The sequence below is a fragment of the Bufo gargarizans genome, chromosome 3 (assembly GCF_014858855.1).
Source record: "Bufo gargarizans isolate SCDJY-AF-19 chromosome 3, ASM1485885v1, whole genome shotgun sequence".
Lineage (NCBI taxonomy): Eukaryota > Metazoa > Chordata > Amphibia > Anura > Bufonidae > Bufo > Bufo gargarizans.
This window is the reverse complement of record NC_058082.1, coordinates 520,729,104-520,873,282: the sequence shown is the minus strand read 5'-3', so window position 1 is coordinate 520,873,282 and position 144,179 is coordinate 520,729,104.

Genomic DNA, 144,179 nt, shown 5'->3' with positions numbered 1-144,179 from the left:
GAAGTTTATGAAAACAACCGATCCACATGATATAAATATTATAAAATGTGGTATTTATATCGTTGTAAATTATAACCTAACCATTTTATTTTATCTTAATTTTATTTGGATATACTTATATATTTATAACATATGCGAAACATTATGTGATATATTGATTTAATATGCCTTTTAAATAAGTTTTAAATTAGAAATAAAGGTTGAAACATAGAAAAAGTTTGTCATCATGAACTTGGAAAAGGAATTCACGTCACTTCCTACAAAACGGCTTGAGCCAATCAATTAATTAAATTCGCACCTGTATAGGTATATAAAGACATGCCATTCTCATGGGAAACTTAACCACTGAAGAAGGAGCCTTAGCCTCCGAAACGCGTATGGTAATGAATCCCATGATATACAGATTTGAAGACTAACAAGCGCTTTAAAGAAGGGATCGGTGAAGTTGTACTTTATGGAAAAGAAAAAATGAACATCCGTCTTTATGCTGAGTCCTTTATTTCCTGGTGAAAGTTAACCCTGCACACTGTGAACAAACAACGCAGAGGGCATATACTTCCAGGCGACTTGTGAGACGATACAGCCAATTTACAATCACCGAGGATCCCGCAAGTCTACACTTCATCTTTTTCTGCCGCAGCCTATAAGAGACTCTCACTGTACGTGGGACGCCACGAGTGATAAGGAAACCGGCATCATCTAAAGTAGTGAGTAAAACCACTCCGGTAGAAGTCTTGTTTCTGGGCAGCGTTTTTTCTGCGGCATTGCCACAACTCAGTGCTAAAACACACAGATATAAGTGACTTTTTAAACAGCATCGGAATTAATCATAGGATTGAATTGTAATCTTCAAAGACATGTATTGAAGCTACCATCATATAAGGAAATTTGCGGCCGTAGCCGAATCCATTTACTTACATTTAATTTGTATTGATGACTATATTTTAGTATTTATATTTTAACAATTTTACCGTATTTGATTGTATTTTATATGTTCTAGACAGTATATGTTATAATAAATATCCGTGTGACATCAAGTGGTGGTGTGCCCTACTATCTTTACCTCTTTTTGAAATTTTTCTAAAGGATTGGGTGAATCCTTTTTGTAGGTGCACCCTTTCATTGCCTGAGCAGTAGGTGAGCCCTCTCTAAGTATTTGAATTAAAAATATTATTTGGCCCAATATATTGAATTCAAATTCAGCGGGATATAAATTTGAGGCCTACTATTTAGGCGCTGGGTGACCGGTATGGATTTAGTGACAGAATTAGACTTGGAAATGCACAGTAGCATGTGTGTGAAGTTATTCTGAATGACCCTATGTGCACCTTGAATATTATATACCCTTTTAGGGATAGATTTCAAATAGCTCTGATATAGCAGAAACCACTAAATTATGAAATTGCTAAATTGGGAATTGTGTTTCAACCCACAACAAAAAATGTGCTTTGACGGACACTAAATAACTTGCCCAGCCACAACAGTACAGCGGTAACGACAGATGTAGCGGGATATAAATTTAAGGCCTAGTATTTAGGCGCTGGGTGACCGGTATGGATTTACTAACAGAATTAGACTTGGAAATGCACAGTAGCGTGTGTGTGAAGTTTTTCTGAATGACCCTATGTGCACCTTGAATATTATATACCCTTTTAGGGATAGATTTCAAATAGCTCTGATATAGCAGAAACCACTAAATTATGAAATTGCTAAATTGGGAATTGTATTTCAACCCAGAACAAAAAATGTGCTTTGACGGACACTAAATAACTTGCCCATCCACAACAGGAGAGCGGTAACGACAGATTTAGCGGGATATAAATTTGAGGCCTAGTATTTAGGCGCTGGGTGACTGGTATGGATTTAGTGACAGAATTAGACTTGGAAATGCACAGTAGCATGTGTGTGAAGTTATTCTGAATGACCCTATGTGCACCCTGAATATTATATACCCTTTTAGGGATAGATTTCAAATAGCTCTGATATAGCAGAAACCACTAAATTATGAAATTGCTAAATTGGGAATTGTATTTCAACCCAGAACAAAAAATTTGCTTTGGCGGACACTAAATAACTTGCCCATCCACAACAGGACAGCGGTAACGACAGATTTAGCGGGATATAAATTTGAGGCCTAGTATTTAGGCGCTGGGTGACCGGTATGGATTTAGTGACAGAATTAGACTTGGAAATGCACAGTAGCGTGTGTGTGAAGTTATTCTGAATGACCCTATGTGCACCTTGAATATTATATACCCTTTTAGGGATAGATTTCAAATAGCTCTGATATAGCAGAAACCACTAAATTATGAAATTGCTAAATTGGGAATTGTATTTCAACCCAGAACAAAAAATGTGCTTTGGCGGACACTAAATAACTTGCCCATCCACAACAGGACAGCGGTAACGACAGATTTAGTGGGATATAAATTTGAGGCCTACTATTTAGGCGCTGGGTGACCGGTATGGATTTAGTGACAGAATTAGACTTGGAAATGCACAGTAGCGTGTGTGTGAAGTTATTCTGAATGACCCTATGTGCACCTTGAATATTATATACCCTTTTAGGGATAGATTTCAAATAGCTCTGATATAGCAGAAAACACTAAATTATGAAATTGCTAAATTGGGAATTGTATTTCAACCCTGAACAAAAAATGTGCTTTGACGGACACTAAATAAATTGCCCAGCCACAACAGTACAGCGGTAACGACAGATTTAGCGGGATATAAATTTGAGGCCTAGTATTTAGGCGCTGGGTGACCGGTATGGATTTAGTGACAGAATTAGACTGGGATATGGCCAAAAAATAACCACACTATTGCTGGTTAAATGCACTTGGTGTGACAGCTTGACCAACCACACTACTGAGGGTTAAATGCACTTGGTGACGGGCGCAGCTTGCCCCTGATGTAGTATATGGCCAAAAAATGAACAGACTATTGCTGGTTAAATGCACTTGGTGTGACAGCTTCACCCTGATGTAGGCTTTAGCCAAAAAACAACCACACCATTGAGGGTTAAATGCACTTGGTGACAGGCGCAGCTTGCCCCTGATGTAGTATATGGCCAAAAAATAAACAGACTATTGCTGGTTAAATGCACTTGGTGTGACAGCTTCACCCTGATGTAGGCTTTAGCCAAAAAACAACCACACCATTGAGGGTTAAATGCACTTGGTCGCAGCTTGGATGCACTTGGTCGCAGCACCGCACAAGACACAAAATGGCCGCCGATCACCCCAGAAAAAAGTGACTGACAAACGGTCTGGGCAGCCTAAAAACAGTGAGCATTTGAATTTCAGCAGCTCAATGATGCACAGCTGCAGATCGATCGATTAATCAAGTCCTTTGGAGGAGTTAATCTGCCTAATCTCGCCCTACTGTTGCAGCCGCAACCTCTCCCTACGCTAATCAGAACAGCGTGACGGGCGGCGCTATGTGACTACAGCTTAAATAGAGGCTGGGTCACATGGTGCTCTGGCCAATCACAGCCATGCCAATAGTAGGCATGGCTGTGACGGCCTCTTGGGGCAAGTAGTATGACGCTTGTTGATTGGCTGCTTTGCAGCCTTTCAAAAAGCGCCAAGAAAGCGTCACAAAAGCGCCAAGAAAGCGACGAACACCGAACCCGAACCCGGACTTTTACGAAAATGTCCGGGTTCGGGTCCGTGTCACGGACACCCTAAAATTCGGTACGAACCCGAACTATACAGTTCGAGTTCGCTCATCCCTACTCCTGACCGTTGTGCACGTCTGATCTGCAACTACAGGAAACGTTTGGTTGAAGTTATTGCTGCACTGTGAATGTTTACATGATGTGTTCAATAAAAACATGGTAACATTTAATTATTTGTGTGTTATTAGTTTAAGCAGACTGTGATTGTCTATTGTTGTGACTTCAGATCATATTTTATGACCAATTTATGCAGAAATCCATATCATTCCAAAGGGTTCACATATTTTTTCTTGCAACTGTATTTGTCAATTTGGCTATACATTGAATATGCTACAATGCCCATGTGAATTACAGTACAATTTGTACCATTACGCAATGCTTTAATAGGCATCAGTTTAATATCCACCGCAAATAAATATAGCACAGCATGTCTAGACACCTCAGCTCACACCATGGAAGAGGTCTATTAGCCCCATTGGAAATTATAGTGGGTAAAATCAAATAATTATGACATAGAGTAATGTAATGAATTTATCATTTTGAATCCTTTTTACTGGCTGGGCTTAATGAAGCATACATTTGTGGAATACAGAAAATAATTAAGACATAGCTGATTAGATTGTTTTTATTATAGTAGTAATTTATATGTTTTATGTATTTTTTTTATATTTTTGTATTTAGTTTTTGGGCATATGCTTTAAGTTTTTTTTTAAGGTACTATACGTGCTTATACTCAAATGTGTATGTTTTATAATTTGAAAAATTCATTACCTACTACAATGATTATTGTCAGTCGGTATTCTTATAATTGTATTTTGATGGGTTTTGTTCCTTCAAGAAGCAATCTGTTCAGTAGCTCTATGGGCACGCAAAATCATAAAACTATAAAATATTGTACAGTGTATAAATTTGGATACAAACCATAATATACAGTATTTACGGCCCTTACAGTGTCCTGTATTGGGCAAAGTATACCAAGTTGAATGTCTCCCATTTAATCTAGCATCATTATAGTACTTACTCCCTTTCTCCATTGGAGCACAACACTGTTTTATGCACCCCTAGGTAGAGTAGTGGTTTGTATTCCACTGTTCACGTAATACTCACTCAGGCTACTTTCACACTAGCATTTTTGCTGGATAAGGCAGGGTTCAGCAAAAACGCTTCCGTTACGGATAATACAACCATCTGCATCTGTTATGAACGGATCCGGTTGTATTATCTTTAATAATACAACTTTCATTAACTCCATTGAAAGTCAATGGAAGACGGATCCCTTTTCTATTGTGGCAGATTGTGGCAAAGCAAACGGATCCGTGCCCATTGACTTGCATTGAGGGTCATGCCGTCTTGCTCCGCATCCCAGGATGGAAAGCAAACTACATGTTGTGGTTTGTTCTCCGGTATGGGAATGCAACTAAATGGAACGGAATGCATTTTGGAGCATTCCGTTCTGTTCAGTTCAGTTTTGTCCCCGTTGACAATAAATAGGGAAAAAACTGAAGCATTTTTTCCGGTATTGAGCCCCCCGGTATTGAGATGCAGATCATTCACGAACCCCAGGAAAATGTTTTGCTGCCCTGATGTGCTCACTTGGGTACGATGTCGGCATACTAATAGGTGATTCTTGTACTCTTGAATGCAGAACAGGCAAACAGGCGGATGGCTCTTGTCGTTTTACGTAGAGACAAAGTCAGGAACAACTAGCCCTATGTCACCCTATATGGTGGGAAAGGACTAGGAATGCCCTGCCTATCTATACAGAGCACTCACCCCGAAAGGGGCGACCCTGTCCGGATACCTGACCCTACACCCAGGCAAAATCCTCCAAAAAACCTAAATAAAAGTTCATGACGTGCTACGTCATCAGGTGAAACAGACAGTAAATAGGGTATGCTAAATACAAGGTACATAAGGTGTGCTGAATACACAATTGCAAAAATAAGGGACCCAAAACAGGGGGGTGCAAGTAAATAAATAATGTAAGGGGAAATGAGAAAAGTTATCCCACAACACTCCATTAAGTCAATAGATTCAAAAAGGGAGATCAGAAGGTTCCACTGGGCAAATGCCCTACAGTGCAAATAGGGTGCTATTGCAAAGGATACATATATGTCCTGCCAGTTGGTAGGTCAAAACGCCTTGTATGGCATGCAATGTAGCTAATTTAACGTCCGCAACCCACGTACCTTAGCCCAGGTACTGCCCATCCTGTCAGGTGCTCGAAACACGTGACTAGAACGGCGTGCAGTAGAGGACATGAGCCAAGGAGGCGTAGAATATTCATCATATATTCACAATCACAAATTCGAGATTGTTTTCTTGATCGCAAAAAATTGGCAATGTAATATTCGCGCAATGCACGGGAAATACAGGAGTGGGTCACTATAGCTACATTTTTCAAGTTGCTAGAAGTTTCCTGAGACTAGAGAAAATGGTTGGCACGGCAGAACATAAAAATAGCTTTATATGCAGAGAGTGCTCCAATATATTTGCGATAGCGAAATCGGCACTAATGATGCAAATATTTTGGCGCAATACGTGCAACTGCACATTTTAACAGGTCTGACTAGATATTAGTGATTGGTGCACTAAGTATTGTTGTGAACTTGTGACATCACAGCATTATGTATGTATGTACAGTCATGCCCAAAAGTTTTGAGAGTTACATAAATATTGAAAATTGGTTGCTGCTTAAGTTTTTATAATAGCAATTTGCATATACTCCAGAATGTTATGAAGAGTGATCAGATGAATTACATAGTCCTTCTTTGCCATGAAAATTAGCTTAATCCCCAAAAAAAACTTTCCACTGCATTTCATTGCTGTCATTAAAGGACCTGTTGAGATCATTTCAGTAATCGTCTTGTTAACTCAGGTGAGAATGTTGACGAGCACAAGGCTGGAGATCATTATGTCAGGCTGATTGGTTTAAAATGGCAGACTTGACCTGTTAAAAGGAGGGTGATGCTTGAAATCATTGTTCTTCCATTATTAACCATGGTGACCTGCAAAGAAACGTGTGCAGCCATCATTGTGTTGCATAAAAATGGCTACACAGGCAATGATATTGTGGCTACTAAGATTGCACCTCAATCAACAATTTATAGGATCATCAAGAACTTAAAGGAAAGAGGTTCAATTCTTGTTAAGAAGGCTTCAGGGCGTCCAAGAAAATCCAGCAAGCGCCAGGATCGTCTCCTAAAGAGAATTCAGCTGCGGGATCGGAGTGCCACCAGTACAGAGCTTGCTCAGGAATGGCAGCAGGCAGGTGTGAGCGCATCTGCACGCACAGTGAGGCAAAGACTTTTGGAAGATAGCCTGGTGTCAAGAAGGGCAGCAAAGAAGCCACTTCTCTCCCAAAAAACATCAGGGACAGATTGATCTTCTACAGAAAATATGGTGAATGGACTGCTGAGGACTGGCGCAAAGTAATATTCTCTGATGAAGCCTCTTTCCGATTGTTTGGGGCATCAGGAAAAAGGCTTGTCCGGAGAAGAAAAGGTGAGCGCTACCAACAGTCCTGTGTCATGCCAACAGTAAAGCATCCTGAGACTATTCATGTGTCGGGTTGCTTCTCATCCAAGGGAGTGGGCTCACTCACAATTTTGCCCAAAAACACAGCCATGAATAAAGAATGGTACCAAAACACCCTCCAACAGCAACTTCTTCCAACAATCCAACAACAGTTTGGTCAACTACGCTATATTACTATCTAACTTATACTGACTATCTCCCACTAACTATCTGTATTATATATATGAGCTAACTGTCTAATGTAATGAAACAGGAAAGCAGATATCACAGTAATAACACTACTGTCTTCTCTCTCAGATCTGCAAAATACTGCATACAAGGGCTTCTGGGGAGGTTCTTATATAGTAAGGAGTAGGAGACTTTCCTATTGGTTGCTAGGGATGTTGCTAAGCTCAGACAAAGACATTACAGCCTTCTCATTAGCCACAAGCAAGAAGGGAGGTTACTGATGGGGAAAAAAAACTTGAATATTAAAAATTACGAATATACTGTATATCACTATATTCTAAATATTCGTAAATTCTCGAAGTGGCGATATTCAAGATTAATATTCGCTATTCCAATATTCGCATCCAACACTAGTCCAGAATTGATTTTGGGAGTTTATATGAGAAGCTGAACTAGCTTCTCTAGTTATCACTTTGTCCTCTCTGTATATAATTTCTCTATAAAAGTGTTGGTCTTAGGGTTTGCTTCAGCTCATGAAAACTGGTTGTAAGCACCCCAAAATACATCCAGGTTTTTAGATGTGTATGTATGCTTACTGATTCCAATAAATCCAGCTATTTTAAAGAGGGATTGCCCCTTTTATTTTATATGGGATTTAAAGAGGCACTACATGATAACTAGGGGCTGATTGATGTGTACCTCTCTCCCCACATTCTGTGAGTATATTGTTGAGGCAAACAGCCATTATTATGTATTTTAATTGTCACCCTGTAAGGCACCAGTCTTTCAACTATAGGAATGTGTGTGCTCTTATACGATCAGAGTGCAGTCACCTTAATCATCCCAAAACAATGCCTGGCCACCTAAGAGTACTTAAGGCACCTTGGTGGGAAGGTATCTGAGTAATTGGTGTGCCCTGGATTCCTGCAAAGGTGTGCAGATTACATTTGTCTGCCTGTGTACTCACCCTTTGCTGTCTGACCTGGCTTCTGCCTAATCTCTGTTCTGACCCTGAGCTGAACTCATACTGTTCATTTTATTGTAGAAACTCTGCATGCCCTGACCTCAGCCTGTCACTGACTGTGGCTTTGCTTGATCACTTGGTAGTCCGCACTGGTGTCTTGACCCCCGTGGGTCTGTATTTACTTAAATAGAGATTACTCCAAGAGGGAGCGGCCTGGTGGTTCCCCTGCAGCAGATACCTGTACAGAGTGTACAGAGGTTATAATGCTGTTAGGCATAGCCCCAAGTCAAATCTGTTCAATTCTTATAACGTGGACAAATCTAGATTCCCCTGCAAAAATGAGGGGAATAGAGAAAGGAAGAAAAAGGGGCACACAATAGGGTAGAATGTTCAATCAATAGAATAATGTAGTGAGAAATATCCAGGCTCACCTTGTAGGGTTGTGCTAATATAGGCACAACTCTACTGTAGTAAAGATAAGACCTTTGCACCGGGACTGCAGCCACAGACTGTGTATTCTTTTGGATAGGATGTCCAGTCCCCCAAAAGGTATTTGCAGTGGAAAAAGAGGGGTCCTGCAAAATCACCGGTGGAGACGGTCTTAATGGATGAATTCTTCTTATTTAATAAAAACAACGCGTTTCGGAGATTAAAATTTCCCCTTCATCAGGTTTCACAATAATACCTAAAATCTGTTCAATTGACGCAGAGTTCTTACACTCACTTCGTAACAAGGAGTAAGCAGGAATTACTGAGCTGGCTGTCTGGTAAAATACATGTTCTGCAGTTTCTCTGTCTCTCTCAAGACTCTTTGATCAAGGATTAAGGACATTTATGCTGGAAACATGTGCAGGTATACTGAAGACATAACCCCCCCCCCCCCCCCAAAGGGAGCCTGATGTGAGGTCTGAATGGGGGTCTAATAAATAGAGTTGAGCAAATCAAAGTATCCAAAGTGGACTTCAATCTAAATTTTACGAAGAATTTGATTAGTCGTGAAGCTGAATTTCCTTGTGCTCCGTGGTAATGAATACATTTTTCCTTAAATGGCTGTTAAAAAAAAAAAAGAAAACTCATCAACTTGCTTGTGGAAAGGCCATACGCTCCTGTTTTGATTGAAGAAATCCTGCCAAAGGATCTGCGGCGAGTGTGATGTCATCACATGATTGAACGTGGCATCTGAGGAATTAAATAACGAGGGGCGGCGCCATCACCGTTTCCCATCATCGTGCCTGCTTCACACAGTGTAAAGCGATTTGTGTAGATACAATTCATAACAAATCAAATTTCTTGTTGTAGTTCAGTGAAGCAGCCGAATCTGTAACTTAATAATAAATAAAAAAGTCTAATGGCAACTTGGTTGCTCCATTATCAACTTTAGACAGAGTTGGTTTTTATAGAACCACGTTGGCCCTGTTTATCTTGTCAGATGTTGGGCTCAGTGGAGGCCCTTTGATGGTTCAGTTCAATTATAATTAGTGATGAGCGGGAGGTGCCATATTCGATTTCACGATATTTTGCGAATATTTGATTGAATGTTCGTCATTATTCTATTTATCTTGAATAATATGCGATTAAATTTTTTGCGTATAGCGATTTTTTTTAAACTGTATAAGGCAACTTTCATATTGGTTGGCTAATATGTGTATTTTACAAATATTCATTGTATTGCTATAACTTTGTTTTTTAGAATATGAATATTCTAAAATACGAAGTCATAGCAATATATTGAATATTCGTAAAATACACATAATTTAGCTACTATAGTGCTATAATCTTTTTATTTAAATTTTTTTGTCTCTTCTGAACTTTAGCTAATATAGTGCTATAATCAGTTTTTTTTATAGTCAATTTTTTTTGTCTCTTCTCAACTTAATTTTTGGAAGGAATGTACACTATTAAAAAAAATACTACAGCACTATATTAGCTAAATTGCAGTCTATATGTGTATATTACGAATATTCGCTATATTGCTAAAACTTCGATTTTTTGAATATTACGAATAATCGAAAAAACTAAGTTATAGCAATATAGCTAATATTCGTAATATACACATATAGATTGCAATTTAGCTAATATAGTGCTGTAGTATTTTTTTTTAATAGTGTAAATTTTTTCCCAAAATGCCATTGAGAAGAGACAAAAAAATGTGACTATAAAAAAACTGATTATAGCACTATAGTAGCTAAATTGCAGTCTATATGTGTATTTTATGAATATTCGCCATATTGCAATGACTTTGTTTTTTCGAATATTCATAATATTCTAAAATTCGAAGATATAGCAATATAGCGAATATTCGTAACATACACATATAGACTGCAATTTAGCTAATATAGTGCTGTACATAAGGAGAAAAATTATAAATCAGCAATGAGAATCGTTACTGATTTATAATTTTCCTCTTTATGTAGGATAGTTTATGTTATGCGACAAATAGGCAATTACATATGCGAGTGAATCAGGTCGCAGAAGGGCTGTATGCTACTGGGTTGGTTTGGTTGAATAGACAAAGATAGAGAATATAGCGCTATATTCGCTATATTCAACAATTATACCAAGCCAACCGCAAGTAACTGTTGGCTTGGTAGAATTGTTGAATGTCGAATATAGCGAATATAGTGCTATATTCTCTATCTTCGTCTATTCGACAAAGCCAACCCAATAGCATACAGCCCTTATGTGATGCTATTCACTCGCATATTTAATTGCCGATTTATCGCATAACATAAACTATCTTACATGAAGAGGAAAATTATAAATCAGCAATGAGAATCGTTACTGATTTATAATTTTCCTCTTTATGTAAGATAGTTTATGTTATGCGATAAATTGGTAAATAAATATGCAAGTGAATCGGGTCGCATAAGGGCTGTATTCTATTGGGTTGGCTTGGTCGAATAGACGAAGATAGAGAATATAGAGCTATATTCAACAATTCTACCAAGCCAAACCATTAGTGATAGTAGTAATTTCTACTATCACAAAATTAGTGATACTAAATTACTAGCACTAATTTAGTGATATTAAAGTAAATTACTAATATGACTAATGGGTTCAGATGGAAAAAAAATGATTATTCGTTATAACGAATATATCTTAATATATTCAAAATATTTGTGAATTTGCGAAGTTGTAATATTCGTACGAATGTTTCAATATTCGAATATTCGTGCTCATCCCTAATTATAATCAAATTATTAAGTGCAAACGTATTCTCCTCCGATCTCTCACCTTCTACTTGAACTTGATTATTGACAACAAAGTTTGTTTAGGATAAGCTGTCTTAATTCCCTTTCCACCACCTTCCACTTCTAAAGTTTGCATTATTATTATAGCTAATACATGAAAAAATATTAAGCCTGTAATCACAAACCCTGATACTGTCACGGCTGAGGATGGGGAAAACCCTCAGCCGTGCGATGCCAGAACATGTTAAGCGCTGCTTGGCCAGGACGACAGTATTAGGGAGCAGGTCACCTCCTATCGCGTCCCTAAACTGACCCTGACTCCTAACCATATGAGTCAACCCTGAAGGTGGGAGGGCTCATACACCGTATGCCTAGGGGTCCCTGCTAGCCCTCAGGATTGCCCTGGAACAAGGAGCAGGGTAAGACGACCTGTTCCTCCTAGGCACAGAGGAACAGGAGTCTCACTAGCCAAACTGCAAAGGGAAAAGAACATAAACAGCCTATGGATATGGCAGGAGGCTGAAAAGCACTTCCACACCTACCTGCCACAGACACACAGACTGGATCCCGTGCAATACAGCAAGTGTCCACACCCAAACACCAATGGACACGGCACACACACAAACACACAGGAACCCAGATCCATAGGTGCATAACATAACAAAGGAAAACATCAAGTGGACATCAACATAAACCTAAGAGTCACAATTTGTTTTATGACCACAAGGGTGGCCCCCACTGGCAGATGGAAATACCAGGAGAGTGTCTCCAGCAAAGCATGGCTGAATCACCCCCTCTGAACTGCACTATACACTGAGGCTTTATAGGCCCAAGTAGTCACACCCATACAGAGACACACCCAGTGTTCACACACACAGAAGGGAATTAACCCTTCCAACACCAGGGAAGGGAAGACAGCAACTTAAAGGGGAATACACACAAATAAACCCTGTGCACACCAGACAAGGAAGGTGCACACATACAACCAAGTTGCCAAGTGCAAACGCATGCACATACAGCTGCCTAACAACAGCTCAGGCTGCTATGCTGCAACAGTACAACATAACTTGTTGCCCGCGGCAACCACAAGTGAGGCAGCACACTAGCGGCCCTCACCTGTGGTTGAACACCTACATACAAACCGCAGGCAACAGCGTGTGGTTCAAGAGTCACGACCATGACCATGGCCGTGACAGATACAAACTGAAATAGCTTTGACTAAATATGCAAGATTGCGATACCTGTATCCATTAGTGATGTCCCGAACTATTTGCCGGCGAACAATTCACGACGAACATGGCTTGTTCGTGTTCGCCGTGGCGGGCGAACATATGCGATGCTCGATCCGCCCCCTATACATTATCATTGAGCAAACTTTGACCCTGTACCTCACAGTCAGCAGACACATTCCAGCCAATCAGCAGTAGACTCTCCCTCCCAGACTCTCCCACCTCCTGGACAGCATCCATTTTAGATTCATTTGGAAGCTGCATTCTTAGTGAGAGGTGGGACAGTGCTGCTGCTGCTGATCTAATTGGGAAAGTGTTAGCTAGGGCAGTGTTCTGTGTCCACAGAATCATCTGCTGTAAGGACAGCACCCCAAAAAGCCCTTTTTAGGGCTGGTACATCAGTCTGCTTTATTATTTTTTTATATACACTCACCTAAAGAATTATTAGGAACACCTGTTCTATTTCTCATTAATGTAATTATCTAGTCAACCAATCACATGGCAGTTGCTTCAATGCATGTAGGGTTGTAGTCCTGGTCAAGACAATCTCCTGAACTCCAAACTGAATGTCAGAATGGGAAAGAAAGGTGATTTAAGCAATTTTGAGCGTAGCATGGTTGTTGGTGCCAGACAGGCCGGTCTGAGTATTTCACAATCTGCTCAGTTACTGGGATTTTCACACACAACCATTTCTAGGGTTTACAAAGAATGGTGCGAAAAGGGAAAAGCATCCAGTATGCGGCAGTCCTGTGGGCGAAAATGCCTTGTTGATGCTAGAGGTCAGAGGAGAATGGGCCAAATGATTCAAGCTGATAGAAGAGCAACGTTGACTGAAATAACCACTCGTTACAACCGAGGTATGCAGCAAAGCATTTGAAGCCACAACACGCACAACCTTGAGGGGGATGGTCTACAACAGCAGAAGACCCCCTCGGGTACCACTTATCTCCACTACGAATAGGAAAAAGAGGCTACAATTTGCACAAGCTCACCAAAATTGGACTGTTGAAGACTGGAAAAATGTTGCCTGGTCTGATGAGTCTCGATTTCTGTTGAGACATTCAAATGGTAGAGTCCGAATTTGGCGTAAACAGAATGAGAACATGTATCCATCATGCCTTGTTACCACTGTGCAGGCTGGTGGTGGTGGTGTATTGGTGTGGGGGATGTTTTCTGGGCACACTTTAGGCCCCTTAGTGCCAATTGGCCATCGTTTAAATGCCACGGGCTACCTGAGCATTGTGTCTGACCATGTCCATCCCTTCATGACCACCATGTACCCATCCTCTGATGGCTACTTCCAGCAGGATAATGCAGCATGTTACAAAGCTTGAATCATTTCAAATTGGTTTCTTGAACATGACAATGAGTTCATTGTACTAAAATGGTCCCCAAAGTCACCAGATCTTAACCCAATAGAGCATCTTTGGGATGTGGTGGAACGGGAACTTCGTGCCCTGGATGTGCATCCCTCAAATCTCCATCAAATGCAAGATGCTATCCTATCAATATGGGCCAACATTTCTAAAGAATGCCATCAGCACCTTGTTGAATCAATGCCACGTAGAATTAAGGCAGTTTTGAAGTCAAAAGGGGGTATGTCGTTCCTAATAATTCTTTAGGTGAGTGTATATATATATATATATATATATATATATACAGTTGCAAGAAAAAGTATGTGAACCCTTTGGAATGATATGGATTTCTGCACAAATTGGTCATAAAATGTAATCTGATCTTCATCTAAGTCACAACAATAGACAGCCACAGTCTGCTTAAACTAATAACACACAAAGAATTAAATGTTACCATTTTTTTATTGAACACACCATGTAAACATTCACAGTGCAGGTGGAAAAAGTATGTGAACCCCTAGACTAATGACTTCTCCAAGAGCTAATTGGAGTGAAGTGTCAGCCAACTGGAGTCCAATCAATGAGATAAGATTGGAGGTGTTGGTTACAGCTGCCCTGCCCTATAAAACAAACACACACCAGTTCTGTGTTTGCTTTTTACAAGAAACATTGCCTGATGTGAATGATGCCTCGCACAAAAGAGCTCTAAGAAGACCTACAATTAAGAATTGTTGACATAAAGCTGGAAAGGGTTATAAAAGTTTCTCCATAAGCCTTGCTGTTCATCAGTCCACGGTAAGACAAATTGTTTATAAATGGAGAAAGTTCAGCACTGCTGCTACTCTCCCTAGGAGTGGCCGTCCTGTAAAGATGACTGCAAGAGCACAGCGCAGACTGCTCAATGAGGTGAAGAATAATCCTAGAGTGTCAGCTAAAGACTTACAAAAGTCTCTGGAATATGCTAACATCCCTGTTAGCAAATCTACGATATGTAAAACACTAAACAAGAATGGATTTCATGGGAGGATACCACAGAGGAAGCCACTGCTTTCTAAAAAAAAACATTGCTGCACGTTTACAGTTTGCACAAGAGCACCTGGATGTTCCACAGCAGTACTGGCAAAATATTCTGTGGACAGATGAAACCAAAGTTGAGTTGTTAGGAAGAAACACACAACACTATGTGTGGCGAAAAAGAGGCACAGCACACCAACATCAAAACCCCATCCCAACTGTAAAGTATGGTGGTGAGGGCATCATGGTTTGGGGCTGCTTTGCTGCGTCAGGGCCTAGACGAATTGCTATCATCAAAGGAAAACTATATTCCCAAGTTTATCAAGACATTTTGCAAGAGAACTTAAGGCCATCTGTCCACCAGCTGATGCTCAACAGAAGATGAGTGTTGCAACAGGACAACGACCCACAGCATAGAAGCAAATCAACAACAGAATGGCTTAAATAGAAGAAAATACGCCTTCTGGAGTCGCCCAGTCAGAGTCCTGACCTCAACCTGATTGAGATGATGTGGCATGACCTCAAGAAAGCGATTCACACCAGACATCCCAAGAATATTGGTGAAATGAAACAGTTCTGTAAAGAGGAATGGTCAAGAATTACTCCTGACCATTGTACACGTCTGATCTGCAACTACAGGAAACATTTGGTTGAAGTTATTGCTGCCAAAGGAGGTTCAACCAGTTATTAAATCCAAGGGTTCACATACTTTTTCCACCTGCACTGTGAATGTTTACATGGTGTGTTCAATAAAAACATGGTAACATTTAATTATTTGTGTGTTATTAGTTTAGGCAGACTGTGATTATCTATTGTTGTGACTTTGATGAAGATCAGATCACATTTTATGACCAATTTGTGCAGAAATCCATATAATTCCAAAGGGTTCACATACTTTTTCTTGCAACTGTATATATTGCAGTTACCTGCCCGTGTGTGAGAGGCTGCAGGCCCACAGACTGTACTGTGTGCACACCACTCATATAGGGTGTCACAGTACCTTGCAGATAAAAAAAGTTAATGTATTTTTTCTCTTTGATATAATCGCAGTTGCAAGCCAGTGTGTGTCAGGCCCACACAGACTGTACTGTGCCCACTGGCCAGGCCACCACTCATACCGTTACAGGGTGTCACAATACCTTGCAGATAAAAAAAGTCAAATTATTTTTTATCTGTGATATAATCGCAGTTGCAAGCCAGTGTGTGTCAGGCCCACACAGACTGTACTGTGCCCAACGGCCAGGCCACCACTCATACCGTTACAGGGTGTCACAATCACAATACCTTGTAGATAAAAAAAAGTCTAATTATTTTTTCACTTTGATATAATCGCAGTTGCAAGCCAGTGTGTGTCAGGCCCACACAGACTGTACTGTGCCCACTGGCCAGGCCACCACTCATACTGTTACAGGGTGTTACAATGCCTTGCAGATAAAAAAAGTAAAATTATTTTTTCTCTGTGATATAATCGCAGTTGCAAGCCAGTGTGTGTCAGGCCCACACAGACTGTACTGTGCCCACTGTCCACCACTTAAATAGGGTGGCACAGTACCTTGCACGCATAGTACCACTTAAAAAAAAAATGACTGGCAGAGGCAGGCCACCCCGCAGGGGCCTTCTTGGTCATGGTGCTGTAATTTCCACTGGCCCTGGAATAATGCCCAGTGTTCAGAGGCCACGTACCCTGAACCCAAAAAATTCTGAGAACATAGTTGACTTGCTTACACAGGACACCCAATCTTCAACAGCTTCCGCTAAGAACCTTGACGCACAATCCTCCTGCAGCTCAGCTTCGGTCACCTGCTCTCAAGTTACCACTCTCCCGCCTGCCGCCACCACCACCACTACCACCACAGCCACCACAGCCGCTTCACTTGATCCGTCAGAGGAGTTATTTACACATCATTTGGATGAAATTAATGATGCGCAACCATTATTGCCAGAGGATGTAGATAACAGGGATATGCTTCAGTCAGGCAGGATTACACACATGGATGTACAGTGTGATGATGATGATGTTGTACCCGCTGCTGCTTCCTTTGCTGAGGTGTCAGATACACACAAGTGAAGTGGTTGATGATGACGATGTGTCTGTGGATGCCACGTGGGTTCCTGCTCGAAGAGAAGAAGTAGAGGAGGAAAGTTCAGAAGGAGAGACAGAGAGAAAGAGGAGACGAGTTGGTAGCAGGGGGAGGTCATCGCAAGGAGCTAGTGGCACAGTCAGACAGCATGTATCATCCAGCGCCAGCGCCAGCCTCCTGACCCTGCCTACAGAGCCCGCTGAAGAAGGTCGTACAGACCGAAACGTTCGGGAATTATCTGATATGGCACATACTTACTATATGTAAATGAATTGCACTATGAATTGCACTTGATGTACATGAACGATATTCTGTATACTAAAAATTAAAATGTGAAACTTTATTTTGCAAAAAAACTTTTGGAGTGCCGTGGATTTAACTTATAAAGACAGCATGTATCGGCACCCGGGGTCAGCCAGACAGCACGCCAATCAATGCATGCTGTTGCCACCACCAGAATGCCGTCATTGCAAAGCTCAGCAGTGTGGCATTTCATTTGCGTGTCTGCCTCTGATAACAGCAATGCCATTTGCAACCTATGCCAAAAAAAAATGAGTCATGGGAAGTCCAACACCCACCTCGGTTCAACTGCTTTGCGAAGGCACATGATCTCACATCACAAACGCCAATGGGATCAACACATGAGAACAAGCAGCACACAAACTCAAAGCCACCATCCTCCTCCTGGTCCAGCATCTTCAGCCACATCAACCACTGCTGTCCTCCTTGCCCCCTCTCAACCACCCGCCACTCTGCCTCTCACCTTCAGCAGTTCCATCTCATCTGCCCACAGTCAGGTGTCTGTAAAGGAAATGTTTGAGCGTAAGAAGCCAATGTCACAGAGTCAACCCCTTGCCTAGCGTCTGACATCTGGCTTGATGGAACTCTTAGCCTGCCAGCTTTTACCATACCAGCTGGTGGAGTCTGAGGCCTTCAAAAAATTTGTCGCTATTGGGACACCACAGTGGAAGGTACACGGACAATTTTTTTTTTCTCAAAAAAGGCAATCCCAAACCTCTACTCTGCTATTGAAAAGGAAGTCATGGCATCTATGGCATACAGAGTTGGGGCAAGGGTCCATCTGACCACTGATACCTGGTCTGCAAAGCACGGTCAGGGCAGGTACATCACGTACACTGTGCATTGGGTCAACCTGCTGACGGCTGCCAAGCATGGAATGCCTGGCTCTGCAGCGGAGTTGGTCACACCGCCACGACTTGCAGGCAGGCCTACTGCCACCTCCTCTACTCCTCCTACGCCATCCTTTTCGATAACCTCCTCGGCTGAGTCCTCTTCTGCTGCAGTGTCTGGCTGCACATCAACTGAATCCCCCCAGCTCCCCAGGGGCTATTCCACATCCCGGATACGACAGTGTCACGCTGTCTTGGGGTTGACTTGCCTGAAAGCAGAGAGCCACATCGGACCAGCACTCCTGTCCGCTCTGAACGTACAGGTAGATCAGTGGCTGACCCCGCACCAACTGGAGATTGGCAAAGTGGTGTGTGACAATGGAAGCAATTTGTTGGCGGCATTGAATTTGGGCAAGTTGTCACATGTGACGTGCATGGCACATGTGTTGAATCTCATCGTACAACGATTTGTGTCTAAGTACCCAGGCTTACAGGACGTCCTCAAGCAGGCCAGGAAGGTGTGTGGCCATTTCAGGCATTCCTACACGGCCATGACGCACCTTTCCGATATTCAGCGGCGAAACAACATGCCAGTGAGGCACTTGATTTGCGACAGCCCGACACGTTGGAATTCAACACTCCTAATGTTCGACCGCCTGCTCCAACAAGAAAAAGCCGTCAACGAGTATTTGTATGACCGGGGTGCTAGGACAGCCTCTGCAGAGCTGGGAATTTTTTTGCCACGTTACTGGACGCTCATGCGCAATGCCTGTAGGCTCATGCGTCCTTTTGAGCAGGTGAAAAACCTAGTCAGTCGCACCAAAGGCATCATCAGCGACCTCATCCCATTTGTTTTCTTCCTGGAGCGTGCCCTGCGAAGAGTGTTGGATCAGGCTGTAGATGAGCGTAATGAGGAAGAGGAAGAGTTGTGATCACTATCACCACCAGAAACAGCCTTGTCATCATCGTTTGCCGGACCTGCGGCAACGCTGCAAGAGGAGTATGAGGAAGAGGAGGAATGTGGCTTTGAGGAGGAGGAAGACCAACCACAGCAGGCATCCCAGGGTGCTCGTTGTTGTCACCTATCTGGGACCCGTGGTGTTGTACGTGGCTGGGGGGAAGAACAGACCGTCAATGACATCAGTGAGAACCAGGAACGGGAAATGAGTAGCTCGGCATCCAACCTTGTGCAAATGGGATCTTTCATGCTGTCATGTCTGTTGAGGGACCCTCGTATAAAAAGGATTAAGGAGAACGACCTGTACTGGGTGGCCATGCTACCCTACCCCCGGTATAAGCAGAAAGTGGCGGAAATGTTACCAAATTACCGAAAGTCGGAAAAGGATGCAGCAGTTCAAAACCAAACTAAAAAATATGATTTACACATCTTATAAGGGGGATGTCACAGCACAACGGGAATCTAACAGGGGAAGAGGTGAAAGTAATCCTCCCCCTACCACAACCTTAGCAGCAAGGACAGGATGCTTTACAGATGTGTTGTTGATGGAGGACATGCGGAGCATTTTAAGTCCTACACATCGCCACAACCCTTCGGGATCCAGCCTTAGAGAACAACTCGACCGACAGGTAGCAGACTACCTCGCCTTAACTGCAGATATCGACACTCTGAGGAGCGATGAACCCCATGACTACTGGGTGTGCAGGCTTGACCTGTGGCCTGAGCTATCCCAGTTTGCGATAAAACTTCTGGCCTGCCCCGCTTCAAGTGTCCTGTCAGAAAGGACCTTCAGTGCCGCAGGAGGCATTGTCACTGACAAGAGAAGTCACTTCGGTCAAAAAAGTGTTAATTACCTCACCTTCATTAAGATGAATGAGGCATGGATCCCGAAGGGACTGACAGTAGGGGATACGTTTGACTAACAAAAGGGCTGATGACATGCCTTGGCCTCAAAATGGTCTGCTGTATTTAATGTCTGCATACCGGATGACTTTCGTGAATTCTCCTCCACCAACTAGGGTTCAAGCCGCAATATTTTAGTCACCTTTCTGCCTGGAAAACAACAGCGGCTACAACAATAACATTGTTTTTCAGGCATGTGTGCATGCCTAATTTTTCTGGCCTCTGGTGCTGCACTATGGCTGCAAAAACAAAACAAAAAAAAAGGCACATACATGTGTCAATTCCCCTTCGTGATCGGTACCTTGTTGTGGTGAAGGGGCTTGCATATCACAATGAAGCGATCATCACCTCTATGAGTATGTTGGCAATGTTGCCACACCCCAGATGATAAGGCCGTTGCTTCATTATGATCAGACCAAAAGCGATCGGCTGGATAATTTTTCATAGAAAAAACATTATTATTATTTTTTTTTAAGTTGTATGGGTTTTTAATACATAAAATGAAAAAATCACAATAAAGTCTCTTAATAGTTTATTAGAAATAATGCAGACAATTTAAAAAATCCCCATCAATTCCAATACAAAGCAAGTACAGAGCTCAGAACTAAATTATTTCAGGATGTCGTTATGGTTCGTTAATTCGACAATGGTTAATCAATTCGACACACGTCCCCGGATAGGGGATGTAACAGGGATTGAAATGATAGGACCGACCAAGCTGCTTTTTCCATCTCCCGGTTCCTAAAATCAATTCAGTTTGGTGTATCAGAGTTTGGTCTGTGAAGGCAGTCGAAGGTACCCGGCCTAATAATTTTTTTCACAAAAGGCAATCCCTGATATGGGACGTTACAGGGATTAAACTGATAGGAATAGTACTAGTTAAGACACCACTTATATAGAGTGTCACAGCACATTGCTCTGTGCACGCGCAGTGCCCCAACTTGGGAGTAAGAGGACTGACCAAGCTGCTTTTTCCATCTCCTGGTTTCTAAAATCAATTCAACACAAGTCGCCGGATAGGGGATGTAACAGGGATTAAACTGATAAGAATAGTACTAGTTAACACACCACTCATACCGTGTGGCAGAGTACATTGCACGGCACATGCGCAGTGCCCCAAATTGGCAGTAACAAGAAGGACGCACACAGGTAAATCACAAGGATTCTGCAAGGAGTTTGTCACTTTTTGACAACTGTTTTCAGTTGTCTAAAATCCATTCAATACGCGTCCTGATAGGGGACGTAACAGGGATTAAACTGATGAGAATAGTACTATAGAGCAGTCAGTGGAGGTTCGAGCGAAGTGTGCCGGCCGCTGCCAGTAGTCCAGTGCGCACGCGCGGGATCTGGATGAAGCGAGCGGTGGTTAGAGAGGCAGTGATGACGTCAGGTAGGTGGATCGAAAGAAAGGGAGGGCGGCGATTTCGGCATTGAAGGCGGCGCTGGGCACCTAAACTAGATGGATGCAGCTGGGCACCTTTCACCATGAGACCTCCTCTTGGACACATTTCGAAGTGATTGACAGGTGATATAAACCTCTTTTTTATGAATATAGAGCCACAGGGGCATTTGCTAAACTCACTTTAGGATTCAGTGTTTTACAAGGGACATCGCCATATGTTTAGCTTATAGGACCAATTTCTCATGACAGAATCCCTTTAACTTTTCCAAAGGGCCTCTGAAAGTTAAAAAACAGAATCTGATTGGTTGCCTTAGGCAACTGCTCTACTTTTCTCTTGCATGAGATTTGATAGATCTCCTCATTCTTGTTATTATTATTATTGTTTTATACATTAGAATAGAGAACATCTACTTCAGGTTCCACATAGAATGTTTCAATGCTAGAGATTTTGGTACACTTTACCTCGATTAACTGGGTTTGCATTATACTGTATATTTAAATGTATTTTTTATAAAAAATGTTAGATACGGAGAGATATAGAACAATTTTAAATAGGTTAGATTTTAACAACCACTTTCATGTTGAAGTGTTACCCATTTCTACTGCCATACACCACTTGAGAGTCTCAAATAATAAGAGAGCAGCTTTTCAAGATCTATACATAGAACAGAATTGTTAAACTGCTAGAAAATGCCAATACTTTAAAAATACTGTCAGACATCACGTCAGCAGAATCTTTCACAGCATAGACAGGTGTGTGGAGACAGATAAGTCTTCAGCTACGTGAAAATTGTGACATTATCCTTGCCAATGTAATAATGTCTATTACATATAAAACATTTTTTTTTACAAACTAGTCTAACAGTTATTTCTGTTATAATTTCCATACAGAAAAATATCACATTGAAATAAAGCAATTAAGCCTAAAAGTTAATTTTTTCTTTTAAAGGGCAATTATATATATATATATATATATATATATATATATATAACACAGTTTCATGCAAAGGTCTGAGCTCCCCTGGTCAAAATTACTGTTACTGTGAACAGTTAAGCAAGTTGAAGATGAAATGATCTAAAAAGGCATACATGTAAAGATGAAACATTCCCTTTGTATTGTAATTTTTTTTTTTTAGTTTTCATGTTTTATATTTTCAAAATAACAAAAAAGAAAAAAAGTTCCTGAAGCAAACGTTTGGGCACCCTGCATGGAAAGTAGCTAGTAGCACCTTACGTGGCAAGTATCACAGCTTGTAAATGCTTTTTGCAGCCAGCCAAAAGTCTTTCAATTCTTATTTGAGAAATTTTTCATCCATGCTTCGTTGTAAAAGTCTTTCATTTTTATGAGATTCCTGTGCATTCTTGACCCTTACAGTCCCCTGATCTCAACATTATTGAAAATCTGTGGATAGACCTCAAAAGAGCAGTGAATGCAAGACGGCCCAGGAATCTCACAGAACTGGAAGACTTTTGCAAGAAAAAATGGGTGAAAATCCCTCAAACAAGAATTAAGACTCTTTGCTGGCTGCAAAAAGCATTTACAAACTATGATACTTTCCAAAGGTGGTGCTAATAGGTACTAACCATTAGAGATGGCCTTGTGGTTCGCCCAGCGGTCGTTTTGCTGCGAACTTTGCGTGTTCCCGATTCGCCGAACATTTGGAGAAATTCTTTCACATTGTGAAGAACTTTGACCCATGACACATCCATCAGGTGGTACAGTACAGCCAATTGAGACATTTCAGCACATAAATAAACCTGATCTGGCCGTCATTTTACATTCAGTGTTTTGCCAGTGTAGGCAGAGTTTGCTGTGTAGAGCAGGGACAGACTGTTAGGGACAGCTAACAGGGCCACAAAAGTAATTTTAAGCATTAGTATAGGTGTGCTATCGATAGGTGTGATACACAGAGGGGTGCGATATACTTATAATATACTTTTATAATGAGTCAAAAACACATAGATCTATATAGTGATCACCTGGAAGTCAGGGGCCTAAGGGCTAGGGGCATACTAGGGTAATTTTTATATAGGGTAATGTTCCGGACGGGGTCGCTCTTATCAGGGCGGGTGGTCTGTGGTTAGGCTATCAGGGCCAAAATAGCACCCCCCTGTAGGGCAATATCAGGGACAGTTCTTTGCCCACCCTGTCCTTCAATACCACATCATCATCTAGCCCAGGGATGGATGTTTTTTTGCTTTTCCTCCTGGAATTCATTAATGTGCACTGGAACCCCCCCGGATTGTGGTAGGACATATGGTTTCTGATTTGGTGCCGCCGAGCACTTGTTATTGCCTACCACATCTATGCTTTTTGCTTAACTTTAATCATTTAATTTCTTTTAATTTTAAAGGATATCTTTTCCATTCACACGTCCGCAAAATGGGTCCACATCCGTTCCGCAATTTTGCGGAACGGGTGCGACCCATTCATTTTCAATGGGGCCGGCCAAAAGTCTTTAAGGACACCATCACATGGCAGTATTCTGGTCATTATTTTTCATTAACATTTGTAAGACAAAACCCAGAATAGGTCCAAGACATGGATGACCTTCAAAGTTTTCAATTATAGTTTTTTCTGTGTAGGTTACACTCCTAGTTTTGGCTTACAAATGCTGAGGCAAAATAGTGCCATGTGAAAATGGCCTAAGGAGCCTCTTCGGTTTCCTATCTATATACAAGCTCAAAGCCCCCAATGTAAATGTATGCAGAGTTATTCCTTCTGTTAAAATAAACAATGTTCCCCATTGTAAGTTAATGGAGTCCATCTAGTGCTGTTGATAAATCCAAAGAACCAATAGCTAAGGAAGCTACGGAGACCTTGTTTGTGACCAATTTGCTAAAACTTAGGGTGCATTCACATCACCGTTTAGCTTTCCGTTCTTCTGATTTGTCAGAAAAAGAGAGAGAGAGAAAAAAAACAGGATCCAGTAAAAAAACAGATCCTGTTGCATAAGTTGTCATCCGTTTGAGCCATTTCTGTCTGAGATCCATTTTTTACATGGGAAAAAACTGCATGCAGTACTTTTGTTTCCATTTAAAAAAACAGATATTAGACAGAAAGGGCTCAAACAGATGACAACTGATGCAACAGGATCCAGTTTTTTTTCTCTCTCTCTTCTTCTGACGCATCAGAAGAACGGAAAGCTAAACGTTGATGTGAATGCACCCTTAACTTTTATTTTATATTAATTATTAAATGAAAAGCCCTACAAACATATACAGGGTGGGCCATTTATATGGATACACCTTAATAAAATGGGAATGGTTGGTGATATTAACTTCCTGTTTGTGGCACATTAGTATATGTGAGGGGGGAAACTTTTCAAGATGGGTGGTGAGCATGGCGGCCATTTTGAAGTCGGCCATTTTGAATCCAACTTTTGTTTTTTCAATAGGAAGAGGGTCATGTGACACATCAAACTTATTGGGAATTTCACAAGAAAAACAATGGTGTGCTTGGTTTTAACGTAAATTTATTCTTTCATGAGTTATTTACAAGTTTATGACCACTTATAAAATGTAATCACAGAGTGTCATAGTAGTGTGAAAAGCTATCATCAAAAATATCACAGAAATATCCAATTTAAAATGTAACTTTTACTAGATAATATTTAAGAGAAGTTTAATTCCAAGTATTTCATGATATTATATCAAATGCCAGACTGAAGGTAGAATCAAGACCCACCGTAAACATCAAGGCAGTAGGTCACTTTGTATTGAAGGTAAGAGATATAGCACTTACAGTTAGATGATTCTCATGTATAGCTGGATAAATATCTGGTGAGGTCAGGAGGAATTATTATCCCTATTGATGCCCTACGGTGTCTACCCCTGCCTACAGGCAGAGCACCCTCCCCGAAGGGGCGACCCCACCTCTCGGTGGCTAAACCCTTTCCTTACCCTCACGTGACCCTAAGTTATTACCTCACGGTGGGCTATTTGGTTCTCCCTCTGTTGGAAGAACAGAGATAATAGTCCTGGATGGTATAAAACTTGTTGTCCCGACGCGTTTCCCCAAGTCAAAATCCTTGGTTCATCAGGGGACTTTGTTGATTAGATTCCCATAGCCGAAGGATGGTGGCTATATTCTGGCGATGATAGTGGCTGATTATATGCCACTTTAGCGACAACACCACCTCCCGTCCAAAAGGCCACCCAGCGTTTGACCAGCTCCACAAAATTCGACCCCTCATAGACGACTTCAACAACAAATTTGCAGATTTGTATACCCCTGAGCAAAACATCTGCGTAGAGTCCCTTATACATTTTGCCTGGCGCCTTGGCTTCAAACAATACATCCCAAACAAGCGCGCCCGGTATGAGGTCAAATTGTATAAGCTCTGTGAAAGGGCCACAGGCTATACCCACAAATTTCGGATCTATGAGGGTAAAGATCAGACCCTGGAGCCGGTCGGTTGCCCTGACTACCTGGGGAGCAGTGCGAAGACCGTCTGGGACTTGGTGTCACCCTTATTTGGCAAGGGGTACCATCTTTATGTGGACAATTTCTACACAAGTGTGCCCCTCTTCAGGCATTTGTTCCTAGAACAGATTGGCTGCTGTGGCACCGTGCGACCTAGTCGCCGGGGCTTCCCCCAATGGCTCGTTACCACCCGTCTTGCAAGGGGGGAGAGGGCTGCCTTATGTAATGAAGAACTGCTCGCTGTGAAATGGAGAGACAAGCGTGACGTTTACATGCTCTCCTCCATTCACGCAGACCCGACAATACAAATTGAGCGAGCAACCAGTGTCATTGAAAAGCCCCTCTGTGTCCACGACTATAATTGGCTCATGGGAGGGGTGGACTTCAATGACCAGATGTTGGCTCCTCATTTAGTTTTCCAGCGCACCAAACGGTGGTATAAGAAGGTGTCTGTATATTTGATTCAATTGGCTATGTACAATAGTTTTGTTCTCTACAATAAGGCTGGGAGAACAGGATCCTTCCTCAAATTTCAGGAAGAGATCATCAAGAACCTCCTGTATCCAGGAGGTTCCGTGGCCCCATCCACTAGTGTAGTGAGCCATCTACACGAGCTACATTTCCCCAATGTCGTTGCTGGTACCTCAACCCAACCGTCACCCCGAAAAAGATGTTGTGTCTGTAGCAGGAGTGGAAAAAGGCGTGACACCCGCTATTTCTGTCCTGACTGCCCTGACCACCCTGCCCTATGCTTAGGGGAGTGTTTCCAGAAGTACCACATACAGGTACACTTAGCATAGGGATTGCATCTCACAGGACAGGCACACAGGGCTATTAGGGCCCATTCACTCACAGCTGCTGCAAACCTCTCCTTTCACCTGGGACAAGGTGCATAATGTACTTCGCCACATCTTTGGGCGATTTGTGCTTTGCACATTGTCCCATGGGGAAGGAGATGTTTGTCCTATAAAGGTAAAAAATGAAATAAAAAAATCACCGGTAAGCAAAAAAGGCAACGTTCTGTTCAAAAAGTTAAATAAAGTTTATATGTTCCGTTCAAATGTTATTATAAAGTTAATAAATTTATTGCGTTGCGGCCTGTTTTTTTTTTTTTTACCTTCCAGGTGGACCAACCGATCGACTAGCTGCAGCACTGATGTGCATTCTGACAGAAGCATTGCGCATCTGTCAGATTACACAAAAGTCGGTGTATGCGGCGCTGCAAGACGAGATTTCTCCTCTGCAGCAAAAGATACGTTTGCCGAGGCACATGAGCTGAGGGGGCGGCGGTGCTCATATGCTTTGGCAAACACTTTGTATATAAAAAATAAAAATCCCGGCAATGATTTATTCATCCACATCGATTGATGTGAATGGAGAAATCGGGTTTGCCAGGGCATACAAGCTAAGTGGGTATGGATGTTGGACGGAGCTCCTATGTTCCGACAGACGCCTTTCCCCTCCTTTTTTTTTTTTGGCAGAGATTTTTTCATCCACATTGATCGATGCGAATGAAGAAATCTGCGCCGTTTATTTTTTCTTTCAGCCCAGAGGCTGAACAGAAAAAAAATATCTCATTACCCGTATAAGGAGAATAGCAGAAACTCCTAATGCTGGCCATGCATGTAATGATTGCGGAGACCCTCAAATGCCAGGGCAGTACAAACACCCCACAAATGACTCCATTTTGAAAAGAAGAGAAAAAAAAATAAAAAAAAATTCCGCTAACTTGTGCCAAAAAAAATAATAATTGTTTGAACTCGCCATGCCCCTCATTGAATACCTTGGGGTGTCTTCTTTCCAAAATGGGGTCTCATGTGGGGTATTTATACTGCCCTGGCATTTTAGGGGCCCTAAAGCGTGAGAAGAAGTCTGGGATCCAAATGTCTAAAAATGCTCTCCTAAAAGGAATTTGGGCCCCTTTGCGCCTCTAGGCTGCAAAAAAGTGTCACACATGTGGTATCACAGTACTCAGGAGAAGTTGGGGAATGTGTTTTGGGGTGTCATTTTACATATACCCATGCTGGGTGAGATAAATATCTTGGTCAAATGCCAACTTTGTATAAAAAAATGGGAAAACTTTTGCCGAGATATTTCTCTCACCCAGCATGGGTACATGTAAAAAGACACCCCAAAACACATTGCCCTACTTCTTCTGAGTACGGCGATACCAGATGTGTGACACTTTTTTGCAGCCTAGGTGGGCAAATAAGCCCACATTCCAAAGAGCACCTTTCGGATTTCACAGGGCATTTTTTACAGATTTTGATTTCAAACTACTTCTCACGCATTAGGGCCCCTAAAATTCCAGGGCAGTATAACTACCCCACAAGTGACCCCATTTTGGAAAGAAGACAACAGACACCACAAGGTATTCCGTGAGGGGCATGGCGAGTTCCTAGAATTTTTTAGTTTTTGTCACAAGTTAGCGAAAAATTATGTATTTTTTTTGTTATTTTTTCTTACAAATTCTCATATTTCACTAACTTGTGACAAAAAATAAAAACGTATACGTATTTTGAGCTAAAAATCATTTTTTCAGTTGGTCATTATTAAAACTTTGAACCTCAGTTTTATAATTTTTTTAATGTTTTTTTTATTGCAAAAGTGACCAGATAGCCACAAACACAGTGGCCTACATTTACTAATGTCAGTGCACCTATCCACTGCCGTAAACTCTGCCTAAATTTGGCATAAATTGGAGCAATCTGGCACATTTTTAGTGCAATTTGGCACATTTTGTTATTGAGAAACACTTTGTTCCTAAGTACCCTCTGTGTAGCTTATCAGAAAGAAGTGTAGCTTTTTGGGAAAGGGGTGTGCCCTTATGCAACATTCATTGCCAAAATTTCACCACATATCTGGTAAAAAGTCTCAAACTAAGGCCTTTTTCGCATGACTGTATGGCTTTTTCAGTGTTTAGCGGTCCATTTTTCATGGATCCCTTGTTCCGTTTTTAGTTTCCATTGTGTTTCCGTTTCTGTTCCGTTTTTCTTTTCCGTTTTTCCATATGGCATATACAGTATACAGTAATTACACAGAAAAAATTGGGCTGGACATAAAATTTTCAATAGATGGTTCCGCAAAAACGGAACGGATATGCAAGACATACGGATGCATTTCCGTATGTGTTCCTCTTTTTTGCAGACCCATTAACTTGAATGGAGCTACGGAACGTGATTTGCGGGCAATATTAGGACATGTTCTATCTTTCAACGGAACGGAAAAATGGAAATACGGAAACGGAATGTATACGGAGTAAATTCCGTATTTTTTTGTGGAACCATTGAAATGAATGGTTCCGTATACGGACCGTATACGGAACGCAAAAAACGGCCCGTAAACAGAAAAAAAACAGTCGTGTGAAAAGGCCTAAGCCAACGTGGTTAGCACTGGTGTCTTACAGCACTGGGTTCCTATGTTAGATTCCAAGGACACCATCTATATGGAGTTTGCATGTTCTTCTTGTGTCTGTGTGGGTTTCCTCTGGGTACTCCAGTTTCCTCCCACACTACAAACACATAGAAACATAGAATGTGTCGGCAGATAAGAACCATTTGGCCCATCTAGTCTGCCCAATATACTGAATACTATGAATAGCCCCTGGCCCTATCTTATATGAAGGATGGACTTATGCCTATCCCATGCATGCTTAAACTCCTTCACTGTATTTGCAGCTACCACTTCTGCAGGAAGACTATTCCATGCATCCACTACTCTCTCAGTAAAGTAATACTTCCTGATATTACTTTTAAAACTTTGCCCCTCTAATTTTAAACTATGTCCTCTTGTAGCAGTTTTTCTTCTTTTGAATATTCTCTCCTCTTTTACCTTGCTGATTCCCTTTATGTATTTAAAAGTTTCTATCATATCCCCTCTGTCTCGTCTTTCTTCCAAGCTATACATGTTAAGGTCCTTTAATCTTTCCTGGTAAGTTTTATCCTGCAATCCATGTACCAGTTTAGTAGCTTTTCTCTGAACTCTCTCCAAAGGATCAATATCCTTCTGGAGATATGGTCTCCAGTACTGCGCACAATACTCCAAATGAGGTCTCACTAGTGATCTGTAGAGCGGCATGAGCACCTCCCTGTTTCTACTGATAATGCCTCTCCCTATACACCCATACATTCTGCTAGCATTTCCTGCTGCTCTATGACATTGTCTGCCTACCTTTAAGTCTTCTGAAATAATGACCCCTAAATCCCTTTCCTCAGATACTGAGGTTAGGACTGTATCCCTGATTTTATATTCTGCTCTTGGGTTTTTATGTCCCAGGTGCATTATCTTGCACTTATCAACATAAAATTTTAGTTGCCAGATTTTTGACCATTCCTCTAGTTTTCCTAAATCCTTTTCCATTTGGTGTATCCCTCCAGGAACATCCCTGTTACAAATCTTTGTGTCATCAGCATGAAGACACACCTTACCATCAAGGCATTCTGCAATTTCACTGATAAAGATATTAAACAATATGGGTCCAAGAACAGATCCCCTGAGGTACCCCACTGGTAACAAGACCATGGTCTGAATATACTCCATTGACTACAACCCTCTGTTGTCTGTCCCTCAGCCACTGCCTAATCCATTCAACAATATGGGAGTCCAAGCACAAAGACTGCAATTTATTGATAAGCCTTCTATGTGGGACAGTATCAAAAGCCTTACTACTGCACCTCCACCATCTATTATTTAAGGCACCCAATCAAAAAAAATCAATAAGATTAGTTTAAAATGATCTCCCTGAAGTAAACCCATGCTGTTTTTCATCTTTCAATCCATGGAATTTTAGATGTATCACAATCCTCTCCTTAAGTATGGTTTCCATTAATTTCCCACTATTGATGTCAGGCTTACTGGCCTATAGTTGCCCGATTCCTCCCTACTACCTTTCTTGTGAATGGGCACAAGATTTGCTAATTTCCAATCTTTTGGGATGACTCCTGTTACCAGTGATTGGTTAAATAAATCTATAAATAGAGAATATTATTAATAGGGAACTTAGATTGTGAGCCGCATTGGGGACAGCTTGATGCTAATGTCTGTAAAGCGCTGTGGAATATAGCAGCGCTATATAAGTGCATGAAATAAATAAAAAAAATAATAGTTGATATATAGAGAGCTCAACAAAAATGTCTATCCTTGCAACACATTTATCATCCAGCCTGAGCCATTGTGATTAATGTGGAGCAGGTCTTGACAGCCTAAGTTTACACCATCTATAGAATACGGTGAGTAAATCCCCCCTCCCCCACACACACACTGTATTTGACTGGGTTTTGCGGATGTGCTAGCGGCCATCTTGCAACCCATGTCCTTAGCTCTATACACAAAATCCCGGTGACAGGTTCCCTTTAACAATATTTAAATGAAGTTTTTATGTGAAACATAATTTCAAGAATTTGGGGTAATATTTTTAATTTTACATGTCAGAATATACAGTATATAAAATTTAAAATTTTTAACACTGACCACAAAGCCTAATGTTATCAGCTGTAACATATGAGGTAACTCAGCAACAAGTGTTCTGTTTTCCCGCTGTAACACTGTAGGAGAAAAAGAGCTTTACACAGAACACATACAAATAAATGGGCTATCTGTGTAATCCATTGGCCTACAGTATCCAACAAAACCAGAGAGTGATAGTGACAACCAGGGTACACTAAAGCCCCATTCACACTTATAGTGGAATCCTGACATTTTCTGGAGTTTACCCAGAGGGGCTGTATGTATGAATGCACACATCCGCAATATCAGTCCCAGACTTCACCCAGACTTTTTCTCCGCAAAGCTTTGTACTAAAACCGGGTTATGTCCAAGCGAGCGCATGTGTGAAAACGGCAGTAAATGTTCTAGAAAATCATTGTCTAGGCACCTGGAACATTTCCTCTGTAGTGAGAACGCACCCGACATGGAACATCTCTGGGGTGATAGCTACAAGTGTGAAAGGCCAACTCTGGTAAATCTCCAGACCTGATAATCTGGAAATATTCTGGAGTTTAGGTAACAGCATAAGAAACTATGTTATGGCTTGTATAGTAAGTTGTGGAGCTATCATTTTCTCAGAGTTATGTATGATTTATAGAAATTCATAAATCTTGCCTTGGGAGTTAGGAAGATAGTCTTAGCTGCTTTGAAACCTTGGCAAGAACAATATGAACAGGTGTTCCCAGGTTATCTCTAGCCTTGCTACCATTGTGCACTGCACACTGCACTTTTGTAGTTTTCTCCTTCTTGGTAACAGCAGGGCCGGCGTTAGGGGGGCAAACTGGGCCATTGCCCTTGGCCCTCATCACCAAAGGGGCCCCCTTCCAGTCAGTGGCAGATTACAATAGAGTCATTCGGGTCGGCCGACCTGAATGCCCGCATACTGCAGCGGGGCACGGGAGTGCATAGTTCACTGCCCCACCGCTATCACTGCCATAGGCTTCAGGCCTAGTAGGGTAGTGAAATACCAGCACAGGTGTGTCATCGCACACGCCTGTGCTGGGACGCAGCACTGTGAAGTGTGCACGTCTGCCATCGCGTGCCTGGACATAGGTGAGCATTTTGCTTTTATAAATTTATTTTTAGGGCCAACTTTGGGGGACATGGGACACACACACAGGAGGACATGTGAACAGACAGTACATCGAGGGAAATTGCAGTATGGGGGCTAATTACTATGTGGGGGGGAAATATTATGGTGGGATTACTGTGTGTGGGGCAAATTATTATGGGAGGGATTACTATGCGGGGGCAAATTACTATATGGGGCAGTGTCAGGGAAACTACTCTGTGGGGGCAGTGTGGGACAAATTACTATGTGGGGGGGCAAATTACTATGGGGAACTATATGGGGCAGTGTGGGGGGCCTTGCTATTGGGGAGGCACTGTAGGGGCAATTCTATTATTTTTGGGGATACTATACAGGGATTATTACCTGGATCACAATATAGGGTGTTATTATTATTACTGGGGCACTCTAGGGGACATTATTATAATATGCATCTTTTTATCATGGCCACAGTATTCACAATAGTGTTTCTACATATTTCAGTCTATGCAGAAGATCGCTGGACAGTGTGAGTCTGCAATTAGGAGTCCCTGCTCGGATTCCATATATAGCTATGTCCATATATGGAGTCAGTGCCATTGCTTGGGGGCACTAAGGTGTATTTAAATCAAATTGAGCCTCTATTTCAGAAGAGTTTCTGCTGGGATTTGAACACACAACCTTCTACATTAGAGCCAAGGACCCTAACCACTCAGCTATAACGCCAAACGATAAACTGTGTTAAAACCTTATAGTAGTTTCGTATGTAGTAAGTATTCCTATATAGCAGAGTTCAAAACCTTTCAGAAATAAAGACTACATTTATATATTTTATATTTTTTTAAGTAATTGTAAAAAATGTATGGCACAAAATAAATGTGTAATTACAAAAAAAAGTCATATTTCTGATATATATGAATCCAGACTATGTGGAAAACTACTACTGTTGTTTTTAGCCATATTATATTTACATATATTATGATATATTATATATTCTAAATATATTATATATTTAAATATATAATAATATATGTAAATATATTATTGCTAAAAACTAATATATATATATTTTTTTTAATTAAATTTAGCCACTATTTCTCAAATGTTTCTGCTGGGATTTGAACTCACAATCTTCTACATTAGAGCCAAGAACGTTAACTACTACGCTATTGAGCTGCATGTTAACCTGCAGTTAAATATAAAATACTTCTGCTGTAAAGGAATACTTACTGCATGAGAAACTGCTATGAGGTTTTTCTGACACAGTTTATTGCTTAGCTTTATAGCTGAGTGGTTAAGGTTCATGCCTCTAATGTAGAAGGTTGTGAGTTCAAATCCTGGAAGAAACTTTTCAGAAATAGAGGCTAAATTAGATTTAAATATACAATTGCTGTCTCAAACACTCTTTCTATGCTCACGGAGATAAGGCCTCTAAACTAATGATGTCTCTTATTAAGAGGAGAAAACCCCACACCTTCATAAAAGAAATTAAAGATAAAAAAGGAAATATTACTACTGACCCCGAGATGATCGAAAAAGAATTCATTGCCTTCTATTCCTCTTTATATCAATTACACCCCTCAGAGCAACGAGTAAATTCACAAGAAACCCTCGCAGCAATTTCCAAATTTTTAACCAAAGCCTCCCTCCCCAAACTAGACCCTAGTACACATCCTAACCTATTACTACCTTTTTCACAGGAAGAGGTCCGGTCCACCCTGCGAAGGTGCCCTAAACAGAAAGCTCCTGGCCCAGATGGTCTCCCTTGCTCGTATTATGACTCTTTTTCAGATGTTCTTCTCCCCCACCTGACGGACACATTTAATGCGTATCTCTCAGGCTCTAATATACAGAGACAGGCCCTCGAAGCTTACATTACCTTGATCCACAAGGAAGGGAAAGATGCCACTCAGTGTGGCAGCTATAGACCCATCTCTTTGTTAAACACAGACCTAAAACTCTATGCAAGCCTATTAGCCAATAGACTTAAACCTCTAATTCCCTCATTGACCTCCCCAGAGCAGGTGGGGTTTGTGTCCGGAAGGGAGGGGAAGGACAACACCCTGAGAATTCTCTCCATAATACAAACAGCTAACCAGAAAAAAATCCCACTAGTTTTGTTGGGAACAGACGCAGAGAAAGCATTCGACAGGGTGGACTGGACCTACATGAAACAGGTACTCTTACATTTTGGCCTCCCACAAGAATTTGTTGACGCCATTTTCCGGATGTACGACACCCCCTCAGCAAGACTTCGCATAAACCAAACCCTCTCAGCTCCCTTCCAAATTTGTAACGGTACACGTCAGGGTTGCCCCTTATCTCCGATCCTTTTTGTCCTCTCTCTCGAGCCACTACTAGCCTCAATTAGACTTCACCCAGACATAGAGGGTTTTGACGATGGCAAATTTATACACACCATATGCAGATGATATCCTACTGACACTGTCAAACCCGCTCTCTGCCTTACCAGCGCTACGAGATATCCTACAGGAATATGGCGAGATATCGAACTTTAAAATTAACGCATCCAAATCAGAAGCGTTAGGACTTAACATTAGTAGAGAAGAAATTGAAACCTTACGCTCCCAACATCCTTTTCACTGGCCAGAATCATATATCACATACTTAGGCATTAAACTCAGCCCAAAATGGAAAGAATTATACGTGCTGAATTACGCCCAGATCCCGAACATCTTTAGCCAAATATTGTCATCATGGTCTTTGCCCTTTTTGTCCTGGATGGGTCGGAAAAACTTAATAAAAGCGATATTGCTCCCCAAACTGACATACCTTTTCCAGACTCTCCCAATACCACTTCCAGTAAGTTTTTTCAATAATATTCGTAAAACTGTTAGCAACTATCTCTGGAATGGCAAAAAACCCAGATTAAATCAGATCCTTCTGACACAGCACAAATCAAGGGGAGGTATGTCAGTTCCGGACTGGAGATTATACTACGAAGCTACCCATATAACTAGGATAATACATTGGTTGAGAGCAGATGATAACAAACTTTGGCTCCCATTAGAAAACCTACTAGCCTCAGCCCCCCTCAGAGCTCTGCTTTGGAAAAAAGATAAACCCACGTCCCAACTCTCGCTAAATGTCATAACACAAACTACTATATCAATTTGGCATCAGTATATGAACTCCCTAAGTCCCATAGTTTCTCCCTTAATGACATTAGCAGACATCCCAGAACTACACCAGGAGAGATATAAAGATACTGGTCTTAAATTTACAGATATTAGCTCTATCAAGTTATCCACCTTCCTCGACCCAGAACAAATAGAAGACCCTTTGAACAACCTCCCATTACACGCTTTACATAAAGCACATATCCGCTCATTAATCAAACCATATCTTACTCAAAAAACTAGTCCTAGGGAACTAACACAATTCGAAAAACTGGCGGCCTCCTCCAACCCCCCTAAACACTTACTATCACAGATCTATAACATTCTACAAGTAACTAAACATCCACACGCAGGAAGCTATCTGAAAGATTGGGAAAAAGATTTAGACGCCACCTGGTCCAAAACAGAAACCAGACAAATTTTCCTCAAATCCCACGGTATATCTAGATGCACGCGTCTCCAAGAAAACTCATACAAAATAGTCACCAGATGGTACCGTACACCTGTGAGACTCAAACAGATGACATGCTTAAATTCAGACTTATGCTGGAAGTGTAACAGTTCAAGAGGCACATATTTACACATGTGGTGGGACTGTCCAGTGATCAAAACATTTTGGAACCAGGTACTCAACCTTATCAAAGCAATATGTACACCAACACAAGACCCAACTCTGGCTTCTATTTTCCTTAACATCCGCCTGGATAACATTCCACCAGAGAAAAGAATACTCTTTCAATTCCTCACGGCTGCAGCCAAACTACTGATACCCCAACATTGGAACCAACCAAGCTCCCCCACCCTTCCACAATGGCTGCAAAAAGTGAACCATATTTTTCATATGGAAGAACTTTCAGCCTGGGAGCTAAGAGCACATGCCAGATTTCTTAAAATATGGGATGGCTGGATCAAATACCGCACCTCATCCTCTGCTCTGCAACTTTTATCTGACCCAACCTAACATAATCCACGGGTGATCATAACATCTCTACATATATCTGAGGTCGTCCCCCCCCCTCCCCCCATCCTCTCTCTTTTTTTTTTACTTTTGCTCCTTATTCAGCATTTTCAATATAAAATGCCTTCACTGAGTTAATTGTCTTTATGCTGTACATTGTAAAAACTTATGTTGTAAACTGATCTATATTCTGATTATATACACAATGTACTCTTATTGTATTTCATATACTTTTCAAAATTAATAAAAAGAAAATTGAAAAGAAATATACAATTGCTGTCTGGGATTTGTTCTATTTCTGGACTTCATCTTTCTCCTCCGTTACTATCCTCAGCCAATTTGCTGTTAAAGATCTGCAAATGTATTATTCTGCATTTTTGTCTGATGCAAGGATGGTATATTTTTTCTTGTGACCATCTGGTTGTTGTGTGGTACCCAAGTCCTGAGGACATCTGACTACCAAGAGCCATTGACTTAGGAAAAGTGACTGCTATACTGTAGGTGAAGTTATGTTCTGTAGTATTAGCAACCAGCCTCATTACACTTGCTACCTAGCCTCCAGGACCCTTGAAGTTGGACTGCTTTCTGAGATATTACACTGCCTAATGTTGACAATAAATACTTGAATTTATTACTTAGCCAGTTGTAGGAATAAAACTCAGTTGGACGACCAACATCTGTATACAGCTTTCCTTGTTACGTATTTTGCCACTTTACACAGGTCAGTGAGAAGTATTCTTTATAGCCCTTCTCCACCTGGCCAAGAGGTAAAGTTCTGAATGGAGCACCCAGACCCTCTCATCCCCCAACACTGAATATCCAGAGTACTTGAAATGACTATAGTCATATCAAGCATATTTGAGTTTATGTGTAAATAAGTCTACCAACCATATATTTACCATATTTCCTTATTATATTACTATAAATTATACATGTTATAATATGGTCGATTAAGGTAGATAATGGCAAATTAGGCCCATAAATAACTTGCTCTTTGCATATACACCCAGACTTAAACAAAAAAATTTAGCTCACGAGGTACCCATATAAAATATAATATTTTACTGAATTAATCTTCACATATAAAAAGATGTTGATGTTAAAAAGGAAAAAGTGACAGAAGAAAACACCATCCTGGTAGCACACACAATACAGGGGTATATAGTATGTGTGCAATTATATAAATACATATTAAGACATGATGCAGCAAATATAGTGATCTATAGTTGCATGGACAATCATTATACATAAATGTAGGATACTGGCAACCAAAGTATCAAAAAACAATCACCTCTCATTATATTGACTATTATATTGACCAGAAAAAAAAACTCACCTAAGGGTGCGTGCAAACCCTGACGTGCGTTTCAGCATCCCTTCGTCCGGGGGTAACGCCATCACTGTGAAACCTGATATTTAAACCCTATCCCCACCAATGAGATGCACTGATTAATTAAGTAAAATTCCAGTCAACTGCATGTATAGCAGCAGCGCAAGGTGCGAGTATCCACTCCAGGCCATCCTCCCAATCCGGCATCACACCGCAATGCCCACAAACACGTGATGAGTGACTTGATGCGGCAGACTCGGCGCATCAAGGGAGAACAGCTCCCTCTACTGGTACTATACAAAATTGTCCTGTAAGGTGAATGGACCTTCAATCAAAGTCATCCACCATTGGCACTGCCGACACTGACCACAAGAAATCATACATAGTTATATATTAAAAAGGTTACCATATTTTATATATGATATATAAAATAATAAAAAAGGATATATTACAATATAAAAAATACAATATATTTAATTAAATATTACAAAATAGATATAGTGTTGCAAACAACACTTATAACTGTAAATGTGAACAATATAAAGTGACATATGCAAAATTAAAAATTAAAAAACATAGGTGAATATGGTGAGTAAGAAGACATGATTAAAAATGGATAATTTATATGCAAAAATAGGTGATGCATGGTGAATAAATCTGTGAGTGGAATAATACGGTGTAAAACAATTTTCAGTATGTAACAGTGAAAAATGATAGAAGAAAAATGAAAAAGTTGATGATGAATAAATGACAAATCATGGAAAGTGATGAGTGGAGAAAATGAAACAGTTGAAATATTAAATCCAGTAAATCAGTGAAAAACCTGAAAAATGGAGGAAGATGAAAGGTATGTGTATTGGTGATGATTACACTGAGTGAAACTAAGTGGCGTGAAGATAAAGAGATAGTGATAGAGATAAAAATAATAATAAAGATGAAAAATAAACCCAATAGTATTTGTTATATATAATATAAAAGACATCCAGGGCAGCTCTCATGGATACAACACAGTAGAAAAATGGAGCAAACAACAGATGACAAAATAATCAAATAAAAAAATAGCATCCTGTGGAGAAAGAAAACGGGAGAAAAGACAAATTAATAAAACATTTATAAAAACATAAAAAAGGAATCACAGTAGCGGTCATGATGATCAGAGGAAAGATGAAAAACCCAGATTCCCATCGAGACCCATGGGACGTAAGGTCCCCAGGGTCCAAATCCAACTGCTCTCTTTTAGGGCCAATTTATTTGATATATTCCCCGCCCTGAGGTATGTTTTAATGCAATCAAGTCCTCTTACTTTCAAAAACCTCGGATTGCATGTGTGAAAATTATTGAAATGTTTGGGGATAGGTTTTAGATCTTCATATTTTTCTATGTCCTTTGCAGCAATGATGTCCCTCACATGTTCTCGTACACAAATCTTCAGTTCACGAGTAGTCAATCCAATGTATATTTTGGACATGGACAGATGGCATAGTAGATTACCATAGAACTGGAGCAAGTGAGGTGATGTTAAAACCCCAATTTTATTATCAGCGATTCTGTCTTTTCATGGTTGCAGCAGATTCAATTGTTTCTGTGACTTCGCTCTGAAGTATTCCTTCTTAATGGATTTATGTCTATAACCTCTTCTCAAAAAACGATTTTCAAATCTTTGGCCTGTTCCTCAAAAATTGTGTCATCTGAACAAATCCTCCGTAGACTCAAGAATTGGCCAATTGGAATTGCATTTATAGTGTTCCTAAGGTGCGAAGAAGATGCGTGTAAATATGCATTTACAGAGGTATCTTTCCGGTAAACATTAGTTTGTATATAACCCCTGTTGCCTCTAAATACAAAGACATCCAGGAAGTTAATTTTATTCCTATGACATACATATGTAAGTTTGATATTACAAGAATTGTTCATAAGAAGAGTAAAAATCTCGCAATTGTCTCTCCGCTCCCTTCCAGATCACAAAAACATCATCAATGTACCGCACCCATAAAAAAGGCGCGGTCCATGATGGCATGTCTGTCTGACAGGAACAGGTCTCTCTCCCACAGCCCCAGGAACAAATTTGTGTAGGAGGGCGCACATGCTGCCCCCATTGCAGTTCCCTGGAGCTGTAGGAAGATGGACCCATTAAAGATAAAGAAATTCTTCGCAAGAACAAAATATAACAGCTGTAATAGGAACAAGGCCAATTCTTTTGTCATAGTAGTGGCTTTGAGAAAAAACTATACTGCCTGAAGACCATCAGAATGTCTAATACTCGTGTAGAGAGATTCTACATCACACGTCACCAACAAAGCATCTTCCTCCAGATCCCCTGTATTAAAAAAAAAAAAAATCTGATGTATCCCTGACATAGGAGGGTAAGGTTTTTATGATCGGTTTAAGGTGAAAGTCCAATATTTACAAACATTCTCTACCAGGTTTCCTTGTCCTGATATGATGGGCCTACCTGGAGGTGTTGATGCAATTTCATATGGATTTTGGGCAATATATAAAGTGTACAAATGGTAGGTTCCTGAATAATTAAGGCTTGATGTAGTTGTTTAGCGATGGTACCCTTCTCCAATGCCATATCCAGGATTGTCATCAATTCACCCCTAAAGGAAGACAGGGGATTAAATGTTAATTTTTTGTAACAGGTACTATTTCTGAATGGCCTATAGGCCTCCGTTAAATACATGTCACGTGGCCACTCCACCAAGTTTCCCCCCTTGTCTGCCGGTTTATATATCACATCAGGCAACTTTTTCAATTTCTTGAGACTTCGCCGTTGTCCCCATGTAAGGTTGTCTCGATGGATAGACATGGGGATACCCTCAAAGTCCTTACTGACCATTTTAACAAAGAGAACTACCACAGGGCACAGTGACAAAGGAGTAAATTTTTCAGATCTCTTACATATGCCCGGGGGTACATCACTTTTATTCGTGCTCAGTCAATAGATCTTCTAACGTTTAAAGAGCTTTTGTTCACATTCTGTGTTGAAAATTTCCGCACCTTGTTCTCTGTGATGCCACCGTCTCATCATCAGAGAATGCCCAAACATGTGCAAATCCTTAATAGCCATAAATTGGTCAAAACAAGAACTGGAAGCATAGGACAAACCCCTTTCCAATAATGAAATGTCTACATCAGAGAATTTGTAACCTGATAAATTGATTACCTTAAGATCTCTGTCCTGTTGTTTGTCTGTGGGTCACTGGGTCCTGTTGTCTCTTTTTTTTTTTTTCCGGACCCTTGTCCATGGTCCATCTTTCTCTTGCTCCAACCAAAGCAAGTGGATTAGGCTACATTTGGCTGAGGCTTAATAAGGGTAATAAAGAGACTGAAGAGGATCGACTAAGGGGTCTGTCCTTTTCTTTGACCCTCCATCTATATAACCTTTTTGTTGTGTATTATTATTATTATTATCTCAGGCAATTTCTTAATTTTTACTTCTTTCTCCCATGTTGGATATTTTTTCTCTATTTGTTCCTGAAAGTTTGCATATACAGTAGTGGATTAGAAGAAAAAATGTATACCTGTATAAATGTTTGTGAACTGTAGTTGATGGAGGAAGTTTATCTTTCCTATAGCAACAGACTTATCCTTTTTGAATTTTGCATTAAAAGTTTGTGTTGTAAACAAATTTTGTGTTCTTGTAAGACATATGAAGAAAAAATATTTAAAAAAGCTTTTTTAAATCTTAAAAAGGGATTGTTTAATCTCACACTGCGCATGAAAAACATAGAGATACATTGATTTACAAATATGGGCACAGTTAAGTAGTGACATCTAATTTCCAAGGGTAAGATTCTCAACACTGTCTTGTAGAAATCAGAATGCATAAAATGGTTTTATATCTAAAAACAACACTATATGCATCCAATATGAACTGTGATGGATTCAATCAACTCACCCATTTGCATTAACATTTTTATGATCAAATATGAAAATATGCACATTTTACAAAACAATAATCATCACCGTTCTCATCCTCTACTTGAAATGTGTTTGTAATGTTATTCCTTTTCTGGGGCAATCTCAACATTTGATTACTTTTTCTGATTTCCAGATAAGATTGATTATGTTATAAAAATTACAATGTCCTCTGAATAAAACTTTGCTCTGTATTTCGACATCAAAGTAGTCATGATATAACAATTGGCACTTTGCAGTAACATCCTGAGTATAAAGATAAAATTGCTTCCTTTCATGGTCGAGTGGTTTACCAGTCATGAATGCAAGAGAGTTTTTGTTAATATCAGAATTATATTTTAGATGCTCGGGGGTGTGTTAAAAAAGTAGCCTAGATTCAAATATGAATAATGATATGGAAGATTAATATTTTTTAATTTATAAGAGTTTGCAGTATTTATAGCACTGTAAATACATTGAGTCACATTTATAGAAACTGTCAGTGGGTTTTGTGTTATAGAGATCGATTTGAACATAATACAAGCACATGCGCCATGTTTTCCTGTTGCCGGAAGCGAGGCCAAATTATTTTGTTACCAGGATACACTGTGCATGCAGCTTGCAGCAGCTTTTGGTGAGCAGATGCCTGCTGCCTGCGTGCCTGACTAGGAGTCCACTCTCGGCCCCATGCCTAGTGACTCACTTCCAGCCATCTATGCTGCTTGTGTGTGGACCCACTGCGCCACTAACTGGCTATACCCTGGAGGGGCGTGACTAAGTAACTACTTGGTCTTCACTAGAGTCTCTGATGGTGAGGATTAGAGATAAGCGAATTTCTAAAAAATTTGATTCGGCCAGTTCGCCAAATTTTCCAGAAAAATTTGCTTCTATCCAAATTAATTTGTGATGAATCGCATAGAAAAATTGCTATTTCCGGGCTGCATAGAGCATTTATATGGGTGTAGAACACTGTGCCTTGCAGTAACATGCATAGGGAGTGTGCCGGGGTAGTGAAATAATACTGTCAGTCAGTATGACATGCAGATGACAGGCGTCGCTTTTAGAATCACACTGCACACTTCACTTATTTGGGCAGTCACAGGGCCAAAACCGACCAAATAACTCAAGTATTAACTCATCCTTACAGGTCGATGTTAGTGTAATGAAGAAGCGCACTCCTTTTACACCCTTGTCAGCTGATTCCACATAGATATGTAGAGAACCTGTTCTATTAAATGCTTATACAAGTAGAGCCCCCCCCCCAGCAGAGTGGAGAAGGTGTCAGCAGTAAGTTTGTGTTGACATCACTGATTATTTTGCCCTTCCTCTGATCCATCAGAACAATAACCCACAAAAAACGGATCTTGTGTGGAGCATTCGCCTTCACTCGGTCAGCATTTGCTCAATAATCCATCAGCATTGCTAAAGCACAAAATAATAATATAATATTGTAAAATTTGGTGTCTCCCTGATAAATCTGCAGCGTGAGGGCCGTGTGTGGCTTCTACACACTTTCAAAATAATCCTTCTGCGGGGCGTATAAATGCTGGATGACGGGAAACTACATGACCTTCCAAGGAGCTGCTGTCGGTAGCAGTGGTTCATTTCTGAGACGCCCGTATAGTGCAGGGGAAATCCGAAGACCCTCTCCATCTGCGTGCAGTACAGGATGTCCTCCTTTTCATTTCCATGATGACTGGGAACCTGTAATGTTTTAACCGGACGAAGAGACCAGGGCCTGGCTGGTTGGTTTGAATCTTGACTAATTTAACGACTCTTCCGGGCATTAAGCTATCTTGAAGCTTTGTCTTCTCATTGTCTATTCACCAAACAATATACCCCACTATAACAACAAAAAATGTGTGGACCCAATCAAACATAACACCACAACAACACACCACTAATAAATATTAAATACCAACCTTTTTCAATATACCTCTATAAAATATTACAATAACACACAGTACATGATAATACTAATACTCAGTAACATTTTTATCCTAATGTGACAGTAGGCGGCAGAACGATAGCAGCACAGATCACTTGGTCAAAACCACATAAGGAAAGAAATTGTCCACATAAGTTTAAATGTGTAATAAATACCAGTCCCCCCTAAAAAGATTATATGTCTCCAATATACAGTGCATGCCATCAAAAATAAGCAAAACACAATGGCTATGGAAAGGCATTTAGACAAAAGTCAAACCTGTGTATGTAAGCCACAAAAACACTAATCAGATGGCAAGTATGTTAGAGTATAAAATACATCACAGGAGATTAGTGGCGTCGCTAGAGGGGGGCGAGGGGGGGCAATTGCCCCCCCTATGTTGTCCCTTGCCCCCCCGCTGATTCCCCAGAGTGAATACTAATGAGCGCTTCCATTATGGAAGCGCTCATTAGTACCGAAGGACCAGGAAGTGGTGAACGCTCTGTACTCACCACTTCCTGGTCCTCGGCTGTCGGCTGTGCAGGGCTGCGCACAGCGTAAGGTCGCTCTGTGACCTCACGCTGTGCGCGCCAGTTTAGAGCACAGTCGACTGAGGAGAAAATGGCAGGCGGCGTCCGTCCAGGAGCAGGAGAGGTAAGTGTTTTTATTTTTTATTTTATAGAAAATGTGGCTGCTGGGGGCATTATGGGGGTTAATTGGAGGCATATGGGGGCTAATTGGAGGCATATTTGGGGGCTAATTGGAGGCATATGGGGGCATTTGGAGGCATATGGGGGCTAATTGGAGGCATATTTGGGGGCTAATTGGAGGCATATTTGGGGCTAATTGGAGGCATATTTGGGGCTAATAGGAGGCATATGGGGCTAATAGGAGGCATATGGGGCTAATAGGAGGCATATGGGGCTAATATGAGGCATATGGGGGCTAATATGAGGCATAATGGGGCTAATAGGAGGCATATGGGGGCTAATAGGAGGCATATGGGGGCTAATTGGAGGCATATGGGGGCTAATTGGAGGCATATGGGGGCTAATTGGAGGCATATGGGGCTAATTGGAGGCATATGGGGGCTAATAGGAGGCATATGGGGCTAATAGGAGGCATATGGGGCTAATAGGAGGCATATGGGGCTAATATGAGGCATATGGGGGCTAATATGAGGCATATGGGGGCTAATAGGAGGCATATGGGGCTAATAGGAGGCATATGGGGCTAATAGGAGGCATATGGGGCTAATAGGAGGCATATGGGGCTAATAGGAGGCATATGGGGGCTAATAGGAGGCATATGGGGGCTAATAGGAGGCATATGGGGCTAATAGGAGGCATATGGGGCTAATAAGAGGCATATGGGGGCTAATAGGAGGCATATGGGGCTAATAGGAGGCATATGGGGCTAATATGAGGCATATGGGGGCTAATAGGAGGCATATGGGGGCTAATAGGAGGCATATGGGGGTTAATTGGAGGCATATGGGGCTAATTGGAGGCATATGGGGCTAATTGGAGGCATATGGGGGCTAATTGGAGGCATATGGGGGCTAATAGGAGGCATATGGGGCTAATAGGAGGCATATGGGGCTAATAGGAGGCATATGGGGCTAATAGGAGGTATATGGGGCTAATAGGAGGCATATGGGGGCTAATAGGAGGCATATGGGGCTAATAGGAGGCATATGGGGGCTAATAGGAGGCATATGGGGGCTAATTGGAGGCATATGGGGGCTAATTGGAGGCATATGGGGCTAATTGGAGGCATATGGGGGCTAATTGGAGGCATATGGGGCTAATAGGAGGCATATGGGGGCTAATAGGAGGCATATGGGGCTAATAAGAGGCATAATGGGGCTAATAAGAGGCATAATGGGGGCTAATGAGGCATAAGGGCTGATATGGGGGCTAATGAGGCATAAGGGCTGATATGGGGGCTAATGAGGCATAAGGGCTGATATGGGGGCTAATGAGGCATAAGGGCTGATATGGGGGCTGATATGAGAGGCATAATGAGGGCTAATGAGAGGCATAATGTGTCATCCACAGATGCCCCCATAACAGTGTGTCTTCCACAGATCCACCATAACAGTGCGCCTGTGCACTGACGAGAGACAGAAAGAAGGGGAAAGAATCCGTGGAAGCAAGCAGAGGACGGCACTGCAGACGACTGAATAGCTTCTTTTGTAAGTAAATTGCTTTATTATAACTGTATCCCTGCATATCGCAATTCTCTCGTATTTTGTAATCTTATTGATATATACTTATTTTGTTTGTGCCCCCCCATTTTTGACTGTGGTATCTTTGTGCCCCCCCTATATATTGTTCCTAGAGTCGCCACTGCAGGAGATACATGAGACACAAGGGAGACGATTCAAAATAAATACAGACCACAGTGCTATCAAACCACCACCGCTTCCCCCGACGTACGTTTCGCCTTTCAACTTCCTCCCTGGTCTGGTATTTATTACACATTTAAACTTATGTGGACTTTTTCTTTCCTTATGTGGTTTTGACCAAGTGATATGTGCTGCTATTGTTCCACCGCCTACTGTCACATTGGGATCCAATTTTTACTTAGTATTAGTATTATCATGTTCTGTGTATTATTGAAATATTCTATAGACGTATATTAAATAAAGATTTTATTTAATATTTATTACTGTTGTGGTGTTATCTTCTCATTGTCTGTAGCTACTGGAGGCCTGTTCATGCCAGGCACGTTTCCCCCAGAAGTATCTTGGTCAATGAGCAGCCAATACTGGACTTGCAGCAATCTTGACAGGATTTGTCTCCAGGTGGAGAGGAATTGTTTTCTTGGCATGCTTTTTCCATCACAACACCACGTTGTTGAATAAACCGAAGACTGGCCGATTCTCTCCTGTTGTAGAATTTTTTATTTTATTTTATTAGTAAATGTATCAAATATTTTATTATTAAATTATTTAACTATAATAAGGATGCCCTCCTTTTATTTCCATGATGACTGGGAACCTGTGATGTTTTCACCGGAGGATGAGACCGTGGCCTGGTTGGTTGGTTTGAATCTTGACTAACTTTGCAACTCTTCTGGGCTCCAAGCTATCTTGAAGCCTTGTCTTCTCATTGTCTGGAGCTACAGGAGGCCTGTTTATGCCTGGCAGGTTTCCCCCAGAAGTATCTTGGTCGATGAGAAACCAATACCGCACTTGCAGCAAACTTGACAGGATTCGTCCCCAGGTGGAGAAGAATTGTTTTCTTGGAATGCTTTTTCTATCGCAACACAACGTTATTGAATAAACCGAAGACTGGCCGAGTCTCTCCTGTCTTAGGCAACATGTAATTTTTATTAGTAAATTCAATAAATATTTATTAAATTGAACCTAAACTTGATTAAAATCATAATAAAGTATACTTAAATTTGCCAAAACTGACCAAATAACAACATAAGTATGAACTCAGCCTTTCAGGTCCATAGTAGTGTCAAGAAGAAGCACACCCCTTTTACACCCTCGTCAGCTGATTTCACATAGATGTCTAGAGAACCTGTTCTATTAAACGCTTATACAAGTAGAACCCCCCCCCCCACCCCCCCGACAGAGTGGAAAGGGTGTCAGCAATAAGTTTGCGTTGACGTCACTGATTCATTTTCCCTTCCTCTGATCCGTCACAATAATAACCCACAAAAAACGGGTCCTGTCTGTGGAGCATACGTCTTCACTCAGCATTTGCTCAATAATCCATCAATATTGCTAAAGCCAAAATAAAACAGGAGTGGATCTAAAACAGAGTTGACACGTAAATGGAATATTTGCATGTCTTCTGTGTTTTGTACCCACTCCTGCTTTTGTCTATCAAATCATAAGCCAATTCCGATGGGACCATACAGGCCTTACAGCTGCTTCACAGACAGGATCCGTTGTGCGTCTCATTTTTCCTTCTTTCTGACAGATAAGAAGAAAGGTCAAATAAATGATGATGTTAGCCACCGACTGGCACAAAGACCGAGTCTGGAGGTGTCGGCATCAGAAAAAAAGCCACTGAGTGGCACAATGACCTAGTCTGGAGGTGACGGGTGCAGCTTCAACATCATAAAAAGGCCACCAAGTGGCACAATGACAAGGTCACATAGTGTGGATATGGCAGCAGCATGAGAAGAGCACAGAGTGGCAAGGTGACATAGTGTGGAGACACTGACGGTGCCTGTCACAACTTTTTTGGTCTGGCGAGCTGGTGGAAGTGAGGCGCAAATCACAACTGGATTTGAGAAGTACGGGTTTATTGAGAGACAACGCTTTTCGAAGTGCGCATGACCCCCTTTATCAAGTCTACAAGAAACATAAATAATAACAAAAAAGTATATACATGTACAATTTGTACTCAAAGGGGGGGAAATTGTAGGTATTTAAAGTGAGGGTTTGATAAAACTCACAATAATAATAATAGTTGTCGAAAATAAGGGATAGGAATAATAAGAAGAGTGGAAATATCTTTCAATTAAAATGGTAGAATGGAATAAAAAGTGCTATGTTCAAAATGTAGAAGAGAAGAAAAATATAATGACATAAAATATATATATATATATATATATATATATATATCATGGTTTTCTGGATAAAGACTCTATAGAGGAAAGAGGCCTATATGGAATAGGCATCAAAGAAAATGAATGCGTTAATGGTTCTCAAAAGCACAACAATTTGATAAAAAGATTCAGTTTTCATATGTCATCATATAAAATTGTGTATGTAAGCCTGAATTTATACAAAAATATACAAATAGATAAATAAATAGGTAGAAATCGGTCAATTCATATGTATTCCCATGTTAAATTATATGGGTAAGATAGGATGTGAGTATCAATTGGTAAGTAGATAAATACATAAAATAAAAAAAAAGGATGTTTCCCTTTTTTTTACTTTCCCTCTTTTTTTTCCCTTTCCTTTCTTCCTTTTTTTTTTCTTTCAGCTGGATTTTTGCTGTTCGATTAATGCTCCTCGGTCGCTTTTACTGACAATGTAGTACAATGCTGTATGGCAGAAATGGTTTAGGAGTTATTACAAAGTGAGGGGTGAGTGATGAAGAAGTAGTAGTGCTGTTGGGAAATGGTTAATAATATTATTACCTTTGCCAGAGATGAATTAGATATGGCTGAAGCGCTGTGGCTTTGCTATTATACTTGGTCAGGCAATGCTGTGCAATAAAATACAGTTTAGGGTAATTAAAAAGGCAATTGGTATATGATAAGAAAGTTATGATCATCTAATTAGATTATTATTCTTGTCACCTGTTGCGGTAGTGAGACGGATGTAGCTGGGGTATTCTGGCCCGGCTACTGCACGTGGTGCATGCTGTAAGGACACAGGGAGCAGTGAAGCGCGCGCTGGAGAGGGGGAAGATAACGGAGTGAGGTGGGCGGGGCCAAGAAGTGCTAGTGTGCCGATCGCTCCACTGGGGATTCAGCAGCCCATACAATGTTATGAATGGACTGAGGGCTGGCAGGGATTGTTTGAACAGCTGGTGAAGGAGTGAAGTAGGAAGGTCTTAGGAAAGTGGTGGGGAGGGTTATGATTGTGTATATGTGTGTATGGGGCAGGCTGATTAATGGTCCTGGTCTGTGCAAAAGGGTGAGAATTGAATTGGCCCTGGGGGGGGGGGGGTGGAAGTATGTGAGAGATGAACAATGGAGGGGGGATAAAACAGCTAAAATGAATATCCAAGGGGGCTATGAAGGGGAGTTGAATATACATGTGAATTCTTCCCCCTCTCCAGCACGCACTTCACTGCTCCCTGTGTCCTTACAGCATGCACCATGTGCAGTTGCCGGGCCAGAATACCCCAGCTACATCCGTCTCACCACCGCAACAGGTAACAAGAATAATAATCTAATTAGATGATCATAACTTTCTTATCATATACCAAATGCCTTTTTAATTACCCTAAACTGTATTTTATTACACAGCATTGCCTGACCAGGTATAATAGCAAAGCCACAGCGCTTCAGCCATATCTAATTCATCTCTGGCAAAGGTAATAATAATATTAACCATTTCCCAACATCACCACTACTCGATCACCTACCCCTCACTTTGTAATAACTCCTAAACCATTTCTGCCATACAGCATTGTACTACATTGTCAGTAAAAGCGACCGAGGAGCATTAATCGAACAGCAAACATCAAGCTGCACCTGCAGCTGCAGCACACCAGGTAACATCCCCCATCCAAAGTCCATACCCAGAGCCACATACATGTATTGCCATTTCCTCCAACCACCAAAATAATGCACTCACATCTACTTATGATGTCACCATTCATTACATACCGACCAATCACGTTCATCCGCAGGAACTAGTGTCCCCAAGTGCAGTCACAAAAACCATCAAGCGCTACAAAGATACTGGCTCACATGCGGACCGCCCCAGGAAAGGAAGAGTCACCTCTGCATGCGGAGGATAAGTTCATCCGAGTCACCAGCCTCAGAAATCGCAGGTTAACAGCAGCTCAGATTAGAGACCAGGTCAATGCCACACAGAGTTCTAGCAGCAGATACATCTCTAGAACAACTGTTAAGAGGAGACTGTGTGAATCAGGCCTTCATGGTAGAATATCTGCTAGGAAACCACTGCTAAGGACAGGCAACAAGCAGAAGAGACTTGTTTGGGCTAAAGAACACAAGGAATGGACATTAGACCAGTGGAAATCTGTGCTTTGGTCTGATGAGTCCAAATTTGAGATCTTTGGTTCCAACCACCGTGTCTTTGTGCGACGCAGAAAAGGTGAACGGATGGACTCTACATGCCTGGTTCCCACCGTGAAGCATGGAGGAGGAGGTGTGATGGTGTGGGGGTGCTTTGCTGGTGACACTGTTGGGGATTTATTCAAAATTGAAGGCATACTGAACCAGCATGGCTACCACAGCATCTTGCAGCGGCATGCTATCCCATCCGGTTTGCGTTTAGTTGGACCATCATTTATTTTTCAACAGGACAATGACCCCAAACACACCTCCAGGCTGTGTAAGGGATATTTGACCATGAAGGAGAGTTATGGGGTGCTGCGCAAGATGACCTGGCCTCCACAGTCACCGAACCTGAACCCAATCAAGATGGTTTGGGGTGAGCTGGACCGTAGAGTGAAGGCAAAAGGGTCAACAAGTGCTAAGCATCTCTGGGAACTCCTTCAAGACTGTTGGAAGACCATTTCAGGTGACTACCTCTTTAAACTCATCAAGAGAATGCCAAGAGTGTGCAAAGCAGTAATCAAAGCAAAAAGTGGCTACTTTGAAGAACCTAGAATATGACATATTTTCAGTTGTTTCACACTTTTTTGTTATGTATATAATTCAACATGTCTTAATTCATAGTTTTGATGCCTTCAGTGTGAATCTACAATTTTCATAGTCATGAAAATAAAGAAAACTCTTTGAATGTGTCCAAACTTTTGGTCTGTATTGCATATATTTTATATCATTATATTTTTCTTCTCTTCTACATTTTGTCTTTTGAACATAGAAATTTTTATTCCATTCTACCATTTTAATTGAAAGATATTTCCACTCTTCATATTATACTTATCCCTTATTTTCGACAACTATTATTATTATTGTGAGTTTTATCAAACCCTTGCTTTTAATACCTACAACCCCCCCCCCCTTTGAGTACAAATTGTCCATGTATATACTTTTTTGTTGTTATTTATGTTTCTTGTAGACTTGATAAAGTGGTCATGCGCACCCGAAATGCGTTGTCTCTCAATAAGCCCATACTTGTCAAATCCAGTTGTGATTTGCGCCTCACTTCCACCAGCTCGCCAGACCAAAAAAGTTGTGACGGGCACGTCAGTATTTATAGTAATTAACTAAGTGGCGACTCGGCTCTCGCCCTTGGTTCTTTTGGACACGGAAGCTCCAACCTGATACCTAGTTAATCCAGCGGACCTTCATCATGGTTGCACCCAATTCAGTGCAACCTAAACAGGTGAGCAGCACATATTCACCTTAAATAGAAGAACGCTGTTTCATCTTTACCTATTTACCCTATGAGCGCCTTTCTCATCCTGTGGCCACATATAGTATGGAGATGGCAGCAAGATAACACAGAGTGGCAGGTTGACATAGTGTGTAGATGGCAGCAGCAGTTGCATCAGGAGACCAGAAAGTGACCCAGTAACAGAGTGGGATGGTGGGTGGCAATACCAGTACCCGCTGACAAAGGTGGGTGAAATAAGGAGCACTTTGCATCATATGTGTGGCATCAGGCGGGTTGCAGCATCAAAGTAGTAAGAAGAAACCAGTCTCTTGTATCAAAGAGTTGGTGTGGCACCATGGATGAACTAGTCTGATGCATCAGGAATTGGTGGTTTGAAATCCTGGCTGATCCACGCCTGATTCATCTTGACAAAGGTCAGTCTCTCCACATTTTGGGTAGACAGGTGAGTTCTCTTTTGGGTAAATATGGCCCCTGCCGGACTAAACACCTGCTCTGGTGCCACTCTACTGGCCGGGCAGAACAGCTTTTCCAGGGCAAACTCTACTAGTTGCGGCCACAAATCCAGTTTGGCTACTCAGTAGTTCAGCGGATCTTCAATGTGGGGTGGTAGGGTGCTGTCCAAGTATGCCACCACCTGCTGGTTCAGGTCCTGCTCCAGGTCTACCTACTGCTGCTGGTGAGTAGTTTCTTCACTATGCGGGTGAAGAAAGCTACTTATCACTCAGGCTGCTGATGATGGAGCTTGTACTGCTCCTGCCACCCCACCCCTCCCCAGCAGCCATGGCAGTGGAACATAAGCACAGAGGACCCCCCGGTCAGACCTGCAAGAGGATGGATGATGTGGCCGATAGGCAGTGGCCAACTGACTACATAGGATGTCTCTATAGTAGTTTATTTTGTCCTCCTTCTCGGTGGGTGTAAAAAAGGCCCCTGTTCTGGATCGGTAGAGAGGGTCCAACAAGGTGGAGAGCCAGAAATCAACCCTCTGCCGAATAGTGACAATTCGGCTGTCACTACGCAAGCAAGTGAGCATGCAGTGTGCCATTTGTGCAAGTGACTCAGAGTAACTCCCTGTCTCCATCTCCACTGCATACTGCTACGGTGTGTCCGGGTTCTCTGTCTCATCATCCTCATCATCCTGTAGCTCCTCTGGCTGCTCCTGCTCCTCCTGTCCTGTCAGCTGAGTTGAAAAACCACCCATTTGGCTACACATTTCCTGTGCTCCAATGTCCTCCTCCCCCTCCCCCAGTTCAGCCCCCATAGGGCTCATGTGGGCGTGAGATCGAGTCACATCTCCTGTCTCCGGACCAGCCATTGTTACCACCATCTGTTCCAGGACATGAAGCAGTGGAATGACGACGTTCATCCCGTAGTCCTGGCAACTGACAAATAACGTGGCGTCCTCAAAGGGCCTGAGCAAACGGCAGGTGTCACACATGAGCTGCTACTGTCTGACATCAAAGTTACACATGGGAGTACTCCTATCCGCTTGCATCATCAAGAAATCACTGATGTCCTTTCTCTGTTCATATATTCGGTCCAACATATGGAGGGTAGAATTCCAACGGGTGAAAACGTTGCAGATCAGCCTATGTTGGGGGATGCCGTTCTGCCGCTGCAACTCAAGGAGGGTGTGCTTTGCGGTATACAAGTGGCTGAAGTGCATGCAAAGTTTCCTGGCCAATTTTGTGATGTCTTGCAGATGGGTGGAAGACTTCAGGAACCGCTGGGCAACCAGATTGAACACGTGCGCCATGCAGGGCGCATAGCTCAGCCTTCCTTGATGCAGCACAGACACAATGTTCTTTCCGTTGTCGGTCAACATAGTTCCGATTTTGAGTTGCCGGGGAGAAAGCCAGGATTCGATTCCTCCCCTGTATGACTCAGTTTGCCAAAGCAAACCAGGTGCATAACAGCGTGACACCGCCAAGCCCGGCACATGTGGTATGCTGGAGGGGCACTGTGACTTGTCCCTGCAGTGAAGGCTAAGGACATGGTGGAGGATAAGGAGGCAGAGGCAGATATTGTCACAGAACCAACGGCGTGACAACATGGAGGAGGAAGCGGCATTACCTGTCCAAGTGGCTGGTGTGGCTGTGCAGGAACTACATTTACAGTGGGCCATAAAGGATATGCATTGTCCCTGACCGTAGCCGTGCAGGCTCAAGGACTGGTGCACCTTCTGTTCTACATGTGTGTGCAGGGCTGGTACTGCCCTTTTGGCAAAGAAATTACGGCTTGGGATTCTCTACCTTGGCTCAGCACAAGTATCAGTACTCTGAAAGGTGCAGAGGCCACTCCTTGGAAAGGGAGGGACTGAAGCACCAGTAACTTGGACAGGAGCAGGGTCAGCTTCTGTGCCGTTGGATGCATGCATGCATACTGTTGTCTCTTGACAATCGCTTCGGTGATTGATTGCTGACGGAATGACTGACGAGGAGTAGGAGCAGAAGCATCTGGACCAACAGAAGATGGGATTGACAGACCAGCTTATAAAAATCGTAGTCTAGGTCCTAATTTTGTTGTATCTGCTTAGTCAGGGCTCACCTACGTCAGAGATCTCCAAGGGTTCCATATCTTTGCGAATTTATCATGTGTCCTGTCAATCCAGCTAGACATTTCCTCAAATCTGCAAATTTGAGTCACCTTAGCTGTCATTTCATGTGCGGAGGGGGGATTAGCATCAAGCCAATGTAGAGGGATTAATGCTTTAGCTGCCGCTATGATATGTGAAATCAGATTCTTTTTTGAGGGGGAGTATTGAGTTGTTGGGAGCGTAAGTGCCACTATTTCCAATGTAAGTTTAAAACAAGGAGTTGTAAGTTTCCGAATCAATGATTCTACTTCCCTCCAATAGGGCTTGAACTGAGGGCAGTTCCACCAGATGTGCGATAGGGAGCCTACGCCATCTCTGCACCAGGCCTCTTTTGTATAGAAATTCTGGGGTTTTATACCACCTTGATAGGAGTTTGAAATGATTCTCTTGTAGATGGGTGCAGCGAGGAAAACCATGTGAACCTCTTAGTATCTGTTTTACTTCAGTATCGGTCAGAACCTTATCTAACTCTTTTTCCCATTCCCTGATGTATACAGGCTTCAGAGGTTCACCCTCGCCTCCTACCACTGGGTAGAGTTTTGACACTTTCTTAACAGTAGATAGTGGTGACAAGATTAGTTTCTCAAACTCAGTCAAGGACCTTTGGAGAAGGTACTTCACTGTCAACTCCCCACACACAGCTTTGATATGAGGCTTAGCTAGGAAGAAACCTGGGAATTCAGTAATCGAGCACGGGAGGACAAGAAACAATTTTAGCACAAATAACACTAATTGTGAACAGTGTCTATTTTTCTCGTATTGTACTGAACTGACAATAGATGTTTTTAGAGCAAATAACATCAAATGTGAACGGCGTGTATTTTTCTCTTTTTCTCCAGAAATATGACAAGCAATGCTTTTAGCGCAAATAACACCAAATGTGAACGGCTTGTATTATTCAATTTTTCTTTAGAAATATGACAAGAAACGCTTATAAATATGACAAGAAACGCTTATAGTGCAAACAACACCAAATGTGAATGGCGTGTATTTTTTGCTCTTTCTCTAGAAATATGACAAGAAACGCTTATAGCGCAAATAACACCAAATGTAAATGGTGTGCATTTTCTCTAGAAATATGACAAGAAACACTTTTAGCGCAAATAACACCAAATGTAAACGGCGTGTATTTTTCTCTTTTTCTATGGAAATATGACAAGAAACGCTTTCAGCGCAAATAACATCAAATGTGAATGGCGTGTATTTTTCTCCTTTTCTCTAGAAGTATGACAAGAAACGCTTTTAGTGCAAATAACACCAAATGTGGACAGCGTCCATTTTTCTCGTATTGTTTTGAACTAACAATAGATGTTTTTAGAGCAAATAACACCAAATGGGAACAGCATCTATTTTTATTGTACTGTACTATAATAGGGCACTAAACGCTTTCACCATATATAGCTGCAGAATTGAACAGAGTATACAGTATATTTCTCTTTTTCCACAGATATAAGCCATTAAAGGCTTTTCAACATAACACTTACAACAAATTGCTGGAATGACAGAGCTGTATAAGGGCTATTTGGATCCCCAAATAATCTTTCCCTGCACTTATAAATCATATTTTTTTCCCAGTGATGTTTTTTGTATGACTCTCTCTATCCCCCGCAACTTCTGTCCCTGCACTAAGATGCTGTGAAATGATTCCTCCCTATCCTTATTGTGCACTTATAAACCACTTTGTTTTTCACAATGATGTTTTCTTTATCACTCTCCCTAGCAGCTGAAACTTCTGTCCCTGCACTTAGATGATGTGAAATGATTACTCAATATCCTTACCGTCCACTTATAAAACACTTTTTTTCGCAATGAGGTTTTCTTTCACTCTACCTAGCGCCTGCATAATCGTCTGTCCCTGAACAAAGTACGATGGTGAATGGCAGAATCTGAGATGGCTGACGTATTTATAGGCCTGTGACATCACCAGGCTGGCTGCTGATTGGCTGCATGCATGGCATTATAGGTAATCCCGCTCTTCCCAGAGTTCCTTACCTCATGTCCTCACACATGTAGCCGCCATGTTAGGAAAAATTGTGATTCGTTCCCACAAAGTGAGAGGAAATTTGCATTTGTTCAGAATCAAATTTTTCCTGAAAATTGGATAGAATACAACTTCATCAGCTTCTATTTGCTCCTCTCTAGTGAGGATAGGCTTGGGCAGTTAGGGTACTTACCAGATACCACTCCAGAGCAGTCCCAGGGTCAGTGGAAGCTTACCAGGTGGTCAGAGATACTGGTGCAAGCATCAAGTGGAAAGACGTAGTTAGGAAGTCCGGAGTCAGGGCACGCAGCATTCAAGCAAAGTCCGTAATTGAACTCCAAGGTCAGAGGCAGGCAGCAAACAAGCAAAATCCATTAAATCGAGAAACAGGGTCTGGTACACAGAAAAGCAGGAACTTCCAAACACAAGAAACTAGACAAGCTAGTGACCAAGATTGCTCAGGCACCTTCCTAGGCCGGAAGAGCCTCTAAATACTTTCTGCAACCCAGCTATGGCTGGGGAGATAGAGGGCATACACATGCTGCCTCACAAGGGAGGAGAGACATGCCTGTGCACGCCCTAACAACAGTATAGACTCAAGCCGGTAGCAAGCTCTGGCACAGAGCACAGATACCACAGTTTAATCTACCTGTTGCCAGCGCTTGTTAGCATGGCGCACTGCAGCAAAAGGGAATGAGGGAGCCCAGCACCTGTCACACGTATAGGGCCAGCAGCACAGGCCTGGAGCACTGAGCTAACACCACGTACAGTATATAAATATCATGTGGTCTTTGCAGTTTGCATGCTTTTCTCATATATTTTACTTTGGTGAAAAAAGTTCAAAGAGCCCAACTTCCAAAGGTAAAAATTTGGCCTTTATTCTTCATGTCATGATTAAGTGTTGTTGTTTGACCCAAAACATGTAGACTTTTTGCTACTTAGTATTTTAAGTCTTGGAACAATTAAGGCTGAATTTTTTCCTTTGGAAGCTGGGCTCTTTGAACTCCTTTCATTTGGAATAGTGCCTTGTTCCGGATTCAGGTGAGTGCAGCTACTGCCTCTTTTTCCTTATTAATTTACTTTGGTGAGGGTTAATTCGTCAAGCCTCTGAGACTGCAAAATCATCCAGACTAAAAAACCTTAGCATATTGTACAAAAACATAGATTTTAGTTAGTATGCTCCCGCACACAGTGCTTGCGCTAAATTCTAATATATTTGTGAGCTTTTGCATTTTTCAGTGCATTTGCCATATATTCAGCAAATGTTGTCCCAATTTTGGTAGCATAAAACGACAAAATTACAAGTTATGAATCAGTTGGTGTTGAATGATAAGTAAGACTTGCTCTGGTTTCCTCCCAAATTGTGACAAAGACACTTTCATTTTTAGGGTCAATTTACACATCCACAAAACATGGACACCGGCCATGAGCGTTCCACATTTTTTGGACTGCACATGGCCGGCACTATGATAGAAAAGCCTATTCTTGTCCGTGGCTACAGACAAGACTAGGACATGCTCTATCTTTTTTTGCAGGGCCGCAGAATGGAACTACAGATGAAATGAAGGGGTCTGCACTAGTTCCGCAAAAATTGTGAAACGGATGAGGACCAATTCATGCGGATGTGTGAATGGACCCTTACTTGCATTTAACTTATTAATACACAACTCTTATAGGTGTATCTCAATAAATTAGATTATCACACGTCACTTGTGATGTTAGAGAGGCTGGTCACCGTCGCACCCTGCTATTGACTGCACACATGTCACATTGTTATCTCGTGCTAACTTGTGACAAAAGCCATTGAAATACATTGAAAGAGTTAGTTAACCGTTTTGTGCAATTTTTCACTTAGCGCGTTAAAGATCAAGTTTAGCTCGGCTGCATCTGTAGCCACCAAACAACTGAAAATAATTTTAATTTTTTTCTTCTTACAACAAAGTGTGTGCTTTATTCAAATTGAACTATGTGACTGCTGACGAGGATCTGCCAACATTACCCTGATGTTTATGTATGCTAATATATCTCCTCTCACATCAGTGGGCTTTTACTATTGTGCTGTTCTCAGCTCCATCCTTGCCCAATGTAACTAAAGATTGTCACTGAAACATCCATAGGCTGTGAGCTAGTGCTCTTTTATGGTTAGTGCCACACACTGACACAGCTAGATAGCTACGCATGCCTTCAGTAATCTACAACACATCCTGATATGACCTGAAGACAAGAAGACAAGACCTGTAGGAATGATAGATCTGTGACCATGACCAGCCAGCCTTTCACAAACAAAAAGCTGTGAGCCACGCTGTGCAAATTGTGTGCCTAGTTTTTGCTAGGATATGATTGCGGATGGACAGTGTGCCCAGTGATTGCGAGGTGACAGATACCTCAACCTACAGTAGTAGCACCTGTTGGAAACTGTCCATATCATGCTGGACAGCACCACATGAGGGAAAAATACCACTGTGCCAAATACAGCTTGGCTATTTTCACTGCTGCCATTGCTGAGGAACCTCCAGCCTGACTACTGACACCACGGAAATTGTTTGCTCTGCAAGCCAAGGGAGATGTTAAGCTGTGCATCCTCAGAGACATTTATACTGTTGCACCTGTTACCTCTGACTAGGACTGTGCCCTCATTCAGAGACAGTCTGTAACCATAAGCGTGTTTGCCCATGTGAGACTATAAGCACTAAGCCTGTTGCCTCTTGCAAGACTACAGCAACTTGTAAGGTCCATCTGCATTCATTGTGCCATCCTACAGTGGGGAGTCATGTAAGGCTACTTTCACACCTGGGCTAGGTGCGGATCTGTCTGGCATCTGCACAGACGGATCCGCACCTATAAATGCAAACGATGGTATCCGTTCAGTGCGGATCCGTCTGCATAACAGCTTTTTCAGATCTGAGTTTTCACGATTGTCAAAACTCATATCCGACAGTATATTCTAACACAGAGGCGTTCCCATGGTGATGGGGACGCTTCAAGTTAGAATATACTAAGAACTGTGTACATAACTGCCCCCTGCTGCCTGGCAGCACCCAATCTCCTACAGGGGGACCCGCTCAGAATGCATCAGTATGGCTCCGTTTGGCCTCCGTTCCGCTCAGGAGGCGGACACCCGAACGCAGCTTGCAACATTTTCGTGTCCCCCTGGCTGTGCGGAGCCAAAAAATATTGCACAATATGGTGCAATTGCAAACGGATCCGTCCCCCATTGACTTTCAATGTAAAGTCAGGAGTCCCTATTAATATACCATTGGATCAGAGTTTTCTCCAATCCGATGGTATATTTTAACTTGACGCGTCCCCATCACCATGGGAACGCCTCTATGTTAGAATATACCATCGGATTTGAATTAGATCGTGAAAACTCAGATCCGACAGTATATTCTAACACAGAGGCGTTCCCATGGTGATGGAGACGCTTCAAGTTAGAATATACTAAGAACTGTGTACATAACTGCCCCCTGCTGCCTAGCAGCACCCGATCTCTTACAGGGGGCTGTGATCCGCACAATTAACCCCTCAGGTGCCGCACCTGAGGGGTTAATTGTGCGGATCTCAGCCCCCTGATCGGGTGCTGCCAGGCAGCAGGGGCCAGACCCCCCTCCTTCCCCAATATTAAAAGCATTGGTGGCCACTGCGGCCCCCCCTCCCTCCCCATTATTAAAAGCATTGGTGACCAGTGCGGTCCCCTCCTCCCTCCCTCCCTCCCCAGTATTAAAAGCACTGGCCAACAATGCTTTTAATACTGGGGAGGGAGGGGGGGCGCACCTGAGGGGTTAATTGTGCGGATCACAGCCCCCTGTAAGAGATCGGGTGCTGCCAGGGAGCAGGGGGCAGTTATGTACACACTTCTTAGTATATTCTAACTTGAAGCGTCCCCATTACTATGGGAACGCCTCTGTGTTACAATATACTGTCAGATCTGAGATTTCACGATCTAACTTAAATCCGATGGTATATTCTAACATAGAGGCGTTCCCATGGTGATGGGGACGCTTCAAGTTAAAATATACCATCGGATTAGAGAAAACTCTGATCCGATGGTATATTAATAGGGACTCCTGACTTTACATTGAATGTCAATGGGGGACGGACCATTTGCAATTGCACCATATTGTGTCAATGTAAACGGATCCGTCCCCATTGACTTACATTGTAAGTCAGGATGGATCCGTTCGGCTCCGCACCGCCAGGCGGACACCAAAACGCTGCAAGCTGCGTTTTGGTGTCCGCCTCCAGAGCGGAATGGTGGCAGAACGGAGCCAAACTGATGCATTCTGAATGGATCTGCAACAATTCAGAATGCATTGGGGCTAAACTGATCCGTTTGGGGACGCTTGTGAGAGCCTTGAAACGGATCTCACAGGCGGACCCAGAAACGCCAGTGTGAAAGTAGCCTAAGCATTCTGTAAGATCTAAGGCTTCTTTCACACTCGCATTTGGTGCAGATCCGTCTTGGATCTGCACAAACGCTTCCGTTCAGATAATAGAACCGCATGCATCCATTCGGAACGGATCCGTTTGTATTATCTGCAACATAGCCAGAACGGATCCGTCTTGAACACCATTTAAAGTCAATGGGGGATGGATCCGTTTTCTAATGTGCCATATTGTGTCAGTGAAAACGGATCTGTCCCCATTGACTTATATTGTGTGTCAGGACGGGTCAGTTTGCCTCCGCATCGTCAGGCGAACAGCAGAATGCTGCAGGCAGCGTTTTGGTGTCCGCCTCCAGAGCAGAATGGAGACGGAACGGAGGCAAACTGATGCATTCTGAGCGGATCCTTTTCCATTCAGAATGCATTAGGGCAAATCTGATCCGTTTTGGGCCACTTGTGAGAGCCCTGAAACAGATCTCACAAACGGAAACCAAAACGCTTGTGTGAAAGTAGCCTAACCCCCTTACACATTATCTAACTGGTTTTAAATTGTAAATTGCTATTTATTTACCTGGCAAATATCCACTGTAAAGGGTTTGTCCACTGCACATTAAATTTTGTCTAACGGTTAGGAGTGCTTTCATATAATAAAATAACATACTTTATAATAATCAGCCATGTAAGTTGTCGCTCGTCCAGCATTGTCAGCGATGGTTCCTGTCTGCCTCCATTTACTTAGCAGTGGCTATGCTCCATCTAATCACAATAGCACATAACCACTGCAGCCAATCAATGGTCTCAGTAGTAATACCAATGACTGGCCACAGATTTCACATGCTTAGAAAGCAACTGACTCCGTCCTGGAAGTAAACAGACCAGCGAAGACCAAATTGGTGGCCTAAACAGGTGAGCATATGCTACTGTATTTTATTCATTTAAAGGAGAACTCCTGCAAAAAATGTATCTTCTCATCAGTGACTGTATTTGTGAGTTATCCTCTCCCTTCTGCTTCTCAGCTCTGTCATGTGACCAACAATCAGACTTTCCAAATAAAACATCATCTTATGTGTGGACAGGAAGACCGTTTCTCTATGTATTTCTATGGCAGCCTCAATCTCAGTCACATAGGAATCAATAGAGAAGAAACTGACTTCCTGTTCTGTGTCAGTTGAAGATCAGAAAGTTGGTCACATGACACAGCTACAAATTAGAAAGAAGGCAATAGCTCACAAATACAGTCACTGATGAGAAGATTACATCATCTACCTTTCTAGCAGGTCAGAGAATATAAATGTTTGTGGGTGCTCTTCTTTAAAGTGCTGCTGACCTATGCTCCGGCCAGCCTATTTAAGGGTAGCAGAGACACCTTTATGTCTTTCTGTTAAAAACAACAGAATCGATGCTAATAATGCAGAATTACTGACTGTAATACTTGCTTAATTTAACTTTATAACTGTATTAAACTGAAAATCATAAACTATGATGTTTTCTAATATATAAACTCTCAGTAACATGAGCACACAATGCAGTGGAATATTAGAATCAGAACTTCCATTCTTCCTTCCATATAGATGTATGCTTCCTAAGTTTACAGACTAATATGACTGCCTAATTGGGCAGCAAGGACTATTTCATCCATATTGCAATGACAGAATTTCACTGTCAGGCATCATTATTCTTTAAAGCCTTATCCATTGTTATTTTTTTTTTCCAGCTGCCTCCATGGACAGCCAATGTCTAATATAAAACACGTGCAGAAGAATCACTTCAGGGCATTTGTTGAAGTCTCATTACGCTCTGTACCCTCTTTGTTTACAGAGTCTACAGAAAGATGGTGTGACCCAGATATGCACAGTGTACATAAGGACTGATGGCTCAGTAACCAGTAGATCTAAAACTATTCTCATGCTTATAACATTTAACTTAAAAAATAAAAAACTAGTAATCGGGACCTAATGTCACAGGGACAAAAGAAAAAAATAGGTTATGGTGAAATGGGTCACATAAAAATCTTGGATACTAGACGAGCTTCTGCCATGATAAAAATTATATTATATCACAAATGGAACTATTACTGCAAGAACAAGTATCTGGATGTGGAATGGTTTAATATCTAATGATACCTATTGAGTGTTTGAAGTCTTGAACTATTGCTTTATATACAGACTTGACATTAAGCCTGTTACAAAAATGGGAGCTAGAGCAGTAGTGCATAAACATTAGTAGGAACAGACTTCTGGCACTGTGACTGGTGGCACTGACTGATGGCTGATATGGCTGCCACTGACTAGTGGCTGAGACGACTGACACTGACTGGTGGCTGATACAGCTGGCATTGACTGGTGGCTGAGACGGCTGCCACTGACTGCTTGCACTGGGTGGGGGTGCTGAGACTGTGGCTGTGGCAGTGACTGTTGAATGCGGCTAATGGCTGAGACAGCTGGCACTGACTGATGCTGCTGAGACTTCTGGCACTGTGACTCGTGGCTGGTGGCACTTACTGATGGCTGATATGACTGGCACTGACTGGTGGCTGTGGCTTCTGGCACTGACTGATGCCTGAGATGGCTGGCACTGAATGGTGGCTGAGACGACTGGTACTGACTGACTGGTGGCTGAGACTGCTGGCTGGCACTCTTGTGTAGAGAAGGGTCGGCACTGCTGGATGGACGCGGTGCACGAGTCAGTGGGTAGACGTCCCAATACTTGCAATAAAAGGAAAAAAGACCGGCACTCGCGATGATGATGAATGTTGCGTTTATTCAGTGACTGAATAAACGCAACATTCATCATCATCGCGAGTGCCGGTCTTTTTTCCTTTTATTGCTGGCTGGCACTGTGACTGATGGCTGAGATGGCAGACACTGACTGGTGGCTGAGACGGCTGGCACTGACTGGTGGCTGAGACTGCAGGCACTGTGACTGGTGGCTAAGACAGCTGGCACTGACTGACAGAACTTTCTGGTGGTGCTGAGACTTTGGCTGTGGCTGAGACTGTTGACTGGAGATAATTGCAGAGACTGCTCGCACTGTGACTGGTGGCTGTGTCTGGTGGCACTGACTGATGTCTGAGACAGCTGGAACTGACTGGTGGCTGAGACAGCTTGCACTGACTAGTGGCTGAGACTGCGGGCACTGTGACTGGTATCTGAGATGGCTGGTACTGACTGGTGGCTGAGACGGCTGGCACTGACTGGTGGCTGAGACTGCAGGCACTGTGACTGGTGGCTGAGACAGCTGGCACTGACTGACAGAACTTTCTGGTGGTGCTGAGACTTTGGCTGTGGCTGAGACTGTTGACTGGAGATAATTGCAGAGACTGCTCGCACTGTGACTGGTGGTTGTGTCTGGTGGCACTGACTGATGTCTGAGACAGCTGGAACTGACTGGTGGCTGAGACTGCTGGCACTGACTGGTAGTGCTGAGACTGCAGCTGTGGCTGAGACTGTTAACTGCGGCTAATTGCTGAGATGGCTGGCACTGAATGGTGGTGCTGAGACTGCTGGCACTGTGACTGGTTGCACTGACTGATGGATGAGACTGTTGACTGGGACTAATTGCTGAAACTGCTGGCACTGTGACTGGTGGCACTGACTGGTGGCTGAAACGGCTTGCTCTGACTGGTGGCTGAGACGACTGGCACTAACTGGTGGCTGAGACAGCTGGCAGTGGCTGATGGTGCTGAACTACTGGAACTTTGACTGGTGGCACTGACTGATGGCTAAGACGACTGACACTAACTGGTGACTGAGACTGCGGGCACTGTGACTGGTGGCTGAGATGGCTGGCACTGACTGGTGGTGCTGAGATTGCTGGCATTGTGACTTGTGGCAATCACTGATGGCTGAGATGGCTGCCACTGACTGGTGGCTGAGACTGCAGGTACTGTGACTGGTGGCTGAGACAGCTAGCACTGAATGGTGGCTGAGACGACTGGCACTGACTGGTGGCTGAGACTGTGGGCACTGTGACTGGTAGCTGAGACAGCTGGCACTGACTGGTGGGGCTGAGACTGCTGCTGTGCCTGAAACTGTTGACTTCAAATAATTGCTGAGACAGCTGGCACTGACTGGTGGTGCTATAACTGCTGGAACTGTGACTGGTGCAGGGCCATCTTTACCAAGGGGCAAAAGGGGCAGCTGCCCTGGGCCCAGTTGCTCCTGGGGGGCCCAAGGCAGCTGCCTCTTGAGCCCTGCTAGCTACTGCCCCGGTTGTCAGGCTGTCGGCTACACAGGCATCATGATCGTACTGTGTTAATGATCTAGGGATTCTAGGACCTTAATGAGTTGTGATCTAGGACCTTAATGACATAATTACCATGTGACCAGTAACCTAGCAATTACTGGTCACATGGCTATGAGGTCATCACAGGTCCTACTGAGTGTTGCAGAAGTTAACTGTGGAGCTTTTTTGTGTAAAGATTACATCAGAAAAAGGTGACAGGGGCTGTTATGTTAATATACTGTAAACTACTGTATAGTCGGGTGCAGTATACTGTGTGGTGGGCTGTATATTGTGTGGTGGGCTGTATATTGTGTAATGGGCTGTATATTGTGTGGTGGGCTGTATACTGTGGGGGGCCTGTATACTGTGGGGGGGGGGGGGCTGTATACTGTGTGGTGGGCTGTATACTGTGTGGTGGGCTGTATACTGTGGGGGGCCTGTATAGTGTGGGGGCCTGTATAGTGTGGGGGGGGCTATACTGCTGTACTGCATAAAGTGGGGGGCTGTATACTGTATACTGTGGGTGCGGTATAGTGTGGAGTGCTATACTGCTGTACTGTATAGTGTGGGGGGCTGTATCGTGTATAGTTTGGGGTGCTGTATACAGTGATGTGTTGTATACCGTGAGGTGCTGTATACTGTGGGCTGCTATACTGCTCTACTATATACTGTGGGGTACTGTATAGTGTGGGGTGCTATACTGCATACTGTGTGGTGCTGTATACTATAGGGTGCTATACTGCATACTGTGGGGTGCTGGGGTGCACTGTAATGCTAGGGCCGAGCCCCGGTCTCCTTCATGCAGAGAGGTGCCCACTTCCAGCCTGAGCCCAGCTGCCCAGAGCACTGATCCTGAGCCGCTGGAGTCTTCAGAACTGGAAGTATTTACAGTCATTCACTGTACTCTACCAGATGTGTGGATTTGTTGTGTGTGTGTTGTGGTGGAGGGCGTGATTGCCTGCTAAGGTGTGGGAAGGCGGGATCCAGGGGGCCCAAGTAAATTTTTGCCCAGGGTCCAATCAATATTAAAGACGGCCCTGGACTAGTGGCTGTGGCTGGTGGCACTGACTGATGACTGCGATGGTTGGCACTGACTGTTGGCTAAGATGACTGACACTGACTGGTGGCTGAGATGGCTGGCACTGACTGGTGGTGTGAGACCACTGGCAGCAACTGGTGGCTAACACTGATGGCAGCAGCAGCTGCTGTATCTGTGTCTGTATCTGTGTCTGACAGGACAAGAGGTGGGATGACGAATCCATTGAATCCATGAATCCCTCGAATTTTGCTGGATTCCTGGACTCGAATCCCGATGTAATTTCCGAAATTCGAATGCCGCCACAACGCCATGTCCCCGCGCCATGTCCCAGCGCCTCCTGAGATGCCTGCTATTTCCCTACCCATGAACTTTCCCTAGTAAAACCCTAAGCAAGCACCGCATAACAGCAGCCTGAAGAGCGCACTTACCTCGGGTCCTGGGCGGCCGCCTCTGCTGTGCCCGGGCAGCAGATGACACTCTCTGGACTTGTTTGCACAGCTCTCCTGCCAAGTTCTTTTTTCTCCACCCACAAAAGAGAGAGGAGAAGGAGGTTCAGACAAACTGACGCGGTTTGAGCCTCTTCAGCCGCCGTCCTTGAGGTAACTTTCTTTCTGTGTTGACATATACTTTGTTAAAAAAGTAAGGACTCTATTTTTTCATATTAAAAGAATATTCCGTTTGGATCACTTTGTTTCTTACACCGTTCACACAATTCTTATGTACAGGATTCGTAGGATTCGAGATTTGAAAGATTCAATATATTCAAAAACATTTTCGGATTAGAAAAAAAATGGATTTGTCCCACCTCTAGACAGGACTGTAATGGCGGTGCTTGTGGGAGGTCCAGGCTGCTATGTGGTGTGCTGCAATTCTATTGGCCGGCACTCCGCACATGAGCATTCAACTCGGTGCATCGAGCATGCGCATTTAAAACTGCACATGCGCATATAACTCAGCGCATGCACACTTAACTTCGGCACACACGCGCAGACACATGGCAGGTACAGAGGGATTTTATTATATAGGATGCAGTCGAGCTAAACTTGATGGGTAAAGTGTTAAGTATAGAATGGCAAAAAAAAGATAACTGACTTTTCAATGGATTTCAATGGCTTTGGTCACGAGATAACCAAGATAAAACTGTGCCATGTGTTATCAGAGTTTTGCTCGGCTACATCTGTAAATACTGTATATATTTGTACCATAAAATTATATATTATTATTAGAGATGAGCAAATTTTGAAGAAATTTGATTCACCGGTTTGTCAAAAAAAAGAATAATAATTTGGTTCAATACAAATATATTTGCAGAGAATTTTGTGCAAAAATGTTAATTTTGCAGCCTTTGCTGCATCTGTCATTGTGAGATACACCCTTTAGATACTGTTGTTCTATTCTGCTATTAAAATAAACACCCATATAGGGCAAACATCTTATCTTAATTTCACAGCCTTTTCTGCATCTGTCATTGTGAGATACACCCTTTAGATACTGTTATTCTTTTCTGCTATAAAAAAAACACCTATTTAAAGCAAAAAAATATATATTGCAGCCTTTGCTAGTAACATAGTAACATAGTACATAAGGTCGAATTTTTTTTTTTATTGCAACAGGAGGCTCTCATTGTGCATTAACTTTCTTTTACTATTCCCATAGCAGCAAGCACTATTACAGCAGGTGAATGAAAGTTTTTTTCAAAACAGGTATTCAGTATGTAAATGAGGAATCACAGGTAGCCAATCAATAAGCATCCCAGTTTATATAAGGTGAAGAGAGCATAGACCCCTCCTCTTTCTTGCTGCTCCCAAACAAGAGATATGTATAGATTTTTTTTATTCTTTTATTATAATTCATATCTGGGGTAAAAATGTACGAATTAATTGCTTTAATCGTTTTAATTATATTCTTATTACCTATATGTTGCCTATTGAATCCCCTATCAACGTTTATTCCACTAGCACATAAGAATTTAAGTTTTAACCACTATTATAATCTTCTGCTCTTTTCTGTCACTCTCCAAGACTCCATTTCACCTTCAACGTTGTCTTACTTACTTATATACCCTCTATATGAGTCTCCTGTTCATCCCCTTGCATTCAAAAGTGCCATCTTACACTGAACGCCATAATCTCGGATACTGCGAGATTTCGGGTGCTCTGCTTAATCTGAATGGTAATTCGCGTGCGCTCCCGATTTCTCCTCAGAGTGCGTCTCTTCACCTCACAGAGCATACTCCACACCTCTCACTGAGTACACTTGACTAATTAATCAATTAATGAATTAATTACATAACTTACCTCATTTCCTCTGTAAGTATACCTAATACAGTCATTTATTCATATGTGTGAAGGCATTTTGCCTGGATTTGTGGGAGGGGCTGAAGTCCGCCTCCAGCCTATTTAGGGCACCCCCTTTACCTGGCTCCTGCACCATCCGAGGTCTGAGCTTTGAGAGAGAGAGTCGCTTGGGGAGTCGCTGGAGTTTTGCTTGCGAGTTGCTGAGCTTCTGGAAGTTCGTCGCCGTCGGTGTTCTGGATTTGGAGCATTCCTGTTTCCGTTCTTCCTGCTGGTTTCACTGTAGGTCGCGTTGCCCGTGAAGCTGTGGGTCATCCACATGGTACAGCTCTGGGCCTCTCCGCTTGTTCCTCTGTGCCACTCATTTTCGTTTCGCCATTGTTGGTCAGGTTTCTCATTCTCGAATCATGCCAATTTTCATGTCGGTCATGCCTGTCAGCATTGCGCAAGAATGCAACCATACGGGAGCTCCGCTCCATTCACAAATCAGCAGCAAGCCACCACAGGTGTATTGTGTTTCAGGGTCATATTCACCATCCATACCATTACTCATTCGGTTCACCACACCTGCCAAACTTCATTCACACGTGCCTTGTCTTTGCTAAGCGAGCCAACCAGGCGGTACAGCACGGGGCCTCACCATTTTGTCCCCCTGTACCATCTCATCTTGCATTTCACCATTGTTTGGTCATGTGCCACCTCATCACCGCCCGGCACACGCGCCGCGACCACAGAGCCCCCGCTCTGCCTCCGGTTCCTGCTTACCTCCGTCCCTCCTGTCACGCTGCCGATGGCGGCCGGCCGCGTCCTCCTGGCTGGTCTGCGCACGCGCGGCCTGGCGGTACTGCGCATGCGCGGCTGGTTCCGTCCGGCGCATGCGCGGTGTTCGGCCTGGCATCCGCAGCTAGTACAGGGGGACCGCCGGCATCCAGGGTTGTCCGTCTCTACCAGCAGCCGGCAGAGCCCCGGAGCAGGCGGTTAGCTTCCTACCCCACACTCACTAGGCAGCACGATCGCCCAACAGGTCACAGCACCACAATCACAACACAAACCCGCCACATCACCCGCGTGCCCCATGGTCCAAAGTAAATAAATAAACAGATAAAAGAAAGGGAAATCCCGCCATATAGTCCATGGCCACGGGAAAAAAAAAAAAAAAAAACACATCACCCACGTGCCCCATGGTCCAAAGTAAATAGATAAAGAAAGGGAAATCCCGCCATATAGTCCATGGCCACATGTTCCAAAACCCCCCCCAAAAAACGCCATAGTCAATGGCCGCACGTCCCCCCTCCCAAAAAAAAAAAAAAAAAAACGCCATAGTCCTCATGGTCACACATTCCAAAAAAAGGAAGAAAAAATCAAATAAAAAAAAAGGGTATGGCGCCTACGTAGACCATGCGGTCACACGTTCATGACGGTCATTTCAGCCCACATGCTAAGCCTCATTTCTCACGTCTCGATCCAACCAGTCACACGCGCAAGCATGTACTTGTTTCATACTCACGTTTCATGATCCCATCAAGGTCATGTGTTCGTTCTCACCACAGTCCACACTCGTCTTACCACTTTCTTTCAAACCCCTTTTAGGCTGTCTAGCATAGACATATTTTTCTCCACACATGTGTTCTGTGAATTTTCTTACCACCAGATACGTACACCTGCATTTCTTTTCATTTCTAGGCCTAGAAGAGTGAGGTACCACTCACATCCAGTGCTGCATTCACCCACTTGTTCTTACATCATGCGTTTTACCCTGCTTCCACTAAAGCTGCATTTCTTTTCATTTCTAGGCCTATGAGAGTGTGTTCCTACTATGTTCACAAGTTGGTTATTCGTTGGTCATGACAAGGGTCTTCTCTTAGCGAGCTGCAATGCCTCTGGCTCTTGTTTTCTCCATCAGTTCAATTTCACGGTTCACGGTTGATTAATGTTTCGGTTGTGCACGTGGTTCAGATCACTACTGTCCATGCATTTTTTCCACCAGGTCTGGCTCATGTTTAACTACTTATCATCACAGTGAGGTCATCTCGTTCAGTCCCTTGGCTTTAGGGGCCCGGTGACCGTTCTCGTGTTGTCCCTTAGGGGTACTATACGGTTGTAGGCGGGTTAGTGTCTCATGTTCATTGTCGGAGATGGTCATGGTTATGCGAGTCCTATTGGTGCCGCATAAGTAAAAAAAAAAAAAATAATGTAATATGCCATTAGTCGCCCACGCATGGCTTCTCCGTTTTAGTTTGACTCACAGCACTCTGCCATTGGTCTCCCACGCGTGTCTTCTCCTATTTAGCACGCACCCACGGCTCCACCATTAGTCTCTCACGCATGGTTTCTCCGGTTCAGTTGTATACATACGACTCCGCTATTTGAGTCTCTCACGCATGGCTCCGCCATTAGAGTCTCTCACGCATGGCTTTCTCCATTTTAGTGTTTCACATACAACTCCGCCATTAGAGTCTCTCACACATGGCTTCTCCGTTTTAGTGTTTCACATATAACTCCGCCATTAGAGTCTCTCACACATGGCTTCTCCGTTTTAGTGTTTCACATATAACTCCGCCATTAGAGTCTCTCACACATGGCTTCTCCGTTTTAGTGTTTCACATATAACTCCGCCATTAGAGTCCCTCACGCATTACTTTGCCGTTTTAGTTTTACACACATTTCTCCGCCATTACAGACTCTCACGCATTACTTCACCGTTTTAGTTTTACACACATTTCTCCGCCATTACAGACTCTCACGCATTACTTTGTCGTTTTAGTTTTACACACATTTCTCCGCCATTACAGACTCTCACGCATTACTTCGCCATTTTAGGTTACACTTATAACTCCGCCATTAGAGTCTCTCACGCGTTACTTCGCCGTTTTACTTTCACACACATAACTCGGCCATTAGAGACTCTCTCGCATCACTTCGCCGTTTTAGTTTCACACAATAACTCCGCCATTAGAATCTCTCACGCATGGCTTCTCCGTTTTAGTGTCACACACATGACTCCGCCATTAGTCTCACGCATGGCTTCTCCGGTTAGTGTCATGCATATGACTTTGCCAGTAGAATCTCTCACGCATGGCTTCTCCGTTTCAGTGTTACACACATAACTCCGCCATTAGAGTCTCTCACGCATTACTTTGCCGTGTTAGTTTACACATATGACTCCGCATTAGTCTCACTCATGGTTTCTCCGTTTGGTGTCACACATATGACTTCACCAGTAGAATCTCTCACGCACGGCCCTGCCATTAGAGCCTCTCGTGCATGGCTTCTCCGTTCTAGTTTTACACATATGGCTCTGCCATTAGAGTCTCTTACGCATGGCTCCGCCATTTGAGTCTCTCACGCATGGCTTCTCCGTATTATTTTTACACATATGGCCCAGCCATTAGAGTCTCTCACGCATGGATCCGCCATTAGAGTCTCACGCATGGCTTCTCCGTATTAATTTCACACACATGACCCCGCCATTAGAGTCTCTCACACATGGCTCCGCCATTAGAGTCTCTCACGCATGGCTTCTCCGTATTATTTATACACATATGGCTCCGCCATTAGAGTCTCTCGCGCATGGCTCCACCATTAGAGTCTCTCACGCATGGCTTCTCCGTGTCAATTTTACACATATGGCTCCACCATTAGAGTCTCTCACGCATGGCTTCTCCGTGTCAATTTTACACATATGGCTCCGCCATTAGAATCTCTCACGCATGGCTTCTCCGTGTCAATTTTCACACATATGGCTCCGCCATTAGAGTTTCTCACTCATAGCTCCGCCATTAGAGTCTCTCACGTATCGCTTCCCCATTTAAATTCTACACACAACCAGCAGGTTCCATGTCTTTTCTGCCTTCAGACCCGCTCGCATGGCTCGGTCATCTGTGGCTTGCAATACAATTATCTTGTGGTGACTTGCACGCGTGGCTTGCGCCATTAGAGTCTCTCTCACGTTATCGTTTTCTCTGACTTTTAATTTCTAGGTTGTCAGATTCCTCCTGGAACATAACATCACGCCCCCTTTTGTCATGTCTTCTCTTCTGGGGTTTGCTTCTTTCTGCCACCTTAAACTCAAATGTCATACAACGCCATCATACTCTATCTCACTGGCATTCTACACCACACGCTAATCTTACACCCTAATAACATCAGTTGCATGGCCTCTCACTAAATCAAAACCATACTCAGAGGTATTCAGAAAGCCGCACATCCAGCGGAGAGGCTACCCATTAACAATCATATTTTCAAGGCATTATCCGACTTACTAGACGCCAAGCCTTCTGAAGCAGATACCAACTCCATCCTCAAAACAGCAATTTACTTGGCCTTCTACGGTTTCCTGAGGCCCGGGGAATTCACTACAACCTCCACGACCCAAGCCACACCTTGTCTTCTTGTCTCCCACTTGGCGAAACACATGGATCATTACATCCTGACCTTACCTCACTCCAAGAGTAGTCAGCACTTACCCGTCAACATTTCATATTACCCCACGCACAACAGATGGTGTCCAGTCAGGGTTTTGGATGCTTACAGACAACGTCACAAGTTTCTACCCTCTCAACCGCTACTTCAACTACATGGTTCGGTACTCACCACCACCACCTTCATGACCCATGTCAGGTCATCCCTCACACAACTGGGCCTCAACGCAGCCAACTACTCAGGGCACTCCTTTCGCATTGGAGCCGCGTCCACGGCCTCCAGTGCCAACGTCCCTACTCATGTCATCGGGAATTGGGGCGCTGGAAGTCATCCGCTTACTCGCGATACATTCCCAATCCAACACAAGAGTTAAGAGATGCTTTCCAAAACATGTCGGGTTGAGCTATTCATGTATATTTGACTACAATAAACTGGTTATTTCATTTTTGCCCTCTTCTTTCTCAGGCCTACCTCATCCTCGGTTTCGGCACACCACAACCGACTACGCTTATTCCCTGATTTCCTAGGGTTCTTCACTGTACTACCGTAAGCGCCTTACACAAGTGTGAAGGCATTTTGCCTGGATTTGTGGGAGGGGCTGAGGTCCGCCTCCAGCCTATTTAGGGCACCCCCTTTACCTGGCTCCTGCACCGTCCCAGGTCTGAGCTTTGACCCTCCCACCACTCCTCTCATTTACAACTCATTTCTTCCATATCTCTTTCCTTGGGTGGGCCCTCTTCTTTCTCAGGCCTACCTCATCCTCGGTTTCGGCACACCACAACCGACTACGCTTATTCCCTGATTTCCTAGGGTTCTTCCCTGTACTACCGTAAGCGCCTTACACATATATATATACAGTATATATATATATATATATATATGTTTAATGTCATTTACATATCTCTCCTATTTACTCCAGTTTTTCTTTCCCTTATCTTTCCTCACACATTAGCAACATGAATCCCTCACAAGAACAACCGACTAGTCAACCCATGCCGATTAACTATGAGGTAGTAACCACGGAGTCCATCCAACATATGGTGGACCAATCTGTTTCTAGATCAGTATCAGTGGCCATAGAATCTGCCATAGTTTCTCTCCAAGACTCCATTTCAAAATCTCTTTCGTTAGTAATAGACCAAAGAACACCTCAGGTCTACCCTTCTATCCCTTCAGATAACATCCTTTCCGCAGAAAATTCCACTTCCGCTAACCTCAGACTCATGGATCCTGAATACTATCTCAGGTTATCAAATAGATTTCTTATCCCCTCCATCCCAAAAACCATATACCTCAGCCAATACTCTTCTCTACCACAGACCAAAACCTCATAGAATCAGAAATAAAAAAGATCTCTTCTACAAAGATGCCATCATCCAAGTTCTCCTCCTATCACCGGGTTTCATCAGCAACATCTTTCTAGTAAAAAAGAAAGATGGGTGTCACAGACCGGTCATAAATTTAAGAACCCTCAACGACTTTGTAACTTACCATCACTTCAAGATGGAGGGAATCCATCTTCTCAAGGACCTGTTACTCCCTCAGGATTATTTATGGGGCTGGTTATTATTACTGGATAAGTTGTGCAAGATATGGTTATGGAACCTTTAAAAGTATTATCGCTCAATGTCAATGGTTTAAATGGGCCACAAAAAGAGAAGCCGGGTTATCCAAATACTAAGAAAAGAGAGGGTAGATATACTGTTCTTACAAGAAACCCACTTCAGGGACAATAGGATTCCTGCACTATATGCAAAAATGTTCTTCACATGGATACATAGTACTCACTCATCAGCTTCCAGGGGGGTCTCGATAGGAATTAGAAATGGCCTTCCCTTTCAAATTCAGGCACAATCTACTGACCCGGAGGGACGCTTTGTGTTTGTAAAAAGGTTCACTCTATGGCAATAGGGTCACTCTAGTCAATGTATATGCTCTCAATCTTAATCAAGTCAAGTGGTTAGTGGGGACTTTACAAAACCTACATACGTTCAGAGAGGGGGCTATGATTCTGGGAGGGGATTTTAACCAGGCCTTGGACCACCCACTCGACTCCACCTCTCTCCACCCAAGACAATCAACCCTACAGGTCAGGAAGCTGAGAAATGCTCTAGATGCTCACCAAGTATCGGATGCCTGGAGGGTGCTTCATCCACAGGGGAAAGATTATACTTTCTTCTCAGGGATGCACGGCACCTACAGGAGGTTGGACTACATATATGTGTCAAATCACCTCCTGGAGAGAGTGGAGTCGGCGTGCATTGGGCTAATTATGGTCACAGACCACGCACCAGTCTCAGTAGGAATACACCTCCAGGGAGCCCCGCCCAGATCCTGGGCTTGGAGGCTTAATGACACCCTCCTGGAAAATGACAAACATAGATCACAAGTAGAAGAGAAATGAAGCATGTTCTTTGAGGTGAACAACGATTCACAAATAGCCACACCCATTACGTGGGAGGCGCACAAAGCCTTTATTAGGGGGGAGCTAATAGCTTTGGGGTCGTGGGTCCGCAAACAGAGGATGAATGGAATCTATTCCGTGGTAACCCAAATATCCGTGTTGGAAAACCTTAATAAGAGAAAGCCCTCCAAAGAGACTCACGATGACATAATTAAACTGTGCATACAACTTAAGGACCTCCTAAACATTAGGTCAGCAAAGATGCTTAAAATGGCGAAATTCCAGGCCTATATCCACGGTAACAGGGGATCAAAATTACTTACACGATTAATAAAGGGTCAGAGGGAAAAGACTCACATTGCACGTATTCAAAATAGTAAGGGAGACTCCCTGACATCGACCCCAGCAATAGCAAATGAATTTGCCTCTTTTTACTCCTTATTATACAATCTGCACAGTAGACCCAAAAGATATACTGGAGAAAACTGCTTCATTCATTAAATCAGTGCCTGTCCCCAAACTTCAGTCCGTAGAGGCAGATGATTTGTTAGCTCCCATCACGGAGGAGGAGGTGAGCGCTTGTCTCTCTAGGTAAGAGCTCGGGGCCGGATGGCCTCCCCATCTTATATTATAAGGAATTCCAGAAGACATTAATCCCTCAACTCACTAAACTATGTAATTCGCTGATAAAAGGGTACCCTTTTCCATCACAGTCCCTGATGTCTCATATAGTGGTCTTGCCAAAAGAAGGGAAAGACGAAGTAGGCGCGGTAGTTACAGGCCCATCTCGCTTATGAATGCTGTTGTGAAATTATGGGCCAAAATTCTCAGCCAGAGGATTGCCAAGTGTCTTCCCCATCTTGTTCAAGAGGAACAGGTGGGTTTTGTGGGGGTAAAGAGGGCAGACACAACGTAAGCAGGATATTCTATGACATACATTATGCAAGAGCATAGAAGATGCCTTTAATAATTATAGGGACGGACGCGGATAAAGCCTTTGATAGGGTAAGCTGGGCATTTATGAAGGATGCGCTCCTGCACTATGGCTTCCCCTCAGCATTCGTCACTGCAATCTTCTCCCTATATGGGAGCCCCTCGGCAAAAGTTTTGTCCAATGGCTGCCTCTCTAGAGATTTTTCTAAATAAAATAAGGGCTTCAGATAATATAAAGGGACTACAGATCGGGCGAACCACGCACTCAATAGCAGCTTTCGTTGATGACCTTTTACTGCTAATTACGAACCCAGAAGAGGCCTTGCCAGAAATTATGGAGTTGCTGAAAGATCATGGAAGGGTTTACAACTTTAAAATTAACTATGAGAAATCGGAGATACTCAATGTCTCCATAAAAAAAAAAGAGGGCAGATGCCCTAGTCCCCCTTTCATCATTTCAATGGCCGAAACAGGCTATAAAATTCCTAGGCATTCAGGTTCCCTCAGACCCCCAGCAATTCTCTAGCTTGAACTATCCTCCCCTATTCACTAAAATCAAGTCTTATCTAAGTTCCATTAAAATTCCCTTCTTGTCCTGGCTAGGCAGGAAAAACGGATTGACAACGTATGCCCTCCCATAGATCTTATATACCTTGAGATGTCTGCCTTTTAGAATCCCTAACAGGCTTTTTGCAAATTTTAGAAAGCTCTTCACTAACTTCTTATGGGCTAACGGGAAATCGCGTCTCTCCTACCCTCTTCTTATCAGGAGGCCTCTCTTTCCCAGACTTAAAAACCTATCACCACGCTATACATCTAGAAAGATGGACGGAACTAGCGGACTCATCCAATAATAAACTACATGTAGATATTGAGCATAGTCTTATGGGCACAAATGCCACGCGATACTTGTGGGTCGCTTGTAGGGGTAGAAATAGGCCCTCTCAACTGACTGAAATGACAAGTTAGGGCCAGCTGTAGGGTTTTATAGGTGGTGACCCTTTTCCTTCCCTAGCGGTGAGGCCTAGTGTCTTTCCCCTTCCTTCTTGTTGTCTTTTGGTGTTCTCCCCTATTACATCCGTGACACTTTCTTCCTTTCTTTATAAAGTCCTGTAATCCACTCCTCCTGTGGTCCTTCCATTGGGCAATGTCATTCTGCCATGAGTCATTCTCTTCTTTGAGTAGATATTTACATACTGCAGAGGTTCTTGGTAAGCTCGGCTATGCAGTTTCATTGTTCCTTCTTTACACCTTATGTCCAAAATGCTTACATTCCTGAATGACCTTTCTCTGTCTAGTGGGGAAGTGGTGGTATTGCAACTTTTTCTGTAATCCTCCTGTTCAGCCTTCTTGTGCAGAGGAGCTGGGATGTATGACATCTGGTTGTTTTTGTTAGGGAGGTACTAGTTAAAAGGCACTATTATTTTGTTTTCCCAAAAAAAGATCTGTCTGGCAGACATGGCTTTAGATATCTTCTCGTAACTACATAAGTCAGCAGAAAGCAATAATGTAATTTAGGTGCATGTTGTTATGGGCAATGGCAGCAGAATTGGTGTCTGGCATCTTTAAGAGTTGCTGCAACCGCTCAATTTTTGGCAGTATGGTGCTCTGGCGGGCAGATTATGGCTCCAACAGTCCTTATTGAGGTTAATTCCCCGAGCAGTACTCACTCAGACCTGCTTGGTGTTGATTCTCAGGATCCAGTGAAGCTGGAACTGTAATTTCCCTTCTCCAAGATGGCTGCTGCTTTAACTTCCCGTAGGAGTACCTATGGTTTATTTGCCCTCCTGGGAACTTGAACTCAGCAATTTAGTTCCTCCTGCTGCAAAGATGGTTCCTCTGTGGAGGCGGGCAGTTTGTATTCCCCTCTCTGCTGGGGGGACGTCTTTCTTCTCAATACATGAGGCACAAATCCAAGATGGCTGATTAAACCCTATTTTGCCACAGTGCTGCAACTGATGCAGATCCACACTCTTCAGAAGCAAATAAATGCAATAAAGTCATTTGTAGGAGGTTTTACAGATGCTGTGGGCCTTAAGTAGTAAGGCACAGAATAATATATATTCTGTTCATAATGCCTAATTTGCAACACGCTACCCTCCCCTGGAAGACTCCTACTGCAGGAGGGGGAAGCTCCCCAACTGTGCCATGTCTCCTCTCTCTCCAACTCTCAATTACACTAGCTTCCAGCAACCCTTCCCTTGGTAGGAAGCAGGACTAGCCCACTTTTGTCCAAAAGGGGGAAAATGGAATGTTAAGTTCCATTCTATCTAAAGATGCTCTCTGCCAGATACCCTGCCACCTGCTGGTGAGCTAGGCACAGTACATGAAGATAACAGTTGCATAACAATATTATTAATGCACAATATCAGAGTATCTTGAATTAAGTACACAGTTGACATTTTTTGTTAGCCATTAGAGACAGTAGCAGGGTGATGAAAGGGTAGTGCCCGTTTTGGGGTACTACATGGGAGTGAACCTTTTCTTAGCGACAAAGCTGGCCATCACTAGGAAGGATGATCCCATATACTGTGAATATCATTCCTTTTCTTGATTTGAAAAGATGTAATGTAACCAGCTGGTCTTCTACCTTTAAAGACTGCAGTGTACCTTGATAGTTTTTTATGGTCTTTCTGAAATTACCTGGGGAATGTTGTTCCTTTATTATGTATATTTTTTATTTCCTTTATCTACTCAAAATAAAAACCCAATAAAAACATTGTTGATGAAAAGATATGTTATGCTAATCTTCATACCAATACATTATACAAACATATCAGACACTTCCTGTCATTAATGTATGTTAAGCAGGTACATCTTCATAAAGCACTAGTGGATTCATAATACAGTGACCATGAACTACTACAGGCTCATGCTGTACTTTCATGAACCTCTCATTTAAAGGGGTTTGAAGGGGTCATGGTGCTTGGATACGCACTACTGTCTTTTCCTGGGCTTGTGATTTTTAGTGACCTTTCTCCAGGTCTGCCCCATTGAAGAGTACAGGATTAAGTTGCAATTCCAGGCACAACTGCTCACAATGTAAGGACTATACCTGGCATACAATGTATGCTCAACCTGCTCACTCTTTCAAAGATCTGACCGAAAAGGGTTCCAAGAGTTGGACCCAGCAGCAGTCTGATATTGATATCATGTCCTATAAAATATTAAGCATTTTTTAAATTTATTTATCCTGAATTCATATAGAATCTGTAAGGAGGAAAAAAAAAAAAAGAGTGACACGTACCAATACATGGCATATAGTGGAGGTGTTCTTTGCTAGGTGCATAGCTTTGAGGTCTCACGGAGGCACTGTAAAGCAGCTCTAGGGGCCATAATGACTTAATGTGTTGCTGTAGAGAAAATGTGCATTTGGCTTATTTATGTGCATGAGCCGTAAAGGGTCATTCAGTTTAATACATACGGTGTTACCATGCACTAGAAATTGCTCAAATTGATAAAATGTAGGTTACAGCAAACATTTCTTTAGCTTGGATTGTATTATTAGTAATAATAATATTTTATTTCTAAGACATCTAAATAGTTTGCAGCACTATGCGGTACATTAGAGGGTATAACGATTTACATTAATATAAAAATGGAGTCTTATAGTTCAACATAAGGTGAGAGCTTACAGCTTACAATAAGTTATAATACAGGGAATGAAAACCTTGACGTCCACACACTTAGAAGAAAATAATTTATGTTTCCCAGAGCATGACAGCAACAAGAAGCAAGGTGTACATTATTTTAGCGAGAAATCTCTTTTGAGAATACGGGAAGGCATAGAATAAGCCACAATACCACCCACACACAAAAAAACTGCACTATAAGATGTTTCCCGTTCAAGTAAAGCATTTACTCTGTTTGTTGAATACATTGAGGAAATTGATTGAGTCTTTTATTCCCCGGTAGGTTTACCCTGCCCACAAATTACAATTATTTATCTCTGTACCTGTCCTTCTGTGCAGGAAGAAAGAGCTTGATAGGTACTAATCATTTTCTTAACCATGAAATGCTAACGTACATTTGTCTTTTTCGCTAGCATGAAAAATATAAGCTTTGCAACAGTGAACTCTTGTGGTACAAACTAAAAATGATTCAGAATTCTTGTCAACTCTTAGTTTTGTTAATAGCAGATGTCAAAGTAGAACATGCTCCACATAAATCTACATTAAATAGGAGACAAATAATAAGAGGGACTGTAGGTGCATATGATGTGAATATGATCACAATCTGTGATAAGACATATGGTACTGCATATAAAAACATTTGAAGCATAACACAAGTTGTCCTACTGTATACTTCACTGTATAATGAGTTGGTTACATTTTCGAAGGCTGCCTAATATGGCCATATTATGGCATCCATGGAAGTGTATGGGGCTATGCTGTACTTGGATTTCACATGGAAGCATACAGTTTTTTCCTGTCTGATCAAAACAGAAAATAACAAGACATGGCGTCATGACTCATGATCCACTGGAAGATGCATTATAGATTTAATATACGTTACTGTACAGAGGAACCATACATGGATTGATTATGATTTTGATCCCAAAATCAGCCCTATGGCACCTGTCAAGGATATCCCTCCTGGGAAAACACATGTCCCTTTAGCCACAAGAAAGCAGATCTTGACCTAGGGAGATAAATCTACACAAAACCTCATTTGCAGGTACTGCTGATGGTCTTGCTTCCTGTGTCACATGTGTTCAGAACAAGTCTCCTAGACAGAGTCTTGCAGGTCTTCTCCTTTCTTTACCCATACCAGATGCACTGTGGCAACATATATCATTAAGCATATGGCATTTATCATTGATTTACTGCCATTTATGGGATGCACAATGGGTTGTGGGTTGTGGTTGATCACTATTCCAAAATGGCACACTTTGTTTCATTATCTGGTCTTATTTCTGGGGGGACAACTGACCAAGCTGTTTGTCGAACACATTTTCTGGCTACACGTCCTGCCTAAACACATTGGGGGAGATTTATCAAACTGGTGTAAGGTAGAACTGGTTTAGTTGCTGATAGCAGCAGATCAGATTCCACCTCCATTTTCCAAAGGAGTTGTGAAAAATGAAAGGTGGAATCTGATTGGTTGCTTTGGGCAACTAGGCCTGTTGTCTCTGACAGAGGACTGTAATTCACATCAAAATTTGGGAAGTCACTTTGCTGGTTATTGGACGTTTAGTTGAGCTTTTCTTCCACCTACCATCTCAGGTCCAACAAATAGAGTACACTAATCAGATTTTAGAAAATCTCACTTTATCTCTTCTAGTCAAAACATCTCGGTATCCCTGCTTCCTTGGGCTGAATTCTGCCCATGCTCCTTCCGCTCAAATTGAGGTCTGCTATCGCTCAGCAATGTTCCTCTTTGACCATAGGGTTCATGTACTCCCTCCGGGTCTTATAGGGCCAAAGTGCACCCTAATATTCCCCAGCCAATGGCTGATTACCCTGGTATTTTTTAGGCACCTTCCCCTGTGGGAAAGTAACTGATCAATAGGTTTTAGTTTGCTACTTTACATATACTGTGTGCCATATTTGTTTGCCTGGTCCATGTATCTGACCTCTCTGTTCTGACTCTGAGATGCCCACCATGACCTTGCACTGCTTATTGGTTTTCACGCATTCTACCTGCCCTGACCTCAGCCTCTCCCTGGTTACGATTGTTGCTTGATTCCCCCTAGATGCCATGCACCAGTGTCTCCTGCAGTCACTTGAACCAAGACTACTCTAAGAGGTAGCGGCCTAGTGGTTCACATGAAATAATGCCCAGAACCCTGTATAGGGGTTAATGGCTGAACTCTCTTAGCAGTAGCATCAACCAAATGTTTTTAAGTAGCACAGTGGGTACACACTCAATTTGTTATCATAGGTGTGCGCAGCCTATTGCATTAGGGTGTGCACCCTAAAGCACAAACACACACGCTCGGGCACGCATGTATGTGTATATATATATATATATATATTATACATACTTAAACTTAGTGGTTCAGTGGTTTCTCAAAACCTACCCCAATTTGCCTGAGCCACAAGTCATCGACAGCTTCAGCACCCGCTGGCACTCGACGTTCCACATATTGGCTAGGCTTTGTGAGCAGCAGAGGCATATCAGCTGCAACATGGTCATCGCCTTTCCAGTCAGCTTTCTCTAATCAGAAGCAAGGAGTGGGCATGGATGTCTGACCTCTGTGAGGTTTTAAGAAACTTTGAGGAATCAACACAGATGGTGAGCGGCGATAACGCTATTAAACATCCCACTTCTGTGCCTACTCAAACGCTCACTGCTCACAATTAAGGACAACGCTGTAACGGGGCGCCGAAGGCACACTTGGTCTCCCATCAGCCGCACATCTGCTGCTTAGCTTCGGGAGCGAGGATCTGTGTTCCGCCTTGTTTCCAGGGCGGATTTTACTAGCTGGGAGGCTCCCTGCTCCAAGGTCTGCCTTGAGCGCCGAGCTGATCACTCGGTGCTCGACTTGTTTGTCTGTCGGTCATGTGACGCTGGCCACGTCACATGACCCTCACTCCCCTACTATAAATACAGGCAACCTGCTGGCTACAGGTTGCCTGTGATTTTGGTCCCTTAGGCTGTGTATTATTATTGTTATTTAGCTTACCTTTGTATTTGACCCTTGATCTGCTTCCTGACACCTCTTCTGCCTGCTCCCTGAACCTTGACGCTACCTCTCGGATTTTGACCTCAGCTTGCTTTTGGATTTTGTCTTTGCCTCTTCTCTTGTACTGACGTGACCTCCTGTACTGACCCCGGCTAGTTGACCCGCCTCGTCCTTCCGTTTTTGGTGGTACCTTGCTTGTTTCAACTCTCTGTCTGCTTGAGCGCTACCTCTCATTGGCTGTCCGCTTCCCTGCTGTCTCTATCTCTCTGCTTGCACTTACTTAGGTCAGAAACTGTCGCCCAGTTGCGCCCCGTCACCTAGGGCTGGTGGTGCAAGTAGGCAGGGACAGGGGACCGGGTGGCATCTCAGGGGGTTCACCTCCGCTCTATCTTCATACCCGTGACGCTACCCCGTGACAGACGCTTTGCATATGGAAGAGGTGGAAATGGGGGAAGAAGAAATCACACAGGGTGACCACCCTGCTTCCTTCTTCTCAGCGCGAATTGGACAATGAAGTGGAGGAGGAGCAGGAGACGGTTGCCTCCGCTACAGAGGATACTACCCATGGAAGTATAATTCCATCTGTTCAGCATGGTTGGGCAGAAGAGGAGTAAGAAGATGAGGAGATGGACAGTCATCCTGCTGATGACGACAGCAAAGTCTTGCCTGTTGGTACTCTGGCACACATGGCTGACTTCATGTTAGGCTGCCTTTCCCTAGACCTGTGCATTATACGCATTTTAGACAACATGGATTACTGGGTGTTCACCCTTCTCGACTACCGCTACAAAGAGAACTTCTCATCTCTCTTTCCTCAGGTGGAGAAGATGAGCAAAACCAGAAGGTCCTTGTTGAAAAATTGCTCCAAAAATGTATATCTGACAACGCTGGTGGCAAAGTCTGTACTTCCTCGGGCAACCGAGGATGGGAGACAAGGGGAACACACAGCAGGTCCAACAGAGGCAGGGCAACACTCTCCAAGGCCTGGGACAGTTTCATGAGACTCCAGCAGCACACTCACCCTGATGCGCAGCTTAGTGACACAAGGAGCGAAAAGTTTTGGAAGATGGTGAAGTAGTACGTAGCAGACCGTGTCAGCGTCCTCAGTGATCCCGCAGTGCCTTACAACTACTGGGTGTCAAAGCTGGACACTTGGCACGATCTGGCGCTCTACGCCTTGAAGGTGCTAGCCTGCCCTGCCGCCAGCTTTTTGTCTGAGCGGGTATTTAGTACTGCTGATGGCTTTATAACAGATAAACATATCCGCCTGTCAACTGAAAATGCTGACAGGTTGACTCTTATAGAAATGAAAGGCCTGGCTTTCCCCTGACTTCTCAACTCCACCAGAGGAAAGCGGATCAACAAAGGCACTTTAAATGTTTAATGTACTCATAGTGTTGAGTGTGAATATTCGAATAAGGAATATTTTTAGTGCATATCGCAACTTCTAATGTAGTGCTATAATCTTTTTTTTTTAAGAGTCTTATTTTTTTTTATCTGAAGTTCAGAAGAGAAATAAAGTTACAACTAATAGACAAAGAAGATTATACCACTATATTAGCTAAATTGATCGATTCTAAATTAGTTTTTTCCGAATATTCTCTATATTGCAAGAAGCAGGGTGGAATTAATCTTGTTATTTGAATTCCCGATTTTTAGCAGAAAATCAGTAATGTTATTAATGATCGCGTGAGGACACGATCTTATGAGTGACGTAATCGTGTCCCGTGTTATGTGCCCTGGTTTTGGTTTTGCTACCAGTGGAGTTTGGCAGTCTGCCTGTATTAAAATCAGCGATCGAAAATGGGGCAAATTCGATTTAAAAAAGAAGAAGTTATTCTCACTGTAAGTAATATTGCATTACAGCACTGTATTTTATATTTAACAGTAAAAGAATCACACGTGGCACTGCTGATATGTGGTCACACTGGTGCGTGCCTGCACAAGCCTCTCAATACCTCCAAACAAAAACCAGCAAGGTGGTGCACAATCCAAAAGATAAAGTCATTAAATCTTGCAAACTGAAATGAAAAAAAAAATAGGCAGTACTCACCAATGGTTCATTTGCTTCTTTATTTCAAGCAGACAATCAAGTCAATTAGTCTGGTGCAACCTTTTCCCGTCTTTATAGAGTTAAAGTGTTCCCTGATCCTCTCAAATAAACATCTGATGGTCTTTCCCACATAGACAAAATAGGTCCCATCACAAAAAGGATTACTAGTTTCATAAACTGTAGAAGTACTTATGTAGTATATGTTTTGATGTGTGATTGTGGCCACTTCTATGTGGGGAAGACATCAGATGTTTATTTAGGAGGATCAGGGAACACTTTAACTCTATAAAGACGGGAAACGGTTTCACCAGACTAATTGTCCATGTGAGAAAGGTACATGGAGGTAATGTGAAAGCACTCCAGTTTGCTGGGATAGAGACTGTCCCATACCCAGTTCAGGGAGGAGACAAACACTGAACCCTTTTGCAAAAATAAGCAAAGTGGATTATTTGTAAAGGAGAAACAGGTCAGCTTGGTCTGAATGACCGCAATGATTTAAATGCGTTTTTGTAATATTGTATCTCTTTGTTGTAACATGTTGATTAATGATCTCTTGTGTGCATGGCACCTGGTTGTTGTGGATTTCCATGGCAACCTGACGCCGGGGTATAAGAGGTCAGCACGTATGAGGGTGCACCTGCAGTGGCCTGAGGAAGCACGATTACTCGTGCGCAAAACGGCCGTCGCCACTGGTATGTGAATCTGGCTAACTGCTACCTTGCCGCATGAAGCACTTGTCTGCTTGAAATAAAGAAGCAAATGAACCATTGATGAGTGCTGCCTATTTTTTCTTCATCTCAGTTTGCAAGATTTTATTTTATATTGCATGCATGGCAGAACAATATTTAGCAACACTCGATCTACGTCCAAATTATTTATATGTAGATTGAGCGTTGCTAAATATTTGTGTATGCGAATAAGAACTACATTGATACAATTTTTTATTTATTTTTTCCTCTGCCGCCAGCTCCCCCTAATAGTAGATACTACTGATTGGTGCACTTAGTATTCTTGTTACTTCGCAGCACTATGTCAGTAGCATGTATGTATGTATGGACAACAGTTAAATATCTATTACATGCACGTCCATTTTCCTGCCATGCAATATATACCACACACTATATACCATACATACAATATATATATATATATATATATATAATTTAAATTTATGCCCATAAGCTTTTTTTGTAGGACCAAAAGTATTTGCTGGTTCATTTAGCGTTACCCAGGGTGCACTACGGGGAGGCGAACCAGCAGGACACCCAATACCGTACCGTCACTTAACTAGACAGGTACATCACAGCTTAGCTGGCCAATATCTGATTGCTCAGACCTCACATACATATAATCGCAATCCAATCCAATCTTATATTGGTAACTTTAAATCTAATATTTCCCATTTAAAGACGTAACTACTTTTTTGCTCTTTTGTAGTGGATATTTTTTTGAATATTTGTATAATTAAAAAAAATGTGATTCTATGCTTTTATCTTTATCCTTCAGCTGTACTGTCTGTCAGGGCGGAATAAAATTAAAAAGCGGCATATGGCACGACCACAAGGCCATTCAAAAAAGATATTGCGATCTCAAACGCCTACACCCAGATCGGGTCGAAGATTATAGTAGGTGATTATGCCCAGGTACAATGCTTACATGAATTTTGTATCTCTCTCTACAACACTCAGTAATGTATATATTCAGTTATGCTGCTAATCCGTACAGACGTAGTATGGTTAACACACAACCTCTTAACTCTAATTTCTTAACTCATCACGTAATCATCACGTAATGACACAAAAGCCATTTTATAAAATATCTTAACGTATTTAATTGCATTAAGTTTACATAACTCGTCTCATAAAGCATGTGTGTAAACTCTACTACATCCGTATTTCATCCCTTTTCAAATGATTACTTAATACCTGGTGTGACATGTACAAAATCTTTCGGTTACATCATACATCTCTACCTTGCTGAGATTGTATATATATTGTTATACACACAGCGCGGTACTGATGTATGATGTCACCGGATGATTTCATACATTTCACATAAATATATATAGGTATTTTTGTTTATATCTACATAAACTGCAAACATCATTCAGTATTCTGGTCAAAGTCCCCGACCATTACATACATCCCCCACATAATGCATGGGATTCAAGATTATATGTATAAATATATATATATATATATATATATATATATATATATATGTATTTATTAAAAAGTATGTATGTATGTGTGTATGCTCCACAAAAACTCAAAAACGCAACCATCAAACGAAACTTGGTTTACACATCCCTTGCTACCTGGAAAGAAATCTTGCAGGGGTCTCGGCTCTCTACGACGTACCATTCCCGATAAAATTCCCCCAAAATGACCTGTATTATTCAATACAAGCCTGCGAGCCTTTCACTTAAATCCTAACTGCCAACTGACGGACGCTGTGGAGTTCACACTTAAAGGGCCGGTCACCGTTAAAGTCACTGTTAAAGGGGCAGTCTAACGCTGGCAGCCACAAAAAATTATATACCCAACATAACACCATTCAATAACCCCTTATCTAATTTCTGAACTGTTGTATGGTTCCCCTAAACGTCACTTACCCAGTCACAATACCCTATAGGGCACCTTCCTAACAAATTCCATGTTACATCATCCTACCTTGTAACTTAGACTAGTTCTACCCATCTATAACACTTTTTTTTAACCAACAAAATGAGGTAAATCCACTATTGGTATAATTCATAATCCCACGCAGATTCCTCCATATAGGAATTTCTTGAGCTTTATCTTTGTTATGATTTATGAGTTGTTTGTATAAATTCTTAACAGTGTCATTATTACAGGTCAACCCGTTCCCTCAGTCCGCCACCACAAAAAAAAACTGAGGAGGTGCCCATGGAGGAGGAGTGTGAAGAGCAGGAGGAGGGAGAAAATGTGGAGGCCACTTCCACCCAAGATGTTGGCGAGACAGAGGCGACAGAGGAGGAGGCCAGACCTTCCCAGCCACCAGATTTTGCCCCCCCCAGCTCCAGAAGAGGAGGAAGAGGTGGTCTACACCCCCCACTGGGAGGGTAAATATGTGCACACATTACTATAATTTGGTGTACATAACATATTCACAAGCATCCCACGATCCCCCCACCACCCTGCATCTCCAGAGTTGTAATGCACATGTGTAATGAATCTGAAAAATAGCAGCCCTTAGTTAACATGGCTACCTGTTTAGCTGAGCTGCATTTGCACCCCGGTTCACAAACGTTTATGCCTGAGGGCAAGGTGTCTGTTGATCCGTAATAGACTGTCCCTCTGCGTCAAGTCACGTCCCGCTGAGGCCTACTTTTAATGGCCGGCTGTGAAGTGGATAACAGTGGCAACAATGAGGGGACATCAGAAACTAGTGTAATAGGGAAATAAAAAAATGCAACATACTTTGTAAACTACCAAAAAACTATTAACTAACCAAATAAATAACATTATACTCTATCCGAACTATAACTAAGAAAACCAAAATATAATTAACGTGAATATCTATAGTTATTGTATTTAGATGTAAATAGGCAGTGTTTAAACACATACTACACACAATGCACTAATTGTCTTGTAAGTAACCCTAATTGAAATAAAAAGAAAATTAGTTTTTTTTTTCCAGTAGTGATCAAGTGCATAAAGCACTTAGAGGACAACAAAAAATAATGTATTAAATGACGTGGTGAAACTAAAAAACCTGCAGCATCGTGTCAATATGAAGGTGTGGGGGAAATGGAGGAAAAACACCTTCTCCAATTGCAAAAAATGGACCAAATTTTATTGGATCTAAAAAAGTTGCCCTAGAGACTTATTTTCTTATTTTTGTTATAAATACATTTTTTCAGTTTGATAACGTGTGCTTTCTTTTATTTATTTTTTATGTAATGTTATGGTGTAACTTTATAAGTTTGCAGGACAGACAGCAGAACAGACAGCATTAGATACATGGTAACACTGTAGTATACAACCCACACATAACTCAGCAGTGTCAGGACCTACAACAGCAATCATCCGTAACGGTACAGTATAAGGCCCACACATAACTCAGCAGTGTCAGGATCTACAACAGCAAGTATTGGTAACGGTGGAGTATAAGGCCCACACATAAGTCATCAGGGTCAGGACAGACTTCATCATCATCAGCAGGTAGATGTTAAGGGTCCAGTATAAGGCCTACACATAGCTCGGCCTAACTCAGCACGACAGCCAGCAGCAGGTTCGAAGTGTGCAGCAGAAATTTGTTCCCAGGAATGGGCCCCTACCAGACCAAGACAACACCAAAAATAACCAAGACACCTCTGACAGCATCATGTTCTAAGCGTGCAGTAGGAATGGGCTAACATGAAAAAAATTACATTATTTGACTTACTAAAAAATTTGTTTCAATAAATAATTATTTTTTTAAACAAGAAAAAGAAGTACAAAATTAGCTACTCACAACACGACGCGTTCCTCCGACTGAACTTTCAAGATCGGGCACATCAAGTCTGTTGCAGATAAATAATTTTAATAACATTTTAACAATAACAATTTACAACATTTTAACAATAACTGTCCTTTCTGGCTATCTTTTTAATTTTTTTATGGAAAGCTACTATATCTTTCATTATTTGACGGTTCCTCTTATCCATCCTCCGAACCTTCTTCGAAACCTGCCGCAGCAGCTTATGGATAGCCAATTGATCTTCTAGATGCTCCTTCTTGAACTTGCCCATTCATTGATGGCAATTATAGCTTACTGTATGTTTAAAAGAAAAGAAAATAGTAATGCAATTTAGTTTAGCAGACAATTAGTGCATTGTGTGGAGTAGGTGTATAAACACTTCAGATTTACATCAAAATCCAGAAGTTACACATGATACAGTTTAATGTTATTTTTTGGGGTAGTTTACATTTATTAGCTACTTTAGACACTCGCGCCACTTGCACACGACCGTATGCCCTTTGAGACATACGGTCCATGAGCATACATTGTGCACATGGGAACGCACAGCAGCAGCAGGTTACTATGATACTCTCCGCATCGTCCGCCCATGGGACTATAGTCCTGTGTTCATAAGGGTGCAGGACAATCGTCCCACGGGTGGCCGATGCGCACAGCATCAATAGTAACCTATGGTTAAGGCCTCATGCACACGACCGTGCCGATTTTTGCGGTCCGCAAAAAATGGAAGCAGCTCTTGTTGCCTTCCGTAATTTGCGGAACGGAACGGGTTCCGGCAATATAAATGCCTATTCTTGCCCGCAAAGCACGGACAAGAATAGGACATGTTATATTTTTTAGCGGGACGCGGAAAGGAGCTAAAATGGTGGCTCGGATGCGGACCCAAACAACGGTCGTGTGCATGAGGCCTAATATACATTGTTGGCATAGTAACCTATGATGCTGTGCGCTCCTGTGCTCATGTTGTATGCTGCACTGGGACATATGGCATGTTCATAGACCTTATGTCTCAGAGGGCATACGATCGTGTGCAAGGGGCATTAGGCTACATGCACACAACCATTGTGTGTTTTGCATGGCACGTTAATGGTGTATCTGAAAAACCTGTAAGGCTTCCCTGTGCGTTATGCAAATAGCGTAACTGCCCAGACAGCTATTTCAATAACTGCATATTCTTGTCCGCAAAACAGACAACAATAGGACAGGTAATATTTTTTCTAGGCACCACATAACGGAACTACGCATGGGGACAGCACACGGATTTCAGACCGCATTTTTTTTCGGCACCATGGAATTGAATGGGTCAATATCAAAACTGTAAAAACAGCAGCTCGGATGCGGACCTAAACAACGGTTGTGCGCCTAATGGAAAGGTGCATTTCTGTTTCTTTATAGTAAGGTAGTTTATGTTGACCGGCCAATTTACTAGTAAGCTGCAGCGGAAAGTGAGCAGACGCACAGGGACATACTATTATGTAACAACAAACCCCGAGGCCCCAGGCATAGTCGCTTGCTAACCAGGGTGCAAAGGCTGCTCGGGTAAACAGGCAGCAATGTTAACTAAGGATGGCTACAGTTTAGATTTCTTACAAATGTGCATTTTTGCTCCAGCGTTGAAAGGGGGGTGGGGGGATCATGTGATGCATGTAAACATTTTATGTGTACAGAATTATTTTGATGTGTGCAGATATTTACCCTCTTGGTGGGGGATGTAGACCACCTCTCTCACCACCTCTTATTTTTCACCTTGGTGGTTAGATTCTGGTTAATGAGAAGGTCCGGCCTCCTCCACCTCGACTTCCACCATTGCGTATACATCAGGGGGGAAATGCAGATATCAGGGAATTAAGTGCAGACATCGGGGGGGGAAGTGGCCAAGACATTTGCAGAGGTTCCGGCCTTCTCTCCCTCATCTGCTCCTCCAACTCATCAGGGGGGAACTACAGACATCAGGGAGGGAACTGTAGACATCGGGGGGGGGGATGGGGGGGGAAGTGGCCAAGACATTTGCAGAGGGTCCGGCCTGCTCTCCCTCCGACTCTTCGTCCATCGACACCTACACCACGTTCAGAACAGGCCTTTTGGGTCTTCATCGTTTGTCGATGGAACAAGAAGCCCTGTAAATAATCACACAATGTTAAGAATTTAGACCAAAAACTCAGAATTCATAACAAAGTAATAGATCAAAAAATTCTGAGATGTATTGATCTATTAGGGATTATGATTATACACATGGTGTATTTTCCTCAATTTGTGGTTATATAATATGCCAAAACCAGTGTTATAGATAGGTAGAACTAGTCAATGTTACAAGGTACAATGAGCGAACATGGGAATTTTTTAGGAGGATGTGCTATAGGGTATTGTGGAGAACTAAACAACAGTTCTGCAATTAAATACAGGGTTATTGGATGGTGTTATATTGGGTAAGTTACTTTTGGTGGCTGCCAGCGTTATACTCTCTGCCAAGCCACATATTGATGATCTGCAGACTGCCCGCCCTCCCTCCCTGTTGACTTAGTTGTCACAGTCACTTATTAGAAGGGGGTTAAACTCGCTTGCCGATAGGTGGTGACTGGTGAGCAGACTTGATTGTTAAATTCTATTTATCCACAGTTTTTTGCAGGTCTATTCAGCGGTTAATGTTAGTCTTCCATGTAAAATCAACAGTTTACATCACTAATGTCTGATCTCCCATACCTTCCACCTATTACAATCTTAACCCCTCATATAGCATTGAATTTTTGGTTTATGAGGTGAATTTACTGGTGTGTGTTTGTACATATATATATATATATATATATATATATATCCAGAAAAACGGGCGGCACTCCAAAGGATAAAAGTAAGTGAACCTTTATTCACCCAGGTGGTGCAACGTTTCGGCTCTGCACTTGAGCCTTTTTCAAGCAAAGATACAACTCAAATCACAGCATTATATACAGGTGAATCAATGAGCATATTCAACATGTGATCACACTCCACCCAGTGGGTGTGTTACAAATCATGACAGTCATATGTGGAAACAATGTGACCATCGCATAAAAACAATAAACTAAGTGCGGATCAGGTAGAAAATACATGTAACATACATGTCATATACAAACCAGATTCCCAAAAAGTTGGGACACTAAACAAATTGTGAATAAAAACTGAATGCAATGATGTGGAGATGGCAAATGTCAATATTTTATTTGTAATAGAACGTAGATGACAGATCAAACGTTTAATCCGAGTAAATGTTTCATTTTAAAGGAAAAATATGTTGATTCAAATTTTCACGGTGTCAACAAATCCCCAAAAAGTTGGGACAAGTAGCAATAAGAAGCTGGAAAAAGTAAATTTGAGTATAACGAAGAGCTGGAAGACCAATTAACACTAATTAGGTCAATTGGCAACATTATTGGGTATAAAAAGACCTTCTCAGAGTGGCAGTGTCTCTCAGAAGCCAAGATGGGTAGAAGATCACCAATTCCCACAATGTTGCGCAGAAAGATAGTGGAGCAATATCAGAAAGGTGTTACCTAGCGAAAAATTGCAAAGACTTTGCATCTATCATCATCAACTGTGCATAACATCATCCGAAGATTCAGAGAATCTGGAACAATCTCTGTGCGTAAGGGTCAAGGCCGTAAAACCATACTGGATGCCCGTGATCTCTGGGCCCTTAAACGACACTGCACCACAAACAGGAATGCTACTGTAAAGGAAATCACAGAATGGGCTCAGGAATACTTCCAGAAACCATTGTCAGTGAACACAATCCACCGTGCCATCCGCCGTTGCCAGCTGAAACTCTACAGTGCAAAGAAGAAGCCATTTCTAAGCAAGATCCACAAGCTCAGGCGTTTTCACTGGGCCAGGGATCATTTAAAATGGAGTGTGGCAAAATGGAAGATTGTTCTGGAAGACTGAGGACAAGGACAACCCAAGTTGTTATCAACGCTCAGTTCAGAAGCCTGCATCTCTGATGGTATGGGGTTGCATGTGTGCGTATGGCATGGGCAGCTTGCATGTCTGGAAAGGCACCATCAATGCAGAAAAATATATTCAGGTTCTAGAACAACATATGCTCCCATCCAGACGTCATCTCTTTCAGGGAAGACCCTGCATTTTCCAACAAGATAATGCCAGACCACATTCTGCATCAATCACAACATCATGGCTGCGTAGGAGAAGGATCCGGGTACTGAAATGGCCAGTCTGCAGTCCAGATCTTTTACCTATAGAGAACATTTGGCGCATCATAAAGCGGAAGGTGCAACAAAGAAGGCCCAAGACGATTGAACAGTTAGAGGCCTGTATTAGACAAGAATGGGAGAGCATTCCTATTTCTAAACTTGAGAAACTGGTCTCCTCGGTCCCCAGACGTCTGTTGAGTGCTGTAAGAAGAAGGGGAGATGCCGCACAGTGGTGAAAATGGCCTTGTCCCAACTTTTTGGGGATTTGTTGACACCATGAAATTCTGATTCAACATATTTTTCCCTTAAAATGGTACATTTTCTCAGTTTAAACTTTTGTTCCGTGATTTATGTTCTATTCTGAATAAAATATTAGAAGTGGCACCTCCACATCATTGCATTCAGTTTTTATTCACGATTTGCATAGTGTCCCAACTTTTTGGGAATCCGGTTTGTACAATGTGACTAGAGACACATACCACAAGTATCAGTTAAAAAATCGATCTATCAGATCGGTGAGCTTTAGTATAGTATATTGGGGTAAGAAGCCTATTCCCCTTGGGACGTGCACCCTAACTCTATTTGGTTTTGTACCAGTGCCGCCATTTTTCCTTGATATATATATATATATATATATATATACACACACTCTGTAATCCCATGCAAATTACGAGGTGGATGTATGTAATAGATGGGTCCTTTCACCAGAATAATGAAAGATGTTTGCTGTTGATGTATATACAGTGGGATGCGAAAGTTTGGACAACCTTGGTAATCGTCATGATTTTCCTGTATAAATCGTTGGTTGTTACAATAAAAATTGTCAGTTAAATATATCATATAGGAGACACACACAGTGATATTTGAGATGTGAAATTACGTTTATTGGATTTACAGAAAGTGTGCTATAATTGTTTAAAGGGCTTCTGTCAGCCCACTAAACCCTTTTTTTTTTTTTCCGTTAATATTAATCCCTACACTGCAAGCTCCCTGTACATATGCTAAATATTTATTTTCGTTCAGTAGATATTGTTAAAAATCAAGTTTTATAATATGTAAATTACCTTGCTACCAGCAAGTAGGGCGGCTACTTGCTGGTAGCAGCCGCATCCTCCTCTCATCATGACGCCCCCTCCGCCGTTTGATTGACAGGGCCAGGGAACGGGTTCGTTCTCTGCTGGCCCTGTTTGAATTCAAAATATCGCGCCTGCGCCGTACCTTTCTTTAATCGGTGCAGGCGCACTGAGAGGCGGCCTCTCTCCCGGCCGCTCCATCCTCAATGCGCCTGCGCCGGGTGTAGATGTGACGTCATCGGTGCAGGCGCATTGAGGATGGAGTGGCCGACAGAGCGGCCGCCTCTCAGTGCGCCTGCACCGATGACGTCACATCCACACCCGGCGCAGGCGCATTGAGGATGGAGCGGCCGGGAGAGAGGCCGCCTCTCAGTGCGCCTGCACCGATTAAAGAAAGGTACGGCGCAGGCGCAATATTTTGAATTAGAACAGGGCCAGCAGAGAACGAGCCCGTTCCCTGGCCCTGTCAATCAAACGGCGGAGGGGGCGTCATGATGAGAGGAGGATGCGGCTGCTACCAGCAAGTAGCCGCCCTACTTGCTGGTAGCAAGGTAATTTACATATTATAAAACTTGATTTTTAACAATATCTACTGAACGAAAATGAATATTTAGCATATGTACAGGGAGCTTGCAGTGTAGGGATTAATATTAACGGGAAAAAAAAAAAAGGGTTTAGTGGGCTGACAGAAGCCCTTTAAACAAAATTAGGCAGGTGCTTAAATTTGGGCACTGGTGTCATTTTATTGATTCCAAAAAAGAGGAGGGAAACTTACAATTGACCCCCTTAAATATTCTTTCTCATAATTGGATTCACCTGTGTATGCAGGTCAGGGGTCACTGAGCTTACCAAACCAATTTGAGTTCCAATAATTAGTTCTAAAGGTTTTGGAATCAATAAAATGACACCAGTGCCCAAATTTATGCACCTGCCTAATTTTGTTTAAAGGGCTTCTGTCAGCCCACTAAACCCTTTTTTTTTTTTCCCGTTAATATTAATCCCTACACTGCAAGCTCCCTGTACATATGCTAAATATTCATTTTCGTTCAGTAGATATTGTTAAAAATCAAGTTTTATAATATGTAAATTACCTTGCTACCAGCAAGTAGGGCGGCTACTTGCTGGTAGCAGCCGCATCCTCCTCTCATCATGACGCCCCCTCCGCCGTTTGATTGACAGGGCCAGGGAACGGGCTCGTTCTCTGCTGGCCCTGTTCTAATTCAAAATATTGCGCCTGCGCCGTACCTTTCTTTAATCGGTGCAGGCGCACTGAGAGGCGGCCTCTCTCCCGGCCGCTCCATCCTCAATGCGCCTGCGCCGGGTGTGGATGTGACGTCATCGGCGCAGGCGCACTGAGAGGCGGCCGCTCTGTCGGCCACTCCATCCTCAATGCGCCTGCGCCGATGACGTCACATCTACACCCGGCGCAGGCGCATTGAGGATGGAGCGGCCGGGAGAGAGGCCGCCTCTCAGTGCGCCTGCACCGATTAAAGAAAGGTACGGCGCAGGCGCGATATTTTGAATTCAAACAGGGCCAGCAGAGAACGAACCCATTCCCTGGCCCTGTCAATCAAACAGCGAAGGGGGCGTCATGATGAGAGGAGGATGCGGCTGCTACCAGCAAGTAGCCGCCCTACTTGCTGGTAGCAAGGTAATTTACATATTATAAAACTTGATTTTTAACAATATCTACTGAACGAAAATGAATATTTAGCATATGTACAGGGAGCTTGCAGTGTAGGGATTAATATTAACGGGAAAAAAAAGGGTTTAGTGGGCTGACAGAAGCCCTTTAAACAATTACAGCACACTTTCTGTAAATCCAATAAACGTCATTTCACTTCTCAAATATCACTGTGTGTGTCTCCTATATGATATATTTAACTGACAATTTTTATCGTAACAACCAACGATTTATACAGGAAAATCATGACGATTACCAAGGTTGTCCAAACTTTCGCATCCCACTGTATATACATCAACAGCAAACATCTTTCATTATTCTGGTGAAAGGACCCATCTATTACATACATCCACCTCGTAATTTGCATGGGATTACAGAGTGTGTGTATATATATATATATATATATATATATATCAAGGAAAAATGGCGGCACTGGTACAAAACCAAATAGAGTTAGGGTGCACGTCCCAAGGGGAATAGGCTTCTTACCCCAATATACTATACTGAATATTTAAGGGGGTCAATTGTAAGTTTCCCTCCTCTTTTAATTTTCTCTGAAGAGTAGCAACATGGGGGTCTCAAAACAACTCTCAAATGACCTGAAGATTGTTCACCATCATGGTTTAGGTGAAGGATAAAGAAAGCTGTCTCAGAGATTTCAACTGTCTGTTTCCACAGTTAGGAACATATTGAGGAAATGGAAGACCACAGGCTCAGTTCAAGTTAAGGCTCGAAGTGGCAGACCAAGAAAAATCTCGGATAGACAGAAGTGACGAATGGTGAGAACAGTCAGAGTCAACCCACAGACCAGAACCAAAGACCTACAACATCATCTTGCTGCAGATGGAGTCACTGTGCATTGTTCAACCATTCGGCGCACTTTACACAAGGAGATGTTGTATGCCAGAGTGATGCAGAGGAAGCCTTTTCTTCGCCCACAGCACAAAAAGTGCCATTTGAGGTGGGGTAAAGCACATTTGGACAAGCCAGCTTCATTTTAGAATAAGGTGCTGTGGACTGATGAAATGAAAATTGAGTTATTTGGCCATAACAAGGGGTATTATGCATGGAGGAAAAAGAACACAGCGTTCCAAGAAAAACACCTGCTACCTTTCAGTAAAATATGGTGGTGGTTCCATCATGCTTTGGGGCTGTGTGGCCAGTGCAGGGACTGTGAATCTTGTCAAGTTGAGGGACGCATGGATTCCACTCAGTATCAGCAGATTCTGGAGACCAATGTCCAGGAATCAGTGAGAAAGCTAAAGCTGCGCCGGGGCTGGATCTTTCAACAATACAACGACCCTAAACACTGCTCAAAATTCACTATTTATGTAGAGGAACAAGTACAACGTTCTGGAATGGCCATCTCAGTCCCCAGACCTGAATATAATTGAAAATCTGTTGGGTGACTTAAAGAGAGCTGTCCATGCTCGGAAGCCATCAAACCTGAATGAACTAAAGATGTTTTGTAAAGAGGAATGGTCCAAAATACCTTCAACCAGAATCCAGACTCTCATTGGAACCTACAGGAAGCATTTAGAGGCTGTAATTTCTGCAAAAGGAGGATCGACTAAATATTGATTTCATTTCTTTTTTGTGGTGCCCAAATTTATGCACCTGCCTAATTTTGTTTAAACAATTATAGCACACTTTCTGTAAATCCAATAAACTTCATTTCACTTCTCAAATATCACTGTGTGTGTCTCCTATATGATATATTTAACTGACATTTTTTATCGTAACAACCAACGATTTATACAGGAAAATCATGACGATTAACAAGGTTGCCCAAACGTTTGCATCGACAGTGTATAAACAATGAGATGTACTGTATATATATATATTTATGTGTGTGTAAAATGTATGAAATCATCCGGTGACATCATACATGGGTCCTGTGCTGTGTGTATAAATCTATATATGTATAGAATCACAGCGAGGGAGAGATTTATGACGTAACCGGATGATTTTGTACATGTCAAAACTGGCATTAAGTAATTATTTGTAAAAATAAAATTGTGACAAAACCCCTGTTTTATGACTGCCCAGACTCTTGTATTTCATCTGCTGTTCATGTAGTTAACCCTATTTCGCACTTTAAATGTACAAAAAACACCTTATCTGCCTGTGATACAGTTAGCAAACACAATGGATATTGCCCATGATACAATCCATAAACACAATGGATATTGTCTGTGATACATTTAGCAAACACAATGGTCTTAGTCATTGACCGAATGGAACTATGTCTGGCCCCTTTATCCAATTATCTCCAGGATAGAGAGGAGAGATTTTACTGTTCACGTGGGTGTGTGTTATATCTTACTGTATATAAAATGGTCACTATATATTGTGTGCTTGTTCCCCACAAGGGCCCCGTGTGAGTAACCCTTGCCGGAGGACTTGATAAAAGGCTGAGCTGTGGCCATCAATGAAGTTGATAGTTTTTACCCCCTTCCGGAAGGCCTGAATCCTGTTTGTGGGGGATTGGGAGCTACATATTCACAACACCTTTGGATTTACTTGATTATTGGGATACGCAGTATGGATTTACTCAGCTGGAGTGTAAGATATCCATAAAATACAGAATAAAATACAGATGTGGTAAAGTTAACACACATGCTTTATGAGACATGTTATGTAAACTTGAAAGTAGACAAACATGGAAATCACTACAGCTCTCACCTCTCACCTCCTGGTGGAGCACGGATGTTCAGACCTGGACTCAGTCTGGAGTAAAATGTGAAAAAGAACGAGGATTCCAGCTCTTCACAAAAAAAAGGCTTCTTTATTCCACTTCCTTAAAATCAGACATCAAAAGTTGGACAGTATGCTGTGACGCATTTCGGGCTGTTACATCTTAGCCCTTCATCAAGACAAACAAATAAACTAAAAATCTCCTTTTTATACACACTCAGGATCAACCCTTCCCATCCGATTGGTAGATTTCCATCCCCTGGAACAATGCCAGGTGTCCATGATTAATTAATCATAGGGAAAATAATCCCAATCAGGTGGGAAGTGATCCCTAACCCAAGAAAACCACTTCATTTGTATTGTAGGGTTAAATCATGCTTCCTATTTAATCCTTTAGGTACACATGTTCCAAGATTAAACATCCAATATGTTTCTCGACTATATAGTTTCTTTCTACGATCTCCCCCTCTGACCGGAATGGTGACTCTTTCGACACCTTGTAGATTAAAACGCAGAAGTACTGCCCTTGTGTACTATCGCAAAGTGTGATGTGGCGGCTGAAACATTGCGCAATGAAATATGTGGAATATCACTTAGGTGTTTTCGAATCCTCAATTTGTGTTGATTAATCGTGCATCACACATATTACAACGCGCAAGCTCGACAGGTGATGGCATAAACAACATATTCTGTATTGCAATTAATGTATTGTCGCAATTTATGTACACTGCCATTTGATGTGGATACAATATCTTTGCTAACCGACGTGCATACAACATATACATTTTTTACTACCATATTTAAAATTTCCCTTGGTGGTTAGCCACACTGGTTAACACATTGCATTTTCCACAAACAGGCTAGGACTAATGAAGGGTCTTGATGAAGTGCTAAGATGTAACAGCCCGAAATGCGTCACAGCTTACTGTCCAACTTTTGATGTCTGATTTTAAGGAAGTGGAATAAAGAAGCCTTTTATTGTGAAGAGCTGAAATCCTTGTTCTTTTTCACATGTTATGTAAACTAAATGACATGTTATGCGTCAAGAATGTATTTTTTTAATGGATTTTGTTTCAAGAAAACGTGATGAGTTAATACATTTGATTTAAGAGGTAGTATGTTAACCCTACTACATCTGTACGGATTAGCAGCATTACTGTATACGGTATATACATTACAGAGTGTTGTAGAGAGAGGGACCAAATTCATGTAAGCATTGTACCTGGGCATAATCTTGAACTGTGTCTACTACTCGATCATAGTTTAGCCTCCTGATGTCACACCATTTTTTTGGGATGGCTGGTATTTCATGCCACACTCCATATTTTGCATATAATTCTGATTGAAGAGACAGTACAATTGTTATGGAATATAATGGACACTTGCTTGTCACTAACAAAGTGGTGTCTGTCTGAGTGACAACCCCCAGAATGCATTCTATGATTGAAATTATTTGCAGCAAAAACTTGCAACTGTCAGGAATTCCTCTAAGTCTATCATACATATGCCTTAAACTTCTTTCCTTTTTTACATTCCTTCTTGCTAAAAGACCATTCATGTGAGCCCACTCCTCCCACTTATATGGAGGGTATATAATGTGAAGCCCCCACCTAATAAATTAGTTATGCTTTGACCTTATCTAGTGTCAGTGTTATTTCTCTCGCCATGCCTGCACGTATCTATCTATCTAATTTGGAGCAGTGTATCAACCTACCTGACCATTGATCTGAACCAGAACACTATCTCCATTTTGTCCTTTATTTTCGTGGTCCGGTCATATCCCCGAAGAAGAAATTGCTGATGGATAATGATGAAGGCATATATTCAAAACATTTTTAGTATACCACATATTAAACATATACCCGGAAAAAAATAAGAATAATTGAAAGCCAAATTTTAATTTTCAGGTTACTGTTAAGAATCCAGATTCTATTGAGATTCTATGTGTGTGGGCACTGACTAATCAGATATTAAGCTGAGATGTACCTGTCTTGTTAAGGCACAGTACCGTATGTATAGCTGGTTCGTCTCGCCGGGGGGCACCCTGTGTAACGCAAAATGAACCGGTAAAACCTTACATTCAGACTAAGAAAGCTCTTGGTCATAAAATAGAATCTCTATATATATTGTGTGTGTGTTATATAGTGTGTGGTTTATATTTAGTGGCAGGAAAATTGATGTGCTATGTGCATGTGAGTTTTTCCATGGACCATACATACATGCTACTAACATTGTGCGCCGATGAAACAAGAATGCTAATTTCACCAATTCACAATATATACTGTAACCAGTTAAAATGTGTTGAATTGACTTTCAGACAAAAAATCGTATCAATCAGATAATAATCGCATCTAGTAATAAAACAACATATATGCTTTAAGAAAATATTACTTACAGTTAATATGATGTTGTCCTCATCTTTCTCAAATATGTGTCTGAACTTTGACGTACTTCCAGTAGCCATTGTAGTCATTCACTTGTAAAGTTCAACTAATGATGAATGCTTGATAAAGGGTAGTTCACACTGGTCACAGTCACTGGGCAGTTCCAATACTGTAAATACTGTAATCGTCTAAGACCGTCTAGCCAAATTTTTATTTACCAAACTATTAGAGATTGGCTTAATATTGCAATATATTATTTTTATTGGAATATCCAGGAATATTCTAAAAAAACGAATATATAGCAATATAGTGAATATATTAATTATTTAGAATTATTATTATTATTTTTTAAGTGTACTGTTAATCAACTTCGGCATAATCCGCCTCGACAAGCGTCCCCGTCACCATGGGAATGCCTGTGGGTTAGAAAATACCATTGGATCTGAGTTTTCCCTTAGATCGTGAACACTCAGATCCGATTGTATATTCTAACCCTCAGGCGTTCCCGTGGTGATGGTCCCCATCAGGAGTATGCCAAAGTGGAATAACAGTACACTTTAAAAAAAAAAAAAAAAAAAAAAGATGACTATTCTAAATAACAAATATATTCGCTATATTGCTATAACTTTGTTTTTGAGAATATTCGTCATATTCTAAGACAAGAATATATAGCAATATAGTGAATATTAATAAAAAATACACATATAGACTGCAATTTTGCTAATATAGAGCTATAGTATTTTTTTTTATAGGGTGAATTTTTTGAAAATCTGAAGTTCAGAAAGAGACCAGAAAAATGTGACTATAATTTTTTTTTATAGCACTACATTAGTGAAATTGCAGTCTATATGTGTATTTTACGCATATTCGCTATATTGCTATAACTTTGTTTTTTAGAATATTCGTCATATTCTAAAACAAGAATATACAGCGAAATAAAGTAAAATACACATACCATTAGCAAACCAATAGGAAAGTTGCCTTAGACAGTTAAAAAATCGCAATACGCAAATAATTAAATCACATATTAATTGTGATAAATAGAATAATGATGAATATTCGATTTCGACGACTATAGGATGAATATTCAATTGAATATTTGCGAAATATCATGAATTCAAATATGGCACCTCCCTCTCATCACTAATATAGACTGCAACTTAGCTAATATAGTGCCATAGTATTTTTTTTTTAATATGGTGAATTTTTTCTAAATCTGTTTATTTTCCTAAATAAGTTCAGCAAGAGACCAAAATAAATTTGACTATAAAAAAAAAGATTATTCACCTCCTAAAGCTTCCCTAAAATAGCTCTAGTCTCCTGGCTGTATGAGCCACCTTCAATGGTAAGGGGGCTCATGCCCACGAACCTAGAAGTCTAGGAATCCCTGCATCGCCCTCAACATTGTGACAGGACAGAGACCACCTGTTAATCCATCACCACGGATAAAAGGCGTCTCCAGTGGCCCAGTAGCTGACATGGAGAAAGGCAATGCAGCAACTTCACAGCAGGTAAGAACACAATGTAACAACAGAACATCAAACACTTACCTGCCGCAGCAAAGATGGAAAGACCACAACAACCTGGACCCCCATGCGGACACCGAAGCAAGGTGGTTTCAGGCAAGGCTGCTAATGTCTTTAGGTTCACCCCTCTGGGAAACCAATGGGACCCCCTTTCGGAGCTAACACACACAAGGGAGACGTCTTGCACACATGCAGGGACAAACTCCAACAACATCCCAGACATGCAACCACAAACAAGACGCACAACAAATCTTCAACTCAAACACACACCATAAATGACAAACCAGGAGGGAAAGGAAGACAAGGAGGAAACACTCAGGATAACATCAATAATAATTGGTGTCAACTTAGATGGCCCTCAGATCTCATCCAAGTACAGATAAAGCATCTCACATGCAAGGCAAACAAACCAAACTCATCTCAGTCTCCAAGCCAGAGTATATAAGGAGACCTGAGACCACACCCAACTCACCACTTTGCTCCAGCCAGAGTATTAACCCCACATACGCCACACAGCAGGTAGACACTACTTAAAGGGGTATTGCACACACAGGCAAAAGGCAACAGGTTGCCGCAGACAACAGCATGCGTGGCCAGCAATTCACGGCGCACACAGCAAAACCTGTGACACTGCCACAATATGCCAAAACAGCAACATGTTGCCACCGGCAACAGCAAGCTTGGCATCAGTGTCACCACGGCGTACATCATAGGCCGTGACAAGCAGGCCCTCACCTACAAATCCAGTATCTGTAGCCAAGAGTTTGGTCAACACAATCCTCACCATGACTGCACACTGGGTGAACTGTGTGAAGCCCGGAGCAAGTCGGCTGCTGGCACCAGACTTGCCCTCCAATAGATCCTCGTTAATGGAAAGTGTACTTATTTCAATAACAGGACCTCTTAAGAGTGCTGTATTGTTATTTATCATCAGGAGTGAGTAATTGCCGCACCCCTGCTGTCTTCCTTGGACGCTTGTGCTTTAATAACTTGTATCACCCTCTCTGGGTCGTTCAAAATTAAGGGAAAAAAAGGGCAAGGCAACAATAGCCAATCAGATTTCAGCAATTAACCTCCCTTGGATGTGGTAGCCATTTCTCCGGCTCCCACTCCAGCATCGAACGCTGATTCCCCATTACCCGTTAACACCTTGGTAGGCGCAGAAAAGAGCATCGAAAATTGATAGGGCAGACATCCAAATGGATCGTCGCCATCATGAAGACGTGCAATCGCCCAGAGGTTATCTAGAGTTACTAATGCAGAATCAGGCCCTCTCCCCTAATGTGTTAGATGGTCAGATCAGCATGCCCTTGCTCCAAATTCTTTTGAAGGTTACCAGCAGGTCATCAATCATAATTTTTTAAGGGTGTGTATTATGCCCTCCTTTATGTGTAATAAATGGTGTTTTGGAATGCCGGTTCCTTGTAATTTTGGGCAGCCCTTTAATTTAATGCATAGGCTTTATGAGTGTAGGAGTCCCACTACCTGAACTATTGTACCACAATGCGAATGAGGCCCTCCATTATGTGATATACAGGTTGTATCGGAGTACCTTTTCCTTGTAATTTTTGGAAGCACTTGCACTTTATATACAAGTAAATATACAGGAAACAATGTTTGTTAACAATTTTTCCTCAAATGTTTTAATTGTTTTCAGTTTTGTGCATATTATTGTCAGTCTGTAAAAGTGGCGTACTACTCGGACAACATGGTTCCCAGCAGCGACCTGGGAGTCCAAGATGCATGGAGACATCCTCTCCATGCTGTTCCCAAACCATTTTGGTGGTGTTTCCATCAATTTATTACCTTTTCCTATGAACCAGGCACCCTCCCCTCTTCAGAGGTGGTTGCTATGTGTTATTTTGAATATAATACTAAGGTAGTGTAGGTGCAGTGCATACCACTAAACGTATCTAAATCATATTATATGGAATATAAAATTGTAGTGCACAATCACACAGTTTAAAGTATTTGGTAAATAGAGATGAGCGAATTTTTCCAAAATTTGATTCAGTCGGTTTGCCGAATTTCACCAAAATATTTGATTTGATTCAAATTTATTTGTGACTAATCACATTAAAAAACAGCTGTTTCCTGGCTGCAGAGAGCCTGTATAGTGGTGCAGAAACATGCATAGGGAGTCCGCTGTGGTAGTTGAATAGTACTGTGAGTCAATATGACACACAGATGACAGGTGTCACTCTGAGAATCACTTCACACTTCACTTATTTGGTCAATTACAGGTTAGGTCAGTGTTAGCATCAGGTATAAAGAACAGTGCAGTGGCCCAAGATTGTACTATAGAGTGAAAAAGCACACTCCTTTTAAGCTGTAACTTGTTCTGTTATATGCTGATACAAGTAGTGCCCCCCCCCCCCCCCCCCGACAGAGTGGAGAGGGTGTTAGCAGCAAGTTTTTGTTTACGTCACTGTTTATTTTGCCCTTCTTCTGATCCGTCTTAAGAGCAACCCCAAAAAAATGGACCCTGTCTTTTAAGCATCCGCCTTCACATTGACAGAATTTGGTCAGTAATCCATCAGTATTGCTTAGGTCAAAAAATAAATAAACAGGAGTGAATCCAAAACAGAGTTGAGACGTGATTGGAAAGTTTGCATGCCTTCTGTATTTTGCACCCACTCCTGCTTTTGGCTTCCAAATAATGAGCAAATCCTTATGAAAAATAGGGAGTGGATGATACATGCCTTATGGTTGTTCCAAAGACAGGATCCATTGTTTTCCTAATTTTTATGTCCATCTAACAAATCAGAAGAAGGGTAAAATAAATGGTGAGTTCAACAGGGCCAAACAGGAACAATAGTGGCCCCTTCATCGTGGTGAGGGTGGCAACAGCATGAGGAGTCAACACAGTGGCGCAGTCACAGATGGGTGAGGTGGAAACAGCATGAAGAATCAACACAGTGGCCCAGTGACAGATTGGTGAGGGTGGCAATAACATGAGGAGTCAACACAGTAGCCTAGCGACATAGTGGTGAGTTGGCAACAGCATGAGGAGTCAACACAGTGGCCCAGTGACAGAGTGGTGAAGGTGGCAACATAGGATGCCTCAATAGTAGTTCAGTTTTTCCTCCCTTTCGGCGGGTGGTAAAAAGCCACCATTTTGTCCTGGTAGTGAGGGTCTAACATGGTGGAGAGCCAGTAGTCATCCCTCTGCCAAATTGTGACAATTTGGCTGCCACTATGCAAGCAACTGAGCATGCATTGGTCCATTTGCGCAATGGACTCGGAGGGACTTCCTGCCTCTATCTCCACTGCATACTGTCACGGTGCCTCTGGGTCATCTGCCTGGTCTTCCTGATCACCCTCTAGCTCTTCCGGCTCGTCTCCTGTCACTTGTGCAGAAAAATTACCCATTTCTGTATGCATTGCTTGTTCATGAATGTCCTCCTCCTCCTTCTCCTCCTCTACTTCAACCCCCCACAGGGCTCAGGTGGCTTTGAGATATAGGCGCCATGTCTCATGTTCCATGCCTAGCCAGATTTAGCAGAATTTGTTCCAGGACATGAAAAAGTGGAATGATGTTGTTCATCCCATAGTCCTGGTGACTGACAAATAAAGTGGCCTTCTCAAAGGGCCTGAACAAATGGCAGGTGTCACGCATGAGCTGCCACTGGCTAATGACAAAGTTACACAGGGGAGTAATCCTGTCTGCCTGCATCATCATAAAATCATTTTTGGCTATCTCTGCTCATATAAAATAGAAAAGTGGAGGCAGATGCTATAGGGGTGTTGAAATTAAACATCACCAAGAGTGCCCATCTGTCTTCCTAATATAGCAAAGTTAGTGCCAATATCTCAATTAACCAAAAAGAGTTCCATCAGAGTGAAATAATTGTCAACATAAGTGTCTAAGTCCATAAAATGTATAAAAAATTGAGGGCTGTAATAATAAATAAATATGAGGTTGAATAACACTTAATAATAATAAAACTGCATATATACCCAATATAAATACACCTAGGAGGGTAGAATGAATCATATATAGTGAAGCCGTTTTTTAGAGCTAGTCGTTAGAAGATGGATGTGTACATATTGTTACCATTCATATAAATGGGCAGCTCACAAACAGAGAAGCGTAGGAAGATAAAAACAATAATAGTGATAGTGTTAACTCACTTCACCGTGGGGTGGTCTGTAGGATAAACTCAAGACACTTACAGAACCTATAACCCCCATGGCCAGGATTTCATTGTAGATGGTTGAGAATCGATGTCAGCTCCAACTCAGGAAGCTTCTGATCAATCTTTTTATTCTAGCAATATGTGGCTCAATGCGTTTCGGGGAAAAATATAGTCCCCCTTCTTCAGGAGCAATATATAAAAAACGAACATATACACATAAACTCCCCACTGTTTATAAGGGCAGAAAGCATGTCTGTTTCTCCATGCATGTGGACGCAGAGACCGGAAGTAACATCACTCATGTAGAGTTAGACCGCTGATGTGTCAGTGTGGAACGCATCAAACTTCCAGTATATGAGTTTCACCCTGGAGCGCATTGGACTTCTTCCAATAACATGCTTCCTACTACTATAACTATTGTTTCTACACAATAATAAAGATCTATATGTTAAGATATACTAAGATCTCTATATTGAGACATATCAAGAGGATTTATGGCAATAAATTATTAACGTTGATGTAGCTAAGTAGTGCCAATGTGTCCCACAATGGAACGTAAGTTTGTTCTCATAGGTATACGGACATAGCTTTCAGCCCAATACTCATGTATGGAAATATCAAAAATAATAAACTTCAAAAATTATCAAAAAAATACATCATACAAAAAATACACTTAAATGGAAAAAGACATATGCATATATATATAAAAAAATTAAAATATATATAAATACATAAATGCATAAAAGGTAAAAGAACTTATATATAAATACACATCATCGGTATAGCCCCTCTCCTTGAAGATAAAGGGGTAAGTCTAACGAAAACCACCCACATGAACATACAAATATACAGGTAACTAAAATCTTAGTATTGCTGAATAGGAGTAGAGAGAATTTTTTTTTATTATTTTATTATCAATTAAATTCATATTCTAGATTGAAACAAAAATTTGAATATATTAAAACACTTGATTAGATACTTTCATAATTATTACTTCAGGAACCACTTTACAACCTGATTAAACGCGTGCGCCATGCAGGGCACATGGCTCAGCCCTCCTTGATGCAGCATCGACATGATGTTCTTCCCGTTGTCAGTGACCATGGTTCCATGGTTCCGATCTTAAGTTGGCGAGGAGAGAGCCAGGATTTGATTTCTTGATGGAGGACGCGGAGCAGTTGATCCCCATGTGACTCCGTTCGTTCAGGCAAACTAGGTGCTAAAGCAATTGCACCTTATTATGACCATCGAGGGTGTCTGAAGGGTTGTGATATATGGTTTGGGGATATCTCCTTTAAATTCGAGGAGAGAGTATACACACCCCGCTGTACTGTGTTTGAGTGAAGGAGCCCCAACCATGAGTTATATTGTATGGTCCGGAGTAGTGCAGATTAATGTGGGATTTTTTTTTCCCTTATAATACCGATAGGTGAAGATTTACAAACGGAGGCACAGCACTAAAAATAGTCATGCTCTTTTTATAAAAGTTTTGGAGTAGTTTTTTCTCTTGGTTCCAGCCTGTTTTTGAGCCCAGTGCCTGGACAGAGATGGACGATATGCTATATAAATAGAATATTATCGCTGACATAGCTGCAGAGTAAGCGACAAGCAGAGCATGGGCAGAAATGATGTGGATAATTCCCTGAGTATTAGCGGCTTCAGAATGAGCTACTGCGCAGGTGCACGGATGCTATAGAGATGCAGTATACACACGCACCCGATGGCTCGGGAAAGAGCGACTGCGCAGGTGCACAGTTACTATAGAGACGCAGGATACACACGTGCCCGACGCGCCTGCGGACTAGATCGTGAGGAACGCAGAAGTAAGCGCGCGCATCACAGGAGCACAGAGGAGATCGGGACCACATGAGGAGATTTATGCCTGCCAGATTCCTCAACTAATGTAAGCACTTTCATATGGTGTTTGTATATGTATATGATTTTATGAGAGTTCACTATACGTTGAGATGATGCGATATACTAATAAAGGGGAGGAGTTCAACTGGATCATGTGATTGAATTTTAAGGGTATAAGTATTGCACCTTATTCACTTTGTACACTGCTTGAAAAAGACCACACTGGTGGAAATGTCACTGAGAATTGGTGATTAAATATATATATATATATATATATATATATATATATATATATAATAGTGAAAAATATGAATTTTGCCCCACGATAGCTCTTTTGTAGAACCCCCATTGTTTATATTATCACAGTAAACCAGCTTTTCCAAAACAGGATGCGATAATTATATGCGATTAGAGTTGAGCGAACACCTGGATGTTCGGGTTCGAGAAGTTCGGCCGAACATCCCGGAAATGTTCGGGTTCGGGATCCGAACCCGATCCGAACTTCGTCCCGAACCCGAACCCCATTGAAGTCAATGGGGACCCGAACTTTTCGGCACTAAAAAGGCTGTAAAACAGCCCAGGAAAGAGCTAGAGGGCTGCAAAAGGCAGCAACATGTAGGTAAATCCCCTGCAAACAAATGTGGATAGGGAAATGAATTAAAATAAAAATTAAATAAATAAAAATTAACCAAAATCAATTGGAGAGAGGTTCCATAGCAGAGAATCTGGCTTCCCGTCACCCACCACTGGAACAGTCCATTCTCAGATATTTAGGCCCCGGCACCCAGGCAGAGGAGAGAGGTCCCGTAACAGAGAATCTGTCTTCATGTCAGCAGAGAATTAGTCTGCATGTCATAGCAGAGAATGAGGCTTCACGTCAGCCACCACTGCAACAGTCCATTGGCATATATTTAGGCCCAGCACCCAGGCAGAGGAGGGAGGTCCCGTAACAGAGAATCTGTCTTCATGTCAGCAGAGAATTAGTCTGCATGTCATAGCAGAGAATGAGGCTTCACGTCAGCCACCACTGCAACAGTCCATTGGCATATATTTAGGCCCAGCACACACACAGGCAGAGGAGAGAGGTCCCGTAACAGAGAATCTGGCTTCATGTCAGCAGAGAATCAGTCTGCATGTCATAGCAGAGAATGAGGCTTCACGTCAGCCACCACTGCAACAGTCCATTGGCATATATTTAGGCCCAGCACACACACAGGCAGAGGAGAGAGGTCCCGTAACAGAGAATCTGGCTTCATGTCAGCAGAGAATCAGTCTGCATGTCATAGCAGAGAATGAGGCTTCACGTCAGCCACCACTGCAACAGTCCATTGGCATATATTTAGGCCCAGCACCCAGGCAGAGGAGGGAGGTCCCGTAACAGAGAATCTGTCTTCATGTCAGCAGAGAATTAGTCTGCATGTCATAGCAGAGAATGAGGCTTCACGTCAGCCACCACTGCAACAGTCCATTGGCATATATTTAGGCCCAGCACACACACAGGCAGAGGAGAGAGGTCCCGTAACAGAGAATCTGGCTTCATGTCAGCAGAGAATCAGTCTGCATGTCATAGCAGAGAATGAGGCTTCACGTCAGCCACCACTGCAACAGTCCATTGGCATATATTTAGGCCCAGCACACACACAGGCAGAGGAGAGAGGTCCCGTAACAGAGAATCTGGCTTCATGTCAGCAGAGAATCAGTCTGCATGTCATAGCAGAGAATGAGGCTTCACGTCAGCCACCACTGCAACAGTCCATTGGCATATATTTAGGCCCAGCACCCAGGCAGAGGAGGGAGGTCCCGTAACAGAGAATCTGTCTTCATGTCAGCAGAGAATTAGTCTGCATGTCATAGCAGAGAATGAGGCTTCACGTCAGCCACCACTGCAACAGTCCATTGGCATATATTTAGGCCCAGCACCCAGGCAGAGGAGGGAGGTCCCGTAACAGAGAATCTGTCTTCATGTCAGCAGAGAATTAGTCTGCATGTCATAGCAGAGAATGAGGCTTCACGTCAGCCACCACTGGAACAGTCCATTCTCAGATATTTAGGCCCCGGCACCCAGGCAGAGGAGAGAGGTCCCGTAACAGAGAATCTGTCTTCATGTCAGCAGAGAATTAGTCTGCATGTCATAGCAGAGAATGAGGCTTCACGTCAGCCACCACTGCAACAGTCCATTGGCATATATTTAGGCCCAGCACCCAGGCAGAGGAGAGAGGTCCCGTAACAGACAATCTGGCTTCATGTCAGCAGAGAATCAGTCTGCATGTCATAGCAGAGAATCAGGCTTCACGTCACCCACCACTGCAACAGTCCATTGTCATAAATTTAGGCCCAGCACTAGTGTTGAGCGGCATGTCCCATATTCGAATTCGCGAAATTTTGTGAATATTCGAAAGAATATTCGTAAAATATTCGCGATTATTCAAATTCGTTATTATTTCGCATATGCGATAATTCGAATTATCGCATAATACATATGCTATGCAAAATTCACATGTGCGCTAATGAAATCGCCTTACGAAGATTCGCAACTCAATTCAATCACTAATGTATGAATGCAATGCCCTTTGCCTCTGTTCTGGGACAAGTGTAGATATTCGCATGTGCGCTAATAAAATCGCCTTACGAAGATTCGCACCTCAATCACTTTCTAGGGAATGTGAGACTTTTGGGAATCAATCGAGATACAGTGGGGGGTGATGACAGTAGTTGACAGAGTACAGATCAATGTAATCTGTAAGGTGGAAAGTAAAATAAAAAATACGAATATTCGTAAATCGACTTTTACGAAGTTCTACGTATTCGCGAATATGGTGCTATACTATATGAATGCACAGGCCTTTGCCTCTCTGTTCTGGGGACAAGTGTAGATATTTGCATTTGCGTTAATAAAATCGCCTTACGAAGATTCGCAGCTCAATTCAATCACTAATGTATGAATGCAAAGCCCTTTGCCTCTGTTCTGGGACAAGTGTAGATATTCGCATGTGCGCTAATAAAATCGCCTTACGAAGATTCGCAACTCAATTCACTAATGTATGAATGCAAAGCCCTTTGCCTCTGTTCTGGGACGTGCCGATATTCGCATGTGCGCTAATAAAATCGCCTTACGAAGATTCGCGCCTCAATCACTTTCTAGGCAATGTGAGTAAGATCTGAGCTGTTGGACCTTTGGGAAACAATCAATTATATGTGTACTGTAATTTTGTGGGGGGGGGGGGGGAAACAAAAAACGAATATTCGTTTTTACGAATATATAGCACTATATTCGAAATATTCGCGAAATCGCGAAGTTGCGATATTCGCGAAAAAAATTTGCTTTTCGAATATTCGCGCTCAACACTACCCAGCACCCAGGCAGAGGAGAGAGGTCCCGTAACAGAGAATCTGGCTTCATGTCAGCAGAGAATCAGTCTTCATATCATAGCAGAGAATCAGGCTTCACGTCACCCACCACTGTAAGAGTCAATTTTCATAAATTTAGGCCCAGAACCCAGGCAGAGGAGAAAGGTCCCGTAACAGACAATCTGGCTTCATGTCAGCAGAGAATCAGTCTTCATATCATAGCAGAGAATCAGGCTTCACGTCACCCACCACTGCAACAGTCAATTGTCATAAATTTAGGCCCAGCACCCAGGCAGAGGAGAGAGCTCCCGTAACAGAGGATCTGGCTTCATGTCAGCAGAGAATCAGTCTGCATGTCATAGCAGAGAATGAGGCTTCACGTCACCCACCACTGCAACAGTCCATTGGCATATATTTAGGCCTAGCACACAGGCAGAGCAGAGAGGTCCCGTAACAGACAATCTGGCTTCATGTCAGCAGAGAATCAGTCTGCATGTCATAGCAGAGAATGAGGCTTCACGTCACCCACCACTGCAACAGTCCATTGGCATATATTTAGGCCTAGCACACAGGCAGAGCAGAGAGGTCCCGTAACAGACGATCTGGCTTCATGTCAGCAGAGAATCAGTCTGCATGTCATAGCAGAGAATCAGGCTTCACGTCAGCCACCACTGCAACAGTCCATGGTCATAAATTTAGGCCCAGCACCCAGGCAGAGGAGAGAGGTCCCGTAACAGACAATCTGGCTTCATGTCAGCAGAGAATTAGTCTGCATGTCATAGCAGAGAATCAGGCTTCATGTCAGCCACCACTGCAACAGTCCATTGGCATATATTTAGGCCTAGCACACAGGCAGAGGAGAGGTTCATTCAACTTTGGGTAGCATCGCAATATAATGGTAAAATGAAAATAAAAATAGGATTGAATGAGGAAGTGCCCTGGAGTCCAATAATATATGGTTATGGGGAGGTAGTTAATGTCTAATCTGGACAAGGGACGGACAGGTCCTGTGGGATCCATGCCTGGTTCATTTTTATGAACGTCAGCTTGTCCACATTGGCTGTAGACAGGCGGCTGCGTTTGTCTGTAATGACGCCCCCTGCCGTGCTGAATACACGTTCAGACAAAACGCTGGCTGCCGGGCAGGCCAGCACCTCCAAGGCATAAAAGGCTAGCTCTGGCCACGTGGACAATTTAGAGACCCAGAAGTTGAATGGGGCCGAACCATCAGTCAGTACGTGGAGGGGTGTGCACACGTACTGTTCCACCATGTTAGTGAAATGTTGCCTCCTGCTAACACGTTGCGTATCAGGTGGTGGTGCAGTTAGCTGTGGCGTGTTGACAAAAGTTTTCCACATCTCTGCCATGCTAACCCTGCCCTCAGAGGAGCTGGCCGTGACACAGCTGCCTTGGCGACCTCTTGCTCCTCCTCTGCCTTGGCCTTGGGCTTCCACTTGTTCCCCTGTGACATTTGGGAATGCTCTCAGTAGCGCGTCTACCAACGTGCGCTTGTACTCGCGCATCTTCCTATCACGCTCCAGTGCAGGAAGTAAGGTGGGCACATTGTCTTTGTAGCGTGGATCCAGCAGGGTGGCAACCCAGTAGTCCGCACAGGTTAAAATGTGGGCAACTCTGCTGTCGTTGCGCAGGCACTGCAGCATGTAGTCGCTCATGTGTGCCAGGCTGCCCAGGGGTAAGGACAAGCTGTCCTCTGTGGGAGGCGTATCGTCATCGTCCTGCCTTTCCCCCCAGCCACGCACCAGTGATGGACCCGAGCTGCGTTGGGTGCCACCCCGCTGTGACCATGCTTCATCCTCATCCTCCTCCACCTCCTCCTCATCCTCGTCCTCCTCGTCCTCCAGTAGTGGGCCCTGGCTGGCCACATTTGTACCTGGCCTCTGCTGTTGCAAAAAACCTCCCTCTGAGTCACTTCGAAGAGACTGGCCTGAAAGTGCTAAAAATGACCCCTCTTCCTCATCCTCCTCCTCCTCCTCCTGGGCCACCTCCTGTTCCATCATCGCCCTAAGTGTTTTCTCAAGGAGACATAGAAGTGGTATTGTAACGCTGATAACGGTGTCATCGCCACTGGCCATGTTGGTGGAGTACTCGAAACAGCGCAACAGGGCACACAGGTCTCGCATGGAGGCCCAGTCATTGGTGGTGAAGTGGTGCTGTTCTGTAGTGCGACTGACCCGTGCGTGCTGCAGCTGAAACTCCACTATGGCCTGCTGCTGCTCGCACAGTCTGTCCAGCATGTGCAAGGTGGAGTTCCACCTGGTGGGCACGTCGCATATGAGGCGGTGAGCGGGAAGGCCGAAGTTACGCTGTAGCGCAGACAGGCGAGCAGCGGCAGGATGTGAACGCCGGAAGCGCGAACAGACGGCCCGCACTTTATGCAGCAGCTCTGACATGTCGGGGTAGTTGTGAATGAACTTCTGCACCACCAAATTCAGCACATGCGCCAAGCAAGGGATGTGCGTCAAATTGGCTAGTCCCAGAGCTGCAACGAGATTTCGCCCATTATCACACACCACCAGGCCGGGCTTGAGGCTCACCGGCAGCAACCACTCGTCGGTCTGTTGTTCAATACCCCGCCACAACTCCTGTGCGGTGTGGGGCCTGTCCCCCAAACATATGAGTTTCAGAATGGCCTGCTGACGTTTACCCCGGGCTGTGCTGAAGTTGGTGGTGAAGGTGTGTGGCTGACTGGATGAGCAGGTGGAAGAAGAGGAGGAGGAAGCCGAGAAGGAGGAGGTGGCAACAGGAGGCAAAGAATGTTGCCCTGCGATCCTTGGCGGCGGCAGGACGTGCGCCAAACAGCTCTCCGCCTGGGGCCCAGCTGCCACTACATTTACCCAGTGTGCAGTTAGGGAGATATAGCGTCCCTGGCCGTGCTTACTGGTCCACGTATCTGTGGTTAGGTGGACCTTGCTACAGATGGCGTTGCGCAGTGCACACTTGATTTTATCGGATACTTGGTTGTGCAGGGAAGGCACGGCTCTCTTGGAGAAGTAGTGCCGGCTGGGAACAACATACTGTGGGACAGCAAGCGACATGAGCTGTTTGAAGCTGTCTGTGTCCACCAGCCTAAATGACAGCATTTCATAGGCCAGTAGTTTAGAAATGCTGGCATTCAGGGCCAGGGATCGAGGGTGGCTAGGTGGGAATTTACGCTTTCTATCAAATGTTTGTGAGATGGAGAGCTGAACGCTGGCGTGTGACATGGTTGAGACGCTTGGTGACGGAGGTGGTGGTGGTGGTGTTGGTGGTACATCCCCTGTTTGCTGGGCGGCAGGTGCCAACGTTCCTCCAGAGGCGGAGGAAGAGGCCGAGGCGGCAGCAGCAGAATAGGCCGAGGCGGCAGCAGCAGAAGAGGTAGCAGGGGGAGCCTGAGTGACTTCCTTGGTTTTAAGGTGTTTACTCCACTGCAGTTCATGCTTTGCATGCAGGTGCCTGGTCATGCAGGTTGTGCTCAGGTTCAGAACGTTAATGCCTCGCTTCAGGCTCTGATGGCACAGCGTGCAAACCACTCGGGTCTTGTCGTCAGCACATTGTTTGAAGAAGTGCCATGCCAGGGAACTCCTTGAAGCTGCCTTTGGGGTGCTCGGTCCCAGATGGCGGCGGTCAGTAGCAGGCGGAGTCTCTTGGCGGCGGGTGTTCTGCTTTTGCCCACTGCTCCCTCTTTTGCTACGCTGTTGGCTCGGTCTCACCACTGCCTCTTCCTCCGAACTGTGAAAGTCAGTGGCACGACCTTCATTCCATGTGGGGTCTAGGACCTCATCGTCCCCTGCATCGTCTTCCACCCAGTCTTGATCCCTGACCTCCTGTTCAGTCTGCACACTGCAGAAAGACGCAGCAGTTGGCACCTGTGTTTCGTCATCATCAGAGACATGCTGAGGTGGTATTCCCATGTCCTCATCATCAGGAAACATAAGTGGTTGTGCGTCAGTGCATTCTATGTCTTTCACCGCTGGGGAAGGGCTAGGTGGATGCCCTTGGGAAACCCTGCCAGCGGAGTCTTCAAACAGCATAAGAGACTGCTGCATAACTTGAGGCTGAGACAGTTTCCCTGGTATGCATGGGGGTGATGTGACAGACTGATGGGGTTGGTTTTCAGGCGCCATCTGTGCGCTTTCTGCAGAAGACTGGGTGGGAGATAATGTGAACGTGCTGGATCCACTGTCGGCCACCCAATTGACTAATGCCTGTACCTGCTCAGGCCTTACCATCCTTAGAACGGCATTGGGCCCCACCATATATCGCTGTAAATTCTGGCGGCTACTGGGACCTGAGGTAGTTGGTACACTAGGACGTGTGGATGTGGCAGAACGGCCACGTCCTCTCCCAGCACCAGAGGGTCCACTAACACCACCACGACCATGTCCACGTCCGCGTCCCTTACTAGATGTTTTTCTCATTGTTATGGTTCACCACAACAACAAATATATTATTTGGCCCAATGTATTGTATTCAAATTCAGCGGGATATAAATTTGAGGCCTAGTATTTAGGCGCTGGGTGACCGGTATGGATTTAGTGACAGAATTAGACTTGGAAATGCACAGAAGCGTGTGTGTGAAGTTATTCTGAATGACCCTATGTGCACCTTCAATATTATATACCCTTTTAGGGATAGATTTCAAATAGCTCTGATATAGCAGAAACCACTAAATTATGAAATTGCTAAATTGGGAATTGTACTTCAACCCAGAACAAAAAATGTGCTTTGACGGACACTAAATATCTTGCCCAGCAACAACAGTACAGCGGTGGGTAACGAGAGATTTAGAGGGATTTAAATTTGAGGCCTAGTATTTAGGCGCTGGGTCACCGGTATGGATTTAGTGACAGAATTAGACTTGGAAATGCACAGAAGCGTGTGTGTGAAGTTATTCTGAATGACCCTATGTGCACCTTCAATATTATATACCCTTTTAGGGATAGATTTCAAATAGCTCTGATATAGCAGAAACCACTAAATTATGAAATTGCTAAATTGGGAATTGTACTTCAACCCAGAACAAAAAATGTGCTTTGACGGACACTAAATATCTTGCCCAGCAACAACAGTACAGCGGTGGGTAACGAGAGATTTAGAGGGATTTAAATTTGAGGCCTAGTATTTAGGCGCTGGGTCACCGGTATGGATTTAGTGACAGAATTAGACTTGGAAATGCACAGAAGCGTGTGTGTGAAGTTATTCTGAATGACCCTATGTGCACCTTCAATATTATATACCCTTTTAGGGATAGATTTCAAATAGCTCTGATATAGCAGAAACCACTAAATTATGAAATTGCTAAATTGGGAATTGTACTTCAACCCAGAACAAAAAATGTGCTTTGACGGACACTAAATATCTTGCCCAGCAACAACAGTACACCGGTGGGTAACGAGAGATTTAGAGGGAATTAAATTTGAGGCCTAGTATTTAGGCGCTGGGTCACCGGTATGGATTTAGTGACAGAATTAGACTTGGAAATACACAGTAGCGGGTGTGTGTGAAGTTATTCTGAATGACCCTATGTGCACCTTCAATATTATATACCCTTTTAGGGATAGATTTCAAATAGCTCTGATATAGCAGAAACCACTAAATTATGAAATTGCTAAATTGGGAATTGTACTTCAACCCAGAACAAAAAATGTGCTTTGACGGACACTAAATATCTTGCCCAGCAACAACAGTACAGCGGTGGGTAACGAGAGATTTAGAGGGAATTAAATTTGAGGCCTAGTATTTAGGCGCTGGGTCACCGGTATGGATTTAGTGACAGAATTAGACTTGGAAATGCACAGAAGCGTGTGTGTGAAGTTATTCTGAATGACCCTATGTGCACCTTCAATATTATATACCCTTTTAGGGATAGATTTCAAATAGCTCTGATATAGCAGAAACCACTAAATTATGAAATTGCTAAATTGGGAATTGTACTTCAACCCAGAACAAAAAATGTGCTTTGACGGACACTAAATATCTTGCCCAGCAACAACAGTACAGCGGTGGGTAACGAGAGATTTAGAGGGATTTAAATTTGAGGCCTAGTATTTAGGCGCTGGGTCACCGGTATGGATTTAGTGACAGAATTAGACTTGGAAATGCACAGAAGCGTGTGTGTGAAGTTATTCTGAATGACCCTATGTGCACCTTCAATATTATATACCCTTTTAGGGATAGATTTCAAATAGCTCTGATATAGCAGAAACCACTAAATTATGAAATTGCTAAATTGGGAATTGTACTTCAACCCAGAACAAAAAATGTGCTTTGACGGACACTAAATATCTTGCCCAGCAACAACAGTACAGTGGTGGGTAACGAGAGATTTAGAGGGATTTAAATTTGAGGCCTAGTATTTAGGCGCTGGGTCACCGGTATGGATTTAGTGACAGAATTAGACTTGGAAATGCACAGAAGCGTGTGTGTGAAGTTATTCTGAATGACCCTATGTGCACCTTCAATATTATATACCCTTTTAGGGATAGATTTCAAATAGCTCTGATATAGCAGAAACCACTAAATTATGAAATTGCTAAATTGGGAATTGTACTTCAACCCAGAACAAAAAATGTGCTTTGACGGACACTAAATATCTTGCCCAGCAACAACAGTACACCGGTGGGTAACGAGAGATTTAGAGGGAATTAAATTTGAGGCCTAGTATTTAGGCGCTGGGTCACCGGTATGGATTTAGTGACAGAATTAGACTTGGAAATACACAGTAGCGGGTGTGTGTGAAGTTACTCTGAATGACCCTATGTGCACCTTCAATATTATATACCCTTTTTGGGATAGATTTCAAAGAGCTCTGATATAGCAGGAACCACTAAATTATGAAATTGCTAAATTGAGAATTGTATTTCAACCCAGAACAAGAAATGTGCTTGAACGGACACTAAATAACTCGCCCAGCTACAGCACTAGGGACAGATTTAGCTGGATATAAATTTGAGGCCTAGTATTTAGGCGCTGGGTGACCGGTATGGATTTAGTGACAGAATTAGACTGGGATATGGCCAAAAAATGAACAGACTATTGCTGGTTAAATGCACTTGGTGTGACAGCTTCACCCTGATGTAGGCTTTAGCCAAATAACAACCACACCATTGAGGGTTAAATGCACTTGGTGACAGGCGCAGCTTGCCCCTGATTTTGTATATGGCCAAAAAATGAACAGACTATTGCTGGTTAAATGCACTTGGTGTGACAGCTTCACCCTGATGTAGGCTTTAGCCAAATAACAACCACACCATTGAGGGTTAAATGCACTTGGTGACAGGCGCAGCTTGCCCCTGATTTTGTATATGGCCAAAAAATGAACAGACTATTGCTGGTTAAATGCACTTGGTGTGACAGCTTCACCCTGATGTAGGCTTTAGCCAAAAAACAACCACACCATTGAGGGTTAAATGCACTTGGTGACAGGCGCAGCTTGCCCCTGATTTTGTATATGGCCAAAAAATGAACAGACTATTGCTGGTTAAATGCACTTGGTGTGACAGCTTCACCCTGATGTAGGCTTTAGCCAAAAAACAACCACACCATTGAGGGTTAAATGCACTTGGTCGCAGCTTGTGCTGGCGCACCACAAGACACAAAATGGCCGCCGATCACCCCAGAAAAATGAGACTGACAAACGGTCTGTGCAGCCTAAAAACAGTGAGCAATTGAGGATCAGCAGCTCAATGATCCACAGCTGCAGATCGATCAGTTAATCAAGTCCTTTGGAGGAGTTAATCTGCCTAATCTCGCCCTACTGTCGCAGCCGCAACCTCTCCCTACGCTAATCAGAGCAGAGTGACGGGCGGCGCTATGTGACTCCAGCTTAAATAGAGGCTGGGTCACATGGTGCTCTGGCCAATCACAGCCATGCCAATAGTAGGCATGGCTGTGATGGCCTCTTGGGGCAAGTAGTATGACGCTTGTTGATTGGCTGCTTTGCAGCCTTTCAAAAAGCGCCAAGAAAGCGTCACAAAAGCGCCAAGAAAGCGACGAACACCGAACCCGAACCCGGACTTTTACGAAAATGTCCGGGTTCGGGTCCGTGTCACGGACACCCCAAAATTCGGTACGAACCCGAACTATACAGTTCGAGTTCGCTCATCCCTATATGCGATGCAATATTTTAAGGGAATTGTGCTAGAGGTCTATTTGCAGTGTTATGGGGGATCTGTGGATGGCACTGTTATGGGGGATCTGTGGATGACACTGTTATCAAAGGGATCTGTGGATGACACTGTTATGGAGGGGATCTATGGATGACACTGTTATGGAGGGTATCTGTGGATGGCACTGTTATGGGGGATCTGTGGATGCCACTGTTATGGGGGATCTGTGGATGGCACTGTTATGGGGGATCTGTGGATGGCACTGTTATGGGGGATCTGTGGATGGCACTGTTATGGAGGGAATCTGTGGATGACACTGTTATGGAGAGGATCTGTGGATGGCACTGTTATGGAGAGGATCTGTGGATGGCACTGTTATGGAGGGGATCTGTGGATGACACTGTTATGGAGGGGATCTGTGGATGACACTGTTTTGGATAGGATCTGTGGATGACACTGTTATGGAGAGTAAGTAGAGGGCCACAGCAGCGTGTCCATCCAAGTTTCTTTATTGTGAGAAATTCCAAGGCACAGTGTGCAAAAACCATACAACGTTTCGACTAGGCTAAGCCTTTATCAAGTGTATATTACAAATCTACAGACTCACATATATATAGAGCTAAGACACAACCACATCATTAGTTGCCCAATAATTGACGAAATTCAACATGCCGCAAGCCATAGTATGTTCTCACTGCAATATCAAGTAGGCAAGGACATACACGGCAATCTCACCTGTATCTAATGATCCATGGCGGCAAAGCATGTGTCCCACAGCATCCGGCCATGACGACTGCGCATGTCCACATACGTCATACAGCCGCGACTGCTCATCTCAGTGCACGTCATCAGGTATCGACTGAGAAGGGCCCAGCAATGTGACATAAAACAACATTATCAGCGCACAACCAATAAGGGGCGCATGTATCTGAGTCCTGCCACATTGAATTTCAAATTGAGTCCAAAGGGCTGTAAGGATCTCAGTGTATAAATCCATTTGAGTTCTTTTTTTCTCAGTATGGCATCCTTATCTCCACCCCTGCAAAAGGTCCCCACACTGTCAATAACCCTGAACCTCAGTTGGTTGACCGAGTGTCCGGCCTCCACAAAGTGCTTGGCCATGGGCTTATCCATGCTTGCCTTGCGGATCGTGCTCTTGTGCTTATTGATCTGTTCGCGGATTTCCATTGTAGTCTCACCTACATAGATGAGACTACAAGGGCATTGGATGATATATACCACGTCCCGTGATCTACAGGTATAATAACCATTGATCTTATACTTTTTTCCGCTGTATGGGTGAGAGAAGTGGTCCCCTTTTAAAATATTTATGCAGTTACAACAAGACAAGCATGGAAAGGTCCCATTTTTGCGTGGGACAAGAAGCATCTGTTAATCCGAAGCACGGCCACCAATATCTGATTTGACCAACTTATCATGTAGGCTAGGGTTCCTCCTGTAGGCCATCATCGGCGGGGACTTAAATTCATCAATTTCAGGCAATCCTCTTTGTAGAATGTGCCATTCCTTCCTAAGGATGTGAGCAATGTCACCACTGTCCCAGCCGAAGATGGATACAAAGGGAACCCTAGCCCCGGACCTAGTTTTAGTAGGTTTCTGCAGTACTGACTCCCGGTCAACCAAAGAAATCCTTTGTTTTGTTCTGTTCAGCAGTGTCTTGGGGTAGCCACGTTCACCGAATCGTTCACACATAGCATCTACCCTTAGTGCGAACTTGGAGTCCTAAGAAACAATTCTCCTGACCCTTAGTAGCTGACTCCAAGGTATGAAGTCCAGCATTCGTCGTGGGTGGTAACTATCATGAGTCAGGAGAGTTTTTCTGTCTGTCGGTTTTTGATAGAGGTACCAATTAGACCCTTTACCACATAAACTTGTACGTCCAAGAACTGCAGTTCACTATTGGACCACGTAACCGTGAACTACAATCCTGGTACCCCAGTGTTCAAGTGTAGATGAAAATCCTCCAATTCATTGACCGTACCCATCCAGATCATAAAGATGTCGTCAATGTAGTGCCACCAACACAGGACCCTCCCAAAAAAGGGGGATTGATATACCAGCCTGTCCTCCACCTCGGCCATAAAGATATTAGCGTAGGTGGGGGCCACATTGGACCCCATGGCCACACCCCGCTTCTGCTGGTAGAAGGTGTCCCCAAAGAGAAAGTAGTTTCTCCTCAGGACCACCTCCAAAAGGAGGAGGACAAACCGGCACACCCCAGGGGAGAGTCCCATGTCGGCCAGGGCCACATCGACGACACCAAGCCCATATGTATGGTCAATGGACGTGTAAATGGACACGACGTCAAAGCTAACCAATAAAAATTGGGCTGGCAACTGTAGCTCACGTAGCTTAGACATAAAATGGCCCGTGTCCTTAATATAGGATGGGGCGGAGGTCACCCGGATCTGCAACAGCCTGTCAAGGAAAACAGAGAATGGGTTAAAGACAGAGTCCCTGCCGGACACAATAGGTCGGCCAGGTGGATCATCCAACCTCTTGTGTATTTTGGGGAGTATGTATATCATCGGGGTGACCGGGTGAAGCACAGTAAGATATTGACATAGTCCATCATCTATAATGGAGTTTTGTAGTGCTACCCCTAAGATCACACCGATGTCACGCATGATATCCCATTTAGGGTCTCCCGGAAGTTGTACATAAACTTCCAAATCATTTAATTGTCTGTTAATTTCCTTGACATACATCACAGTATCCATGACGACCACCGCCCCACCCTTATCCGCCGGTTTTATGGTGATACGGGCACCCCTTTCTAATGACACTATAGCTTCACGTTCTAGCTTGGATAGGTTATTCCTACCCTGAATTGTGGGTTTCAGGGTTTCAATCTGCTTGTGAACAATCTGTATATAAGACTCAATCACGTGACTTGACACAGGACAGAAATGACTTGATTTCTTTAGATCAAACATATTACACGTCAATTCAGCAGTACCCTTATTGCTACATGCAATAATACCCCTATGGTCAGTATTTTTATGGAAGGGATCTGTGGGTGACACTGTTATGGAGGGGATCTGTGGATGGCAATGTTATGGAGGGGATCTGTGTATGGCACTGTTATGAAGGATCTGTGGATGGCACTGTTATTGGGGATCAGTGGATGGCACTGTTATGAAGGATCTGTGGATGGCACTGTTATGGGCTATCTGTGGATGGCGCTGTTATGGTGGCGATCTGTGGATGGCACTGTTATGAAGGATCTTTGGATGTCACTGTTATGAAGGATCTGTGGTTGGCACTGTTATGGGGATCTGTGGATGGCACTATTATGGAGGATCTGTGGATGACACTGTTATGGGGGATCTGTGGATGACACAGGTGGTGTGTACATTAAAACCGGATAAATCCTACCTAAGCGTAGTGGACACTGATTATTTACAGCACTGTCTGCAGGGTCATTATGACCCTGAGTTTGTTAATTTTCTCATCTCGGGGTTCAAGAAGGGCTTCCATACAGGTTTGATCGCACTTCCTAAGGTGACATACGAATGCAGCAACCTACAGTCGGTCAATAAAGCACCCAATGCCATAGACACATTGATTCAAACCAAGCTCGGAAAAGGTTTTCTTATAGGGCCTTTCGTGCCCTCACCGTTCGATCGCTGAAGGGTCAATCCGTTAGGGGTAGTGATGGGCAAGTTCAGCAATAAAGAAAGATTAATTTACAACCTCTCTGCCCCTCACAGTTCCCATATTACCAACCTCAATTCCCTAATCCCTTCCAAAGAAGTGAGCATGAAATACTCAACCATTGATCATGCTATAGCCACCATAATGCAGTGTGGGCCCCGCACCTACTTGTCTAAAGCTGACATATCCAATGCTATTAATCTCCTCCCTATCATGCCTTTGCTATGGCAATGGCATGGCACCGAGTGGCGGGACCTTTACTATTTCGCCACCAAGCTCACTTTTGGTTCCAAGAGTAGCCCCTGGCTTTTTGTGCAGTTCGCGCAGAGCTTTCACTGAATCTTAGAAACAGAATTCCGCTGCGATCACGTCATTCATCACCTTGACGACTTCTTATTGATCGAATTCCCTGACAGACCTCTGAAGGCCCTTGACATCTTGTTGGCAGTCTTTTCCAAGCTTGGGGTTCCCGTGTCACCTAAGAAAATCGAAGACGGTCATCACCTTTTTAGGGATTGTGTTGGATTAGAGACGTCATTCACAGCTTCACGCTAGGCAGAGTCACAACCAAGGCGGATCTGCAGTCACTCTTGGGCATGCTGAACTTTACAATGCGAATCATTCCTCAGGGCAGGTCATTCATATCTCGGTTACTAGCCCTCCTCCCTGATGCAGCCAACCAAGACAGTCCAGTTCAATTAGATGCGCAAGCCATGGCAGACTTAGTCATGTGGGATCATTTCCTGTGTCATTGGAATGGAGTCTGCTTCTTTATTCCGGCCGCCAGTAATACTTCCCCTACGGTCTTTTCGGATGCATCAGCCACTACAGGGTTTGCCGCCATTTTTGGCACCCACTGGTTGGCCGGGACTTGGCCCGATAAAGTCAGTAAGATTCCTGGGTTCACTGAGACGTTAACTCTCTTTGAACTTCACCCTACTGTAGCAGCTGCTCATGCCTGTGGTCACCTGTGGTCCCATTCCACTGTTCTCTTCATTTCTGATAACGCTGCCACAGTAGACATTCATTTTATTGAAGGGTAGGTCCAAGTCCCCACACGTCATGTCTCTCGCTAGACGCTTGGTCCAGCTCTCCCTGACTTACAATTCCCATTGTTGCTGTTCATATATACGTGGTACCCAGAATGTGGCGGCCGACCCCTTGTCTCAGGCTAATTTTTCCCTCTTTTTCCAGGTTATGCCAGAAGCACACGCCACAGGGACCGCAGTCCCACCATTTTCAACCCTGTTTCTGGATTAACCAGCCATCTGCTCACCGCACATCGACTAGTTGCCAGATCCCTATCGGCCAATACCTCCAGGAGCTACTCCATGAGCTGGAGTTTGTTTTGCAAGTTCCAAGAGAAGTATACCCAGCGAGATACCAATTTCATCAGCTCTTGATGTCCAGGTCATCATTGGCTACTGCCATTCGGAGTGTAAACTATCACACAATACAGTCCGGTCCTACCTTGCAGGGGACCAGCATTTCACCTCGCTTAGTCATCCGGATAGGGGCTCCCTGTTTTCTGCCCAAGTTATCAAGGCCGCTTTGAGAGGATTAGAGAAATCTGGTACTGCAAAACAGTTGTGCTTTACCGGCATTTCCGGCAAATTATTCCGAGACCTATCGGACATGCTTGACAGAGCTCTGTTCGGACTTCTCCCCAGTTTAGTGTTAGAAGCAGCTGTCTACCTCGCCTTCTATGGCTTCCTAAGACCAGGAGAGTTCACCTGCAAGAACTCCAACAGCAGGTTCATCAGAATCAATCAGCTGATCCGTAGTCCCGATGGTCTGGTTTTATCCTTACAGGTCACCAAGATGTCCCAGACTGGTCCCCCTACAGAGGTGACCTTTTCCCGACGGCACATGCCTGGTGTCCCATCATGGTCCTGCAACAGTTGCTAACCACCCTAGCTAGTCATGATCCTCAGGGGCAGCTATTGCCGTTTCCCACGCGGCCATTAACCACCTCACAATTCATTGAGCAGGTCCGTGTTTTAGTTTCAAATCTAGGGTTGAATCCTGCCACCGTGTCCGGTCACTCATTCCGGATTGGCGCTGCATCCGCTGCATCCAGAAACAAAGTCCCGGCTCATATTATCCGCAAATTAGGCCACTGGCGATCCTCCTGCTTTAATAGATACATTCCCCAACCTAAGCAGGAAATGTTGCTTGCATTTCAGCACTTGGTGATGTAGGAATTGTATGTAATAAATTCCTAATTTTGCATTTCTGGTGTTTTGCCCTCTTAATCAGGTACTCCTAAGGACGCAGCGGTTATGGCACAACTCAAGCCGCTTAGTCCTATTACTCTGGCAGGCGCACCCACGCCACCTCGTTCTGTGTGGATTCGGCATACCCTCCCTACCCTCCCTCATTCAGTTTCATTCCTCTAGGAATGCCCTCTTATTCAGGTACCCCTATGATGCAGCAGTTATGGCACAACTCAAGCCGCTTAGTCCTATTAGTTAGGCAGGTCACGTAGTCACCCGTAGGATTCACGGTTTCCTGATGAGCCATGACCACAAATATAGTATGTACCCGTGAATTCATGATCTTTTCAAATTATGCTTCCAGTTTGTTTTTAATGTAAACCTTTCTTTATAATCTTAGTATTGTATTTATATTAGCTACTGTATAAATTCTACCTCTACTGGAGGATTTGGCTAAAGCCAATTCAATGCAATTAGCTTTCTGGCCTGGTAAAGCATCTTCATATTGCCTAGGAAGATGCTGGGTTTTGTGAACCTACAGGAGTTGTCTCCCAGCAAAAAGTGTGCACTGGAGTGGCGTGGGTGATGTGCCAGACTTCAGATCAGTCCAGTAATAATCTGGTGGTAGCTTGCATGGAGGGTTCGCCACAGTACAAAAGTGCGAACTGAGGGTGTTATGAGAAGGTCCAGTGAAAAGGATCAGGCAACTGCCACCTGAGAGAGCAATGCAGAGGATATAGTGAGCATACCTAAGAGAGATGTGAGGGAGACGGAGTCTGTTCACAGCGCAGAAATAGCTGCCCCTGGTTAACCCTGTATGGATACCACAGCCCAACAGTCCACGAATCTGGTGAGTAAAACTGGAAAGCAGCATGTTTTATGTACTGTGCCCTTTGGTCCTCAAGTGACTTGCATTTGACATGCTTATGAACTATACTGACTGCTTGTCCCACATTGTTGCTCTAACTCTACTACAGCTGCTATGTTGCGAAGATTGTTCCCTAAAGAAGAACCTACAGTACAGACCAAAAGTTTGGACACACCTTCTCATTCAAAGAGTTTTCTTTATTTTCATGACTATGAAAATTGTAGATTCACACTGAAGGCATCAAAACTATGAATTAACACAATTATATACATAACAAAAAAGTGTGAAATAACTGAAAATATAAGCAGAGCCCTTGTAGCACGGTGGATTTTTTACTGGAGTAGGGTTCCCACCCCTTTTCACTAATAAATTCAAAGACTCCAGTCAAGTTTTATGCGAAGTGCAATTTTTGTTTATTCAGCAAGCAATGAAATGTTGCTACGGCAAGGTAAATGGTGACGTTTCGGCACATCCGTGCCTTCATCAGACTGTAGCAAATAGAAGAGATAATTCAATAAATAAACGTACAATAAGTGTATCAGGTATTTACATTAGCATACATGATAGCGACTGTATATTTTTAAAGTATATATTTCTCTCAGTGTTACAAACACATAATTGTAGAGCTAGAAATAATGATTTACTTGCGAAAAATAAGCAAAAATAAAGTAAAAAGTGGTAAACAAACAAAGGTGAAAAGAAAATATATGACAGAGTTCTGCTACTGCAGTTCAAGGCCATAAACCAGGTCAATATTGGCAAGGACACAGTCATTGGCAGCCATCCTCCTATAGAAGAACAGTCATATCTAGGGTATATTAAGTAAATACGGAAATCATAATGGAAATTGCTATTAGGACCACAGGTGACAGTGTTCTCTTCGGTCTATTGCGGAATAGAAGATACAGATAATCAAGCAGAGGTTGTTGGTGGATTCTGTCTATCACTATGTGCCAGCAGTTAAATACAGGAAATGATGGTCCAGATACTCAGGCATTTCCTCGATTCTCTTAGTTTGGATGGGTTCCGTCTGTACTATCCTGTTGATTCTTTGGAATTGTGACATGGGGAGTGATCTTTTTGTACTAGTAGGATGAAAACTTGAGAAGTGTAATAGGTTATTTCTGTCAGTTGGTTTTCTGTATAAATCAGTACCATAACATTGTGTCTTTCCATACACAACCCCTAATACGTTACACGTATCCCTAGACACTTTACCCTATACCCACTATGGACACCAATATATCATCCCTTCATATAGAATACACTTTACTGTCCTCACTATGCTTATTTTCCATATCTATAATTCAATAGACCACACTCTGGTATTCACTACTATAGATAGCCGGTTCTCATTTTCCTACTCACCATACAAACCCAACCTTATAAGTATACCCACAGGACCATCATACAAAATACAGAGTCATAGACATCCCCTATAATATCCCATTCTCCCAATTTATCCACATAGGACCTTATCCAACCCTAGCCAAAAACATTGTTCGAACTCTTCTCATTCCTCTATAGTATTAAACAGCCCCTGCACGGAGCCTTTCCACACTTAAATCCTATTCCTGACATTCCCCATAGAGTTCTGGCCATTGATGCACATTATATACCAAAATCGATTTTACTCTATTATATCTCATGGATCACATAATAATCAATCCGATTCTCCCCAATACAACACACTTCTACATATATGACTGTGTTCTATGTATTCTATCCATCGCAATGAATCTGCGGGACCTCCCTGCGCTCCACCCAGACACTTCCTGTCGGTGGAACGCATGGAGGCTTTAGCTTGCGTTCCACGTGACGCACTTCCGGTTCGGGAGTTGCGGAAATCAGCGGGAAGGCGTGCGGGTATTTAAATCCCCACACACATGATCCCAGACATGGCGCCTCCTCACTTTAGCGGTATATCCGCACGTTTCCCTGTTACTGCGTCCACATCTACGTCTGCACCTGCGATCATCTACACCACAAGCGGCACTGGGTAAGTCTCTCCTGAGTATCTGGACCATCATTTCCTGTATTTAACTGCTGGCACATAGTGATAGACAGAATCCACCAACAACCTCTGCTTGATTATCTGTATCTTCTATTCCGCAATAGACCGAAGAGAACACTGTCACCTGTGGTCCTAATAGCAATTTCCATTATGATTTCCGTATTTACTTAATATACCCTAGATATGACTGTTCTTCTATAGGAGGATGGCTGCCAATGACTGTGTCCTTGCCAATATTGACCTGGTTTATGGCCTTGAACTGCAGTAGCAGAACTCTGTCATATATTTTCTTTTCACCTTTGTTTGTTTACCACTTTTTACTTTATTTTTGCTTATTTTTCGCAAGTAAATCATTATTTCTAGCTCTACAATTATGTGTTTGTAACACTGAGAGAAATATATACTTTAAAAATATACAGTCGCTATCATGTATGCTAATGTAAATACCTGATACACTTATTGTACGTTTATTTATTGAATTATCTCTTCTATTTGCTACAGTCTGATGAAGGCACGGATGTGCCGAAACGTCACCATTTACCTTGCCGTAGCAACATTTCATTGCTTGCTGAATAAACAAAAATTGCACTTCGCATAAAACTTGACTGGAGTCTTTGAATTTATAACTGAAAATATGTCATATTCTAGGTTCTTCAAAGTAGCCACCTTTTGTTTTGATTACTGCTTTGCACACTCTTGGCATTCTCTTGATGAGCTTTAAGAGGTAGTCACCTGAAATGGTCTTCCAACAGTCTTGAAGGAGTTCCCAGAGATGCTTAGCACTTGTTGGCCCTTTTGCCTTCACTCTGCGGTCCAGCTCACCCCAAACCATCTCGATTGTGTTCAGGTCCGGTGACTGTGGAGGCCAGGTCATTTGGAGCAGCACCCCATCACTTTCCTTCATGGTCAAATAGCCCTTACACAGCCTGGAGGTGTGTTTGGGGTCATTGTACTGTTGAAAAATAAATGATGGTCCAACTAAACGCAAACCAGATGGAATAGCATGCCGCTGCAAGATGCTGTGGTAGCCATGCTGGTTCAGTAGGCCTTCAATTTTGAATAAATCCCCAACAGTGTCACCAGCAAAGCACCCCCACACCATCACACCTCCTCCATGTTTCACGGTGGGAACCAGGCATGTAGAGTCCATCCGTTCACCTTTTCTGCGTCGCACAAAGACACGGTGGTTGGAACCAAAGATCTCAAATTTGGACTCATTAGACCAAAGCACAGATTTCCACTGGAGGAAAAATGCAAGACAGCGACTCAACCTATCAACCGAATGGATCAGGGTGCTCACCTCTCGGTCCACCCAGACCAAACGAACGGATCAGAAAAAGCAATGCAAAAATGAGGGGCACTCCGCGTTTGGGAATAGAGACAGCAAGTGAATAATGGCTAAATAATATTTATTCCATATGTATCATAAAAAGCCAATGCATCACACAATAAAAACATCCATTCAATAAAATTAATACCCAATGGATAAGGGCCCTAGAAATTCGCCAAACAATCGTGAATGTTCATAGGTTATCATATATTCGTATTCGCGAATAATTGGCTGTTCCCACAATATTTCTCTATATGAATAATCGTAGGAGAAGTTTGTACACTTGGAGTAATCGTTCCTATCTCCGGCCTGTATCAGGCTCCAAACAATTCGCATACACGATATTACTATGTCAAATAATATCGTACTGTACACTGTCCGAATTAAGTCCTCCGGTTTATTCGGATGATCGGATATATCAGTAATCATGAAGGAGATCTCCTACCCTGTTTCGTCACCCGCTCAATGTAATAAATCGAAGATTCAGCCGATCTTACCCTAACGCGGCATCCCACGTGGTATGGAGTCTCGAACGTGACGTCTCACGTGACTCCTTGGCTTAGCAGCTGTGGAATCTTAGATCCTTCTTAACGATAAAGCCTCTAGTTCGAGACAAAGGTAATAGTCCATATGCAAAAATCCACCAGACTATGATCTTTTCCTATATGTGGCTCCTGATTTGTTGGGGAACGGCTCACTGTCCCAGCTGACCCAGACTCGTTTCAGGGTATACACCCCTTCCTCAGTGGTAGTGACAGTGAGCACTTCACAACATTTTATACCTTCCCAAGAGACCAGCTATGGGTGGGACTGATCTGATTGAGACATCATGGAAACCCGATTTGGAGTCCTGTTATCCTTTGTATCTCCATAGGAGCCATATTAAACTCCAATCCTTAAGTTGAAATCATTTTTACTCATGAATTATATCACATATCCATTGAATATTCAATATCAGAAATAATATCATATAAAAGACAATAATAATTAAATCCTAATGAAAAACATAAAATGTATGGTGATCACATTATCTCATATAAAAACATGTAAAAATATATGTGGCTGTAACACAATAAGAAAATTATAAAGAAACGCACAAAAAACGCACCTGCGGTAACATGCATTTTTGCAGCGTTTTCGGTGCGTTTTTCGCGAAAATGCTAAAGTCCTCCATCTGGGAGGTCCAGACATCACACCAGGGGATATATATATATATATATATATATATAGCCTCATCATATTCAGACAAAACTTCTCACATGGGGTTTATTCGGAATTATATCTACAGTCTAACATAAGTAGATGAAGGGGAGGAGAGCCGGGCAGGTGGGAAGGAGCATAGTGCTGATAGACAGCCCGACTCTGGATTTGCATCACCAACCGGCTCGCCCCCCGTTCCTCAGAGGAATCCAAATAATTCCCATTCAGCATTGAGGCGCCTAGGGATTAAGGATTCGAATTTGAAGATGCGACGGGATTCCGGCCTGGACATAGAGGCCACATGATTGCCACCTCTCCAGGGTTTCTTTACCCTCTCCAATGCAAAGAATGACAGGGACGAGGGATCACAGTTGTGTACATCTTTGAAATGTTTAGAGAGGGAGTGTAGCACATAGCCCTTCTTAATAGTAGCTAAGTGTTCTGCCACCCTCTTCTTCAGTGTCCTCTTAGTCCTCCCTATATATTGTTTACAACATCCACATTGTAGTAGGTAGATGACATCAGTTGAGTCACAGGTCAGGCATTCATTGATATCTAACCTGAACGTATTCAGAATAGAGGTGATACTAGTAGTTTTCCTTGCAAAATTAGTAGCCTTACAATTACCACACCGTCCACATCTGCGGAAGCCTCTAGTCGCTAGCCAATTCTGACCTTTAGACAGACCCTTCCTATTCATTTTCAATGTGGGTGCTACTTTTGCTGCCAGAGTAGTGGCTCTCGTGTAGGTAATTCTTAGGTCTTTAGTAAGAGAGGACCCTATGATCTTATCATCTAAAAGGAGGTACCAGTATTTCCTAATGATTTTCTCTACCTGTCGATATTGCAAATGATAGGGTGATCCCTGATCTAGTAGGGGCGTGCACTTCTGAACGAAGAAATCCTGCCTGTTCATATTTCTCACTTTCTCCAAAGCTTTCTTCACAGTCTGCACTGGGTATTCCCTATCTTTAAACTGCTGGCTTAAAGATATAACCTCTTCTTCAAATTGTCTGTGGTCAGTGCAATTCCGCTTCAGTCGCCTAAATTGGCTGACTGGTATGTTCAATAACCATTTAGGTATGTGGCAACTTGAGAAGCGTATAAAGCTGTTCCTAGCTACCTCCTTCACAAAAGTACTACACTTAAAGATTCATCCCATCTCTACCTTGATGTCCAAAAACTCAACTTCTTTGTCACTGATCTTCGGGGTAAATATCAGATTTCTCTGGTTGTTATTAATTTTCACCAGAAAATCATCTAGAGTCTCCTTTGTGCCCTTCCATATGAACAGGACATCGACCTGGGCGCGATGGACTCTGACTCCCACTGGGCCAAAAATAAATTGGCATAGCTGGGGGCGAATCTAGTGCCCATGGCAGTGACGGTCAGCTGGAGATAGAAGTCCTGTTCATATGCAAAGTAATTGTGTGAGAGAATGTACTCCACTCCCTCCAAAATAAACATCAATTGCTCACTTTTTAGAGTGTTATTAATTTGGAACTGTTTCATTAGGGCATATATGCCCATTTTATGTTCGATCACAGTGTAGAGGGATCTCACATCAAGTGTGCCCAACAGCCAGCCCTCATTCCACTCCAAAGATCTAAAATCTCCCCCGGGGAGACCAATAGTATCGGGAATCGATTCTATTTCATCTAATCTTTCGCGGTGTATTGACCGTTGGCTTCAGCCTCTGGTTTATGTCACTGCCTCCTACATTAAAGACACCACTGATATTGTCAAACAGCTGGAATCTCTGGAGTGGAATGAGGGCTGGCTGTTGGACACACTTGATGTGAGCTCCCTCTACACTGTGATCGAACATAAAATGGGCATAAATGCCCTAATGAAACAGTTCCAAATTAATAACACTCAAAAAAGTGAGCAATTGATGTTTATTTTGGAGGGAGTGGAGTACATTCTCTCACACAATTACTTCGCATATGAACAGGTCTTCTATCTCCAGCTGACCGGCACTGCCATGGGCACCAGATTCTCCCCCAGCTATGCCAATTTATTTTTGGCCCAGTGGGAGTCAGAGTCCATTGCGCCCAGGTTGGGGGCGTATTTGGTGCTATGGCGCAGCTATATCGACGATGTCCTGTTCATATGGAAGGGCACAAAGGAAACTCTAGATGATTTTCTGGTGGAAATTAATAACAACCAGAGAAATCTGATATTTACCCCAAAGATCAGTGACAAAGAAGTTGAGTTTTGGACATCAAGGTAGAGATAGAGGGATGCACGATTAAGTGTAGTACTTTTGTGAAGGAGGTAGCTAAGAACAGCTTTATACGCTTCTCAAGTTGCCACCTACCTAAATGGTTATTAAACATACCAGTCAGCCAATTTAGGCGACTGAAGCGGAATTGCACTGACCACAGACAATTTGAAGAAGAGGCTGTATCTTTAAGCCAGCAGTTTATAGATAGGGAATACCCAGTGCAGACTGTGAAGAAAGCTTTGGAGAAAGTGAGAAATATGAACAGGCAGGATTTCTTCGTTCAGAAGTGCACACCCCCACTAGATCAGGTGATAAGGGTGATCCTATCATATCATTTGCAATATCGACAGGTAGAGAAAATCATTAGGAAATACTGGTACCTCCTTTTAGATGATAAGATCATAGGGTCCTCTCCTACTAAAGACCCAAGAATTACCTACACAAGAGCCACTACTCTGGCAGCAAAAGTAGCACCCACATTGAAAATGAATAGGAAGGGTCTGTCTAAAGGTCAGAATTGGCTAGCGACTAGAGGCTTCCGCAGATGTGGACGGTGTGGTAATTGTAAGGCTACTAATTTTGCAAGGAAAACTACTAGTATCACCTCGACTCAGAATACGTTCAGGTTAGATATCAATGAATGCCTGAACTGTGACTCAACTGATGTCATCTACCTACTACAATGTGGATGTCGTAAACAATATATAGGGAGGACTAAGAGGACACTGAAGAAGAGGGTGGCAGAACACTTAGCTACTATTAAGAAGGGCTATGTGCTACACTCCCTCTCTAAACATTTCAAAGATGTACACAACTGTGATCCCTCGTCCCTGTCATTCTTTGCATTGGAGAGGGTAAAGAAACCCTGGAGAGGGGTCAATCATGTGGCCTCTATGTCCAGGCAGGAATCCCGTCGCATCTTCAAATTCGAATCCTTAATCCCTAGGGGCCTCATTGCTGAATGGGAATTATTTGGATTTATCTGAGGAACGGGGGGCGAGCCGGTTGGTGATGCAGGTCCAGAGTCGGGCTGTCTATCAGCACTCTGCTCCTTCCTCACTGCCCGGCTCTCCTCCCCTTCATACTACTTATGTTAGACTGTAGATATAATTCCGAATAAACCCCATGTGAGAAGTTTTGTCTGAATATGATGAGGCTATATCCCCTTGTGTGATGTCTGGACCTCCCAGATGGAGGACTTTAGCATTTTCGCGAAAAACGCACCGAAAACGCAGCAAAAATGCATGTTACCGCATGTGTGTTTTTTGTGTGTTTCTTTATAATTTTCTTATTGTGTTACATCCACATATATTTTTACATGTTTTTATATGAGATAATGTGATCGCCATACATTTTATATGTTTTTACATTAGGATTTATTTATTATTGTCTTTTATATGATATTATTTCTGATATTGAATATTCAATGGATATGTGATATAATTCATGAGTAAAAGTGATTTCAACTTAAGGATTGGAGTTTAATATGGCTCCTATGGAGATACAAAGGATAACAGGACTCCAGATCGGGTTTCCATGATGTCCCAATCAGATCAGTCCCACCCATAGCTGGTCTCTTGGGAAGGTATAAAATGTTGTGAAGTGCTCACTGTCACTACCACTGAGGAAGGGGTGTATACCCTGAAACGAGTCTGGGTCAGCTGGGACAGTGAGCCGTTCCCCAACAAATCAGGAGCCACATATAGGAAAAGATCATAGTCTGGTGGATTTTTGCATATGGACTATTACCTTTGTCTCGAACTAGAGGCTTTATCGTTAAGAAGGATCTAAGATTCCACAGCTGCTAAGCCAAGGAGTCACGTGAGACGTCACATTCGAGACTCCATACCACGTGGGACGCCGCGTTAGGGTAAGATCGGCTGAATCTTCGATTTATTACATTGAGCGGGTGACGAAACAGGGTAGGAGATCTCCTTCATGATTACTGATATATCCGATCATCCGAATAAACCGGAGGACTTAATTCGGACAGTGTACAGTACGATATTATTTGACATAGTAAGATCGTGTATGCGAATTGTTTGGAGCCTGATACAGGCCGGAGATAGGAACGATTACTCCAAGTGTACAAACTTCTCCTACGATTATTCATATAGAGAAATATTGTGGGAACAGCCAATTATTCGCAAATACGAATATGTGATAACCTATGAACATTCACAATTGTTTGGCGAATTTCTAGGGCCCTTATCCATTGGGTATTCATTTTATTGAATGGATGTTTTTATTGTGTGATGCATTGGCTTTTTATGATACATATGGAATAAATATTATTTAGCCATTATTCACTTGCTGTCTCTATTCCCAAACGCGGTGTGCCCCTCATTTTTGCATTGCTTTTACAGATTTCCACTGGTCTAATGTCCATTCCTTGTGTTCTTTAGCCCAAACTAGTCTCTTCTGCTTGTTGCCTGTCCTTAGCAGTGATTTCCTAGCAGATATTCTACCATGAAGGCCTGATTCACACAGTCTCCTCTTAACAGTTGTTCTAGAGATGTGTCTGCTGCTAGAACTCTGTGTGGCATTGACCTGGTCTCTAATCTGAGCTGCTGTTAACCTGCGATTTCTGAGGCTGGTGACTCGGATGAACTTATCCTCCGCAGCAGAAGTGACTCTTGGTCTTCCTTTCCTGGGGCGGTCTGCATGTGAGCCAGTTTCTTTGTAGCGCTTGATGGTTTTTGTGACTGCACTTGGGGACACTTTCAAAGTTTTCCCAATTTTTCAGACTGACTGACCTTCATTTCTTAAAGTAATGATGGCCACTCGTTTTTCTTTACTTAGCTGCTTTTTTCTTGCCATTATACAAATTCTAACAGTCTATTCAGTAGGACTATCAGCTGTGTATCCACCTGACTTCTCCACAATGCAACTGATGGTCCCATCCCCATTTTATAAGGCAAGAAATCCCACTTATTAAACCTGACAGGGTACACCTGTGAAGTGAAAACCATTTCAGGTGACTACCTCTTGAAGCTCATCAAGAGAATACCAAGAGTGTGCAAAGCAGTAATCAAAGCAAAAGGTGGCTACTTTGAAGAACCTAGAATATGACATATTTTCAGTTGTTTCACACTTTTTTGTTATGTATATAATTCCACATGTGTTAATTCATAGTTTTGATGCCTTCAGTGTGAATCTACAATTTTAATAGTCATAATAATAAAGAAAAATCTTTGAATGAGAAGGTGTGTCCAAACTTTTGGTCTGTACTGTATATGTTTAATCCAAAATTCCAAAACTACACAGATAAGTTAACTCAACATTTAAATTTCCAAAGGAAACAGGGACTGATGTAAGTGATGACAATCTCTTACAGTTCTGTGGAATATATAAGCACTATAAAAACAGCAAAAAATAAAATGAAAATCTACAATTGTTACATTTTCAACCATACATTTCTTTCTTCGACACAACTAACCTTCCCTGACTAATGTTCAGAGACAACTATGCACATAAGAATTTGCCTTTCATGTTGCTTTGTTTACTGTGCCTCGGATTTGACACTGTCCGTCACTTCACAAGTCACTGAAAGATACATGTGTTGAATGCATCAATGAAATATTAAAGTGCTATGAATGATTTATTGCAAGTTTGTGCAAGCATAAGAACATTTCATTTATGAGGACAAGTTGGGAGTCAATCAAATTCTCTTTCATATTATATTGCAAAACTTACCTGAACAAACTGGTCATAGTATTACCAAATAGACTGCATATTTTGGTCTTCAGGAGACTTACTGTAGATTGGTAGGCCACTGCCATAAGGTTTTTAAAAATCTCTGTCTCCACCAGACAGAATGACAGCATTTTGAAGGCCAGGAATTTTGAAATGCTGGCATTCAGGGCCAGGGATTGCGGGTGGGTAGGGGGGTACTTCCTCTTTCTCTACAGTGTTTGGGGAATGGACAGCTGAACGTTTCCATGGGACAGTGTGGAGATGCTTGGTGATGGTGGTGGAGGTGGCGGTGTTTGGAAATCAGTGCACTCAATCTCTTCCACTTCTGGGGCAGGGCTAGGTGGATTGCCCATGGAAAACCCTGCCAGCAGAGTCATCAAAAAGCATAAGAGACTGCTGCATGACTTGCGACTCAGACTGCTTGGCTGATTTGCAAGAGGGTGAGGTGAAAGCAGGGGACCAGGTGGGAGACAATATGAAGGAACTTGAGGCACTGTCAGCCATCCAATCTACTACCACCTCTACTTTGGCCTCACCATTCGTAAACCGGTATTCGTCACCCACCGAACTAACAGATAGATTAACTATATTAAAGGGGTTCTCAGGGAATTAAGAAAATGAAAATACCTAAAGATCAATTTATGATAAATATATTCCCAAATACCTTTAATTAGTTATAATGGCTCATTTTGTCTAGGGAGAAATCATTAGGAGAAATAAAATGTCCGCCATTATATTAGTACACGCACAAAACCGGTCCTAATCACACAGCAGCACCAGTTACTTCACAACACTGAGCTAAAGAGCTGCCTCATCCTCCTCTCTGCTCTGATAGTATACAGCTCATAAGATTTTTAGCTTAATCTCTGTAAGAATGGAGTTCATGAGGAGACATGAAGTACAGAGGGGAGGGTGTATATAATGAGCAGCTATTATATGCAATCTCGATTACCACAGTCTGTCCTGTCCGTCCTGTCTGTACTTCATGTCTCCTCATGAGTTACATTCCTGCAGAAAATCTGCTAAAGTTAAGGCTAATAGAGAACAGCAGACCCCATAACAAGCATAACAATTATGCTATTTTCAGATTCTGCCTGAAATCACCAGACATTCAGTACTGATGTCCTAGTGCCCTGTTCTATTTTCAGATCTCAATTACACTTTCTTGGTCTTTGTGTACTACTTTTCAGTAGCTAATGAGACAAAATACCTGCACAGACTCTCATCAGGCATTAAAATGGCGATATGACTAACCTAAAATGAGCTCCTGGGGCCCTGTACAGGCTGGTATATTATAAGGAAGTTTAGTGATCTTTGACAATATTATAGCATTAGGCCACAGGCCTAGGGCCAATTCTATCTTTTCTGCTGTCTGAGAAGAAAATTTAAATAGCGTGCACCCCAGTCCTCCCATCCCACACTGTGACAAACTCTCAATACAACCCTGTCTCCCTACTGTTAAAAAACATATGTTAATATGTTGATGGACATTACATACAGCACTACAAATCATACAGGACATTACAGCACCCCATACCTAGATGTAGAGGTTCTCTTTCCTCATCTTATCCATTTGGACCAGAGGGTCCTGACAACTTATTTCTACTGTGTCTTGTCTCTGCAGAGTTTGCCCCAACATTGTCATCCTGATTCTATCCCCAATACTGTGTCCACTGTGCTCCACAACACCCCCAAATATTATACTGCAAAAATAACAGTGCCGTACAGATTGTCCCTCCTATAGTTAGAGTGCTACAAGAGAATTTAGACTAGAACCTTCAGAATCACAGGTGCATATCCACGAAGCAAACATAATTATAAAAAACAAAATGGCTGCACACCATTATACATGCAAACAATAGAGCTAAGAAATGGGGGTCATTCTAAATAAAAGTGGTACAATACCGACTATAAATGAGTTAATGGAAGCATTTAGAGCACATATTTGCTCAAACATGTGTCGGGCACATCTACCAGGCGTCAAGGTGGCTTCCGTAGCTGGTCTCTACACTTCCCTGAATATTGTAGGCTTAAGTAAGTTCAAAGAGAGGCAGTATAATTAGTGTTAGGGACCCATCTGTGGGGATGTGTTCAGAATTAAGCAATTGCATTTAAAATCGTGTTAAATAGAAGTCAGCATACACCTGCCATCATTTAAAGTGCCTCTGATTAACCCCAAATAAAGTTCAGCTGCTCTAGTTGGTCTTTCCTGAAATTTTCTTAGTCGCATCCCACAGCAAAGGCAATGGTCCACAGAGAGCTTCCAAAACATCAGAGGGATCTCATTGTTAAAAGATATCAGTCAGGAGAAAGGTACAAAGGAATTTCCAAGGCATTAGATATACCATGGAACACAGTGAAGACAGTCATCATCAATTGCAGAAAATATGGCACAACAGTGACATTACTAAGAACTGGACGTCCCTCCAAAATTGATAAAAAGACGTGAAGAAAACTGGTCTGGGAGGCTATCAAGAGGCCTACAGCAACATTAAAGGAGCTGCAGGAATATCTACTAAGTACTAGCTGTGTGGTACATGTGACAACAATCTCTCGTATTCTTCATATGTCTGGGTTATGGGGTAGAGTAGTAAGATTAAAGCCTTTTCTTACGAAGAAAAACATCCAAGTCAGGCTACATTTTGCAAAAAAAAATCTGAAGTCTCCCAAAAGCATGTGGGAAAAGGTGTTATGGTCTGATGAAACCAAGGTTGAACTTTTTTCCCATAATTCCAAAAGATGTTTGGCGCAAAAACAACACTGCACATCACCAAAAGAACACCATACCCGCAGTGAAGCATGGTGGTGGCAGCATCATGCTTTGGGTCTGTTTTTCATCAGCTGGAACTGGGGCCTTAGTTAAGCTAGAGGGAATTATGAACAGTTCCAAATACCAGTCAATATTGGCACAAAATCTTCAGGCTTCTGCTAGAAAACTGAACATGAAGAGGACCCAAAGCATACATCCAAATCAACAAAGAATGGCTTTGCCATAAGAAGATTAAAGTTTTGGAATGGCCCAGCACAGGAGATGCCCTCGCAATCTGAAAGATTTGGAGTGTTTTTGCAAAGAAGAGTGGGTAAATCTTGCCAAGTCAAAATGTGCCATGCTGATAGACTCATACCCAAAAATACTGAGTGCTGTAATAAAATCAAAAGGTGCTTCAACAAAGCATTAGTTTAAGGGTGTGAACACTTATGCAACCATATTATTTTATTTTAATATTTTTTCTTCCCTCCACCTTAAAGAGTTCAGTTTGTTTTTCAATTGAGTTGTACAGTTTATGGGTCACATTAAAAGTGGAAAACGTTCTGAAATCATTTATCTTTGTCTCATTATTTTACATCACAGAAACCTGACATTTTAACAGGTATATCCACTGTATATCCATTGCCTGTCCGAAAAAAAAGTGGCCATCTGGATTTAACTAAGCAAATAGTTATGAGTCTCCTATTGGATAATTACTGCATGGGCGATTATCTTTCTGCTGGCAACAAGTTAGTTAACCCCAACTGGTGCCTTAACAATCATGTTGAAAGACACATCTTGTGGTATTGGAAAAGCTGTTAGTTTGTTTGAGAAGGGTCAAATCATTGGCATGCATCAAGGAGAGAAAACATCTAAGGAGATTGCAGAAATGACTACAATTGGGTTGAAAACTGTCCAACGCATTATTAAAAACTGGAAGGATAGTGGGAACTCATTGTATTCGAGGAAGAAATGTGGCGGGGAAAAATTCCTGAATGATTGTTATCACTTAAACGTTTGGTGAAATCAAATCAAATAAAAACAACAGTAGAGCTCGGGGCTATGTTTAATAGTGAAAGTAAGAGCATTTTCCACATGTACAGTCGTGGCCAAAAGTTTTGAGAATGACACAAATATTAGTTTTCACAAAGTTTGCTGCTAAACTGCTTTTAGATTTTTGTTTCAGTTGTTTCTGTGATGTAGTGAAATATAATTACACGCATTTCATACATTTTAAAGGCTTTAATCGACAATTACATGACATTTATGCACAGAGTCAGTATTTGCAGTGTTGGTCCCTTGTTTTTCAGGACCTCTGCAATTCGACGGGCATGCTCTCAATCAACTTCTGGGCCAATTCCTGACTGATAGCAACCCATTCTTTCATAATCACTTCTTCGAGTTTGTCAGAATTAGTGGGTTTTTGTTTGTCCACCCGGGGACCAACGTTTTGGTCCCCGAGCCACTTAGTTATCACTTTTGCCTTATGGGACGGTGCTCCATCGTGCTGGAAAATGCATTGTTCTTCACCAAACTGTTGTTGGATTGTTGGAAGAAGTTGCTGTTGGAGGGTGTTTTGGTACCATTCTTTATTCATGGCTGTGTTTTTGGACAAAATTGTGAGTGAGCCCACTCCCTTGGATGAGAAGCAACCCCACACATGAATGGTCTCAGGATGCTTTACTGTTGGCATGACACAGGACTGATGGTAGCGCTCACCTTTTCTTCTCCGGACAAGCCTTTTTCCTAATGCCCCAAACAATCGGAAAGAGGCTTCATCGGAGAATATGATTTTGCCCCAGTCCTCAGCAGTCCATTCACCATATTTTCTGCAGAAGATCAATCTGTCCCTGATGGGTTTTTTGGGAGAGAAGTGGCTTCTTTGCTGCCCTTCTTGACACCAGGCCATCTTCCAAAAGTCTTCGCCTCACTGTGCGTGCAGATGCGCTCACACCTGCCTGCTGCCATTCCTGAGCAACCTCTGCACTGGTGGCACTCCGATCCCGCAGCTGAATCCTCTTTAGGAGACAATCCTGGCGCTTGCTGGACTTTCTTGGATGCCCTGTAGCTTTTTTAACAAAAATTGAACCTCTTTCCTATAAATTGTTAATTGAGGTGCAATCTTAGTAGCCACAATATCCTTGCCTGTGAAGCCATTTTTATCCAATGCAATGATGGCTGCACGCGTTTCTTTGTAGGTCACCATGGTTAACAATGGAAGAACAATGATTTCAAGCATCACCCTCCTAATAACAGGTCAAGTCTGCCATTTTAACCCAATCAGCCTGACATAATGATCTTCAGCCTTGTGCTCGTCAACATTCTCACCTGATTTAACAAGACGATTACTGAAATGATCTCAGCAGGTCGTTTAATGACAGCAATGAAATGCAGTGGAAAGGTTTTTTGAGGATTATGTTAATTTTCATGGCAAAGAAGGACTATGCAATTCATCTGATCACTCTTCATAACATTCTGGAGTATATGCAAATTGCTATTATAAAAACTTAAGCAGCAACTTTTCCAATTTTCTATATTTATGTAATTCTCAAAACTTTTGGCCACGACTGTACAATGTGAAGGTAACTCAATGTGTTGGGACTGAACATCTTTGTAGCCATAAGAAAACCACTAATCAGTGAGGTAAACCAGAAAAAAAATGCTACAATTTGCTAGGAAGCAAAAAGATTGGACTCTGGAGCAATGGAAGAAGGCCATGTTGTCTGATAAGTCAAGAAGTACCCTGTTCCAGAGTGATGGGTGCATCAGGGTAAGAAGAGAGGCAGATGAAGTGATGCACCCATTATGCCTAGTGCCTACTGTACAAGACTGTGAGGGCAGTGCTATGATCTGGGGTTGCTGCAGTTGGTCAGGTCAAGGTTCATAAACAGTATGTGCTCCAAGAATGAGGTCAGCTGACTACCTGAACATACTGAATGACCAGGTCATTCCACTAATGGATTTTTTCTTCCCTGATGGCACGAGCATATTCCAAGATGACAGTGCCAGGATTCATCGGGCTCAAATTGTGGTTCTGGGAGCATGAGATATCATTTTAGCACATGGATTGAGTAGGCCCAGACGTTGCTGGGGAATTAAAGTTTGGGGTCTTTACCCGTTCACGAAAGTCTGGAAGTGCTGCCTCGTTTTTTGGAAAGTATATACACGATATATACAGTACAGACCAAAAGTTTGGACACACCTTCTCATTCAAAGAGTTTTCTTTATTTTCATGACTATGGAAATTGTAGATTCATACTGAAGGCATCAAAACTATGAATTAACACATGTGGAATTATATGCTTAACAAAAAAGTGTGAAACAACTGAAAATATGTCATATTCTAGGTTCTTCAAAGTAGCCACCTTTTGCTTTGATTACTGCTTTGCACACTCTTGGCATTCTCTTGATGAGCTTCAAGAGGTAGTCACCTGAAATGGTTTTCACTTCACAGGTGTGCCCTGTCAGGTTTAATAAGTGGGATTTCTTGCCTTATAAATGGGGTTGGGACCATCAGTTGCGTTGTGGAGAAGTCAGGTGGATACACAGCTGATAGTCCTACTGAATAGAATTTGTATTATGGCAAGAAAAAAGCAGCTAAGTAAAGAAAAACGGGTGGCCGTCATTACTTTAAGAAATGAAGGTCAGTCAGTCAGAAAAATTGGGAAAACTTTGAAAGTGTTCCCAAGTGCAGTCACAAAAACCATCAAGCACTACAAAGAAACTGGCTCACATGCGGACCGCCACAGGAAAGGAAGACCAAGAGTCACTTCTGCTGCGGAGGATAAGTTCATCCGAGTCACCAGCCTCAGAAATCGCAGGTTAACAGCAGCTCAGATTAGAGACCAGGTCAATGCCACACAGAGTTCTAGCAGCAGACACATCTCTAGAACAACTGTTAAGAGGAGACTGTGTGAATCAGGCCTTCATGGTAGAATATCTGCTAGGAAACCAC